The following is a 144179-nucleotide window of genomic DNA, read 5'->3' as shown; positions in this document are numbered from 1 at the left end:
ACATTTATATGTAGGTCACACATTCTCGTTTTTTTGCAACAAAAAAAATAGGGCACTATACTATAGCGTATTTGGAAAGTGAATGCTACGCTATGCACATTTGGCTCGCTATGGCGCTAATCCCGCTATTAGCGACGCTAGGCGCACTATTTTTCGTAGCGTTATAGCGACGCTATTTTTATAGCGTTGTAGAGCTGCTATTTTTTTACAGGGAAATCTAGCAGCCGACTAGCTATTTTAGATCTTTTGGCACACGAGCTTCCTAAATTCTAACCGTAGTTATTCAACCCATTGGAAACCACAGAAGCATATCGATAATTCTCACTCCTCCTTACACGACGCGTACATGTTGAAGAAGAAGAATCAACATCACAACGAGTAAGAGCTACTGATGCAATCTGCCTAAGAAGAAGAAGAACTTGCTCGTGTATCAATGACGCGTCGGACCCGCCACTTTCCACCTTGTTTTCCGCTCTGTCCGGTGTCCCCGGAGCGTCCCTATGAAGTGGGGATGGGCTCGAGATGACGGACATCGTATAGGGTAGCGTCGGACGGAAAGAGCCTTTGGGGCGTGCCACTGAAAACGATAAAATGTCCGGCGCGCCCCAAAAACTTTTGGGGGACGCGATTGGAGATGCTCTTAGGCCTCTTTGTGACCGCCTCAGTTGGTTGTTGTTCCCCAACGGAACATCACCGATGAAAAATATTTTTTTAGTGCATCGCACATAATGTTAATTTCAAAACTGTCTCAATTTTTGCCGCAACGGTGATTTGTGCCATATAACCAACAATGTCAGAGTAGAACTTTTTTGTGTCTTTTTTCTTTATGACAAAATAGGTGCTTTATGTGATTCATCGCGCATGCTTTTTGAAAAACAAAAGGGCATGTTATGTACGAGGCAATCACACACATTTTCTCTAAATAAAATGTGTATGATGTACGAGAAAGTCACACACAGTTTTAGAATAAAAATTGTGTGTGATATGCAATCTTAAGGTCAAATTAAACCTTCTTCCTTCATCATATATAAAAACAACTTCTTCCTTCTCATATTCAATTTCTAAATAGATAACAGATGCCACTGCCTTAGAACATGTACAATTGAGTGATGTCAACTTTATTTTAGAGTTGGTAGGTTTTTATTAGTTCGAGGTGAGTGGAGAAAAACAAAGTTGTTTTTTCTTAGCTAAGAGATAAATTCTTAAATAATAAGGGAGACTATTTAGTACATTGTACTACCTATTTCCACTTAGCAATATAATTTTCTACAAACATTTAATTAATTGTTAGGGATGGTAACATGAATAATGGGCTGTAAAACTTATATTTATTGTCTTCTCTAGGTAATGTGCAAGACACTTTTTCTTTACTATTATACATGCTCTTCCATATGGTGCCCAAAATTCTGCACAGAAATCTGGCACAAAATTATTATTTTTGTTTTACAAAAGCAAAATTAGATTTTTGGCCATTTCAGACAGCGAGATGTGCATATTTGTAGTGCCAATATGCCATGCCGGACGTCCTTGTCTCGCCGGCCCGCCTGGTTTCAGCACGCGGTTCACGTACCGGTGAAATGAAAATTAAGCTCCCCACAAAGTTGTGAGAGGCAGCTAAACAGGACGAGACTACCCAACCGGCGGCCGCAGTGCCTTATCCACTGTGAAGCACACACGTACGTCTGTGTTTTTGAGTACAAACAACGCTAGGTCCTGGTTGCAGCAATGGCCTACATGGCAATGGTCTCTCTGTTCCTGCTGCTTCTCTCGCCCATGGCGGAGCTCCTGTTCTTGGCTTCACGCGGAGCGACTTCCCGCCGGACTTTGTCTTCGGAGCCGCCACATCCGCCTACCGGGTAAAATACTGTATAATGATAATGGCCCCACGAGTAAAGATTAGTCTCCATTGGGCTGGTAGTATTTTGTTTCCTACTCGTATTTTAGTTAACCGTTCTGGGGTTAATTTGCTTGTAGTACGAGGGCGCTGTAGCTGAGGACGGCAGGAGCCCAAGCATCTGGGACACCTTCACTCATGCAGGTAATTTTTTTTTCGCGGGTCACTCATGCAGGTAATTGACCTGTCAGAGTTTGGTACTGAATGCGAACTTGGGACTACGATAAGAACTGAACGCTGGATTTATGTATGTCAAGTTTTAGTTCTGAATTGACCGTCCGATCACGGGGAAAATGGCGGACAAAAGCACGGGTGATGTCGCTGCCGACGGGTACCACAAGTACAAGGTACACGCTTCCAAATTTGATCTTCTTCTTTTTCCTGCATTCAGTTGTTGTGTTTTCCAAAATGAATATTCAAACATTCTGTTTTACCCATACATGATACGATATTTCAGGATGATGTGAAGCTCATGGCTGACACGAACCTAGAGGCTTACAGATTCTCCATCTCATGGTCAAGGCTTATTCCAAGTATGAAATTTCATTATAGGCTTTCATTGCAAGTACACTACAATTTTTTTTTACCGATTATCAGTTTTGAAATGACATTTGCGAGATGGGAGGGGAGCTGTCAATCCAAAAGGCCCGGAGTACTACAACAGCCTTATAGATGCGGTAGTGCAACATGGTACCTTTTTTTTTCTTTTTCTCTAGTCTCTGTATAAATTATATTGTACTGACAAAACAAAATTATTTTTTAATAACCTGTTAGTAAATGGCCAAAACAACAAAATCTGTCATCTTGTCTTTTCTTCTTTTCTCCACCATCTAAACCTATCTGTGTCTATCATGTTTCCTCAGGGATTCAAGTCCATATTATGCTTTACCACCTTGATTACCCTCAAATCCTGGAAGATGAGTATGGAGGATGGTTAAGCCATAGAATTGTGTAAGATCCCGGAATTTCTCCCTTGTAATGATGAAATTAGTCAAAATCCTAGAATGTTCGGAGGTTTCCTCGCTTTCCTAGTAATATTTTCTAACAGGTGGTGCTGCAAAATGCGGGGAGGATTTCACGAGCATTCGCGGATATCCGCTTCGGGGAGTTTGGAGACAGGGTTTCATCTCGGACTACGATAGATGAACCTAATGTCGGTGCGATCGGATCTTACGACAGCGGCATAATCGCACCGGGACATTGCTCCGATCCTTTTGGAATAACAAAATGTACCATTGGCGACTCAACTGTGGAACCATATATAGCAGCTCATAACATGCTACTGGCGCATGCATCGGCTACTCGACTTTATAGAGAAAAATATCAAGTGAGTATCATTGTTCCCACTATTAGAATTGTGCCTTTACGCAAACTCATTACTTCGTTTGTGTGGAAATAATAAGCTATTGAAATTTATGTTGCCAAGTAAGACTAATTCAGAAAAAAAACAGTATTATCCTTCTATATTTTCAACAAGAGAGGTATTAAGTATGTTGGCATCTAGGATTAATATAGAAAAATCACTATCGTCTAACTGTATTGTTTAACTATATTTTCTGAACATATACTAAAATTTTGGAGTCGATCTCTACTACTCCCTCTGATCCATAATACATGTCATGGTTTTAGTTCAAATTTGGGAGTAGATCAAATTTGTTGGTATATGTTTTGATGTTCTCTTTTCTCGACATAAGGTCTGATTATTTTCTCATGATGCATACTCATATGAAAATGTTTATCTGTTTATAAAAAGAGATTTTCATGTAGGCCATTCAAAAGGGGGTTATTGGCCTAAATATTTACTCTCTTTGGGCTTATCCTCTTAGCAACGCTACTTTGGATATAGAAGCAACTAAAAGACTTGTAGACTTCACATTTGGCTGGTATGTTGTTCTTACTCTATTTTTTGCTTCGAGAATGCTGCACTAACCAACTTATGGTTCCCTTTTTAGGGTACTAGAGCCCTTGATATCCGGAGATTATCCGAAACAATGAAGAAGATTGTTGGTTCTCGTCTTCCAAAGTTCACAAGAACTCGGTCTGAAGCTGTAATTGGTAGTGCTGATTTCATCGGAATAAATCACTACTTTTCTGTCTATGTGAATGATCGCCCTTTAGACAAAGGTGTGCGCGACTATGCAGCTGACTTGTCAGTTAGCTACAAAAGTAAGCATCAATGCTTTAATGTTCATAGTTTTATAGCAGCTAGTAGTAATGGGTAATGTGATCCATTTATCTACTGAATATGTCGATGCAAACAAAGGCTCACACTGTCAACAAATCAAATGATGAGATTATTTCGTAACGCTTCTGAACCAGATTTATAAGTCTAAGTCATAGTCATAGTCACACGCGCAATCCGCACGCGGTGTGTAACAATGGTCTTGTACTTATAATAGAGCTAGGCAGGCAGGCAGGCTTGAGGAAAGAAGATGATGGGATGAGCTAGTTTCGATTCTCTCTCTTGTTGCTACATGATGAGAGAAGTGGTGGACGGTGGAGATGAGTCCTTCACGCGGATTGCTGATGTGGAAAATTGCTCTCTTGAAACAATACGCCGCGAATGTAACTCACTGTCATGTAATTAAGGCTCCACTTTCTCGGGACTATGGAGCATCGTAATTAAGGCTCAGTCTTCTGGGTACTTGGACCTCAATTACCCGTTCCTCTCCGTTGCAATCATGGAGCTGGAAGAATAGCATACGCGTTGTGCCAAAACTAATATGGATCCCTATAATCATACAGCTAGAAGAATAGCTTACGCGTTGTGCCAGAACTAATATGGAGCCCTATGATTAAGACTCAATTTTCTGGGGACTGTGTAGCAACATAATTAAGGATCCATCTTCTGGGTTGGAAGAATAGCCAACACGTTGTGCCAAAACTAATATCCACATTTTTTATTCTTATTATGCCTGATTGGAGCTGTGAAAAATAAACTCCCACGGTTTTATAATTCTTTCTTCTCAATGGGTTTTATAATTCTCCCTCAAATCTGAACTAAAACCACAAGGATTATGAAAAGAGCATACATGGATTCTAAGGTAGGCCTTTCATCCTCTCTTCTCTTGTGCTCTTTTCTAGATGCACTATTACATTGTTACTGCAGTACAGAGTTCTCCCACTGTATTTGATTACCGAGTGCTCTCATGGAAGGTTCACTACTCTAGTAGTAACACAACAGTTGCCATTTTTTAAATTTGCCTTGGCTAATTTAACACTAGGAATAAAGTTCACCATTGACATGCATTAAGTAATATTGCACGCTAAACTTACATATATATACACAAGAAATTTTGAACCATCCACCAAATTATCACACACAAATTCTGGAACAAATCAGGATTCCTCTTTTACACTTTGCAGAAAATGGAGATAATATTCACAAGTGCAAACAGTGGATACATGCTGACACCCAAGTTGGTTTGTCTCAACCAAAACGATTCAAAATATAGCTCAAACCATTCAACAAAAAGACCGAATGGGTCTTAAGCTAGCTTGCAGTGATAAAACGAACCGCTCAGCTGTGTCTCCATCCATCAGGCAAACTAGACAACTACCCAACTTCAACCCACAACGCTGACATTCTTCTATGTATGTGCCAAATAGATCCACAGCAGGGAGCACGGATGCACCATGACGTTCCTCGCACCTTTCATCGCTCAACGGTGCCGGCGATCCATCTATCTCTCGCTTTTCACTGGCCCTTGTCATGATCAGCATGTTATCTGCCAAGAGATATAGATACTGAAATCAGGATTCAACATGCTTCGTCTAAAATATCATCATTGGGGTTGAATCAATACAAGCTTCAAATTATAGACAGGGAAATATATCTTCACTGTACCCAATTAGTCATGTTTCGATACAAATATCCATTTAGAAAACACGAGGACCAATTGTTTCCAGCCAGCCCATTCCCATTGAAGGCTGCCAATCTGCAGGAGCAAACAATTCCATGTATGTGAATAACCTATGTGAACATGTAGAGCAAGTCAATACTTGTTCATATAAAATGGTAAGAAATCAGTTGAATTGAATTATTGGACCTTGAGCTCACAACTCACAAGTATCTAACCGGCTACAACATCACTTGAAAAAACAAACTAATAAAGCACGTACGGCCAGCCGGGTCTGGCAGCAATGGCTCCCTCCCTCCATCCTGCATAGCTCTAGCTCCACAAGGGGGATCATGGCAGCCTACTATTTTGTTTAACATCCATCGCCGTTCATAGGCGCCTGGAGCAGCTGCAACAACCAAGTTATTTATTAGCGTATACATCCGCATTCATTTTCATTCATACATGACAGACAAGACGAGAGGTAGAGCTTATGGTGTACCTGTTGGATGAGGCGTTGATCAAATTATCAGCAAGGCACTCAGAAATGCATCCATGAGACCCTGTCTCTTGATGGTCCTGAAGGCACATAGCACCGGCGGTGAGCAGGTAGATGGCCTGGTTCACCCCTCTCAGGGGCAGGGGTAATCATAGCATGGAAGCTGTACATTGTTTCCCCTCTGGGAGAGGGATGCACCAGTGGGAGGAGTCGCCAGAAGCTTGGCCAGAAGCTTGGCCGGAGCTGGGGAGGCCGGCAGATGAAGGAGCAGCAGCAGATCTAGCCAGAGTTGGGGAGGTCACGTGAGAGGAGCTCCCCTCTCTCTCTTCCCTCTCTTTCCCCTATAGATGGCCCTCAATTTCCCTCCCAGCCCGCCATTTCTGTTTTCCCCTCCTACCAGCCCAAAGTTTCCCGCGCACAGAACAGAGGCGTCCAGATTCTTGCAAGGCGGCGATTTCGCGCCTAGGCGACGCCTTTGGACGCCTTGGAGACGCCTTTGGACGCCTTGGGCAGAAAACAAAGGCGACACCGACGCCTTGCCCTCTTGGAACGCTCGGACACTCAAGCGTCGCTTAGGCGACGCCTTTAAAACCATGGATATATCTCCACCAAACTAGATAAGAAATGACTGCTGCAGCTTGATATTTTCAAATTAGCCGGATATCTTTTGACCATTTTAAAAGCATCAGAATATAGTTGATTATTTCTTGGAACTTCTAATGTACTTGGAGCATCAAACTGATACAGAAAAAAGTTAAACACATTAACTCTGGTAGTCTTTAAGCTAGGAAAGTAGTACTGATTTTATGACCAGGCTGGATGACATGAACTCCACAGACGATGTCGTTTACCTGTGATATTTCGAGGAAGACACCGAAAATGCTCAGGTCCTTCATCACAAGAGCTCTGTTGATAGAGGGTAGAGTTGCGCCGGCACTGGTGCTGGCATCTTTGAAGGACATCAAGGACAAGCAGGATGGTGTCCCGTAGGGCAAGCACCACCGCACCACCGTCTTGCTGTCCAAAGCAAAGAAAAAAAATAATATACCGACCACAAAAGCATTGCTTGCTCCAGCTATTTAGTTCTTCACTATTAGTTCCCCTCTGTTCATGGTGTACAAACAAAAAAATTATTAACAAAACCATTGCAATACATACTAAAACATCAGGGCAACCCGAATTTGATCTAGAATATGTATTAATTTCTGTATGGTAAATAGATGGTAAATTTCTGTACTAATCACAAGCATCTCAATCGATTCAAATTCAGAGAAGCAATCACAAGCACGAGGTATGTATTAATTTTTGTATGGTAAATACATGCAAGTGAGCATATAGAAGTAGCCATATAAATAAACTAGGTGAGGGATTCTAAGGCTGTACATAGCTGCAGTTCAAACATGTAGATGGTCATCAATTCATAAACATCAGGAACGTCACCACCAAGTCAAAGAGGAATCAAACTTATGCAAAGAGACCTGGCTTGGTTGAAAGAATCGATAGGAAAGGATGACAAAAAGGTTACCTTGCTATCTATCGAGTGTCAGCCATGGTGATGCACGGTGGTGATGTTGGCCGGGGATCTGAGTACACATGGCGATCTCAACTACTTAGTTTTCTCCAAACGAGCAAGGATTTATTAACTAGACAAAAAAATATCACCAATCAAGTAAAACACATCACTCATTCTAAAATTCCTTGAACACAACCACAGATTTTGTAAGTAGTAATATAGATAGAGGACATTAATCACTAGTTCACTTTATTTACTTTCATCAAACACTTCCAGCATACTAGTTGGAGTTCATCAAACCACCATACTGATATGGAGTTAAATCATGGAGGAGTTACGGATTCCATTACCAACCTTTTTCAGTTTCTCATAGCATGCTGGGGGACGTGGTTGCCGGAAGACGTCGGCAGCAGCTCCGCGTGGACTAGAGCTCACCAACAGGGATTTGTAGCCAAGGCCGAAAGTGCAAAAGCTGCTATAGGTGAACATTTGCCTCTTGCAGCAGGTTCCCTTGGCTCGAGCAACCCAGACACCCTTGGAGGCAACAACGTGAAATAGAACGAGGTCAAATAAGGGGAATTTTCACAGATAAAACAAATATCTCAGCCATGCATGCCATCACCGATGAACCATGAAAGAAGAACAATGTCATAAACACATCACAAAATAATCAGGCATGGACCACCCCTTTCTTGCATAGCTTACATTGGGTTATATCCTTGCTCAAAATCTGGGTAGAGCACCTTGTTTCAAAGGATGATCCTTTGAGTTTTCCCTCCATGCATGTGCAGCCTCTCTGGATGGATCATAAGGTTCGGGCTCAACAGGTCTAGTATCTGTATGTAGCCATAGCCTGCAGAGATCAGCCATTAGGAGTGACCGTGTGAGCAATAAGAAAATCACAAATCTATGGCCAAGAAAGTGCAACAACAAAGGACAGAGCATTGATAGATGGCAGGCAGAGCATGAAAAACAACCTAAATGATGGCCATAAAGTAACAAATTCAAACTACTGACATCATCGAATTTCCAACAAGGATGATTACAGAGTAATATGCTAACCTCGAAGAGATGTAGTTGTCTCTATTTGGAAATAGTGATTAGTCGCTTGGAGTCTAGCTTCGGCACAGGAAAGCGATGCTTAATTATGTTAGCCACCCATTCGCCGTTCTGCAACAACAATTGAAGCTAGTCAAACAGAGACAACTTTCCAATAAAGCAAAAAAAGAAAGATAACAAAGAAAAGCATGTTGCTCAAATGAACTTCCACAAGAGTTTGTCTAACCAATAATGCCAGAGGCCAAAATAAATTAATTTACGACCAAGCAAAGACAATTTTCTAACCAAATTAGAAGCGTCAAACCATATACAAAAGTGGAACCGACAAAAATGGAATTTAGGCCACACCAGAAGTGGAGGCGCTCAGTTCAACCAGAAGTGAGTTTGCCTTCATATTAATAAGCGGCTCTCACGTTGACAACAAAACATTATAGAAGCCTCCAAATATAATAGCAAAGATCAATCAGAAACAAAGAAGGAACATGTCGAAAAAAAATTATGCAAGAAAATTAGAGCTGCTCAGTTAAATAATTTTTCAATGGTTTGAGTTTGTTTTAATATTAGTAAGCACTTCTCAGCTTAACGAGAAAAACACCACCGCTGCCTCCAAAATTTCGCAAAACTGAAACCAGAGACAGAAAAGGAACTAAACTAATATTTTTTTGTAAGCAAAGAAAAGTAGAGTTTGTCTTCATATCAGTAGCCCTTCTTAGTTTAGCGAGAAACATAAAAGCAACTTAACAATAATGATGTTTTCCTAAGCAAGAAGAAATGGAACTGCTCAGTTTAATAGTTTTGAATGGTCCGTGTTTGTCTTCACAATTAGTAAGCATTTTCGTGGTTAACAAGAAAAACATCACCGCAGTCTCCAAATTTTGAAACACGATTAAACCAGAAATAGAAAAGGATTATGAATAAAATGTTGTCTTTTTTTAAGAAAGAGAAGAAGTGAAGGCAAAAGGATTATGGATAAAATGTTGTCTTTTTTTAAGAAAGAGTAGAAGTGAAGGCACTCAGTTAAATACTTTCAAATGTTTTGAGTTCATTTTCCCGTTAGTAAGCACTTCTCACGTTAGCGAGAAAAACATCACAACAGGATCCAAATTTCATAAAAAACTAAAATAGCATACAGAAAAGGAACACAACAAGAATTATTTTGTTTTCTTCATAGGATTAAAAGAGAAAAGGGTCAAGTTTAATTTTTTTAATGGTTCGATTTTGTCTTCACAAGAGTAAGCACTTCTAAGGTTAACGAGAAAACACCACTGCCACCTCTGAATTGTGTAACAACCTTATACCAGAAATAGAAAAGGAACAAAAAAAATGATTTATTTTTCTAAGCAAGAGCAGAAGTGGAGGCACTAAATTAAATAGTCTTCATATTAACATTCAAACAATGCACTCTATTTGCAAGCAAATAGGCACTTAGTTATGAGTTGTGACAACTGCTCCCTTCAGGAGAATACTATGCATATTTCTTGCTCTAGTCCATGGCTAGTGAACACACATACCACCAGAGCTGAGTAGTCCATAAAATACCTTCATCTAAAAAATGTTTGCATTTACTAAAGTACTAGAAACGCGGAGCGAGCCAAATTTTTAGGAATAGCATATGCAGACACGAAATGAGAAACTACTGCTACTTCATTACCATGATGTTCCACCTTCATAACTGGGACCTTACTGCTTTGTTTCTGTTCTGAATTCCAACATCTAAGGTGACTTCAATATCAGATATGTGTGATGATACCTGCCAAATATTTTATAAATCGGTACTTCAAATACTTCAAAAAATAGTATTGCGACGTTACATCACCATGGCACTGATGTACTTTAGCACAACACAAAATGATAGGTGGGAGCAACTATGGAACTCACCTTGCTTGACCTGGTACTCACGCTCGGCAGCGTGGGCGTACTGGACGATAGAGCCCACCGACTTATTCTTCAACATGAGGCCTTGAGACAATAGCCATTGGAAGAACTGCATGAGGGCAAGCGACGACGCCGAGTACATCCACTGTGTATCAGGCACCATACCTTGTACCTACACAACATTGACATAACACATTATCACATCAATTAGCATACATCCACGAGATTACCTTAAAAAAACATACATCCACGAGAATGTTATATAATGATCTGGAGATCTTCGATGTATTTACCATATTTGCCAACGATTCCAGGGTTCTTGGTGCGCTTTGTCTGCACAGAGCAGAAACACAAAAGTTAAAAAGCTTTCTCGACAAGTATACTAGAACAACGAAGTGAGCTAGTATATTTACAAAGACAGAATATAAGACATGGAAATGATAAATGAACAGGTAAGATTTTTGAATTTGGCTCGGCCCGTTAACTAAAGGAGTTCACACAAGCAACAACTATCTATGACTGATTGCATCCAAAACATTGACAGATTACCATGAATTGTTTAACAAGCATGATTGTACGATGTGGATCATGGCAAATTAGCAATGTATTTCATAAATGCACATATAGAAGAAAAAACTAGCACTATCAAAGTCCTCCTGCTGCCAAGGTGTGGAAACAAATGTTTAACGTCAGATTTTGAATGGTAAATTTGTAGCAAATGATGGAAGCTGCATTCATTACAAAGATATACATACTTGTAAAAATCCAGCACCTCATGAAGATTTCATGCATCCTCTATACTCTAATTACTCACTAACTTATCTTCCTATGGATCAAACTACCACCAAAGAGAAAATTTTAACAACACCAGCAATCTTAAATCCCATTTGACACTTGCTATGGTTTGATTGGGGACAAATTAAGAGCATGCATCCCACTGGAATTGTATGCATGTAACAAACATGTAACACGAAAATGTATACACATTGTACACGCATTGGCCGAATCACAAACAAAACAAATATATCGAAACCGAAGTAAGTTGAAGAGGAATGAAGAACATCTCAGATGCACGAGTACATACGACTACTACTAGTATATACAATAAATGGGCAAACATATGAATGGAAATAACTAAATCGAGGTCCATCTCTTACACACCATATCCACGTGTTGTACCACATGCATCAATAGTTTGCACAATACCGAATCACTAATCGTGGTACTAGTCAAACCCAAACCCTATGTTTCCACACAGAAACATTTGACCTTTGGACGCCGATGTCGACGAATCTTCTGAGCGGTGGAGGCGAGGTAGCCACAGTGGGCCTTGGGGCGGGCTCCTGCACGAAATGGACGCCTCCTGGAATAGGCTTTCACTCAACCACAGCCCTGGTGGAGACCACCAAAGATTGAACCTCAATTTGACCTATGCAAAACAAAATTCACAGCAGAATTCGAGTTAGGTTATCACATATGCGAGCCTAGCAGCCATATGCGCAATGGAGTGGAATGCAAGGGAGGAAAGGGAAATAGAAAAAGCTGCATACTTTTTCAGGTCCGGCCATCCCCCGTATCCCCCCTTGTGCGGTGCCGTCCGCGTCCACGCTCCGGTTGACAGCGTGCAACGCCGGTGAGCGACCACGCAGCGGTGGTCGGAGGGTACCACTCTCCAGGGAGATGGAGCTTGCCTGGCGGCTGCTGGTCCGTTAAGATGGAGTAGCGGACAGAGGTGGGGTGCCGGCGGCGAGGAGGAGCAGTCGCTGCGGCATCCCTATCCCCGGCTACTGCTGCTTGGTTTTTGGGCGCTCGGACGCACTTGGTGCGGAGGAGAGAGGCGGCCGGCCGGCCGGCCATCAGATGGGAGGAGGGGCCGTCGCCGGCGGATGGGAGGAGAGTCTGTGTGAGTGCGAGGAGATGGACACGACTGAACCAAGAACGGAGGGGATTGGGGTTTCGTGTTTTCGTTGGGTGGATTTCGTTCGTTGTTGGACGGCGAGTGGACGATTGAGATGCTGCTGGTCTTCATGGCAATCCTTTTTTTTTTCTTCATGGCAATCCTTTGGACGCGCCCAAAGTTTGCTGGGATAGAATCAGCCGGCCGATTCATATGCCCGATTTCTTAATAAATCCCATAAATCATGGTGCTCCATTAATGACTCTTCTCGACTGTTTCAACCCAATAAATATATATATGCATGTACAGCTAGTAGGCACATTTCCAAAATCCAGCGCGGGCATTTCATCGGACAGCTAGCTGAGATGGGACCGTCGTCACTTAATTGACGACACTTAGTCATCAGCATTTGAGTTAGGTTATCACAATGTTGTCGGTGTCCATGTCGCACCCGCCCTTCCTTGGCATGCTTCGCTCACGTCTGAGATTGTAGAACCACACAAGCGCGACGACAATCGACCTACCTAGTATGTACCATGGCACAAGATGGACGGCAGCATGGCCATGCACCGACATATGTCCTCGGCCAGACTACCAGTCTTCACTATGTGTACATAGTTCCGAGTTGAGATTGATGCATCGCACCAACTAATCCGCTAAGTGGACTCATGGCGTGGCGATGAGGCCATTCTAATCATGTGAGGGTTGAGCTCAACAAATTGTAGATGTTCACCGAAATGGGGTGCGGCGATGGCGGTAGGAACTATGACGATGTTAGGTTTTCATGAGGTCTCGTGTCCTACTATGATTGCATGAACCATCGTTGGCACATGTGAAATTCCCAACCCTATCAAGTTTCAGATGAATAGCGTAGACACAAGGTGGAATTCTGTGGAGCCGCTAGCTATCTATTTTGTGTGGGAAATAGATCTAACTTATTCCCTTCCTTTCTCGCGTGGAGTTATCCTAGCTGCTTTTTAAGGGGGGTGATATTCGGCTCCTCGTTTTTATTCAGTTACTCATTTTTTATGGAATCTACTATTGTTAATTTTACGAAAAATAATACTATTACAATGGCATCTTACTACCTTAGTTCCAATGAATAAAACTTGTATTATTAGTGCAAAGTCAATTCATGTAATGTCTGATCAAGGTTTTACACACAAAAAATCACATGCAAATACAGAATCAATATATTATTAGTAGGTGAGATGGGCCCTCATCCCTTAATTGCCGATACTTCGGCATCCGACGAGACAGCCGACAATGTCGTCGGTGTTGGTGTCGCATCCACCCTTCCTTGGCATGGTTTGCTCACGTCTAAGATTGCCGTAGAACCAACATCAACCCAACGACGATCAACCTACCTAGTATGTACAATGGCACAAGATGCCAGACGGGCGTCATGGCAATGCACCGGCATATGTCCTCGGCTGGACTACCAGGCTTCAATGTGTGTACATATTTCAGAGTTGAGATTGATGCATCGCATCAACTAATCTGATAAGTGGACTCATGGCATCACGGCGACGAGGATACTATAATCATGTGAGGGTTTGACCTATAGAATGTCACCGGGGGGGTGCGGCGATGGTGGTAGGGAACAATGACGATGTTAGGATTTCAGTAAGTCTCATGCCGGGGAGATGGAATCGCTAACTATGATTGCGTGAACCATCGTTCGCGCAAATGTGAAACTCCCAACCATGTCAAGTTCGAGATCAATAGCGTAGACACGAGGTGGGATTCTGAAATTCCCAACCACGTCAAGTTCGAGATAAATAGCGTAGACACTAGGTGGGATTCCGTCCCCCGTTAGTTCTCTATTTTATGTGGGAAATAGACCTAGCTTATTCCCTTCCTTTCTCGCATGCAATTGTCCTAGCGGCGATATAAGGTGAATGATATTGGGCTCCTCGATTTTATTCAATTACTAAATTACTCATTTTTATGGACTCTACTATTTGTTGACTTTACAAAAAAAAACTATTACAATTGCATCTTACTACCTCGTTTCCAATGAATAAGACTTATATTATTAATGAAAATTTAATCCATGTAAAGTTTGACCATTTTTATACAAAAAATATTACATGCAAATACATAATCAATATTATTAGATAAATCATGAAATATATTTTCATATGATACCTATAGAATGTCATATTTACTGATAGATCTTTCTAAAAGTTTCATCAAATCTTACTTAGCTTGACTTTTTAAAAAGGCATTATTCATTGTAACGGAGGAAGTATATATCTATGAAATTGAAACTTCAAAATAATATCTAGGTTTGCCTCATTTACACTTTATACCACATATCCACAATGTCCCAATAGAAAAGGTGAAATTTACTCTTTCTTCGATTGTCCGCCCTCCATTACGTGGAACACGAGAGGACTTCGCTGCCATAGGTCCATAGTGCCTCCATCGGGGCTCAAAACTTAACCCTAGTAGCCCTAACTAGAGCACCCGGATGCAGTCTAGGTCCCCAACCCTCCCACAGTCCTGCTGCTGGAGTGGGTGGTGGAGGAGAAAGGGAATTTTCGGCACGGAACCATGGAGCATTTTTAGACAAAGGCAAAAATCATTAGTTTCCGAGAGGGGCGTTTGCGTTTGGGCCGCTGGTATGTTTGTATGTTGTGTTATTCATGGTGTCGGAGGTGCAAACTCAGGCTAGCTAGGTTTTTGTTGAGGTCGACAAGCTAAGCCAATTTCACTACCTCTGTTCCAATTAGCAAGACATATAAATTTAGTTAAAGTCAAATCGTGCTAACTTTGACCAAATATATAAAAAAATATTAACATCTAAAATATTAAATAAAATAACTATATAAGTATATTGTATGGTGAATCCATTGATATTGATTTCATACCGTGAATGTTCTTGTTTTTGTCTAAAACAATTGTCAAACTTAGATAATTGACTTTTGACTAAATTTATAGGTCTCATTGGAATGGATGGAGTATATTTTCTCACTAGACCTGTACTCTACATCCTGGTCGAGAAGCTTGTAGCACAGCACCACGTAGCCATTTGTACTACTACTCATTTAGCTAGGCAGGGAAAAGCACCTACGCATGCAAGGCTGCAAGGCTGGCCAGGAACGCAATGCAATGCATGGGCAGCTGATCGACGTGTAATCCTAGCTAGCCAACTCAACTCCCGAGGTGTGTGAGTAAGGTGGGTTGGTTTGCTTTTGGTGTAGTCGAGTCCTAGCTATTTCATGTCGCTCCCCTTCTTTGTTTCCTCTCGCGACATACAAGAGGGAGGCAACCGGTGTCGTACCCTTCTACACACTAGTAGAAAAAGAGGCTTCCATTCTCCCTCATTAGTCCCGGAAATATTCGAACCGCGACTAAAGGGGGCTTTAGTCGCGGTTCGGGAGGCAACCCGCGACTAATGCTCTACCAACCGGGACTAAAGGGCGGTGGAGGGACGCGGCCGGCGGAAAAACCTTTAGTCGCGGTTGGGGACACCAACCGCGACTAAAGGGTTGGTGTCCCCAACCGCGACTAAAGGTTTTTCCGAGTTTTTTTACTCCCACGCACCCTGCACCCCCCCCCCCGTGGATCGCCTTTTTTTGGTTTGTAAAATACAAAAGAAAATGATAGAAAATTCAAAAAAAAAATTGTTTTCAGATTCTTATATGTTATGCAACCTACTATTCAGAGAAATTAAGAAATTCGAATTTTCACTTTTTTTGCAAAAAAAGTTAAAAAAATGGTAAAACCGCAATAACTTTTGCATACGACGTCGTAAAAAACGTATAATATATCAAAAAAATCCTGGGAAAAAGTTACATCCGAATTCACCCGGGTTTACCCGGTTAGCCAATTTTTAGATTCTCAAAATTCCAAATGAAAATACGAAAGCAGGAAGATTTTAGTTTTTGCTATAAATTACGGATTTTATATTTTTCAAATTTTTCAAAAAAATAAAATTAATAATTGCATCCAGCATAAAGATTACTATTACTTTTACCAAATTTTTAGATTTTCAAATTTTTAGGTTTTAGGTTTTGCAAAAAAAATATTTGAAAAAATTAAAAATAGTAAAAATTAAAAAGTTAATGTTTATTTATTTATTCACGATTATTATTACATCATTATTTTTGTTTATGAAAAAAATTATTTGAAATTCAAACAATAAAAAAAATGTGACATCGACCAACATGTTAATAGGATTGATATGATACTAGTATCACATACATGCGCGCGTAGCACTTGGATGCGGGACGGAATGGAACTCGGAAGTTAAGCGTGCTAGAGGTGGAGTAGTGGGAGGATGGGTGACCGAGCTTGAAGTTTGACCACGAGTAAGTAATTTGACTAGAGATAAGTGTAGTTAGAGATAGAGACTAAGCTATGCAAATAACTGAAATAATAGAAATTCTGAAGAAAAAAAAGAAAAAAAAACGGAGTGAAAAAAAATTAGAAACCCAAATGAATTAAAGAAAATTTACGAAATAGCCTTTAGTCGCGGTTGGCCAGGAGAACCGCGACTAAAGGTCCTCCGCCCCGACGGACGCCTGGCGCCCACGTGGACGGGCCTTTAGTCGCGGTTGGGTTCGTAAGCAACCGCGACTAAAGCGGGGGGGGGCTTTAGTCGCGCTTAATTGGTCGCGGTTGCGCAACCGCGACTAATGGCAGTTGCGCACCGCGACTAAAGGCCATTTTTCTACCAGTGACACCGGTGAGTCTCCTGGGTTTGCCTCCCTTTTGCTCCGGCTGCGGGAAGGTACGAGAACCTCGATGTCTCGTTCATGGCATGTAGATAGGTTAGGTTTTGGGGGGAGGCGTTGCTTAGATGGCAGCGACGATGACACTCATGCCAAATAAAGTTTCCCACCTCCGGTCCCATCTCGACTTTTGTCGTTCCTCTAGGACAGCGTGGCTAGGGTTTTCTAGGTTGCATTGGCAAAGTAGCAATGGCACATCCATGGAATTTTATTCTTTGGATTGGGCCACACCTTGGTGACTTATACATGAGTGAAGATGAGGTTGGTTGCGTCGGGAGAGGATGGCGTCTCGGGAGCAGGCTGGCGGCCTGATGGCGGCAGATCTGCCGGTTTCACCGACTTGGTCGGTGTAGATTCCCTTTGACTTGTCAAGCCGGCGGTTGCGAATGGTGTTGGCTAAGATCTAACGATGTTTGCAAAACATGGTGTTCTTGGGCCCTCCAATGGCTTATATGTAAATTTCTTTTGTTGGGGGATTTTCCTATAAATATTTCTCGTACATGTGTCCTTCCTTGTTTCTACTTGTTGTATTTCGTAGGCTCCACGACATCATGGTTCCATTCAATGATCATATGCTTGATTCATTAATGGGAACTCTGTGATATCTACATCTAGTGAAGCTCAGTCCAAAACTTTTTTGCTCTAGTTCGACAACCTCGGTAAGAATTGGTGAGTACAATTCCCACCATATCTCATATGCCTTGTAGTCAAGATTTGTTTGCCCGACTTCTCGAGTTCTCTCGTCCTCGTCGCTTTCCTCCATCATGGTACTACCTTGATCAACTATGCATGTCTGCACGTACCGACGGTTGGACCGTTCAGCGCGCCCTCCATGACTTGCAGTTTGGTCGTTATCGCCAATGACCCGACCCAGCGGTGCTCTCAACCATGCCGATTCCTTGTCTATTTTAAGATATTTTCGAAGAAATAAAATTAGGTTGTTGAGTTGTCCAAAGCGTCCAAAGCTGTCATGCATGGCATATCCTACGCTCATGCGTGAGAGAGAGAGAAGTAGTACTATTACATGATGGAGAGAGAGATGTGGTACTATTACGTGATTTTGCTCCTTACCAAATGAATGAAATTATGTAGAGCTAATATAAGAGAGACAACAAAAAAAATTACCAAAGAGGGAGACATGCATGTATGTGTAGAGGAGACCGCGTGCCATGCTCGATCGCCTCTGTTCGTACCTTTGCAAACCTAGGCTAGCGAAAAGTTTCCCGCGTAAGATTTTGGATTTTGGGTTAGCCGTGAAAAGAACTTCGATATGGACCATGCTGATAGCTAAACTTGGGCCGTTGTCTCGCCCGACGGCCCATTTTCCAGTCCGTCTGATCCAGAGAGGGGTGAACAAAACCAATCTAACCCGGAGCTCCACCCAACCCCCATTCTTCCTCTCCCCTGCTGCGACGTGAGAGGAGCCGGAACGATGCGGCGCGACTGGCTTGCTCGCCGGCGAACGCGTGCGTTTGTGCGCGCGGCTTCATCGAGCTCGCCGGTCCGCGTCGACTTCTTCAGCGATTTGTTCGCAACGACGCCGCTCCAGCATCGCCCCGCTGCGCCGTAGCATTGCGAGTAGGTGAGCCTTGTCGCTCGCCGGTCAGACGCTACCATGGCCGACATGCGCTACCTGGCCGCGCACGCCTTCGCCGACGTCTTTGCGGAAATCGGCAAAATCACCTCAAGCGCCTTGCTGTCGATTGGAACGTCGCGTCCCACTGAAAAAATATTCCGCCTTTATGAGACACACATATGTTAAAACTATGGTTTAAACTCTGGTGGGCCGAGGGTACAACCACCCTTCTAACCATCCAACTTGAGGTTGGTTCATCCAAGTTTAGGTAAATCTATGGCATCCTTTGATGGATGAAGGGAGTACAAGGTTTCTGGCAATGAAGTCTGTCTAGAGTTTCTTTATGATTAGGGTAATTGTAATCTGCTGTGACACTACATTTTTTTTTTGAACAAGCAACTGACACTACTTGAGTCGTGTTATTATGTGTGTTGGATTGAGAGTACACGCCAATATATTATGGTTCCCCTACGTCTCGTCTATGATGGCAGTAACGTGAGTAGTGGCTGGTGAAGAAATTAGGTAGGTAGCAGCGACCGATTTTGGGGGCGTCCGCAATTTTCGAAAGAAAGATGTGTAATTTCGATTTTAGTCATTGTGGGCTGGTGTAGGAAATTATGCTGGTGCAATCAGTTTGGCGTGCACTCCCACGTGTAGGTGCACATGCACGTTGGATATACAAAATGGCGGTGCGTGCTGATGGTGGCAGTGCAGGTCAGGCGAGAGAAAAATAAGTCATGTGAAATTTCTTTGATTTTCGGTGAGAGAGAGAGATGGACAGGCGCGCGCGGGTACAAAATTAGCCGCAAACGCCGGATAGGCACGCGCGCTCTCGCACCAACGATACAGCCATCAGCCATTGAATCAACGGAAAAAAAAAAAGGTACTATACCGATTGAATCAACGCGCGCGAGGAGGCCGGACCCTCGGGTCGCCCATTCAAACGTCGCTGTCTCTGCCGGTTTTGTGCACGCGAAAATAACCAGTCACCGCATTAACTAATTGCCGTATTTCAAACTGGTCCCAAGGCGCTGACGACACGCCGGTGTGAAGACGTGCTGCGCGCTGTATGGGCCCGTGCATGAGACGTTGCCGATACTGCCGGTAGGCTTCATTTTTAGGCGGCAACGGTGCGGCCACCGTCGACGCACATGACCTGCCCGGTTATATAGGACGCTGCAGGCATGCAGAGGAACGAGACGAGGGACGCGACCTCCTCCGTCTCGCCTAGGCGACCCAAAGGGATGCGCCTACACTCCGCGTCCCACATGCTCGCCGCCGCCTCCGCGTCAAGCTGGATGCCGCTGCTGTCGAGGAGGTCCGACCGGACGCCTCCAGGCGCGACGCAGTTGACGCGGATGCCGTCGGGCGCCCACTCGACGGCGAGGTTGCGGGTGAGCTGGTTCACGGCCGCCTTGGTCGCCGAGTACACGGACAGCTGCGGGTAGCCGAGAATCCCGCCGATGGAGGAGACGTTCACCACCACGCCTCCGCCGTTCGGGACAAGGAGAAGCGGGTGCGCGAGCTGGGCGAGGTGGAAGCAGGACTCGAGGTTGGTGGCCATGAGGCGGGCGTAGTCCTCCGCCTTGGTCCCTGCCACTGCACTGAAGAAGGTCTGCCCGGCGTTGTTGACGAGGATGTCCAGCCTCCCTCCGAGCTCGGCGCGGGCCGCGGCCCAGAGCGCCTCCCTGTCGGCGCGCACGGAGACGTCGCAGGCGGAGGCTGTGACGCGCCCGCGCAGCCGCCCCGCGTCGGCGTCCCACCCTCGCAGCCGCTCCTGCACGTCGGCGTCGCTCCGGGAACAGGTGTGCACGCGGACGCCGAACCCGGCGAGCTCCTCCACGATCGCGCGCCCGATCCCCTTGGTTCCGCCGGTGACGAGCGCCGTCTTGCCCGCCAGGCTCCAACGCTCCTCCCTGCTCATGATGCTCGCTGCCATTCTGTGAGCCGATGGGCACATTCGCACTAGACTAGTCTAGCTGCATGTATTGTACGGAGTATATAAAGACATGATGCCGTAGAATTTGCCACAAAGTATTCCGAGGTAGCGAGTACTAGTACTATATTATCCTCCTGGCATCCTCGGCGGAGGTGTACAGATTCTTTCCTCGGCAAGTTTTTGTTTTCAACAATGCATAGCAAAATCCGTAGGCGTCAGTCGCCCGGTGGCCGGGAACGGCGGCGGCCGGCCGGGCCAGGTCTTTGATCAGCTAGCGTCCAGGCTAGGGTCGAGCCGAGCTGGCTCGCGTGCACAGAAAAGAGAAGCCCTGAGGAGCTCGGCTCGGGCGAGCAGACAGCTCAGGCCAGCACCAGCAGAGAGCCAGCTTTCAGTGACTTGACGCCCAAAGACGTACGTGCCTCCAAACGTGGAAAATAGCAAGATGAACTCGGGTGCACGTGCACCCGCTTTTTCAATATTGAGAAAATGCTATTTGAAAATCTTAAAAAGATTTAAATAATTTTTTTCATGTATATATTATGTTGATACTTACTTGTGTAACTTTTCACGAAAAATAACGATTATATGTAGCCTACACGCAAATGAGAAAACATCTAAATGAATGATTGGTTATTTGCTGTTCACGGAAATGAGAAATTCTATTTTCACATTTATATGTAGGTCACACATTCTCGTTTTTTTGCAACAAAAAAAATAGGGCACTATACTATAGCGTATTTGGAAAGTGAATGCTACGCTATGCACATTTGGCTCGCTATGGCGCTAATCCCGCTATTAGCGACGCTAGGCGCACTATTTTTCGTAGCGTTATAGCGACGCTATTTTTATAGCGTTGTAGAGCTGCTATTTTTTTACAGGGAAATCTAGCAGCCGACTAGCTATTTTAGATCTTTTGGCACACGAGCTTCCTAAATTCTAACCGTAGTTATTCAACCCATTGGAAACCACAGAAGCATATCGATAATTCTCACTCCTCCTTACACGACGCGTACATGTTGAAGAAGAAGAATCAACATCACAACGAGTAAGAGCTACTGATGCAATCTGCCTAAGAAGAAGAAGAACTTGCTCGTGTATCAATGACGCGTCGGACCCGCCACTTTCCACCTTGTTTTCCGCTCCGTCCGGTGTCCCCGGAGCGTCCCTATGAAGTGGGGATGGGCTCGAGATGACGGACATCGTATAGGGTAGCGTCGGACGGAAAGAGCCTTTGGGGCGTGCCACTGAAAACGATAAAATGTCCGGCGCGCCCCAAAAACTTTTGGGGGACGCGATTGGAGATGCTCTTAGGCCTCTTTGTGACCGCCTCAGTTGGTTGTTGTTCCCCAACGGAACATCACCGATGAAAAATATTTTTTTAGTGCATCGCACATAATGTTAATTTCAAAACTGTCTCAATTTTTGCCGCAACGGTGATTTGTGCCATATAACCAACAATGTCGAGTAGAACTTTTTTGTGTCTTTTTCTTTATGACAAAATAGGTGCTTTATGTGATTCATCGCGCATGCTTTTTGAAAAACAAAAGGGCATGTTATGTACTGAGGCAATCACACACATTTTCTCTAAATAAAATGTGTATGATGTACGAGAAAGTCACACACAGTTTTAGAATAAAAATTGTGTGTGATATGCAATCTTAAGGTCAAATTAAACCTTCTTCCTTCATCATATATAAAAACAACTTCTTCCTTCTCATATTCAATTTCTAAATAGATAACAGTGCCACTGCCTTAGAACATGTACAATTGAGTGATGTCAACTTTATTTTAGAGTTGGTAGGTTTTTATTAGTTCGAGGTGAGTGGAGAAAAACAAAGTTGTTTTTTCTTAGCTAAGAGATAAATTCTTAAATAATAAGGGAGACTATTTAGTACATTGTACTACCTATTTCCACTTAGCAATATAATTTTCTACAAACATTTAATTAATTGTTAGGGATGGTAACATGAATAATGGGCTGTAAAACTTATATTTATTGTCTTCTCTAGGTAATGTGCAAGACACTTTTTCTTTACTATTATACATGCTCTTCCATATGGTGCCCAAAATTCTGCACAGAAATCTGGCACAAAATTATTATTTTTGTTTTACAAAAGCAAAATTAGATTTTTGGCCATTTCAGACAGCGAGATGTGCATATTTGTAGTGCCAATATGCCATGCCGGACGTCCTTGTCTCGCCGGCCCGCCTGGTTTCAGCACGCGGTTCACGTACCGGTGAAATGAAAATTAAGCTCCCCACAAAGTTGTGAGAGGCAGCTAAACAGGACGAGACTACCCAACCGGCGGCCGCAGTGCCTTATCCACTGTGAAGCACACACGTACGTCTGTGTTTTTGAGTACAAACAACGCTAGGTCCTGGTTGCAGCAATGGCCTACATGGCAATGGTCTCTCTGTTCCTGCTGCTTCTCTGCGCCCATGGCGGAGCTCCTGTTCTTGGCTTCACGCGGAGCGACTTCCCGCCGGACTTTGTCTTCGGAGCCGCCACATCCGCCTACCAGGTAAAATACTGTATAATGATAATGGCCCCACAAGTAAAGATTAGTCTCCATTGGGCTGGTAGTATTTTGTTTCCTACTCGTATTTTAGTTAACCGTTCGGGGTTAATTTGCTTGTAGTACGAGGGCGCCGTAGCTGAGGACGGCAGGAGCCCAAGCATCCGGGACACCTTCACTCATGCAGGTAATTTTTTTTTCGCGGGTCACTCATGCAGGTAATTGACCTGTCAGAGTTTGGTACTGAATGCGAACTTGGGACTACGATAAGAACTGAACGCTGGATTTATGTATGTCAAGTTTTAGTTCTGAATTGACCGTCCTGATCACAGGGAAAATGGCGGACAAAAGCACAGGTGATGTCGCTGCCGACGGGTACCACAAGTACAAGGTACACGCTTCCAAATTTGATCTTCTTCTTTTTCCTGCATTCAGTTGTTGTGTTTTCCAAAATGAATATTCAAACATTCTGTTTTACCCATACATGATACGATATTTCAGGATGATGTGAAGCTCATGGCTGACACGAACCTAGAGGCTTACAGATTCTCCATCTCATGGTCAAGGCTTATTCCAAGTATGAAATTTCATTATAGGCTTTCATTGCAGTACACTACAATTTTTTTTTACTGATTATCAGTTTTGAAATGACATTTGCAGATGGGAGGGGAGCTGTCAATCCAAAAGGCCTGGAGTACTACAACAGCCTTATAGATGCGGTAGTGCAACATGGTACCTTTTTTTTTTCTTTTTCTCTAGTCTCTGTATAAATTATATTGTACTGACAAAACAAAATTATTTTTTAATAACCTGTTAGTAAATGGCCAAAACAACAAAATCTGTCATCTTGTCTTTTCTTCTTTTCTCCACCATCTAAACCTATCTGTGTCTATCATGTTTCCTCAGGGATTCAAGTCCATATTATGCTTTACCACCTTGATTACCCTCAAATCCTGGAAGATGAGTATGGAGGATGGTTAAGCCATAGAATTGTGTAAGATCCCGGAATTTCTCCCTTGTAATGATGAAATTAGTCAAAATCCTAGAATGTTCGGAGGTTTCCTCGCTTTCCTAGTAATATTTTCTAACAGGTGGTGCTGCAAAATGCAGGGAGGATTTCACAGCATTCGCAGATATCTGCTTCAGGGAGTTTGGAGACAGGGTTTCATACTGGACTACGATAGATGAACCTAATGTCGGTGCGATCGGATCTTACGACAGCGGCATAATCGCACCGGGACATTGCTCCGATCCTTTTGGAATAACAAAATGTACCATTGGCGACTCAACTGTGGAACCATATATAGCAGCTCATAACATGCTACTGGCGCATGCATCGGCTACTCGACTTTATAGAGAAAAATATCAAGTGAGTATCATTGTTCCCACTATTAGAATTGTGCCTTTCTGCAAACTCATTACTTCGTTTGTGTGGAAATAATAAGCTATTGAAATTTATGTTGCCAAGTAAGACTAATTCAGAAAAAAAAACAGTATTATCCTTCTATATTTTCAACAAGAGAGGTATTAAGTATGTTGGCATCTAGGATTAATATAGAAAAATCACTATCGTCTAACTGTATTGTTTAACTATATTTTCTGAACATATACTAAAATTTTGGAGTCGATCTCTACTACTCCCTCTGATCCATAATACATGTCATGGTTTTAGTTCAAATTTGGGAGTAGATCAAATTTGTTGGTATATGTTTTGATGTTCTCTTTTCTCGACATAAGGTCTGATTATTTTCTCATGATGCATACTCATATGAAAATGTTTATCTGTTTATAAAAAGAGATTTTCATGTAGGCCATTCAAAAGGGGGTTATTGGCCTAAATATTTACTCTCTTTGGGCTTATCCTCTTAGCAACGCTACTTTGGATATAGAAGCAACTAAAAGACTTGTAGACTTCACATTTGGCTGGTATGTTGTTCTTACTCTATTTTTTGCTTCGGGAATGCTGCACTAACCAACTTATGGTTCCCTTTTTAGGGTACTAGAGCCCTTGATATCCGGAGATTATCCAGAAACAATGAAGAAGATTGTTGGTTCTCGTCTTCCAAAGTTCACAAGAACTCGAGTCTGAAGCTGTAATTGGTAGTGCTGATTTCATCGGAATAAATCACTACTTTTCTGTCTATGTGAATGATCGCCCTTTAGACAAAGGTGTGCGCGACTATGCAGCTGACTTGTCAGTTAGCTACAAAAGTAAGCATCAATGCTTTAATGTTCATAGTTTTATAGCAGCTAGTAGTAATGGGTAATGTGATCCATTTATCTACTGAATATGTCGATGCAAACAAAGGCTCACACTGTCAACAAATCAAATGATGAGATTATTTCGTAACGCTTCTGAACCAGATTTATAATTTTCTTAGATTTTTTCTACTAATGGCTCATCTAACAAATTATATGTTTCTTTGACGCAGCATCTAAAAATGACCCGCCAGGCGGTAAGGTAAAGTTTTTCATGCAATTTTATGTCAGATACTAGACTGGGTTCAGCTATTTTGGGACATGAAAATCATCAAATTTGAATTTCTGATCTAACACGAGATACTCGAAATTAATGAAATAGTTAAGCCTGAAGGTCACACAGTTGAACAAAATAATGGGATTGTGTCTATCTTGCAAGATGTGACGTATAGACAACTTTTATGGAATGCAGTTTCCCCCAACGTCTTATCCCACTGACCCCAGCGGATTGCAACTTGTGCTATTGTACCTGAAAGAAGCCTGCGGTGACATTCCCATTTATATCCAAGAGAATGGCAAGTCGATCTAGCTTCCATTTACATGATCTCCAAAGTTTTGGTTCAGCTATTCTTTTGTACGCCATCATTAAATTTGCACTTCATAAATGTTAGGTGATATATATCTTTTGCCCTCTGTTCCTTCCTCTCTCTCTAGGCAGTGCATCTAGCAATGACACTCTGGACGACACCGACAGGCTCGAGTACATGAAGAGCTACATAGAGGGAACATTGGCTGCATTAAGGTAGTAATAAATAATTAAAAATCCCTGACTTTTTTTTCCTTCAGCAATGTAGTTTCATTTATTTGGGCCGCCTTTTCAAAAAGATCTTCGGAGTTCAGACCAGGATGCTCTATTGCTCGCGAGGAATGGAGCCAATGTGAAAGGCTACTTCACCTGGGCCTTCTTGGACGTCTTCGAGTTCCTGGCAGGGTACCAGACACGTTACGGCCTGTACCGTGTTGACTTTGACGAAAAGACACTACCACGCCAGGCTAGGCTCTCCGCTCGCTGGTACTCTGCCTTCTTGAAGAACAAGGGTATCCATGTTCAGAGTGACCTCAACAATCCAGGATCGGATGCTGAACAATGAGTTAGCTCACTCGGTACAAAGTTTATAACTTGGGGTCAACGTACATATATATGGTTATTACATACGGATAGATATACGATCCGTGTAGTTCTCTCTTGTTTCTTTCTTGGGAGAGCCAATAAATAAGAGAGCAGTACATGCATCATGATACATTGATCCATATATACTTCGTATGACAGATAGCAGATCTAACAAAAAAAAAGACAGCTTGTATTGTCTCGATTGGATTCAATTCACTTCTTTGGAGGTTAAATTTGAAGAATTATTATGTGTGCTTTTTTCAGATATTACATGTAAACCAGCCAACTACTCGAATTGAGTAGATACGTGTTTTGGGATAGTCATTCAGATCCATTTTGGATAGTCATTCAGATCCATTTGTCTGCCCATGTTGGGCATGCAGATCTTATCTTTGCAAGAAAATTGTGTAAATTTGAAGTGACCAAACAGCAAAATTATAATTTTGTTTTAAAACGTTGATCAGAAAAAATAAAATAAAAGGTTATGTTATTTCAACCACAGAAGAAGTTAAAAGATTGGGCCACGTAAATTGGAGAGACCAGCAACTAAGATATCATCAGACAAACTTCTGCAATGAAGATGACGAGAAAGATATAAAAGAAAAAGTAATACTCCATAAACACTGTTCAACAGCTATTACATGTGAACGAGTTGGTCACTTTGCTTTCTCCGGAGAAGGCTGCTGCTCCTCCCTTATAAATAAAGGAAAGATAAACTTTGCCTCTATGTACAAGAGTGCAGCTGTTGCACCGAGCGTGCCCGTGACTATTTTAAATAGATGTTTCTCTACAAATTCAATAGTAGAGCTGCAGATGAAAAAATGAATTTGTTAGAAAACTAATTCTGAGAGAAACTGCAAGAAAAAAAAACAACATAACATAATGAATTACACTGGTGTAGGGCCAGGAGTTCGCCCAAGCAGGTGGAGCAGCTTCCTATTCTCAAGCTCCATGGCGCACTTTGGATGATCTGCCTGGCGGAGCAAATGAAGCAACTCTTGTTTCTTTTCCTGGATTTGCCTGGTAAGGGTAAGCGTTGGTTCTGCATTATTTGTGGGAAGATGCTGTTGTGGCCACGCAAAGAGAGTTAGATAGTTACGCCGAGAATTTTGATAGTACATATTAAGATTACACTGCAAGAAAGTTCGGTTAAACACAGAACATAGTACATAACAGGAAGAATTGTAAATGTTGCATATGCAAAAACTAGTTAGTCAATTAACATATTATTAATTACTGTATTCCGCTAGCAATTTGTTTCTGCCAATAAATATGGTATTTAGAAGCCCATAAAAAAACGAGGCCTAAAGAGTAAGTTTCTAAGGGGAACCCTAGATCTGATTTTGCTAATTTCACACGATATAATAAGACTGTGCATACCTTGTTATTATTAAGAAGGTTTGGTGATTCTGAGGAACTGAACCGGCGAAGTGAGCTACGGCCATGGCTAATCCTTTGCAGCAGCCGCCTCTGTTCCTCCTTGAGGGCCGTCGTAAAATACGAATTCGGTCGCTCAAAGGCGCGACCGCAGACCTTCGTCGCAGCAGATCGAAGCGCTGCCGCTGCCATTGGAGAGGGGATTATTCAGATCTCGATCTACCTAGGACGATTGTTGTCGCCACCGAGTTCCTCGATACCAAAGTCTCCCCCATCATATATCCTACGGGCTAACCCACTGGTGGAAAAAGGGGCTTTGGTCGCGGTTGGCAACTGCCATTAGTCGCGGTGGCCCAACCGCGACCAAAGTAGCGCGACTAAAGGCCCCCCCCCTTTAGTCGCGGTTCCTCACGAACCGCGACTAAAGGCCCATCCACGTGGGCCTCAGGCGAGCGCCAGGGCGGAGGACCTTTAGTCGCGGTTCTTCTGGCCAACCGCGACTAAAGGCCTCCGCGAGGTTTAGGGTTTAGCCCCCCCTCCCCCTAAATCTGGTTTCTTTTTAATTTGTATTATTTTATTTCTTTTGGGTTTTAATTTTGAAGGAGTTTCACATATTCTACGGTACTGTATACATACATGCATATGAATGTACAATTTCAAACAAATTTGAAATTAGAACCAAAAAGAATTCAAGAGTAATATACAATATATATTCAATATCGGATGACCATATACAATATATATTCAATATCGGATGACCATATACAATTTTGAACAAGTTAGTTACTAATTCCGGTGCCTATAAAGATCTACGTCATCGTAATAGTGTTCTCCTCTAGGATCGATGACTTCCCTCGCCAACCATCCAGCTAGTTCCTCTTGAAGTGGTCGGAAGCGAGCTTCGGACTAAGGGTCTTCCGGAGGTTATTCCTCGGGATGTTGTTCTCACACGTACGGTCCCGTTCATTGCGGTATCTCCGGATCCTCTCACAAACATAGTATCCACATAGATTGGTCCCCGGTGGCTGAGTATCCCCGAGTCGTCGGCACTGCCATTTTAAAATGTAGCTCTTTTTTGAATTCACCGACCTTGGTATCTACGAACCGTCTCCAAACCCTACGAGGCAAAGAAAATTAAATAAACAAGAGAGTTATTAATTAGTTACTTGATATTAGGAAATGATGAACGAAATAGGCCGATCGATATAGAGCGCAAATGAATGAAAATAATTACTTTTGCATCATTTTTCTCATGTCGCCCCAAAGCGCCGGATCCATATTCGGAGAGTCGTGGACGAGAAGCGAGGAGGTCTGAACTTTAATTACCATAAGAATCCAGTGGAACCTGCGGACACGATACATGCACGATCATGCATAACTCATCGATTAGCCACATACCATGCATGGAGTAAACAAAAGAGAATGTGCTCAAGACAGAAACACTCACCCAAAATGGTAAGGAAATAGAATATCACTTTTCATGTTGCTGTTTTCTAATAAACCGCCACGGGTCTTCCTCCACGTCGGCGGGGTGGTGTTCTAACACATATGAATTAACGATGTGTGGGTCAATGAACCCAACATCATGGATGTTCCTTATTCGCATTTCCCGCTTCTTCATTCTGCATAATATATAGCGTACACAACAAGATAGTTAGGACAATATATATATATATATATATATATATATATATATATATATATATATATATAGTGCAGGCAATGAACGAGATGGGGTAGAAATTAATAAATCACTTACAGAACGTAGCAACTGATGATAGATTTGTCGAGGTCGCGCAGATTGAACAGTTGGAACAATTCACTCAGAGGAATTTGTACCCAGTAACGTTTGAAGTGATGCTCATATTTAACTTCCGCATAGATATAGTCTTTGGCGTTTTCATGTTTTATGTAAGCCTTGTACCAATTTAGCGAGACCTAGCATTTGTCGAGGTAGATCCTCTTCCTGCGCAGGCTCGATGAGAGGGCCATTCTTCACATATGTAAATACTACGTCCTTCATTGGCGCCTCATCAAGGCCTAACACTGCACGAAGAGTGATACCTAAGTCGGCCGCTTGTTTTACGGCACTTTCTACGAGTCAATCCATGTGCTGCCGCAGCTGCTATGATATCGGGGGCATCCGGACCGGCGGCTTGCACTATGAGCGGGGCGATCGATTGTTTACTTTGTTTCCCGAGCTGGGCAACTTCTTTCCCCCTTTGCTTCTCCGCCAACTCTTTCCTGTTCTTGAACGTGAGTGCTTGCCTACGAAGTTCACGTAAATAGTCGTCGAGCGGATTCTTCGCGGCTTGGGACGGTGTGTTCAAAAATGACTTAGCCCATTGCTTTTCCTTGTCGGAATATACCGGCTTGGGCTCGCCCTCTATTTTCTTACGGACGCTTGCCTTCCATTTCTCTAAATCAGCAGCCGCGCCCGCCTCGACTTCCTCGGCACTACTTTCCCAAGACCTCCTGGGGAGAGGCTTCGGTGATACCTCCGGTACCTTTGTTTTCTTAGGTACGTAAGGGTCCGGGTTAATAACCAAGGACCGCTTACGCTTCTTCGCCGGAGGTGGATTGGGGGCGGTACCGGTGTCCGATCACCCGCCGGACGAGGACCGGGGGCGGCGTCGGGCGACGTGAATGAGGTGTATTAGGTGAAGCACCACCGCCACCGTCACCGCCACCGCCACCGCCACCGCCACCGCCACCGCCACCGTCACCGCCACCGCCACCACCACCACCGTACGGGGGTGGACTTGTTGGCGCCTCGCCTGGAAACTTGATAAATTTCTTCTGCCATAGAATGAACTGGCGCTTGACATCTCCAAGTCTTTTCACCCCTTCGAGGTGTAGCAATGTCAATGTCCGGGTCCTCAAACCCTTGGACTATCTCCTCCACCGTGACACGAGCATAGCCATCTTGAATGGGGTTGTTGTGGTGGAGTGCTCCAGGTGGTAAAGCACTGCTCGATGGCTACCTTCATGGACATGTTCCCGATAGGATAATACGGATGACATGCTTTCATCTCCTTTATATCGTCCACGGGGTAGCGAGGAGGCTCCGGTGCAGTAACTTCGACCACCAGCTGAGGCTCCGGTGCGGTAATTTCGATCGTCGGTGCACCGGCCGGTGAGGCCTCCGTGGAAGCCACGCCTGCTTCTTCTCCGCTGCTGGCTTCCGAGATCCATTGGATGATCTTCATGCTTGCGCCCGAGCTGCATCTCTTTCGGCGACTAGTACACTCACGGTTTTCTTCATCACATCCATTTCCGTTACCAACTTCGCCACAACATCCGCATCCCGATCCATCTTTCTCTTACGGCTTCGTAACCGTACGGGTCATCTTTACGGGGGAACCCTAGTTTCCACGAAATGTCCCCGGGCATGCCTCGTACACGTCCTCCGTGTTCAGGATTCCCGAGGGCTTTTGTCGAGGCGTCGTTCTCTCCGTTGAACCTGATCCTCCCTCTTGAGCATCCCTCATTGCCTCAATAAGGTTTTGGGTGGGTGTAATTATTTTGCCCCGGTAAACACACTCCCCTGTCTCCGGGTTCGAGCGATCCCCCATGCCCGTACCACCAGCTTTTGGCCCTTGGGTCCCATCCCTCCGTACACTGGACGGATTCCTCGCGCCCTCGGCTCGTTCTCCATCTTCTCCCACTTAGGCTGCCAAAAGCGATACCCTCCTGGCCCCATTTTATGATTGTACTCCTTCTTGGCCGCATTTTCCTTATTTTTTTCGATAGTTCAAGGAACTGCTCCGATTTCTTTTGCTTCACAAATTCTGGCCAATCATGTTGCGGTTTCTCATATTGTCCTTTGAAATCCGGAGTCTTGCCCTGGTTGACAAAGTCATGGGCTAGATTTTGCTTGTATTTCCGGAATGCGTTGGCCATCCTAGAAAGAGCGAACTGTTTGACTAGCTTGCGCCTCTTCTTGTTTTCCGCAATCTTGTTACCCTCCTCATCGTATTTGCGGTATTCCGGAGGTAGAACGAAATGTTCCATAAGCTTTTTGAAGCAATCTTTTTTTCTCTCTGTTCGACAAAAGTGAAACCAACACGTGCCTTCTTTGGCTCATTCCACTCCCGGCGGGTGATCGAGACGTTGTCTCTAACAACGGCTCCGCATTGGCCGACAAACTTGGTGGCGTTCTTGCTTGGGCTCCAGCGGCTCTGCCGGTTTCTTCGTCGACAACATCGATGGTGCATGTTTCTCCTGGTTTCATCGTCTTGGTTGCGCCACGCTTTGACGACGACGTACTCGATTTTTTCGACGATCCGGCCGAGGGCTAAAATAAGAAAGAGAGTCGCGCGCGTTAGTACACACACATTTATTCAAATCAGTTAGTTGTATCACCAGACGCTCAATATGTATATATATATATACCTCGGCGCCGGAGGTGGTTGCTACTTCCAATTGAAGATCGTCGTTTATCGACGTTTCTTCGGCATCATCCGCTAGCCGACGGCGCCCTTCATCTTCACACTCAAAGTTCGGATAAGAAGCGATATCATCTTCTTCTTCTCCGGTCGGCACAAAAGGAATATCGCCTTTTATGATGCCGAACATATGGTCTTCGAGCGTCCGGATCATAGTTGTCCAGAATCGGGTCACCTCTATCGCCCGCCATATGTCGAGTCCCGAAAACATGTAGTCAAAACAAATTAATTGTGTATATGCCAGCATTATCACATCTCTTCTACATATAAAGAGAGAGGGCGACGAGGGAGGCGAGAGGGGGGTCGACGCAGTGATCGCGTGACCGAGAGAACGGTGGTGGTGGCGAAAGGGCGGTGGCGAAAGGGCGGTGGCGAAAGGGCGGTGGCGGTGACGAGGACACATAACCCTCGCGGTGGCGGTGGCGCGTTCACGGCGTTGGCGTTGGCGCGTTGAATAGAGGCGGTAGCGTTGACGGCGTTACATTTTTATGAATAGGTAGCGTTTGACGGCGTTGACGGTGTTGGCGACGGTACGGCGGCAACACCACGGCGACAACGACGAAGGAGTTATAGTTAATTATATAGTTAAAATTAAAAATAACAAACAAACATAATTACAAAATTACAAAATTTTAAGTTTTTTAAGTTCTTTTTGTTAAGTATATAGTTAAAATTTAGTTCTTTTTAAGTTCTTAAAATTTAGTTCTTTTTAAGTTTATAGTTCTTTTTGTTAAGTATATAGTCCCGAAAACTTTTATGATAAGTTCTTTTTAAGTTTATAGTTCTTTTTGTTAAGTTTACAAAATTTAGTTCTTTTTAAGTTTATAGTTCTTTTAATTTGTTAAGTTTACAAAATTTTAAGTTTTTTTTGTTAAGTATATAGTTAAAATTAAAATAACAAACATAACAAAAAAAAAAATCCGGCGGCGGCCGGCCCTCGATCTCTCTTCCTCTCCCTTAACAAAAAAAGAAAAAAAAACGCGCGGGGGTCGAACGGGGGGCGGCGCGAGCAAAACACGTCCCCCAAACGCTCAATTCGGCGCGGTTTGGGGGACGGTTTGGGGGACGCGACTGGAGATGCTCTCAGTCGCCCGGTGGCCGGGAACGGCGGCGGCCGGCCGGGCCAGGTCTTTGATCAGCTAGCGTCCAGGCTAGGGCCGAGCCGAGCTGGCTCGCGTGCACACAAAAGAGAAGCCCTGAGGAGCTCGGCTCGAGCGACCAGGCAGCTCAGATCAGCACCAGCAGAGAGCCAGCTTTCAGTGACTTGACGCCCAAAGACGTACGTGCCTCCAAACGTGGAAAATAGCAAGATGAACTCGGGTGCACGTGCACTCGCTTTTTCAATATTGAGAAAATGCTATTTGAAAATCTTAAAAAAATTCAAATACGTATTTTTCATGTATATATTATGTTGATACTTACTTGTGTAAATTTTCCAGAAAAAATACGATTATATGTAGCCTACACGCAAATGAGAAAATATCTAAATGAATGATTGGTTATTTGCTGTTCACGGAAATAAGAAATTCTATTTTTACATTTATATGTAGGTCACACATGCTCCTTTTTTTGCAACGAAAAAAATAGGACGCTATTTCGGCGTTATAGCGGCACTATAGCGTATTTGGAAAGTGAATGCTACGCTATGCACATTTGGCTCGCTATGGCGCTAATCACGCTATGCGCGCTATTTTTCGTATCGTTATAGCGGCGCTATTTTTATAGCGTTGTAGAGCTGCTAATTTTTACAGGGAAATCGAGCAGCCGACTAGCTATTTTAGATCTTTTGGCACACGAGCTTCCTAAATCCCCATTCTAACCGTAGTTATTCAACCCATTGGAAACCACAGAAGCACATCGATAATTCTCACTCCTCCTCACACGACGCGTACATGTTGAAGAAGAAGAATCAACATCACAGCGAGTAAGAGCTACTGATGCAATCTGCCTAAGAAGAAGAACTTGCTCGTGTATCAATGACGCGTCGGACCCGCCACTTTCCGCCTTGCTTTCCGCTCTGTCCGGTGTCCCCGGAGCGTCCCTATGAAGCGGGGACGGGCTCGAGATGACGGACATCGTATAGGGTAGCGTCGGACGGAAAGAGCCTTTGGGGCGTGCCACTGAAAACGATAAAATGTCCGGCGCGCCCGAAAAACTTTTGGGGGACGCGATTGGAGATGCTCTTAGGCCTCTTTGTGACCGCCTCACTTGGTTGTTGTTCCCCAACGAAACATCACCGATGAAAAATATTTTTTTAGTGCATCGCACATAATGTTAATTTCAAAACTGTCTCAATTTTTGCCGCAACGGTGATTTGTGCCATATAACCAACAATGTCAGAGTAGAACTTTTTTGTGTCTTTTTCTTTATGACAAAATAGGTGCTTTATGTGATTCATCGCGCATGCTTTTTGAAAAGCAAAAGGCATGTTATGTACGAGGCAATCACACACATTTTCTCTAAATAAAATGTGTATGATGCACGAGAAAGTCACACACAGTTTTAGAATAAAAATTGTGTGTGATATGCAATCTTAAGGTCAAATTAAACCTTCTTCCTTCATCATATATAAAAACAACTTCTTCCTTCTCATATTCAATTTCTAAATAGATAACAGTGCCACTGCCTTATTTTAGAGTTGGTAGGTTTTTATTAGTTCGAGGTGACTGGAGATAAACAAAGTTGTTTTTTCTTAGCTAAGAGATAAATTCTTAAATAATAAGGGAGACTATTTACTACATTGTACCACCTATCTCCACTTAGCAATATAATTTTCTACAAAAATTTAATTAATTGTTAGGGATAGTAACATGAATAATGGGCTGTAAAAGTTATATTTATTGTCTTCTCTAGGTAATGTGCAAGACACTTTTTCTTTACTATTATACATGCTCTTCCATATGGCGCCCAAAATTCTGCACAGAAATCGGGCACAAAATTAGTTTTTTGTTTTACAAAAGCAAAATTAGATTTTTGGCCATTTCAGACAGCGAGATGTGCATATTTGTAGTGCCAATATGCCATGCCGGACGTCCTTGTCTCGCCGGCCCACCTGGTTTCAGCACGCGGTTCACGTACCGGTGAAATGAAAATTAAGCTCCCCACAAAGTTGTGAGAGGCAGCTAAACAGGACGAGACTACCCAACCGGCGGCCGCAGTGCCTTATCCACTGTGAAGCACACACGTACGTCCGTGTTTTTGAGTACAAACAACGCTAGGTCCTGGTTGCAGCAATGGCCTACATGGCAATGGTCTCTCTGTTCCTGCTGCTTTCTGCGCCCATGGCGGAGCTCCTGTTCTTGGCTTCACGCGGAGCGACTTCCCGCCGGACTTTGTCTTCGGAGCCGCCACATCCGCCTACCAGGTAAAATACTGTATAATGATAATGGCCCCACGAGTAAAGATTAGTCTCCATTGGGCTGGTAGTATTTTGTTTCCTACTCGTATTTTAGTTAACCGTTCTGGGGTTAATTTGCTTGTAGTACGAGGGCGCTGTAGCTGAGGACGGCAGGAGCCCAAGCATCTGGGACACCTTCACTCATGCAGGTAACTGACTTATCAGAGTTTGGCAGTGAATGGGAATTTGGAACTACGATAAGAACTGAACGCTGGATTTATGTATGTCAAGTTTTAGTTCTGAATTGACCGTCCTGATCACAGGGAAAATGGCGGACAAAAGCACAGGTGATGTCGCTGCCGACGGGTACCACAAGTACAAGGTACACGCTTCTAAATTTGGTCATCTTCTTTTCCTGCATTCAGTTGTTGTGTTTTCCAGAATGAATATTCAAACATTCTGTTTAAACATTCCGGAGAATAGGGTGAGCCTTCGTGGCGTGGGGAATCCTTCGTGAGACCTCCACCCCTCCAAACGTGATGTACCTTGTTGCAAAGCAAGGGAACACGGGAATACATCTTCGTCTCCGCGTGCTATCGGTTATCTCTAACCGAACTCCTTACTTGTGATTTAACTGCCTGTGAAAGCCTTCGTGCTCGAGTTAGTTGTATCCTCATATAGGTTGCTTCACCTAGTTTGCATTAGGCTCACCTTTATATTCCGCAAAGCCTAATATTGCAAAGAAAGAATTAAAACTTGTAGAAACCTATTCACCCCCCTCTAGGTTTACCATCTCTATACTTTCAATTGGTATCGAGCTCGGACTCTTATTAAGGGCTTCACCGCCTTAAGAGTGAGATGGATAAACTCTTCGAGGGTCTAGATGACGACTCTAACCTTTCGGTTGAAGAGATGAAATCTAGACTCTTGGCATATGATGCCGAGAAGAAGAAAAAGGAGGATGAGCTACAAAACCAAATGACGGAAATGTCTTCCAGACTATTTTCTGGCGCCGTTGCCGGGGAGGCATAGCTCTACTCATAAGTTCACCTGGGGAGTACACTCTACCTCTCTCTCTGTTTTACATGATCTCCAAATTTGGATTTCTCATCTAACACGAGATTCCCATTTATATCCAAGAGAATGGCAAGTCGATCTAGCTTCCATTTACATGATCTCCAAATTTTTGCTTCAGCTATTCTTGGTTGTTAAACCATAACAATGCATCTCTCTAGGCAATGCATCTAGCAATGACACTCTGGACGACACCGACAGGCTCGAGTACATGAAGAGCTATATAGAGGGCACATTGGCTGCATTAAGGTAGTAACTCGAAAACAGTCCTTAACGTTTTTCCTCCAGCAATGTATTTTCATGCAATTGGGGCGTTTTGTTGCAAAATCTTCAGAGTTCAGAAATAGCTACCAGGACAAGCTCAATAATTGATTTTAAACTCCATAAATTGGTTCGGTACTTCATCTAAATGGGTGGGTAATCTCATTTTTAGTTTTAATGTGCACGGAATCTGAAACTTAAATATGTGCATTATTTGTGGTATATATAAAAACATAAAAATAAGTGAAGTTTGAAATATCATAGCTTCATGTTAAGTTACTCCCTACAGGATTACGTTGGAGTCTATACGGTATGCCTTCACCAAGGTTTTCTATATATACTAACTGAATATCAGCTATTGCTACCATGCGTTTTACTGCTACCGTACTATTGGATTTCATCAAACAACTCTGCCTGATACAACGAGCATTTTAAGGAACTAGCAATCTATCTTACAACATTAACTAAACCTCATCAGGAAGAACCGTCTTCTTACTACCATGATTCATATACACGGATAACTGATTGGCTAATATCGTTTTCAGCTAGAGGATTAAAAATGACTGCTCAAAAATGGTGTGTAGATTTGGAAGCCAAGATTAAAATCCAGGAAATAAACAGACATTGGGCTGACTCACCTCCGCTTCCAGCCTTCCAGATGCGATTCGATGGAGGGGTCTCTGAGTTGATGACAGCGTTGCCGGATTGCATCGCCATTGCTTTGCTCGCAACGTGACTCCTGTACACCTCGCCTCCAGTCGGCCGGTGATGACAGCGCCCATCTCGCCTCTGGAGCATTATGGCCTCTCCTCTCCTCTCCGAGCAAGAGTCAAAGTCTAAGTCATAGTCACACGCGCAATCCACACGCGGTGTGTAACAATGGTCTTGTACTTATAATAGAGCTACTGAGCAGGCAGGCAGGTTTGAGAAAAGAAGACGATGGGATGAGCTAGTTTCGATTCTCTCTCTCTCTCTCTCGTTGCTACACGATGAGAGAAGTGGTGGACGGTGGAGATGAGTCCTTCACGCGGATTGCTGATGTGGAAAGGAGCTCTCTTGAAACAAAACGCCGCGAATGTAACTCAGTGTCCTGTAATTAAGGCTCCACTTTCTAGGGACTATGGAGCATCGTAATTAAGGCTTAGTCTTCTGGGTGCCTGTGGAGCTCAATTACCCGTACCTCTCCGTTGCAATCATGGAGCTAGAAGAATAGCGTACGTGTTGTGCCAGAACTAATATGGAGCCATGTGATTAAGACTCAATTTTCCGGGGACTGTGTAGCAACGTATTTATGGCTCCATCTTCTGGGCTGGAAGAATAGCCAACACGTTGTGCCAGAACTAATATCCGCATTTTTAATTCTTATTATGCATGATCGGAGCTGTGAAAAATAAACTCCCACGATTTTATAATTCTTTCTTTTCAATGGGTTTTATAATTCTTTCTTCTCAATGGGTTTTATAATTCTCCCTCAAATCTGAACTAAAACCACAAGGATTATGAAAAGAGAGGCCATACATGGATTCTAAGCTAGGCCTTTCATCCTCTCTTCTCTTGTGCTCTCCCATTGTATTTGATTACCAAGTGCTCTCATGGAAGGTTCACTACTCTAGTAGTAACACAACAGTTGCCATTTTTAAAATTTTCCTGGGCTATTGCACGCTAAACTTAAATATATATACACAATAAATTTTGAACCATCCACCAAGTTATCACACACAAATTCTGGAACAAACCAGGATTCCTCTTTTACACTTTGCAGAAAATGGAGATAATCTTCACACGTGCAAACAGTAGATACATGCTGCCAACCAAGTCGGTTTGTCTCAACCAAAACGATTCAAAAATATAGCTCAAACCATTCAACAAAAAGACCAAATGGGTCTTAAGCTAGCTTGCAGTGATAAAACGAACCGCTCAGATGTGTCTCCATCCATCAGGAGAACTAGATAACTACCCAACTTCAACCCACAACGATAACATTCTTCTATGTATGTGCCAAATAGATACACAGCAGGGAGCACGGATGCACCATGACGTTCCTCGCACCTGTCATCGCTCAATAGTGCCGGCGATCCATCTATCTCTCGCTTTTCACTCGCCCTTGTCATGATCAGCATGTTATCTGCCGAGAGACAGAGATACTGAAATCAGGATTCAACATGCTTCGTCTAAAATATCATCATTGGGGTTGAATCACTACACGCTTCAAATTATAGACAGGGAAATATATCTTCACTGTACCCATTTAGTCATGTTTCGATACAAATATCCATTTAGAAAACACGAGGACCAATTGTTTCCAGCCAGCCCATTACCATTCAAGGCTGCCAATCTGCAGGAGCAAACAATTCCATGTATGTGAATAACCTATGTGAACATGTAGAGAAAGTCAAATTACTTGTTCATATAAAATGGTAAGAAATCAGTTGAATTAAATTATTGGACCTTGAGCTCACAACTCACAAGTATCTAACCGGCTACGACATCACTTGAAAAAATAAACTAATAAAGCACGTACGGCCAGCCGGGTCTGGCAGCAATGGCTCCCTCCCTCCATCCTGCATAGCTCTAGCTCCACAAGGGGGGTCATGGCAGCCTGCTATTTTGTTTAACATCCATCACCGTTCATAGGTGCCTGGAGCAGCTGCAACAACCAAGTTATTTATTAGCGTATACATGCGCATTCATTTTCATTCACACATGAAAGACAAGACGAGAGGTAGAGCTTATGGTGTACCTGTTGGATGAGGTGTTGATCAAATTATCAGCAAGGCACTCAGAAATGCATCCATGAGACCCTGACTCTTGATGGTCCTGAAGGCACATAGCACCGGCGGTGAGCAGGTAGATGGCCTGGTTCACCCTTCTCAGGGGCAGGGGTAATCCTAGCATGCCTCCTCTTCGGTCCTCCTATCAGTATAACCTAATATTCAGAATTCAAACTGAGTAATGAAACATATGCATCACGTACAAGTGGACCCAAATTTCAAACCGGGTAAATCGAATTCGAACCCAAGTTATTTATTAGCATACATGAGCAAAGAGGGTGACGATGAGACATGAAGTATATCAGCAAACATATCGCATATCTATATATCACTACTAAAGCGTGCCAAGGGTTGAAAACTTGACATACTGCACATCCAGTACACATATACCATTGTATGCATTACTAACCTAAGTATCTAAGAGGCCTGGAAGTTTTAACCTTACTTTTTGGAAGAATAAACTAAGCATTTTTCTAAAAGCTCGATTGCAAGATCTAGCAAACACCAAACATGCAGATCACAAAGCAATGTAAATAAAATATTACCATTTGAGATAGTTATCACCACATAAAATTTTAGAGCAGAGGAAGCTAAAGATGATTCACCCTAGAAAATAGGAACATTACACACCTTCATGAGCATTATCGGCTGTATCCAAAATTGCACCAATTTCTGCACATAACCTTTGCAACGTCGATCAACATGTTACAGCTAGAACTTTACCATCCCAGGAGATGCCCATGTGATTATTGAGGCAATCACAAGATTTTGGATCATGCAACAGGATTGCGAAAACTTTCAAGGTTTTTCAATCCTCGTCAACATGACACTTCACTGAAAAAGCAGAGATCATTAACTCTTGAAAAAAGACCAAATATAAATTATTTGAAAAAATAAAAGTACAAGATTAGCAGACATACTTCTATTTCCATCACTAAAATCTATATAAGAATGCAAATTCTCAGTATTAACGATATAATGACATATCACCTATATCCGATAAGGGGCAACAGGGTAACAGTTGACAAGCACCATGGCATCAAAAGACACTATTTTAAGCAGGTCAGGTTCATGAATAACTATTTAAAAAGGAAAAAATCCTAAGAAATTACACAGCCCCGTACCTTCAAAGCAAGAAATCACTAATGTGATCCCATCATGAGTCCCATGAGTAGCACCAGCTTGTATCCTTTCCCTTGTTTCCATGCCAAATTTTGATATGAGGTGCTGCAAATAGTTCAAAAATTAAGATCTGTTGTTACAGAATCAATTCTTGGGTTACAACTGCATCAGGAAATAGCACACTCCTCGTGTACATCTCTTGCATAAATAACTAATGCATGTTCCCTCGTGTGAGCAGTTCTTAAAACCAGATCTTACCGATGGCTTAAGTAGGAAAAGCCAAATCGCCGCCTGGTCCGGTCAGTTTTGCTTAATGGATTGTTTTGGTTCGTTCGGTTGATCAAACTGCAACCTCCAAGAAACCTCCAATACTACAATATGCATTTGGATCAGTTTCACTGGTCCAGTTCTATGAACTATGGAAATTTCCTGTCGCGATTCTATGTTGCACTAAATCCTACTAGTCCCCATAAAATCCAAATCTCAGTCCCACTACATGAACCTCAGGGACCCAGGCCAATCATAGATGGGTCACCTCACCATGCACCCGTCAGTCAGCGCGTAACAGTGAATAGTACAATTTCTTCCAAATCTAAATGAAACATGGTGCAGCAATTCTCATCAAATCTTACTAGTTTAGTGAACATTATAGAAGTGTACGGTATTGCAACAATAGATCTTAGTCACGATAGGAAAAAAGACTCCAGCTGCATAGTATATGGAATTATGGAACATGGTGAAATAATGAATTCTGAAATAAAAGTTAAAATATAGATGCAAAAGAAAAAAGGAATTTCAACACATGTTTAATGACACAGTAATGGCACATGTTTGTGGACCGTTAAATCTGTGCAAAATGCGTGATATTAAAGGCTACTACATTACAGTCCAGGTTAATGAGTAACTATTTAAAAAGGAAACAATCCTAAAAAAAGTACACAGCCCCGTACCTTCAGAGCAAAAAACCACTATTGTGCTCCCATCAGTAGTCCCATAAGTAGCAATAGCTGCTGCAAGGTTCAGTACCGACTCCTTCCCATGACTGTTTTTGTGATCCTGCTTGATCTCGAGAGAAAGCTTGCCCTGCTTCTTTTTCCCACGGTTGGAGGAGAGGTAGAGCTTATGGTGTAGCAAGGCACTCATAAATGCATCCCTGGCCCTGACTCTTGATGGTCCTGAAGGCACACTCGGTAGCATCGGTGGTGAGCACGTAGATGGCCTGGTTCATCCTTATCAGGGGTAGGGGCAACCATAGCCTGCCTCCTCTTCGGGCCCTGCAATCAGTATAACACCATATCATTCGGAATTCAAAACGGTCAAGTTGTGGTTACAATTTGCAATTGCACACAACTATCAACACATTTCACAAACACATCAGGCTACAACTGCAGCATCGGCCAAACGAAGGCATCTTTCCGCAACAAAATAATGCAGGTACAACATGCCAATCTAAATGCAGTCGCAGCCCTAGTAGTGGCAATTTAGTTGTTGAATGTTCAAAGCAACAACTATAAGAGAACATTGCAGACATAATCAGCTACATAGAACAAATACAAGAACTATCATCCAAATAAGTAGAAATGTAGTAATATACCATAACTATAAGCACATCGGACTTGAGAAATATCCTTTGCAACGGCATAAAGAGCGGTGTAGGTACCAGCTCACGAAAGTGTTTTATTACACATCATAGCTAATGATGGGTTAATATTGCTTTCGGGAGTGAGGCTGGAACACCTACAACATGAAACTACATAGAATGATTTACTGATGGTGACAAAGAAGGCTGATGATGGGACATGAAGTATATCAGCAAACATATCACATATCACTACTACAGTGTGCCAACAGTTGAGATGCTAAGCACATCCAGTACACATAAGCCATTGTATGCATTATTAACCTAAGTAGGTCAAAGGCCTGGAGGTTTAACCTTCCTTTTTGGAAGAATAAAGTAAGCATTTTTCTAAAAGCTCGATTGCAAGATCTAGCAAATAACAAAGATGCAGATCACAAGGCAATGTAAATAAAACATTACCATTTGGGATAGTCCGTAGAGCCCAAGCGAGTGCGGATATATATCGAGATGACCATACAATACAGAACACGTCACAGCCATACAATTTTAGAGCGGAGGAACCTAAAGAGGATTCACCCTAGAAAATAGGAACATTACACACCTGCATGAGCTTTCTCGGTTGTATCCAAAACTGCACCGAGTTTCGAACATAATGATTGCAACGTCGGTCCACTTGTTACAGCCAGAACTTTACCATGTGGGGAGATGCCCATGTGATTGTACTGGCAAGCAGAACATTTTGGATCATGTAGCGGCATTGCCAAAACTTTGAAGTTTTTTGGATCCTCGTCAAGATGACACCTCACTGAAAAACAGTGATCATTAACTCCTGGAAGAAGACCAAAGAAAAATTATTTGAAAAAAAAAAGTACAAGCTTAGCAGGCAGACTTCTATTTTCACCAGTAAAACCTATACAAGGCTGCAAATTCTCAGTATTAGTGATAAAATGACACGAGTACCTATATCGGATAAGGGGCTACGGGGTAACGATTGACAAGGACCATGGCCTCAAATGACACTATATTAATCAGGTTCATGAGTAACTATAACTATTTAAAAAGAAAACAATCCTAAGAAAGTACACAGGCTGCACCTTCGAGCAAGAAATAATTATTCTGCTCCCATCACCAGCCCCATGAGTAGCACGAGTTGCTACAAGGTTCAGCACCGACTTCTTCCCGTGAATCTTTTTTGTGATCCCATTTGATCTCGGGAGGAGAAAGCTTGCCCTGCTGTTTTTCGCACGGTTGGAGGAGCACTAACATCCAATGACCTTCTCTCCTGTTGTAGTCACAATATAAAATTACAAATGCATGGAGTTATTCGATGGCATGATAACACTTTCAGCACCATACAGTAATACACCCACATGCATGTTAAACGATGACAAAACAAATACAAGCATATCCCATGGATATATATATCTCCACCAAACTAGATAAGGAATGAATGTTGCAGCTTGTTATTTTCAAATTAGCAGGCTATCTTTTAACCATTCTAAAAGCATCAGAATATAATGAATTATTTCTTGGTAATGTACTTGGAGCATCATATAGATACAGAAAAAACTTAAATGCATTATTTCAGGTAATTATTAAGGTAGGCAAGTAGTACCGATTTTATGACCGGGATGGAGGACATAAGTTGCGAGAGATGATGCCATTTACCTGTGACATTTCGAGGAAGACGCCAAAAATGATATGGTCCTTAAGCACGAGAGTTACTGTCGAGAGAGGGCGGAGTTGCGTCGGCAGCTGGTCCGTAGCCCTAGCACTGTAAAATTGAGCCATCAGGTGTGACCATGTGAGCAATGAGCAAAGGATGAATCTATGGGCAAGAAAGTGCAACAGCAAAGGACAAAGCATGAAAAATGATCTAAATGATGGCCATAAAGTATCAAATTCAAACTATTGGGAGTCACATGACACCTACTAATGTAACTACTGCCATCCTCAAAATGCCAACAAGGATAATTACGAGGCTAAGATGCCAACCTGAAAGATAGTTGTCTCTATTTAGCGATAGTTATTAGTCGTTTCAAGTCTAGCTTCGACACAGGAAAGACAAGCTTAATTATGTTACCCACCCATTTACCAGTCTGCAATGATTGATGATAGTCAAACAGAGACAACTTTCCCATAAAACACAAATAGAAAATCGAACAAGTACATGTTAAAAAGCATGCTAATCCAATGAACTCCAACAAGAGTTTGTCTAACTGAATATAAAATCAAACAAGTACGAGTAACCAATAATGCCACCAATAATGCCGAGAGGCCAAAGTAAATTAGTTTAGAACCAACCGAGAGAATTTTTTCTAACCAAATTAGAAGTGTCAAACCATATACAACCGACAAAAGTGGGCTTCGAGGCCAAATAAGATCGAAGTGGAGGTGCCCGAGTTTAATAGTTTGAATGTTGTGAGTTTGCCTCATGGATTTCGAGTCGAAAGACTAGTCGACAAGTCGCATTTGCAAGGTCGACTCGGCCATTCGACTCGACTCATCAATCATTTGATGAGTTGATCGAGTCGATCGACTAGTCCAGGTTTGTGAGTCAATCGACTTAAATAATGACCCCACATGCCATAATTTTTTTCATTCTTTCCTCACCTTCCCATTTTACCCGTGTTCCCCTTGAAACTTAGATCGAGAGATAGTTTCCCCCGCTCGACCCCAAAAGCCAAAACACATCTTTGCATTCTCTCCCTTGGCCGCTGCCTCTGCAAGAACCTGCCGGCCATTGGAAAGAATTGCCCAGGTTTTCCCCCACTCCCATGTCCCCAACCTGTAGGCCGCTGGTTCATGGACAAGAGGAAGGCCTTGGCCATTGGAAGGAATTGCCCAGGTTTTCCCCCACTCCCCTGTCCCCAACCTGTAGGTTGCTGGTTCATGGACAAGAGGAAGGTCTTGTCCATTGGAAGAAATTGCCCAGGTTTTCCCCCACTCCCCTGTCCCCGGCCTTATATTATACCCTACATTAAACATGAGTTGAGACTAGTCTTGACTAGTCTCTAGGTCGATCGCTGCCCCAGAACGACCCGTCGACTCGAAATCCGTGGTTTGCCTTAATATTAATAAGCACAGCTCAGGTTGACGAGAAAACATTATAGAAGCCTCCAAATATAGTAGCAAAGATCAATCAGAAACAAAGAAGGAACATATAATTTTTTTTGTATGCAAGAAATGTAGAGTCGTTCAGATAAATAGTTTTTGAGTGGTTTGAGTTTGTCTTCATGTTAGTAAGCGCTTCTCAGTTAACAAGAAAAATACCACCGCAGTCTCCAAAACTTGACAAAACTGAAATCAGAGACAGAAAAGAAAGTAAACGAATATTTTTTATTGTAAGCAAAGAAAAGTAGAGTTTGTCTTCATATTAGTAGCACTTCATAGGTTAACGAGAAAAACATCACCGCAACGTCCAAATTTTGTAATAACTTAAAGCAGAAACATAAAAGGAACAAAACAATAATGATGTTTTTTCTAAGCAAGAAGTGGAAGCACATAGTTTAATAGTTTTGAACAGTTCGTGTTTGTCTTCCCATTAGTATGCACTTTTGTGGTTAAAAACAAAAACATCCCTGCAGTCTCCAATTTGTTTAACAAGCTTAAATGAAAAACAAAAATAATTATGAATAAAAGGTTTGCTTTTTCTAAGAACGGGTAGAAGTGGAGGCCATCAGTTAAATACTTTAGAAAGCTTTTTGAGTTCATTTTGCAACCCAAATAGGTGCACAGTTTTGAGTTGTGTGACAATTGCTCCCTTAAGAAAAATACTATGCAGATTTCTTGTTGTAGTCCATGGCTAGTGAACATACATACAATCAGAACTGATTAGTCCAGAAAATACATTCGGCTACAAAATGTTTGAATTCACTGAAGTACTAGCACAAACGCAGAGCGAGCTCAATATTTATGAATAGCATATGCAGACACAAAATGAGAAATTACTGCCAATTCATTACCATGATTATCCACCTACATAATTGGGACCCTACGGACTCAAGTGCTACTGTAAAGTATCTGAAGTGACTTCAAAATCAGACATGCGTGATGATACCTGCCAAATATTTTAGAAATCAGTACTTCGAAATACTTTACAAAAGAGTATTACGACGTTACATCAGGATGGCACACATGTACTTCAGCACAAAACAAAATGACAGGTAGGAGAAATTATGGAACTCACCTTGCTTGACCTGGTACCAGGTATGGCGAGTACCTTGCTTGACCTGGTACCTGGTAATCGTGCTCGACGGTGTGGGCATACGACGGAGGCCACCGACTTCTATGCCTTGAGGCAGTAGTGTAGTCGTTCTTCCAGTTGAAGAACTGCATGAGGGCAAGCGAAGGTGACGAATACAATCATTGTGTATCAGAAACCATACCTGGTATGTATACAACATTGACACAACACATGATCACATCAATTAGCATACATTCACCAGAATGTTAAATAATAATCTAGAGAGCTTAAATATATTTACCATATTTGCCAACAATTCCAGGATTCTTGGTGCCCGTTGTCTGCACAGAGCATCATCAGAAACACAAACGTTAAAAACCTCCCTCTGCAAGTATACTAGAACAGCAAAGTGAGCTAGTATATTTCGAAAGACAGAGAATAAGACATGGAAATGATGATTGAACAAGTAAGATCTGTGCCATAGAATAAGAGAATTTTACTTGACAACTTCATTGAAGGAGTTCACACAAGTAACAACTATCAATAGCTTATTGCATCCAAAACATCGCCAGATTATCATGAATTATTTAACAGGCATGATTGTAGGTAATGACTCATGGCAAATTAGCAATGTATTTCGTGGAAGGCACATGATAGAGAGGGAAAAACTAGTACTACAATCCAAGTCATCGTGCCACTGACCAACCAAGGTGTGCAAATGAATGTTTAACCTCCGATTTTGAATGGTAAATAATTTGGTGGAAATTTCATATATTACAAAGATATACATACTTGTAACAAATAAAAGCATCTCATGAAGATTTCACGCTTCCTTGTTACTCTAATTACTCACAAACTTATCATCATATCGATCAAACTACGACCGAAGAGCAAATTTTAACTACAACAGTAGTCTTACATCCCATTTGACCAATCAACACTAGAGCAAGGCACTGCCTTTCTTGCTATGCTTCGATTGGGGACAAACTAAAAGCATACCACACACTGAAATTCTATGCATGTAATAATTAGCAAAACATGTAACACGAAAATTTATAGAAATTGCACAAGCATTTGCTGAATCACAGGCAAAACAAATATGTCGAATCCGAAGTAACTTGAAGAGTAACAAAGCCCATCTCGGACGCACGAGTACAACTAGTACTAGTGTATCCAATAAATGGGTAAACATAGGCACGACAATAGCTAAATCACCAATTGTCGCATTAGTCGGACCAAAATCCTAGGCGACCACAAAGAAACAATTGACCTTTGGACGCCGATGTTGACGAATCTTCCCAGCGGTGGAGGCGAGGTAGCCGCGGTGGGAATTGGGGCGGGCTCCGCACGAAATTGACGCCTCCTGGAATAGGCTTTCACTCAACCACAGCCCTGGTAGAGAGTGGAGACCACCAAAGAGGGAACCTCAATTTGACCTATGCAAAGCGAAATTCACAGCATAATTCGAGTTAGGTTATCACATATGCGAGCCGAGCAGCCATATGCGCAATGGAGTGGAATGCAAGGGCGGAAGGGGAAATAGAAAAAGCTGCATACTTTTTCAGGTCCGGCCATCCACCGTATCCCGCCTTGTGTGGTGCCGTCCGCATCCACGCTCCGTTCGACAGCGTGCAACGCAGGTGAGCGACCACGCAGCGGTGGTTGGAGGGTGCCACTCACTCCCCAGCGGTAGAGCTTGACCGTGGGAGATGGAGCTGGCCTGGCGGCTGCTGGTCCGTTAAGATGGAGTAGCGGACAGAGGTGGGGTGCCGGCGGCGAGGAGGAGCAGTCGTAGCGGCATCCCTATCCCCGGCTACTGCTGCTAGGTTTTTGTGCGCTGGGACGCACTTGGTGCGGAGGAGAGAGGCGGCCGGCCATCAGATGGGAGGAGGGGCCGTCGCCGGTGGATGGGAGGAGGGGCGGCGCCTGCCGCCGGGTCTGGAGAGGTGTGGGTGAACCAAGAACTGTGGGGAATTGGGGATTGGGGTTTCGTGTTTTCGTTGGGTGGATTTCGTTTGTTGTTGGACGGCGAGTGGACGATTCAGATGCTGCTGGTCTTTATGACAATCCTTGGGACGCGCCCAAAGTTTGCTGGGATGGAAGAATCAGCCGGTTCATTGCCCGATTTCTTAATAAATCCCATAAATCATGGTACTCCATTAATGACTCTTCTCCACTATTTCAACCCAATAAATATATATGCATGTACAACCGTGACGACTTGAAGTACCATCTAGTAGCATGGCACATTTCCAAAATCCAGCGCGGGCATTTCATCGGCATGCAGCTAACTCTAATGCACGTGAGTAGGTCAGCAGATACACGCGTATGAGTCTCCTTAACACTGGACATCTAGCTGAGATGGGACCATCATCACTTAATTGACGACACTTCGGCATCCGACGAGACGACCGACAATGTTGTCGGTGTCCATGTCGCACCCGCCCTTCCTTGGCATGCTTCGCTCATTTCTGAGATTGTAGAACCACACCAGCGCGACATGGCCATGCATATGTCCTCGGCCGGACTACCAGGCTTCACTATGTGTACATAGTTCCGAGTTGAGATTGATGCATCGCATCAACTAATCCGCTAAGTGGACTCATGCCGTGGCGATAAAACCATTCTAATCATGTGAGGGTTTGATCTCAACAAATTGTAGATGGTTCACCGAAATGGGTTGCAACGATGGCGGTAGGAACTATGGCGATGTTAGGTTTTCATGAGGTCTCATGCTGGTGAAATGGAATCACTAACTATGATTGCATGGACCATCGTTGGCGAATGTGAAATTCCCAACCCTATCAAGTTCCAGATAAATAGCGTAGACACAAGGTGGGATTCTGTGGAGCCGCTAGCTATCTATTTTGTGTGGGAAATAGACCTAGCTTATTCCATTCCTTTCTCGCGTGGAGTTGTCCTAGCTGCCTTTTAAGGGGGTGGTTATATTCGGCTCCTTGATTTTATTCAATATCCCATTTTTTATGGACTCTACTATTTGTTGATTTTACGAAAAATAATACTATTACAATGGCATCTTACTACCTTTGTTCCAATGAATAAGACATGGATTATGTCGGTGTCGCATCTGCCCTTCCTTGGCATGCTTTGCTCACGTCTAAGATTGCCGTAGAACCACATCGACAATGATCAACCTACCTAGTATGTACAATGGCACAAGACGCAAGACGGGCGGCTGCATGTCCATGCACCGACATATGTCCTCAGCTGGACTACCAGGCTTCAATATGTGTACATATTTCAGAATTGAGATTGATGCATCACATCAACTAATCTGATAAGTGGACTCATTGCGTCGACGAGGCTACTATAAACATGTGAGGGTTTGAGCTCAACAAATAGTACATGGTTCACCGGGGGCGCGCGAGGGGGGGGGGGGCGATGGTGGTAGGGAACAATGACGACGTTAACAGTAAGTCCCATGCCGGGAGATGGAATCGCTAACTATGATTGCGTGAACCATCGTTGGCGCAAATGTGAAATTCCTAACCATGTCAAGTTCGAGATAAATAGCGTAGACACGAGGTGGGATTCCGTTAGTTCTCCATTTTGTGTGGGAAATAGACCTAGCTTATTCCCTTCCTTTCTCTCATGGAATTGTCCTAGCGGCGTTATAGGGGGAATGATATTCGGGCTCCTCGATTTTATTCAATTACTAAATTACTCATTTTTATGGACTCTACTATTTGTTGACTTTACAAAAAAATACTATATTACAATTGCATCTTACTACCTCTGTTCCAATGAATCAGACTTATATTATTAATGAAAAGTTAATCCATGTAAGGTTTGACCATTTTTTTACAAAAAAATTACATTCAAATACATAATCAATATTATTAGATAAATCATGAAATATATTTTCATATGATACCTATAGAATGTCATATATACTGATAGATATTTTTAGAAGTTTCATCAAATTTTACTTAGCTTGACTTTTAAAAAAAGGCCTTATTCATTGTAACAGAGGAAGTATATATCTATGAAATTGAAACTTCAAAATAATACTCTATCTAGGTTTGCCTCATTTACACTTTATACGACATATCCACAATATTAATGTCCCAATAGTAAAGGGGAAATTTACTCTTTCTTCAATTGTCTGCCCTCCATTAAGTGGAACATGAGAGGACATCGCCACCATAGGTCCATAGTGCCTCCGTCGGGGCCCAAAACCTAACCCTAGTAGCCCTAACTAGAGCACCCTGATACAGTCTAGGTCCCCAACCCTCCCGCAGTCCTGTTGCTGGAGTGGGTGGTGGAGGAGAAAGGGACCTGTCGGCAGGAACCATGGAGCGTTTTTCAGACAAAGGCAAAAAATCATTAGTTTCCGAGAGGAGCGCTTGTGTTTGGGTGGTTTGTTTGTATGTTGTGTTATTCATGGTGTCGGAGGTGCAAACTCAAGCTAGCTAGGTTTTTGCTGAGGTCGACAAGCTAAGCCAATTTTACTAGCTACCTCTGTTCCAATTAGCAAGACATATAAACTTATTTAAAAGTCAAATTGTGCTAACTTTGACCAAATATATATAGAAGTATTAACATCTAAAATATTAATTAAAATAATTATCTAAGTATATTGTATAGTGCATCCATTGATATTGATTTCATACCTTGAATGTTCTTGTTTTTGTCTAAAACATTTGTCTAACTTAGATAATTGACTTTTGACTAAATTTATAGGTCTCATTGGAATGGATGGAGTATATTTTCTTACTAGACCTGTACTCTACATCCTGGTCGAGAAGCTTCTTTTGCCTTGTTGATTTATGTAGCACAGCACCACGTAGCCCTTGGTACTACTCATTTAGCTGGGCAGGGAAGAGCACGTACATGCTGCATGCATACACATATCTGCTACTCATATTTTACTTAGCGTGTCGACGCGTTAAGTCGCCGGAAGAACGTAGGCTGCAAGGCCGGCCAGGAACCGAGGAACGCAATGCATGCATATGCATGGGCAGCTGATCGACGTGTAATCCTAGCTAGCTAACTCAACTCCCGAGGTGTGTGAGTAAGCTGGGTTTGTTAATTTGCTTTTGTTTTAGTCGAGTCCTAGCTATTTCATGTCTCTCCCCTTCTTTGTTTCCTCTCGCGACATACGAGAGGGAGGCAACCGGTGGCGTACCCTTTTACGTCGGTGAGTCCTGGGTTTGCCTCTGTTTTGCTCCGGCTGCGGGAAGGTAGGAGAACCTCGGTGTCTCGTTCATGGCGTGTAGATAGGTTAGGTTTTGGGGGGGGGGGGGGGGGGCTTTGCTTAGATGACAGCGACGACGACGCTCAGGCCAAATAAAGTTTCCCACCTCCGGTGCAATCTCGACTTTTGTCGTTCCTCTAGGATAGCGTGGCTAGGGTTTCCTAGGTTGCGTTGGCAAAGTAGGAGTGGCGCATCCATGTGATTTTTGTTCTTTGGATTCAGCCACACCATGGTGGCGTATCGATCCTTCGGCGTCGTCGCGTAGCTTGGAGACTTGTACATGAGTGAAGATGAGGTTGGTTGCCGTTAGGAGAGGATGGCGTCTCGGGAGTAGGTTGGTGTCCTGATGGCGACAGATCTGCCGGTTTCCCCGACTTGGTCGATGTGGAGCTTCCCTTTGACTTGTCAAGCCGGTGGTTGCGATGGTGCTGGCTAAGATCTAACGATGTTTGCAAAAATGGTGTTATTGGCCCCTCCAATGGCTTATATGTAAATTTCTTTTGTTGGGGGGTTTTTCCTATAAATATTTCTCATACATGTGTCCTTCCTTGTTTCTATTTGTTGTTTTACGCGTGTGTTGTGGTTGTACCGTTGTTTTGTGTTTAATAATCGAACCCGGCAACTTAAGAAAAAGTAGGAGTATGTTAGCTAGTCAATAGCTAGGTTAATTATCGTCCGTAAACATCATATTCCATATAAACCACATTAAACTTTGATCAATATGGTACATTTTTTCAACCTCAAACATTAATTCTTCCGAGGTCAATTATGACCGTTCGATTAGGTGACGCGGTCGATGAATATGTCGGTCCCGCTACTCCCTCTTCCTATACTATGTCACCAACTTCTCAACGATGATCCTATATTATCGGACGTCGACTTGTACCATTTCCACTATTCACGCCTAAGCAAAAAAGTAAGGATTTCCGACCCTCTTCCTCGCACAATTTTAGTCGCCCACATTGTGTAGCCGGCCCTGTGTCGTATGCCCCAAATTTTCCATCTAAAATACATGGGACTTTGCCCTTTGTTTGTGTCAGAAATAGGTCATACGAACATGATCAATCGAAAACAAGATCTTGTGATTACAAAAATTGTGTCGAATGCCTCGAAGTAGGGGTTTTACCCAATAAATCTAGAGTCTTCGATGAGATAGACCTCTTTGAAAAGTGCAACTTCATATTTCTGTGCGCGTCGGCGCGTCGATTTCTCCGGCGATTTGTTCGCAACGACGCCGCTCCGGCATCGCCCCTCTGCGCCGGTTACCCATCCTCGCCGCTTTACAGTTTACACGTCCTCGGTCCTTGCACAGCCGCAGCGCTGCGTGTAGGTGAGACTTGCCAAGAAAGAGCGCGGGTTTCTTGTCGCTCGCCGCCTGACGCTGCCATGGCCGTGCGCGCCTGCGCCGACGTCTTAGCGGAGGCGTACGGCCGCAGCAAGGCCATGGGTGCGGCAGTCCTCGCCCCCAAGGACCACCGCAGTCACCAAAGTAGGTGCACATGCACGTTCGATGGTGCGTGCATATTCAAATTGGCGGCGGTGCATGCCGCTGATGGAATTTCTTTGATTTCAGTGTTTCCAGCATCTGCCGGACATGACATGCGCGGGCACCAAGGAGGTCCGATCGACCGACCGTATCATGCCGCAAACGCCGGCCGGGTAGGCACGCGCGCTCTCGCACCAACGAGATACAGCCATCAGCCAACGGGAAAATAATCAACGCGCGCGAGGCCACCCATCGAGTCGAAAGAGCCCTTTCAAACGTCGCTGTCTACTCTGCGCGCCGGCCCCTCGGGTTTCTGCACGCCAAAATAACCAGTCACCGCATTAATTAATTAATTGCCTTCTTTCAAACTGGTCCCAAGGCGCTGAAAAGGGGGTCCACACGCCGGTATGAAGACGTGCATGAGACGTTGCCGATACTGCCGGTTGGCTTCATTTTTAGGTTGCAACGGTGCGGCCACCGTCGATGCACATGACCTGCCCAGTTATATAGGACGCTGCCGGCATGCAGAGGAAGGAGACGAGGGACGCGACCTCCTCCGGCTCGCCTAGGCGACCCAAAGGGATGCGCGTACACTCCGCGTCCCACATGCTCGCCGCCGCCTCCGCGTCAAGCTGGATGCCGCTGCTGTCGAGGAGGTCCGACCGGACGCCTCCAGGCGCGACGCAGTTGACGCGGATGCCGTCGGGCGCCCACTCGACGGCGAGGTTACGAGTGAGCTGGTTCACGGCCGCCTTGGTCGCCGAGTACACGGACAGCTGCGGGTAGCCGAGAATCCCGCCGATGGAGGACACGTTCACCACCACGCCTCCGCCAAGGAGGAGCGGGTGCGCGAGCTGGGCGAGGTGGAAGCAGGACTCGAGGTTGGTGGCCATGAGGCGGGCGTAGTCCTCCGCCTTGGTCCCCGCCACTTCGCTGAAGAAGGTCTGTCCGGCGTTGTTGACGAGGATGTCCAGCCTCCCTCCGAGCTCGGCGCGGGCCGCGGCCACGAGCGCCTCCCTGTCGGCGCGCACGGAGACGTCGCAGGCGGAGGCCGTGACGCGCCCGCGCAGCCGCCCCGCGTCGACGTCGGCGTCCCACCCTCGCAGCCGCTCCTGCACGTCGGCGTCGCTCCGGGAACAGGTGTGCACGCGGACGCCGAACCCGGCGAGCTCCTCCACGATCGCGCGCCCGATCCCCTTGGTTCCGCCGGTGACGAGCGCCGTCTTGCCCGCCAGGCTCCAGCGCTCCTCCCTGCTCATGCCGCTCGCTGCCATTCTGTAAGCGGATCGGATGGGCACATTCGCACTAGACAAGTCTAGCTACATGTATTGTATATAAAGACATGATGCCGTAGAATTTGCCACAAAGTATTCCAAGGTACTAGATTATCCTCCTGGCATCCTCGGCAGAAGAGAGTGCGACGTGTATAGATGCTTTCCTCTGCAAGTTTTTGTTTTCTACTCCGTACAATGCATAGGAAAATCCGTAGCGTAGGCGTCACAGTCCCCCGGTGGCCGGGAACGGCGGCGGCCGGCCGGGCCAGGTCTTTGATCTGCGTCCAGGCTCGGGTCGAGCCGAGCTGGCTCGAGTGCACAGACAGTCAGGATCATGATAGGTTTCCCGTTAGCTACCCACAACTAGTCTACTCTCTTTAGTTTGTATTAAGTTAGGATCATGATAAACTCTAACCCTAGATGCATGATAAACTCTGCCCTAGAGAATGGAACACTGATTTCTTCACATTTAAGGTCGATAGATTTCATTTATGTACAATAGTATATTTCATTTTGCTCGCAAACAATAATTGACTTTAAACTCTATAAATAGGTTCGGTACTTCATCTAAATGGGTGGGTAATCCCATTTTTAGTTTTAATGTGTACGAAATCTGAAACTTAAATATATGCATTTGTGGTTTATATAAAAACATAAAAATAAGTGAAGTTTGAAACATTATAGCTTCATGTTAAGTTACTCCCTGCAGGATTACGTTGGAGTCTATACGACCTTATCCTACCTACACTAGTAGAAAAAGAGGTTTCATTTGAAGCTGCCTGAAGCATTAGTTTTGGCGCGTTTGAAACAGGTATTAATGTGATCATTAGTCACGGTTCTAAATAGCTAGGACGTTGCATGATTTTAGTCCCGGTTCAAAATGGACCTTTAATCCCGGATGGAGACACCAACCGAAAATAAAGGGGTTGCGGTAGGCTGAGCCTATTTTGTCCCTCTTGGTGAGGTTATTCTTTAATCTCGGTTGGAGACACCAATCCAGATTGAAGGTTTGGATCACATTTTTTATTTTTTTAAAATACAAAATAAAATGATATAAATTTCAAATTTAAAATCCTATTAGATTTAGGTTGGTTACGGGATCTAGTTATTATGAAAAATAACAAACATGAATTTTGACATATTACAAAACTGTATTCTTTAAAAAATCACCAACATGGATCATTTGAACTCTAACTACACTTAATATTAGGTCAAATTACACTCATGGTTAAACTTCTCAATTTGTCCATCCATCCTTACACTACTATAGTCCATGAAAAAAATAAAATATTGTTGATAATACTACCATATCAATCCTATTAACCCTTAGACCGTGATATGAAACCTCTTTATTATTTTCAATTTTTTAAAAAATATTTAAATAAATATCAATGATTAACTAATAATAATCTTTATGCAGAATGCAATTATTATTTTTTTTAATAAAGTAAAAATAAAAATTTCTAAATTTCTAGCAAAAACTAAAATCTTCCTACTTTCATGTTTCCATGCTAGTTTTCCGTGCGCCCTATTTTTCCATGCGTTATTCAAATGCTTTGACGTGCACACAGATTTGCCGTGCGCTTGGCACCGTTTGTCGTGCTCCTGGATTTTGCCGTGGGTTCTTGGGAGGTATGCCGTGTCGTTCATATTTACCGTGCATTGGCTGTCTTGGCTCATGGCATGTATGTCGTGCATCGAAGCACGGAAAGTACTAGCGCACGGCAGCGACAGATTCTCCGGTGGTGCGTTTGCCTAGCTAGCACGACATCAAAGTATTGGACCCGAACGCAGTGGGCTGGCCGCTGCAAAAACCCGATGGCACACGCCAGTCTGAACCTACGTACGTATATAGATCGCACCACCGCGAGGATGCCCTAGCAAAAAGCGTGGTCCCCTCGGATGACGCCCTCCGCGACATCTTATCCCGCTTGCCGGAGCACGTGGACCTCCTGCACTGCGCCGCCACGTGCAGGCGGTGGCTCTACCTCCTCGGCGACTCGGCCTTCATCTCGTGGTGGGAGAACGGGCGACGCGCCTCCTTCATCCTTGGGTTTTTCTTTCAATGCGTACTTCACGCCAGGCCGTTGGGCGGCGCGCCGCCTTCTCCCCATGTATAGGATCTAAATATATTAGTATTACGAGCTAAATGTTCCGTGCGTTATCACGGAAAAAATGCAGTGTGCAATTCGAAGCTAAAGCATCTAGATGATGGATCGTTTAAGTTTGGTTATCTCTATGTCTATCTCTATGTCGATTACCTTTCAAAATCTTGTACTTAATTGTTTGTAGTTTTCAGCCGACGCAGTCCATATGGAGGTCGCCGCCCATGGCCCATCCAGGGCCTCCGCCCTGAATGCTACACGTGTTTACCCCATGGATGCCGCCCATCGCCTCTTCGGGTACCCAAACTACGAATAACGGATGCACGAAATCAATCATTCTATTACACCTCATTTTTCATTTATAACAGGGTAACATCACACACGTAAACTTGTAACACCGTTTCTGCCTAGTGAGGACCTCTGTAAGTGCTGACGTGGCATGAACTTGTGGTTGTAAAAAAAAGATATGGCACGAACTTGTAACACCGTTTGACTGTACCGTTGAACTAGCGGTATAGGGCCCACCTCACTAGTAGAAAAGATGCCTTCCATCCCAACCGATTAGGAAAATATTTTACCGGGGATTAATGGGAACCGGGACAAATGCTATGGCCTCCATCGCCAGCGGGTTCGAACGGGACCTTTAGCCCCGGTTGGAGACACCAACCGAGACTAAAGGGCTATGGCAAGCTGCGGCCGATGCACACCTCTTTAGTCCCGGTTGGTGTTACCAACCGGAACTAAAGGTCTACTTTTAATCTCGGTTGGTGTCCCCAACTGGGACTAAAGGTTTTTCGGGTTTTTTACACTCCACGCACCCTCCCTCCTGTGGATCGTTTTTTTTTTTGCTTTGTAAAATCAAAAGAAAAATGATAGAAAATTTTAAAAATAAAATGTTTTCAGTCTTGTATGTTATGCAACCTACTATTCAGTGAAATTAAGAAATTCAAATTTTGACTTTTTTTGCAAAAAAAGCTTGAAAATGGTAAAACGGCTTTTTTGGTTGCATATGATATCGGAAAAAAAAACGTATAATATATCAAAATCGTCGTGGGTTTACCTGGTTAGCCTATTTTTAGATCCTCAAAATTCTAAAGGGAAGTACGAAAGCAGGAAGATTTTAGTTTTTGCCAGAAATTCAGAATTTATATTTTTTATTTATAAAAATAAATATTAATAAAAGCAAACATTGTTATTACATCATTACTACTGAAGTATGAAAAGTTTTTAGATTTGGTTTCGCAAAAAAAAATTAAAATTTAAAAATAATAAATAATAATAAAAATAATATTTCATTTATTTATTCAAGATTATTTTTACATCATTACTTTTGTTTATTAAAAATAATTATCTGGACCATCAAAAAATAAAGAAGTGTCACATCGTGAATAATAGGTTAATAGGATTGATATGATACTAGTATCAATAACATGCGCAGAGCATTTGGAAGTAGGACGAAAAGAACTGAGAAGTTAAGTGTGCTAGAGCTGGATTATTCTAAGGTTGGGTGACCGAGCGGGAAATTTGACCACAAGTGAGAAATTTAACCCGAGATTAAGTGTAGTTAGATACTAAACTATGCAAATAACTAAAATAATAAAAATTCTGAAAAAATAAAAAAAGGAGTGGAAAAAAATTAGAAAAAAATATTTTTTTCACCTGGAGGCCTTTAGTCCTGGTTGGTGTTACAAACCGGGACTAAAGTTACTCCATCCCGACGCACGTCTGTACAGCCCACGTGAATGAACCTTTAATCCCGGGACAAAAGTCTAGGCGGTAGGAGGTAGGATCCGTCGATTATGCAACCACCCATATTGGGTAATAAAATTCTTGGTCGTTTCCTCCAACCGTGTAGACACCTCCGTAAATAGTTCGTGGTCCTCCAAGCGCTGAACCGACGATCATAAATGGAGCAAAGCTGTAGACCTGTAGATGACCAACATAAGAGAAGAATTTTTGCTGTCAAAAACCTTGTCATTTCTACATAGCCAAAGCGACCATATAATGGCAATCGCTCCCACTCTGATAAGAACTTTAAACCTAGAATCCACTCCATTTAGCCAACTGCCAAAAAATATTTGCAATGCTTTTCGGTGGGTATAGGGTAGAGCCTATATGAAAGATGGACCATATAGACCTCGCAAACTAGCATTGGAAAAATGTGTTATATTGTCTCCTTTTCGTGACGGAAAATACACTTCGTACAACCATGCCAATTCCGCTTTACAAGGTTATCCTTAGTAAGAATCACACCTCGACGAAGGTACCACACAAAAATCTTAGTTTTCAGTGGAATCTTCATCTTCCAAATGGATTTATTGTTAAAGATCAGCTGAATAGGTTCAATTAAAGCCTTATACATGGACCCAATTGAGAATAATCCGTTTTTGATTAGGATCCAACGGAACTCGTCTGAGCCTTATAGTAGTTGGACTGAAGCTAATCTTTGTATGAGCACATTCCAAGCAACCAAACAAGGACCAACAAGATCACACCTGAACGTCATATTCGGAGGTGATGTTCCCATCACCTTCTGTAAGGTATCATGCTTATGACGCACAATATTGTACAAGGCAAGATATTGTTCACGGAGGGTGGTTGCTCTCAACCATTTGTCCTCCTAGAACCTTATCTCCGACCCATCTCTAATGGAAAATGAGCCATATGGGAAGAAGTATTTGTTAGTTGCCATAATACCGGCCAAAAAATGTGAGTCCCCCCGGTTTCCATATTACATGAGAGATTGCATTTGAGCCACAATACTTCCTCCGCAACAGGTTCTGCCTTACACCATCCTCAGTTAGCAACCGAGCTAGCCATTTACCTAGCAAAGCTCTGTTCTTAACTTCAAGATGATGAACACCAAGTCCACCTTGATCTTTTGGACGGCAAATGACATTCCATTTTTTCAACTAGTATGTTTTCTTCTCACTATCTCCTTGCCAAAATAATCTTGATCGGAAGTAATCCAATCTATGCAAGACTCCTTTAGGCAACTGGAAAAATGAAATCATATACAATACCATATTCGTGAGTACTGAATTAATGAGTACCAATCTCCCCCCTAAAGATAGAAGTTTGCCTTTCCAGCTACTTAGCCGTTTATGTGGTCTCTCCTCAATGAGTTTCCATTCAGCAAGTATGAGCCTCCGGTGATGGACCGGAATGCCCAAATAGCTAAGTGGAAACTGCCCAGCTCACATCCGAATAGTTCGGCATAAAGGTTGGCCTCGTTTTGGGCTTCACCAAAACAAAACAATTCACTCTTATAGAAATTTATTTTGAGACCTGACAATTGCTCAAACACTGATAAAATTAGTTTGAGTTTTGTAGCTTTTGCTAGGTTATGATCCACAAAAAAATTGTATCGTCGGTGTACTGAAGACTTGATAAACCCCCATCAACTAAGTGAGGTGCCACTCCTTCAATTTGACCATCAACATTTGCATGCTCAATTAAAATCGCCAACATGTCCGCCACAATGTTAAATAACATTGGAGATAGGGGATCACCTTGTCTTAAAACTTTTTTTGTTTGAAAGTATCTACCAATGTCATTATTGACTTTGATAGTGACACTTCCTCCAAAAACAAAGTTATTAATTAAAGTGTGCCACTCCTCAGAAAAACCTTTCATACGGAGAGTTTGTTGAAGGAATGATCATTTGACTTTATCATAGGTTTTTTGGAAGTCGATCTTAAGGATAACCCCATTTAACTTTTTGCGGTGCAACTCATGGATTGTTTCATGCAGCGTGACGATTCCATCTAGGATATATCGTCCTTGCATGAAAGCAGTCTGAGTGGGGTGCACCACGTGATCAGCCACTAAATTTAGTCTAATAGTAGCCACTTTGGTGAAAATCTTAAAGCATACATTTAAAAGGCATATAGGTCTATATTGTTGAATCCGTTCCGCATCGTTGACTTTAGGAAGCAGTATGATCTTCCCGAAGTTGATTCGGAATAGTTCAAGCTAACCAGCATGAAGATGAGCCAATAAACCCACCAAATCAAACTTGATGAGGTCCCAGAAGTTTTGATAGAATTTCGCTGGAAAACCGTCGGGTCCTGGTGCTTTATTATGCTCCATTTGAAAGACCGCTTTTCTCACTTCCTGTTATGTGTAAGGATTAGTAAGAATGACGTTCTCTTCTGGAGAAACCTAGGGGATATCATCGATCCTTGATTCATCCAAGGTCACCTCTGATTCCTCCGATGCACCGAATAAACCTTTGTAATACGACGTAATATATGCTTTGAGTTGCTCATGGCCCTCGATTAAACCCTCTTCTTGTGTTAGAGAATGAATGAGTTTCTTCCGGTGTCGGCCATTGGCTACACTATGGAAGTATCTCGTATTCGAATCTCCTTGAAGAATGAATTGGGCTTTAGATTTCTGATACCATTTGAGTTCCTCTTCTCACAGTAGTCCAGCTAGCTTCGCATTATATTGACTTTAAAGGTCAATTTCTTGCGTAGTCAGCGTCCTCACTTCCGCGATTGCCTCTAGATCATCAATACTCGATGACAGAGAGAGTTTCTCCTGCTTAAGCAACCCAGCCATGTGTCTCACCCACCCACCAAGGTATCTTCGTAGTGAACAGAGTTTGTTATTTCACATTTGAATGGGGGTAGATCCAGCTACTGGTTGCTCCCATGCATTCTTAACCATGTCTGAAAAACCATCTCTAAGCATCCATCCAAGTTTGAATTTGAACGGTCGCCAAAACTGAGGAGATGGCGTTCTAGTAGTTAATAATATAGGAGCATGATCCGACAAAGACTATACGAGGTAGAACCCATATAGTGACTAGAGCGAATTTTTGTTTCCAATCCGAGTCCATGAGTACGCGATCTAATTTCTCATAAGTAGGCTCTGGAAGACTATTAGCCCAAGTAAACTGTCTTCCAACCATTGCAACCTCTCTTAAGTCCAAACTGTCAATAACAACATTGAACAAAATGGGCCAATGGTTGTCGAATCTGCCTTTGCTCTTCTCATAGAGGTATCGTAGCAAATTAAAGTCACCACCTATAACGATATGATATGGATTATGTTTTGCTAGATTAACCAACTCACGAAGGAAAACAGTCTTAAAAATATCCTGCGCAGCCCCATAAACAGAAACCAAACTCTAAATAAAATTATCTGGTTTATTTTCAATATGAAGTTTTATATGAAAATCACCTTCCGAATTATCAATAATTTCCATGGTCGTAGTTCGGACTCCTATTAATAGGCCGCCAGAACATCCCCGCGGCGAACGCGATACCCAATCAAAATCTTCCCCGCCTGAAAGGTGATTTAGAAAATTTGGCCGAGCACTGTTAGTGCACCTCCGCATGGTGGGCTGCCTTGATGGCGACGGTGGCCGAGCTGGACCTCAACGACCTTCGGCGTGCGACCTCCTTGCTGCACGTGACCATGTTGGCGCATGCCATTCAGCAGGCTGGTGCGGCGTGCAGTGTCCCCCAATGTAGCAGCGACCAGAGTCCGGGGATGAATCTCGTCCTTGCACCGCTGCCTTTGGGCGCAACAGACGGCCGGTAGCTCGCCGCTTACGCTTCCACAAAGGCGTCCTTATCCGGCTCCTTAGGCCTCTTCATGACCACCACACTCGTTGTTGTTGCCCGACGAAACATCACCACTGAAAAAAATATTTTTTTAGTGCATCGCACATAATGTTAGTTTCAAAACTGTCTCAATTTTCACCACAACGGTGATTTGTGCCATATAACCAACAATGTCAGAGTAGAAGAACATTTTTTGTCCTTTTTAATGCCAAAATAAGTTACTTTATGTGATTCACTGCGCACGCTTTTTGAGAAACAAAAGGGCATGTTATGTACGAGGCAATCACACACATTTTCTCTAAATAAAAGGTATGATGTAGGAGAAAGTCACACACAGTTTTAGAATAAAAAATTTGTGTGATGTGCAATTTTAAGATCTAGTGAAACCTTCTTCCTTCACCATAAAAAAACTTCTTCCTTCTCATATTCAATTTCTAAATAGTACAGTTGAGTGATGCCAACTTTATTTTAGAGTTGGTAGGCTTTTCTTAGTTCGAGGTGAGATAATGGAGAAAAAGAAAGTTGTTTTTCCTTAGCTAAGAGATAAATTTTTAAACAATAAGGGAGATTATTACATCCGTTCTAGTTTATAGGGCTTGCGCGTATCTCTAGGTTATCAATTTGACCAACATACTATCATTTGTATAATATAAAAATTATATCATTAGAAAGTAGAACATCTAAGCTTTCTAATGATATATATTTTGTAATACATATGTTGCATTATCATCGTCAAATTTACGACCTAGGGGCACTTGTAAGTCATGTGAACTGGGACGGAGGAAGTACCACCTATCTCCACTTAGCAATATAATTTTCTACAAAAATTTAATTAATTGTTAGGGATGGTAACATGAATAATGGGCTGTAAAACTTATATTTATTGTCTTCTCTAGGTAATGTGCAAGACACTTTTTCTTTACTATTATACATGCTCTTCCATATGGCGCCCAAAATTCTGCACAGAAATCGGGCACAAAATTAGTTTTTTGTTTTGCAAAAGCAAAATTAGATTTTTGGCCCTTTCAGACAGCGAGACGTGCATATTTGTAGTGCCAATATGCCTTGCCGGACGTCCTTGTCTCGCCGGCCCGCCTGGTTTCAGCACGCGGTTCACGTACCGGTGAAATGAAAATTAAGTTCCCCACAAAGTTGTGAGAGGCAGCTAAACAGGACGAGACTACCCAACCGGCGGCCGCAGTGCCTTATCCACTGTGAAGCACACACGTACGTCTGTGTTTTTGAGTACAAACAACGCTAGGTCCTGGTTGCAGCAATGGTCTCTCTGTTCCTGCTGCTTCTCTGCGCCCATGGCGGAGCTCCTGTTCTTGGCTTCACGCGGAGCGACTTCCCGCCGGACTTTGTCTTCGGAGCCGCCACATCCGCCTACCAGGTAAAATACTGTACAATGATAATGGCCCCACAGTAAAGATTAGTCTCCATTGGGCTGGTAGTATTTTGTTTCCTACTCGTATTTTAGTTAACCGTTCCAGGGTTAATTTGCTTGTAGTACGAGGGCGCTGTAGCCGAGGACGGCGGGAGCCCAAGCATCCGGGACACCTTCACTCATGCGGGTAATTGACCTGTCGAGTTTGGTACTGAATGCGAACTTGGGACTACGGTAAGAACTGGACGGTGGATTTATGTATGCCAAGTTTTAGTTCTGAATTGACCGTCCTGATCACAGGGAAAATGGCGGACAAAAGCACAGGTGATGTCGCTGCCGACGGGTACCACAAGTACAAGGTACACGCTTCCAAATTTGATCTTCTTCTTTTTCCTGCATTCAGTTGTTGTGTTTTCCAGAATGAATATTCAAACATTCTGTTTTACCCATACATGATACGATATTTCAGGATGATGTGAAGCTCATGGCTGACACGAACCTAGAGGCTTACAGATTCTCCATCTCATGGTCAAGGCTTATTCCAAGTATGAAATTTCATTATAGGCTTTCATTGCAGTACACTACAATTTTTATTTTTTACTGATTATCAGTTTTGAAATGACATTTTGCAGATGGTAGGGGAGCTGTCAATCCAAAAGGGCTGGAGTACTACAACAGCCTTATAGATGCGGTAGTGCAACATGGTACCTTTTTTTTTTTCTTTTTCTCTAGTCTCTGTATAAATTATATTGTACTGACAAAACAAAATTATTTGTTAATAACCTGTTAGTAAATGGCCAAAACAACAAAATCTGTCACGTTGTCTTTTCTTCTTTTCTCCACCATCTGAACCTATCTGTGTCTATCATGTTTCCTCAGGGATTCAAGTCCATATTATGCTTTACCACCTTGATTACCCTCAAATCCTGGAAGATGAGTATGGAGGATGGTTAAGCCATAGAATTGTGTAAGATCCCGGAATTTCTCCCTTGTAATGATGAAATTAGTCAAAATCCTAGAATGTTTGGAGGTTTCCTCGCTTTCCTAGTAATATTTTCTAACAGGTGGTGCTGCAAAATGCAGGGAGGATTTCACAGCATTCGCAGACATCTGCTTCAGGGAGTTTGGAGACAGGGTTTCATACTGGACTACGATAGATGAACCTAATGTCGGTGCGATCGGATCTTACGACAGCGGCATAATCGCACCGGGACATTGCTCCGATCCTTTTGGAATAACAAAATGTACCATTGGCGACTCAACTGTGGAACCATATATAGCAGCTCATAACATGCTACTGGCGCATGCATCGGCTACTCGACTTTATAGAGAAAAATATCAAGTGAGTATCATTGTTCCCACTATTAGAAATTGTGCCTTTCTGCAAACTCATTACTTCGTTTGTGTGGAAATAATAAGCTATTGAAATTTATGTTGCCAAGTAAGACTAATTCAGAAAAAAAACAGTATTATCCTTCTATATTTTCAACAAGAGAGGTATTAAGTATGTTGGCATCTAGGATTAATATAGAAAAATCACTATCGTCTAACCGTATTGTTTAACTATATTTTCTGAACATATACTAAAATTTTGGAGTCGATCTCTACTACTCCCTCTGATCCATAATACATGTCATGGTTTTAGTTCAAATTTGGGAGTAGATCAAATTTGTTGGTATATGTTTTGATGTTCTCTTTTCTCGACATAAGGTCTGATTATTTTCTCATGATGCATACTCATATGAAAATGTTTATCTGTTTATAAAAAGAGATTTTCATGTAGGCCATTCAAAAGGGGGTTATTGGCCTAAATATTTACTCTCTTTGGGCTTATCCTCTTAGCAACGCTACTTTGGATATAGAAGCAACTAAAAGACTTGTAGACTTCACATTTGGCTGGTATGTTGTTCTTACTCTATTTTTTGCTTCAGGAATGCTGCACTAACCAACTTATGGTTCCCTTTTTAGGGTACTAGAGCCCTTGATATCTGGAGATTATCCAGAAACAATGAAGAAGATTGTTGGTTCTCGTCTTCCAAAGTTCACAAGAACTCAGTCTGAAGCTGTAATTGGTAGTGCTGATTTCATCGGAATAAATCACTACTTTTCTGTCTATGTGAATGATCGCCCTTTAGACAAAGGTGTGCGCGACTATGCAGCTGACTTGTCGGTTAGCTACAAAAGTAAGCATCATTGCTTTAATGTCCATAGTTTTATAGCAGCTAGTAGTAATGGGTAATGTGATCCATTTATCTACTGAATATGTCGATGCAAACAAAGGCTCACACTGTCAACAAATCAAATGACGAGATTATTTTGTAACGCTTCTGAACCAGATTTATAATTTTCTTAGATTTTTTCTACTAATGGCTCATCTAACAAATTATATGTTTCTTTGACGCAGCATCTAAAAATGACCCGCCAGGCGGTAAGGTAAAGTTTTTCATGCAATTTTATGTCAGATACTAGACTGGGTTCAGCTATTTTGGGACATGAAAATCATCAAATTTGAATTTCTGATCTAACACGAGATACTCGACATTAATGAAATAGTTAAGCCTGAAGGTCACACAGTTGAACAAAATAATGGGATTGTGTCTATCTTGCAAGTTGTGACGTATAGACAACTTTTATGGAATGCAGTTTCCCCCAACGTCTTATCCCACTGACCCCAGCGGATTGCAACTTGTGCTATTGTATCTAAAAGAAGCCTGCGGTGACATTCCCATTTATATCCAAGAGAATGGCAAGTCGATCTAGCTTCCATTTACATGATCTCCAAATTTTTGGTTCAGCTATTCTTTTGTATGCAACCGTTAAATTTGCACTTCATAAATGTTGGGTGATATATATCTTTTGCCCTCTGTTCCTTCCTCTCTCTCTAGGCAGTGCATCTAGCAATGACACTCTGGACGACACCGACAGGCTCGAGTACATGAAGAGTTACATAGAGGGGACATTGGCTGCATTAAGGTAGTAATAAATAAATAAAAATCCCTGACTTTTTTTTCCTTCAGCAATGTAGTTTTTTTTTGAAATACCTTCAGCAATGTAGTTTCATGCATTTGGGCCGCCTTGTCAAAAAGATCTTCAGAGTTCAGACCAGGATGCTCTATTGCTCTGCAGGAATGGAGCCAATGTGAAAGGCTACTTCACCTGGGCCTTCTTGGACGTCTTCGAGTTCCTGGCAGGGTACCAGACACGTTACGGCCTGTACCGTGTTGACTTTGACGACGAGGCACTACCACGCCAGGCTAGGCTCTCCGCTCGCTGGTACTCTGCCTTCTTGAAGAACAAGGGTATCCACGTTCAGAGTGACCTCAACAATCCAGGATCGGATGCTGAACAATGAGTTAGCTCACTCGGTACAAAGTTTATAACTTGGGGTCAACGTACATATATACGGTTATTACATACGGATAGATATACGATCTGTGTAGGTCTCTCTTGTTTCTTTCTTGGGAGAGCCAATAAATAAGAGAGCATGTACATGCATCATGATACATTGATCCATATATACTTCGTATGACAGATAGCAGGCCTAACAAAAAAAAATAGACAGCTTGTATTGTCTCGATTGGATTCAATTCACTTCTTTGGAGGTTAAATTTGAAGAATTATTATGTGTGCTTTTTTTGTTTTTTTTGAGAACCCGCAACAGCGTGCGCGTCATTGTATTAAGCTGACAAGAAACGCCAAGAATGGCTACAACACCACACATGCCTTTTGGCTTACAACACACTCCTACAACACCGACGCAAAGCACACCTTGCCCAACCTTAACCCAAGAATGGCGAGGCGGCGGGGCACAGAGTCTCCAAACCGCATCACAGCCAACTCCAACAACACGACCAACTTCCCAAACTGCCGAGACCAACGTACCACATCATACGCCTAGAAGATGAAGCGCATGATTGGCAGGGTGTGGCCAAACTTGGGAATGGGTCGACAAGCGTGTTGGCGATTGCGTACATTGCGCTCCAGAGACTCACACCTGGAGCAGTAGCAGAAACCGGTGAGGCTACCATCACCGAGAGCCATCCCTCTCAGCCAAAACAGCGCCTTCAAGAAGGGGACGGCGTTGCTGCGCCGCCGCTGCCCGGCCCGGCAAGACAGACCTAGGGTTTCCCCTGGCGTCGAGGGTAGGAACGGTCAGGACCCAAAACCACGCCTCCAAGGAGGGAGATGGCACCCACAGGTGTCACCGTGGTCCGCAACGGAAGAACCGAGCAGGATTTTCACCCGGGCCAAAGACCGCCCAACGGCGAGATGGAGACGCGCCAAAAGCCGGCCTGGACCACCGCAGCAGGAGGCAACTAGAGGTCGATGGAGAAGGGCGAAACGCACCAAAAGCCACCGCAGCAGCCACCCAAAACCGGCCAGAAACGAGACCGAGAAGGTCTGCTCCTCCTGGTAGTTGGGTCGCTACTGCCGCCGGAGCACTCCGGCCACCACTGCCGCCGGAGGGCCACCAAGGGGACAGCCCTCTGTAGGCGCAGATACAGAGCAGAGCCAGCGCTGCCAGGAAGGGGGAGTCGCCCGCTCGAGCCCATCTGGGCCCGTGCAAGCCCATCTAGGCCCGCAAACCGCAACGCCGCCGGCGCACCAGGCCGCCATGGGCGGACGAGCACAGCACAGTGCGTCGGGTCAGCGGGGACCCCAGCACCCTCCACCAGCCGGTCGACCCAAGCCCACGCCGCCCACTGCCACGCCCACATGCGGGAAGCCGCCGCCACGAGGACGCCGCCTGGAACGCGGAGCCGCCGCGCCATCGCCGAGACGACCGCGCCGTCGCGCCCTCCGACAGCGGGACGCCCACCACGACCGCAGAGACCCGCGCCTCCACCGCCGCGCGTGGGATAAGAAAAGGCCCCGCCGCCGCCGCCCCCCCACGGGCTTTGCCCGGCGGCGCCCTCTGGCGGCGGCGAGGAGAAGGGGAGGGGCCTGGGGAGGGCCAAGGGGAGGCGCCGCCAGAGAGCTCCCGGTCGCTCGCGGGAGCGACACGGGAGCTAAGCCCTATATCTATTTCTTATTTAATGTTCGTGTGCTTTTTTCAGATATTACATGTAAACCAGCCAACTACTCGAATTGAGTAGATACGTGTTTTGGGATAGTCATTCAGATCCATTTTGGATAGTCATTCAGATCCATTTGTCTGCCCATGTTGGGCATGCAGATCTTATCTTTGCAAGAAAATTGTGTAAATTTGAAGTGACCAAACAGCGAAATTATAATTTTGTTTTAAAACGTTGATCAGAAAAAATAAAATAAAAGGTTATGTTAGATCAACCACAGGAGAAGTTAAAAGATTGGGCCACGTAAATTGGAGAGACCAGCAACTAAGATATCATCAGACAAACTTCTGCAATGAAGATGACAGAAAGATATAAAAGAAAAAGTAATACTTCATAAACGAGTGAGCATTTGGTGCACATGAGCACCAGTGCTCTCAGTTTTTTAAATATTAAAAAATTATGTATCTATGTTTCAAAAAATCATCATATTTATTCCATGAATACACATATATGTTCTGAATACTCGTGAGAAATTTCGCTAGAAGTTGCATTGTATTTTGAGCTACAGTAAAAAAACAAATTTGTGGGTACGTATAGGGACGTATATTTGTCAGAAATTTGTCTTTTTTGTATAGCTCAAAATATAATATATTTTTCTCCAATTTTTTTACTGTATCTTTGAAATGTCTATATGTATGTAGGTTGCTCCTGGTGCTCATGTGCTAAAGACACTTTTCGCTACTGTTCAACAACGGTCCATATATATACAGCTATTACATGTGAACGAGTTGGTCACTTTGCTTTCTCCGAAGAAGGCTGCTCCTCCTCCCTTATAAATAAAGGGAAGATAAACTTTGCCTCTATGTACAAGAGTGCAGCTGTTGCACCGAGCGTGCCCGTGACTATTTTAAATAGATGTTTCTCTACAAATTCAATAGTAGAGCTGCAGATGAAAAAACGATTTTGTTAGAAAACTAATTTTGAGAGAAACTGCAAGAAAAAAAACAGTATAACATAATGAATTACACTGGTGCAGGGCCAGGAGTTCGCCCAAGCAGGTGGAGCAGCTTCTTATTCTCAAGCTCCATGGCGCACTTTGGATGATCTGCCTGGCGGAGCAAATGAAGCAACTCTTGTTTCTTTTCCTGGATTTGCCTGGTAAGGGGTTCTGCATTATTTGTGGGAAGATGCTGTTGTGGCCACGCAAAGAAAGTTAGATAGTTACGCCGAGAATTTTGATACACATTAAGATTACACTGCAAGAAAGTTCGGAGTATATAACAGGAAAAAACACAATAACAGAAGAATTGTAAATGTTGCATATGCAAAAACTAGTTAGTCAATTAACATATTATTAATTATTGTATTCCGCTAGCAATTTGTTTCTGCCAGTAAATATGGTAATTAGAACCCCACAAAAAAACGAGGCCTAAAGAGTAAGTTTCTAACTCTAGTTCTGATTTTGCTAATTTCACACGATATAATAAGAGTGTGCATACCTTGTTATTATTAAGAAGGTTTGGTGATTCTGAGGAACTGAACCGGCGAAGTGAGCTACGGCCATGGCTAATCCTTTGCAGCAGCTGCCTCTGTTCCTCCTTGAGGGCCGTCGTAAAATATGAATTCGGTCGCTCAAAGGCGCGACCGCAGACCTTCGTCGCAGCAGATCGAAGCGCTGCCGCTGCCATTGGAGAGGGGATTATTCAGATCTCGATCTACCTAGGATTGTTGTCGCCACCGAGTTCCTCGATACCAAAGTCTCCCCCATCATATATCCTACGGGCTAACCTAGGGTTTGCCCGCATCTAACTGGAGCACGGCCCGCTAGTACGAAACCGTGTAGTTTTCGTGTTCGTCTCCGTCCGCCGGGGGTCCTATCCGTGCAGTATCCGATACCGGTACGGCGACAAAGTGCAGTATCCACGCTTCCTATAGCTAGAAGGTCGGATTCACTTCCTTTCTCACTAGTGGAAAGCGGGACAACAGGCCCAATTTATTTGAGCCTTCAGTCCCGGTTTGCAAACCGGGATCAACATGACGGGACTAAAGGGTCCCCTTTAGTCCTGGCTTAAAGTTGCACCGGGTCTAAAAGCGTCGCCACGTGATGCGGCTAGGGCGCTCGTGGTGGAGGGCCTTTGGTCCCGGTTCGTGGTACGAACCGGGCCTGGAGGTTCTCTGCAGCGGCAGAAAATTGCTATTTCTCTGCCGCGACACAGGTTTAGGGTGGAGCAGCGTTTCTCTGTCGCGGCAGGGTTTCAGCAATGCATATATCATTCAAAAACCACAAAATATCGTCGTGAATATATAGACATCGTCAACAGTACACGTAATGCATGCATATTTACAATATAAAGTCGGATCTCTTTACTAAATCTATTGGCCTTTACGAAGTTGCTCAATATCTACGACCTCCCGATAGTGCTCTCCAGTTGGGGCAATGACCTCGGTAAGAAAGAATCCCGTCTTGAATTGCACGTATGCGATCCTCCGTTATGAGAGTGTCCCGCAGGCATATCATCTATATTTAAAAAAGAAGATCAACATATATATGAATGGAACTCAATTCAATTGATGGTACTAAGATTAATTGTGAAAATTTGTTATCGTACACGAGTGTGGAGTATAGTTTCCTCCGCATCCCTGTGACAGGCCATGTCACGAATGAAGTTGCAGACGTAGTATCCACATAAGTTATTGATTAAACTAATAATCAAGCATCGTATTGAAAGAAAATATCATAGAGTTTCACGGACATAGCTATATATATAGTACTACTTACAGGGTAATCTTTAAATGTAAGCTCCGATTTCCATTTACCCGAAACAGTATTGATGAACCGTTTCCAAGCCCTGCTCAACAAAAAAATGAGTAAATGAGTTAAGTGTGGCTTGATTTGTGTAAACTCAAGTGGCAAATCCTCTTAAGCATTTCATCGAACACCTCTTGTGCATGTGAAGAGAGCAAAGCAATACACCCCTCTTGTGAAGAAAGTGAAAAAATGGCTAAGTGTGGCTCACACTTCGGCACGGGCAAGGTTATATAGGCAGATTGGGGACTTTGTCCCGGTTTGTAATACAAACCGGGTCCAAAGGGTGGGCCTATGGTCCCGGCCGGGACTAAAGGGTTCCGACGCCTGACACGGCCTGCCGCGCCCTGCCGCCGACCCTTTAGTCCCGATTTGTAGTACAAACCGGGACCATAGGCCGCTAACGGACATGCGCCAGCGGGTGGGGTCGCCCTGCGCGTAACGAGCCGGGACCAATGCCCCTCATTGGTCCCGGTTTGGTTGAGAACTGGGACATTTGCTCCCAGGGGCTTGGGACCAAAGGCCTCTTATCCACTAGTGTCTGAATCAAGTTTTCCCTTAGATTTTCCAAACATCTTGCACAACTATATATGCTGAGTTCCCGTGGGCTTCTTGGTCTGGATGGGAAAGTGGATGTGGAAAAAGCGAGGTGGTTGCAAGGTCGCCGGAGGATGCATAAGGTCGCCGAGGCCGGCATGAACGGCGAGGCTCGGCTCGAGCTTTTGTGCTCCGGCTCATCGCGCTAGCCCGTTCCTGGAGAATGGGCGAGATCAGACCAACATGCGCTTGCACGTACGTTCCCGGGGCAGATCAGCCCAGCGCCACCCTGGAGAGATGCACTAGCTACAAAGCTTCTCCAGTTTTGATTGAGCAAGATCACCAATCAAACAAATCAATTGCTCTATGTCTGATCTCTTCTTATCTATTCTATCTAGTGTCAGAGCATGGAGGGACGTCCATGAAGCTTTTGAACGCGGCTAGCATCGTACTGATTCCGAAGAAGACGGATGCAAGATCGGTGGTTGATTACCGACCGATTAGCCTAATCCACAGCGTGTCCATGATTTTCTCCAAGATGGTGTCACTGCGCCTCGCTCCGCTACTTCCGGATCTTGTCCCTCCGAGCCAGTCGGCCTTCATCAAAAAGAGGTGCATCCACGATAATTTTCTCCATGTGCAAGGAATGATCAAGGCAATGCACCGCGAGAAGACGGCCGGGTTCTTCCTGAAGCTGGACATCACAAAGGCTTTCGATTCAGTCAGTTGGGCATACCTCTTGTAGCTCCTCCAGGTGATGGGCTTTGGGCCGCGTTGGAGGCGATGGATTTGCATGTTGCTCTCTTCGGCCTCCTCCAGGGTCCTGCTCAACGGCAAGCCAGGGCCAAGGATCAACCACAGGAGGGGGCTGCGGCAGGGCGACCCCTATCCCCGATGCTCTTCATCCTCGCAATCGACCCTCTCCACCACCTCTTTAGGGCAGTGTCTGCAAGCGGTATCCTACAGCCGTTTCGCACAGCCCCAGTGCGCTTTGATGTTTCCCTATACGCGGATGCTTGTGATGGTACATCACTCGTCCGTTGGGAACCCCAAGAGGAAGGTGTGATGCGTACAGCGGCGAGTTTTCCTCAGTAAGAAACCAAGGTTATCGAATCCAGTAGGAGTCAAGAAGCACGTTGAAGGTTGTTGGTGGCGGAGTGTAGTGCGGCGCAACACCAGGGATTCCGGCGCCAACGTGGAACCTGCACAACACAATCCAAGTACTTTTCCCCAACTTAACAGTGAGGTTGTCAATCTCACCGGCTTGTTGTAACAAAGGATTAGATGTATAGTGTGGAAGATGATGTTTGCAAAGAACAGTAAGAACAAGTATTGCAGTAGATTGTATTCGATGTAAAGAATGGACCGGGGTCCACGGTTCACTAGTGGTGTCTCTCCGATAAGATAAAGCATGTTGGGTGAACAAATTACAGTTGGGCAATTGACAAATAAGGAGGGCATGACCATGCACATACATATCATGATGAGTATTGTGAGATTTAATTGGGCATTACGACAAAGTACATAGACCGCTATCCAGCATGCATCTATGCCTAAAAAGTCCACCTTCAGGTTAGCATCCGCACCCCTTCCAGTATTAAGTTGCAAACAAGAGACAATTGCATTAAGTATGGTGCATAATGTAATACACACAAATATCTTTAGACAAAGCATTGATGTTTTATCCCTAGTAGCAACAGCACATCCACAACCTTAGAACCTTCTGTCACTGTCCCAGATTTAATGGAGGCATGAACCCACTATCGAGCATAAATACTCCCTCTTGGAGTTACAAGTATCAACTTGGCCAGAGCCTCTACTAGCAACGGAGAGCATGCAAGATCTTAAATAACACATATATGATAGATTGATAATCAACATAACATAGTATTCCATATTCATCGGATCCCAACAAACGCAACATGTAGCATTACAAATAGATGATCTTGATCATGTTAGGCAGCTCACAAGATCCAACAATGATAGCACAATGAGGAGAAGACGACCATCTAGCTACTGCTATGGACCCATAGTCCAGGGGTGAACTACTCACTCATCAATCCGGAGGCGATCATGGCGATGAAGAGTCCTCCGGGAGATGATTCCCCTCTCCGGCAGGGTGCCGGAGGCGATCTCCTGAATCCCCCGAGATGGGATTGGCGGCGGCGGCGTCTCTGGAAGGTTTTCCGTATCGTGGCTCTCGGTACTGGGGTTTTCTCGATGAAGGCTTCTTATAGGCGGAAGGGTAGGTCAGGGGGCGTCACGAGGGACCCACTCAACAGGGCGGCGCGGCCCAAGGCCTGGCCGCGCGGCCCTGGCATGGCGTCGCATCGTCGCCCCACTTCATATCACTTTCGGTCTTCTGGAAGCTTCGTGGAAAAATAAGACCCTGGGCGTTGATTTCGTCCAATTCCGAGAATATTTCCTTTGTAGAATTTCTGAAACAAAAAACAGCAGAAAACAGCAACTGGCTCTTCGGCATCTTGTTAATAGGTTAGTGCTGGAAAATGCATAAATATGACATAAAGTGTGTATAAAACATGTGAGTATCATCAATAAAGTAGCATGGAACATAAGAAATTATAGATACGTTTGAGACGTATCAAGCATCCCCAAGCTTAGTTCCTGCTCGTCCTCGAGTAGGTAAACGATAACAAAGATAATTTCTTAAGTGACATGCTATCATAATCTTGATCAATATATTGTAAGCACATGTAATGAATGAAGTGATTCAAAACAATGGTAAAGACAATGAGTAAACAATTGAATCATATATCAAAGACTTTTCATGAATAGTACTTTCAAGACAAGCATCAATAAGTCTTGCATAAGAATTAACTCATAAAGCAACAGATTCAAAGTAAATGCATTGAAGCAACACAAAGGAAGATATAAGTTTCAGCGGTTGCTTTCAACTTGTAACACGTATATCTCATGGATAGTTGTCAACATAAAGTAATATGATGAATGCAAATATGCAAACATGTAAGAATCAATGCACAGTTAACACAAGTGTTTGCTTCTAAGGTGGAAGGAAATGGGTAAACTGACTCAACATAAAAGTAGAAGAAAGGCCCTTCGAAGAGGGAAGCATGGATTGCTATATTTGTGCTAGAGCTTTTATTTTAAAAACAAGAAACAATTTTGTCAACGGTAGTAATAAAGCATATGTGTTATGTATAAAATATCTTATAAGTTGCAAGCCTCATGCATAGTATACCAATAGTGCCCGCACCTTGTCCTAATTAGCTTGGATTTACATGGATTATCATTGCATAACATATGTTTTAACCAAGTGTCACAAAGGGGTACCTCTATGCATGTACAAAGGTCTAAGGAGAAAGCTCGCATTGGATTTCTCGCTTTTGATTATTCTCAACTTAGACATCCATACCGGAACAACATAGACAACATATAATGGACTCCTCTTTAATGCATAAGCATTCAACAACAGATAATATTCTCATAAGAGATTGAGGATTGTTGTCCAAACTGAAACTTTCACCATGGATCTTGCCTTTAGTTAGCGGCCCAATGTTCTTCTCTAACAATATGCATGCTCAAACCATTCAACTCATGATAAATCACCCTTACTTCAGACAAGACGAACATGTATAGCAACTCACATGATATTCAACAAAGGTGAAATAGTTGATGACGTCCCCAGGAATATGGTTATCGCTCAACAAGCAACTTATTAAGAAATAAGATACATAAGTACATATTCAATACCACAATAGTTTTTAAGCTATTTTTCCCATGAGCTATATCTTGCTGTAAGACAAAGAATGGCAATTTAAAGGTAGCACTCAAGCAATTTACTTTGGAATGGCAGAGAAATACCATGTAGTAGGTAGGTATGGTGGACACAAATGGCATCGTTTTTGGCTCAAGGATTTTGGATGCATGATAAGTAATCCCTCTCAATACAAGGCTTAGGCTAGCAAGGTTGTTTGAAGCAAACACAAGTATGAACCGGTACAGCAAAACTTACATAAGAACATATTGCAAGCATTATCAGACTCTACACTGTCTTCCTTGTTGTTCAAACCCTCACCAGAAAATATCTAGACTCTAGAGAGACCAATCATGCAAACCAAATGTCAACAAGCTCTACAGTATTTCTTCACTAATAGGTGCAAAGTATATGATGCAAGAGCTTAAACATGTGCACAACAATTGCCAAGTATCAAATTATTCAAGACATTATACCAATTTACCACATGTAGCATTTTCTGTTTTCAACCATATAACAATTAACGAAGCAGTTTCAACCTTCACCATGAACATTAAGAATAAAGCTAAGAACATATGTGTTCATATGCAACAGCGGAGCGTGTCTCTCTCCCACACAATTAATTATAGGATCCCATTTATTCAAACAAAACAAAAACAAGAACATAAAGACGCTCCAAGTAAAGCACATAAGATGTGATGGAATAAAAATATAGTTTCACTAGAGGTGACCTGATAATTTGTCGATGAAGAAGGGGATGCCTTGGGCATCCCCAAGCTTAGATGCTTGAGTTTCTTGAAATATGTAGGGATGAACCACGGGGACATCCCCAAGCTTAGAGCTTTCACTCTCCTTGATCATATTGTATCATCCTCCTCTCTTGATCCTTGAAAACTTCCTCCACACCAAACTCAAAACAAACTCATTAGAGGGTTAGTGCATAATCAAAAATTCACATGTTCAGAGGTTAAATAATCATTCTTAACACTTCTGGACATTGCACAAAGCTACTGAAAGTTAATGGAATAAAGAAATCCATCAAACATAGCACACTTCTGGACATTGCACAAAGCTACTGAAAGTTAATGGAATAAAGAAATCCATCAAACATAGCAAAACAGGCAATGCGAAATAAAAGGCAGAATCTATCATAAAAAGAACAGTCTGTAAAGACGAATTTTTCTGGGGCACTAAACTTGCTCAGATAAAAATTCTCAAATTGAATGAAAGTTGCATACATATCTGAGGATTACTCACGTAAATTGACAGATTTTTCTGAGTTACCTACAGAGAATACTATTCAAATTCGTGACAGCAAGAAATCTGTTTCTGCGCAGTAATCCAAATCTAGTATGAACCTTACTATCAAAGACTTTACTTGGCACAACAATGCAACAAAATTAAGATAAAGAGAGGTTGCTACAGTAGTAACAACTTCCAAGACTCAAATATAAAACAAAAGTGCAGAAGTAAAATAATGGGTTGTCTCCCATAAGCGCTTTTCTTTAACGCCTTTCAGCTAGGCGCAGAAAGTGTGTATCAAGTATTATCAAGAGACGAAGCATCAACATCATAATTTTCACAACTTGTCACAATAGGTATCTTAGATGCTCCATTATCTATAGTGGTATTAAGGGCTTTGTCAATTTTAGGCCTATAATAGTTTTTTGGTTTAGGCACCTTAGAGACATACATGAACTTTTGCTCCTTACCCACATAAGCTTTCTCCTTAAACTTAAGAGAAGAAAAAGTTGAACCCAAGGTTCCCATAGCTTATTGAAGTTCACTAATCCTTTGGGTTTGATTATCATGAGTAGCACAAGTTTCTAAAATGGCAATTCTCTCATTAATTTCACCTAGAGATTTATCAAATTTATCAGTGCTATTAAGTAATATTCCCAATTTGGTATTAATACTTGGAAGATTTTGCTCTATGGTCTCCAACTTTTTCATGACATCTTCAAGAGAGATTTCAATTTTAACTTCATTAACAGGTGGTATTCCAAATAGACTCTCAATAATGCAACTAGCTTCTAAAGCGAGGAGTGCCTAGGAAATTACCTCCGCGAGACAATCAAGAACATACCTATTCCAGCTAGAGATACCAACATAAAAATTCCTGAGTAGGATAATAGTGGAGTGTTTCTTAGTGCACCTATTATGAGCATCACTAATTCTATACCAAGCATCTTTTAAACATTCTCCCCCTTGTTGCTTAAACGAACGAACTTCAACTTCAGGATTACTCATTTTAGCAATAATAGATAAAGCAAACCAGATAAAGTAAATGCAAGTAACTAATTTTTTTGTGTTTTTAATATGGAGAACACAAACGGGATAGTAAATAAAGTAAAGCAAGTAACTAATTTTTTGTGTGTTTTGATATAAGAAAGAAAACAAAGCAGTAAATAAAGTAAAGCAAGACAAAAACAAAGTAAAGAGATTGGAAGTGGAAGACTCCCCTTGCAGCGTGTCTTGATCTCCCTGCCAACGGCGCCAGAAAAAACGTTGCTTGTGACGGTACAGCACTCATCCGTTGGGAACCCCAAGAGGAAGGTGTGATGCGTACAGCGACGAGTTTTCCCTCAGTAAGAAACCAAGGTTATCGAATCCAGTAGGAGTCAAGAAGCACGTTGAAGGTTGGTAGTGGCGGAGTGTAGTGCGGCGCAACACCAGGGATTCCGGCGCTAACGTGGAACCTGCACAACACAATCCAAGTACTTTGCCCCAACTTAACAGTGAGATTGTCAATCTCACCGGCTTGTTGTAACAAAGGATTAGATGTATAGTGTGGAAGATGATGTTTGCAAAGAACATTAAGAACGAGTATTGTAGTAGATTGTATTCGATGTAAAGAATGGACCGGGGTCCACAGTTCACTAGTGGTGTCTCTCCGATAAGATAAAGCATGTTGGGTGAACAAATTACAGTTGGGCAATTGACAAATAAGGAGGGCATGACCATGCACATACATATCATGATGAGTAGTGTGAGATTTAATTGGGCATTACGACAAAGTACATAGACCGCTATCCAGCATGCATCTATGCCTAAAAAGTCCACCTTCAGGTTAGCATCCGCACCCCTTCCAGTATTAAGTTGCAAACAACGGACAATTGCATTAAGTATGGTGCGTAATGTAATCAACACAAATATCCTTAGACAAAGCATTGATGTTTTATCCCTAGTAGCAACAGCACATCCACAACCTTAGAACCTTACATCCATTGTCCCAGATTTAATGGAGGCATGAACCCACTATCGAGCATAAATACTCCCTCTTGGAGTTACAAGTATCAACTTGGCCAGAGCCTCTACTAGCAACGGAGATCATGCAAGATCTTAAACAACACATATATGATAGATTGATAATCAACATAACATAGTATTCCATATTCATCAGATCCCAAGAAACGCAACATGTAGCATTACAAATAGATGATCTTGATCATGTTAGGCAGCTCACAAGATCCGACAATGATAGCACAATGAGGAGAAGACGACCATCTAGCTACTGCTATGGACCCATAGTCCAGGGGTGAACTACTCACTCATCAATCCGGAGGCGATCATGGCGATGAAGAGTTCTGCGGGAGATGATTCCCCTCTCCAGCAGGGTGCCGGAGGCGATCTCCTGAATCCCCCGAGATGGGATTGGCGGCGGCGGCGTCTCTGGAAGGTTTTCCGTATCGTGGCTCTCGGTACTGGGGTTTTCTCGACGATGGCTTCTTATAGGCGGAAGGGTAGGTCAGGGGGCGTCACGAGGGACGCACACAACAGGGCGGCGCGGCCCAAGGCCTGGCCGCGCGGCCCTGGCGTGGCGTCGCCTCGTCGCCCCACTTCGTATCACTTTCGGTCTTCTGGAAGCTTCGTGGAAAAATAAGACCCTGGGCGTTGATTTCGTCCAATTCCGAGAATATTTCCTTTGTAGGATTTCTGAAACCAAAAACAGCAGAAAACAGCAACTGGCTCTTCGGCATCTTGTTACTAGGTTAGTGCCGGAAAATGCATAAATATGACATAAAGTGTGTATAAAACATATGAGTATCATCAATAAAGTAGCATGGAACATAAGAAATTATAGATACGTTTGAGACGTATCAGCGGACGATGCCGGAATTTTCCTTGGACCAGAGGCGACCGATATGCGAGTGGTTCGAGCGCTCTTGTTAGCCTTCGGGGAGGCCTCAGGACTATGCACAAACCTCTCCAAGTCGGAGGCGTTCCCGATTGGTTGCACAGAGGAGCAGGTGGCGGTGGCCCTCGAGATCTTCCCAACTAAACGTGGGAGTTTCCCTTGCACCTACCTTGGCCTACTGATGGCGTGTATTTCACACGTTCGTTGGGCAACCCCAAGAGGAAGGTATGATGCGCACAGCATCAAGTTTTCCCTCAGAAAGAAACCAAGGTTTATCGAACCAGGAGGAGCCAAGAAGCACGTTGAAGGTTGATGGCGGCGAGATGTAGTGCGGCGCAACACCGGGGATTCCGGCGCCAACGTGGAACCTGCACAACACAACCAAAGTACTTTGCCCCAACGAAACGGTGAGGTTGTCAATCTCACCGGCTTGCTGTAACAAAGGATTAACCGTATTGTGTGGAAGATGATTGTTTGCGAGAAAACGGTAGAACAAGTATTGCAGTAGGTTGTATTTCGGTAAAGAGAATTGGACCGGGGTCCACAGTTCACTAGAGGTATCTCTCCCATAAGACAAACAGCATGTTGGGTGAACAAATTACGGTTGGGCAATTGACAAATAAAGAGAGCATGACCATGCACATACATATCATGATGAGTATAGTGAGATTTAATTGGGCATTACGACAAAGTACATAGACCGCCATCCAACTGCATCTATGCCTAAAAAGTCCACCTTCGGGTTATCATCCGAACCCCTCCGAGTATTAAGTTGCAAGCAACGGACAATTGCATTAAGTATGGTGCGTAATGTAATCAACAACTACATCCTTAGACATAGCATCAATGTTTTATCCCTAGTGGCAATAGCACAACACAACCTTAGAACTTTCATCCTTCGTCCCGGTGTCAATGCAGGCATGAACCCACTATCGACCATAAATACTCCCTCTTGGAGTTACAAGCATCTACTTGGCCAGAGCATCTACTAGTAACGGAGAGCATGCAAGATCATAAACAACACATAAGCATAACTTTGATAATCAACATAACAAGTATTCTCTATTCATCGGATCCCAACAAACGCAACATATAGAATTACATATAGATGATCTTGATCATGATAGGCAGCTCACAAGATCCGACAATGAAGCACAATGGGGAGAAGACAACCATCTAGCTACTGCTATGGACCCATAGTCCAGGGGTAGACTACTCACACATCACACCGGAGGCGACCATGGCGGCGTAGAGTCCTCCGGGAGATGATTCCCCTCTCCGGCGAGGGTGCCGGAGGCGATCTCTGGATCCCCGAGATGGGATCGGCGGCGGCGGCGTCTGCGGAAGGTTTTCCGTATCGTGGCTCTCGGTGCTGGGGGTTTCGTCACGGAGGCTATTTGTAGGCGGAAGGGCAGGTCAAGAGGCGGCACGGGGGCCCCACACCACGGGGCCGCGCGGCCAAGGGGGGGCCGCGCCGCCCTAGGGTGTGGCCCCCTCGTCGCCCCTCTTCGTCTCTCCTTCGGACTTCCGGAAGCTTCGTGGAAAAATAGGCCCCGGGCTTTGATTTCGTCCAATTCCGAGAATATTTCCTTACTAGGATTTCTGAAACCAAAAACAGCGAGAAAACGAGCAAGCGGCACTTCGGCATCTTGTTAATAGGTTAGTTCCGGAAAATGCACAAATATGACATAAAGTGTGCATAAAACATGTAGATAACATCAATAATGTGGCATGGAACATAAGAAATTATCGATACGTCGGAGACGTATCAGCATCCCCAAGCTTAGTTCCGCTCGTCCCGAGCAGGTAAAACGATAACACGGATAATTTCGGAGTGACATGCCATCATAATCTTGATCATACTATTTGTAAAGCATATGTAGTGAATGCAGCGATCAAAACAATGTATATGACATGAGTAAACAAGTGAATCATATAGCAAAGACTTTTCATGAATAGCACTTCAAGACAAGCATCAATAAGTCTTGCATAAGAGTTAACTCATAAAGCAATAATTCAAAGTAAAGGCATTGAAGCAACACAAAAGAAGATTAAGTTTCAGCGGTTGCTTTCAACTTGTAACATGTATATCTCATGGATATTGTCAACATAGAGTAATATAATAAGTGCAATAAGCAAGTATGTAGGAATTAATGCACAGTTCACACAAGTGTTTGCTTCTTGAGGTGGAGAGAAATAGGTGAACTGACTCAACATTGAAAGTAAAAGAATGGTCCTCACAGAGGAAAAGCATCGATTGCTATATTTGTGCTAGAGCTTTGGTTTTGAAAACATGAAACAATTTTGTCAACGGTAGTAATAAGGCATATGCATCATGTAAATTATATCTTATAAGTTGCAAGCCTCATGCATAGTGTACCAATAGTGCCCGCACCTTGTCCTAATTAGCTTGGACTACCTGGATTATCACCGCAATACATATGCTTTAACCAAGTTTCACAAAGGGGTACCTCTATGCCGCCTGTACAAAGGTCTAAGGAGAAAGCTCGCATTTGGATTTCTCGCTTTTGATTATTCTCAACTTAGACATCCATACCGGGACAACATAGACAACGAGATAATGGACTCCTCTTTTAATGCTTTAAGCATTCAACAACAATTAATTCTTTTCTCATTAGAGATTTGAGGATGTTTGTCCAAAACTGAAACTTCCACCATGGATCATGGCTTTAGTTAGCGGCCCAATGTTCTTCTCTCACAATATGCATGCTCAAACCATTCAACTCGGTGTAGATCGCCCTTACTTCGGACAAGACGAACATGCATAGCAACTCACATGAAATTCAACAATGAATAGTTGATGGCGTCCCCGAGTAAACATGGTTATCGCACAACAAGCAACTTAATAAGAGATAAAGTGCATAATTACATATTCAATACCACAATAGTTTTTAAGCTATTTGTCCCATGAGCTATATATTGCAAAGGTGAATGATGGAATTTTAAAGGTAGCACTCAAGCAATTTACTTTGGAATGGCGGAAAAATACCATGTAGTAGGTAGGTATGGTGGACACAAATGGCATAGTGGTTGGCTCAAGTATTTTGGATGCATGAGAAGTATTCCCTCTCGATACAAGGTTTAGGCTAGCAAGGCTTATTTGAAACAAACACAAGGATGAACCGGTGCAGCAAAACTCACATAAAAGACATATTGAAAACATTATAAGACTCTACACCGTCTTCCTTGTTGTTCAAACTCAATACTAGAAATTATCTAGACCTTAGAGAAACCAAATATGCAAACCAGATTTTAGCATGCTCTATGTATTTCTTCATTAATGGGTGCAAAGCATATGATGCAAGAGCTTAAACATGAGCACAACAATTGCCAAGTATCACATTACCCAAGACATTTATAGCAATTACTACATGTATCATTTTCCAATTCCAACCATATAACAATTTAACGAAGGAGAAACTTCGCCATGAATACTATGAGTAGAAACCAAGGACATACTTGTCCATATGCTACAGCGGAGCGTGTCTCTCTCCCATAAAGTGAATGCTAGGATCCATTTTATTCAAACAAAACAAAAACAAAAACAAACCGACGCTCCAAGAAAAAGCACATAAGATGTGATGGAATAAAAATATAGTTTCAGGGGAGGAACCTGATAATGTTGTCGATGAAGAAGGGGATGCCTTGGGCATCCCCAAGCTTAGACGCTTGAGTCTTCTTGATATATGCAGGGGTGAACCACCGGGGCATCCCCAAGCTTAGAGCTTTCACTCTCCTTCATCATGTTGCATCATACTCCTCTCTTGATCCTTGAAAACTTCCTCCACACCAAACTCGAAACAACTCATTAGAGGGTTAGTGCACAATATAAATTGACATATTCAGAGGTGACACAATCATTCTTAACACTTCTGGACATTGCATAATGCTACTGGACATTAGTGGATCAAAAAAATTCATCCAACATAGCAAAAGAGGCAATGCGAAATAAAAGGCAGAATCTGTCAAAACAGAACAGTTCGTATTGACGAATTTTAAAATGGCACCAGACTTGCTCAAATGAAAATGCTCAAATTGAATGAAAGTTGCGTACATATCTGAGGATCATGCACGTAAATTGGCATAATTTTCTGAGCTACCTACAGGGAGGTGGACCCAGATTCGTGACAGCAAAGAAATCTGGAACTGCGCAGTAATCCAAATCTAGTACTTACTTTTCTATCAACGGCTTAACTTGGCACAACAAAACACAAAACTAAGATAAGGAGAGGTTGCTACAGTAGTAAACAACTTCCAAGACACAAAATAAAAACAAAGTACTGTAGGTAAAAACATGGGTTGTCTCCCATAAGCGCTTTTCTTTAACGCCTTTCAGCTAGGCGCGAAAGTATGCATCAAGTATTATCAAGAGACGAAGTGTCAACATCATAATTTGTTCTCATAATAGAATCAAAAGGGTACTTCATTCTCTTTCTAGGGAAGTGTTCCATACCTTTCTTGAGAGGAAATTGATATTTTATATTACCTTCCTTCATATCAATAATAGCACCAACAGTTCGAAGAAAAGGTCTTCCCAATATAATTGGACAAGATGCATTGCATTCAATATCCAAGAAAACAAAATCAACGGGAACAAGATTATTGTTAACGGTAATGCGAACATTATCAACTTTACCCAAAGGTTTCTTTGTAGAATGATCAGCAAGATTAACATCCAAATAACAATTTTTCAGCGGTGGCAAGTCAATCATATTATAAATTTTCTTAGGCATAACAGAAATGCTTGCACCAAGATCACATAAAGCATTACAATCAAAATCTTTAACCTTCATCTTAATGATGGGCTCCCAACCATCCTCTAACTTTTTAGGAATAGAGGCTTCGCGCTCTAGTTTCTCTTCTCTAGCTTTAATGAGAGCATTTGTAATATGATGTGTAAAGGCTAAATTTATAGCACTAGCATTAGGACTTTTAGCAAGTTTTTGCAAGAACTTTATAACTTCAGAGATGTGGCAATCATCAAAATTCAAACCATTATAATCTAAAGCAATAGGATCATCATCCCCAATGTTGGAAAAAATTTCAGCAGCTTTATCACGAGCAATTTCAGCAGTTTTAGCAGTTTCAGTGCAGTTTTCGCGCTTTGCATTAGAAGTGGAAACATTGCTAACACCAATTCTTTTATTAGTATTAGTAGGAGGTGCAGCAACATGTGTAACATTAGCATTACTAGTGGTGGTAATAGTCCAAACTTTAGCTACATTCTTCTCTTTAGCTAGTTTTTCATTTTCTTCTCTATCCCACCTAGCACGCAGTTCAGCCATTAATCTTATATTCTCATTAATTCTAACTTGGATGGCATTTGCTGTAGTAACAATTTTATTATGATGATTCTCATTAGGCAAAACTTTTGATTTCAAAAGATCAACATCAGCAGCAAGACTATCGACTTTAGAAGCAAGTATATCAATTTTCCCAAGCTTTTCTTCAACAGATATGTTAAAAGCAGTTTGTGTACAAATAAATTCTTTAAGCATGGCTTCAAGTCCAGGGGGTGAACTCCTATTATTGTTGTAAGAATTCCCATAAGAATTACCATAGCCGTTGCCATTATTATAAGGATATGGCCTATAGTTGTTACTAGAATTGTTCCGGTAAGCATTGTTGTTGAAATTATTATTTTTAATGAAGTTTACATCAACATGTTCTTCTTGTGCAACCAATGAAGCTAACGGAATATTATTAGGATCAATATTAGTCCTATCATTCACAAGCATAGACATAATAGCATTAATCTTATCACTCAAGGAAGAGGTTTCTTCGACAGAATTTACCTTCTTACCTTGTGGAGCTCTTTCCGTGTGCCATTCAGAGTAGTTGATCATCATATTATCAAGAAGCTTTGTTGCTTCACCAAGAGTGATGGACATAAAGGTACCTCCAGCAGCTGAATCCAATAAATTCCGTGAAGAAAAATTTAGTCCTGCATAGAAGGTTTGGATGATCATCCAAGTAGTCAGTCCATGGGTTGGGCAATTTTTAACCAGAGATTTTATTCTTTCCCAAGCTTGAGCAACATGTTCAGTATCTAATTGTTTAAAATTCATTATGCTACTCCTCAAAGATATAATTTTAGCAGGGGGATAATATCTACCAATAAAAGCATCCTTGCATTTAGTCCATGAATCAATACTATTCTTAGGCGGAGATAGCAACCAATCTTTAGCTCTTCCTCTTAATGAGAAAGGGAACAATTTTAGTTTAATAATATCACCATCTACATCTTTATATTTTTGCATTTCACATAATTCAACAAAATTATTAAGATGGGCAGCAGCATCATCAGAACTAACACCAGAAAATTGATCTCGCATAACAAGATTCAGTAAAGCAGGTTTAATTTCAAAGAATTCTGCTGTAGTAGCAGGTGGAGCAATAGGTGTGCATAAGAAATCATTATTATTTGTGGTTGTGAAGTCACACAACTTAGTATTTTCAGCGTTGGCCATTTTAGCAACAGTAAATAAAGCAAACTAGATAAAGTAAATGCAAGTAAACTAATTTTTTTTGTGTTTTTGATATAGCAAACAAGATGGCAAATAAAGTGAAACTAGCAACTAATTTTTTTTGTATTTTGATTTAGTGCAGCAAACAAAGTAGTAAATAAAACTAAGCAAGACAAAAACAAAGTAAAGAGATTGAGAAGTGGAGACTCCCCTTGCAGCGTGTCTTGATCTCCCCGGCAACGGCGCCGGAAAAAGAGCTTGATGGCGTGTATTTCACACGTTCGTTGGGCAACCCCAAGAGGAAGGTATGATGCGCACAGCAGCAAGTTTTCCCTCAGAAAGAAACCAAGGTTTATCGAACCAGGAGGAGCCAAGAAGCACGTTGAAGGTTGATGGCGGCGAGATGTAGTGCGGCGCAACACCGGGGATTCCGGCGCCAACGTGGAACCTGCACAACACAACCAAAGTACTTTGCCCCAACGAAACGAGTGAGGTTGTCAATCTCACCGGCTTGCTGTAACAAAGGATTAACCGTATTGTGTGGAAGATGATTGTTTGCGAGAAAACAGTAGAACAAGTATTGCGAGTAGGTTGTATTTCAGTAAAGAGAATTGGACCGGGGTCCACGAGTTCACTAGAGGTATCTCTCCCATAAGACAAACAGCATGTTGGGTGAACAAATTACGGTTGGGCAATTGACAAATAAAGAGAGCATGACCATGCACATACATATCATGATGAGTATAGTGAGATTTAATTGGGCATTACGACAAAGTACATAGACCGCCATCCAAGCTGCATCTATGCCTAAAAAGTCCACCTTCGAGGTTATCATCCGAACCCCCTCCGGTATTAAGTTGCAAGCAACGAGACAATTGCATTAAGTATGGTGCGTAATGTAATCAACAACTACATCCTTAGACATAGCATCAATGTTTTATCCCTAGTGGCAACAGCACAACACAACCTTAGAACTTTTCGTCACTCGTCCCGGTGTCAATGCAGGCATGAACCCACTATCGACCATAAATACTCCCTCTTGGAGTTACAAGCATCTACTTGGCCAGAGCATCTACTAGTAACGGAGAGCATGCAAGATCATAAACAACACATAAGCATAACTTTGATAATCAACATAACAAGTATTCTCTATTCATCGGATCCCAACAAACGCAACATATAGAATTACATATAGATGATCTTGATCATGATAGGCAGCTCACAAGATCCGACAATGAAGCACAATGGGGAGAAGACAACCATCTAGCTACTGCTATGGACCCATAGTCCAGGGGTAGACTACTCACACATCACACCGGAGGCGACCATGGCGGCGTAGAGTCCTCCGGGAGATGATTCCCCTCTCCGGCGGGGTGCGGGAGGCGATCTCCTGGATCCCCGAGATGGGATCGGCGGCGGCGGCGTCTGCGGAAGGTTTTCCGTATCGTGGCTCTCGGTGCGGGGGTTTCGTCACGGAGGCTATTTGTAGGCGGAAGGGCAGGTCAAGAGGCGGCACGGGGGCCCCACACCACGGGGCCGCGCGGCCAAGGGGGGGGCCGCGCCGCCTAGGGTGTGGCCCCCTCGTCGCCCCTCTTCGTCTCTCCTTCGGACTTCCGGAAGATTCGTGGAAAAATAGGCCCCCGGGCTTTGATTTCGTTCAATTCCGAGAATATTTCCTTACTAGGATTTCTGAAACCAAAAACAGCGAGAAAACAGCAAGCGGCACTTCGGCATCTTGTTAATAGGTTAGTTCCAGAAAATGCACAAATATGACATAAAGTGTGCATAAAACATGTAGATAACATCAATAATGTGGCATGGAACATAAGAAATTATCGATACGTCGGAGACGTATCACCTACCGCTGCACCATTCGAAGCTCATGATTGTGCACTTCCAGCCTCTCATTGAAAAGATAGGGTCCAGACTCGCGGGGTGGTGGGGCAAGCACTTCACTAGAGCGGGTAGGGTCGTGCTTTGCAGATCGGTTCTCACCTCCATGGTTCTCTACCACCTTGCGGTCTTCAAGCTTCCCAAGTGGGTCATCATGCGCATTGAAAAGATCAAGCCTTTCTTCCTATGAATGAAGTCGGGTGCTGTGCCGGGGGCCAAGCCTCACCCTCTGGTTAGCTAGCGCACCATCTCGAGGCCGAAGGAGCTTGGAGGGCTCGGGGTTCTCGACTTGGAGCGCTTCGGGAGGGCTATGCGGCTCCGTTGGCCTTGGTTGGCTTGGACAGATGACTCTAGGCCTTGGATTGGGATGGCGACACCATGTGACAAAGGAGACATGGATCTTTTTAGAGACTCCACCGAGATTTCCCTTGGGGATGGAGCCAAATGCATCTTTTGGCATGATAGATGGCTGCCCGGTGGTGCTCTCCGAATCCAGTTCCCGGGCCTATTCGATATTTCCACAAGGAAGAATAGATCTATGCAAAAGGAGCTACAAGAACATAATTGGATCCGTGCCCTCGCCCGTATCTCCACAGGAGAACAGTTGGTCCAGTTCACTAGGCTTTGGTCCATACTCCAGGACGTTACCCTACTGCCTAGGCCGGACTCCATCAGGTGGCGATGGACAGAGTCGGGGATCTACTCCGCTGCCTCGGCTTACAGATGGCAGTTCGTGGGCTCCGTCGCTCCCTTCCGTTCGGCCAAATCCTGGAAGGGACATGCAGAGCAAAAGTGCAGGTTCTTCGCTTGGATGGCTCTTCACGGCAAAATCCTCACGGCTGATAACTTGGCCATCCGTGGATGGCCTCATGATCCGATATGCAAGCCTTGCAAGATCTATCCTGAGACGGTGCAGCACCTCACGCTTGATTGCCACTTCTCCCACGACGGTGCGGGAGAAGATCTTCGCCTGGAATGGGCAGCTCGGAGTGCCGCCTCCCGTCGGAGGCATGACCCTCAACGACTGGTGGGACGCGACGATCTCCACCATACCTAAGGAGAAGCGAATGGAGGCAAGTGGAGCAATCATCTACTCCATTTGGGGAGTTTGGAAGGAAAGGAACAGGCGCGTCTTCAACAATGTCGCATTGCAACCTGGCGCGGTGACGGCATTGGTGAGAGAAGAGATCTCGCAGCGGGCTTACGCCCAGACCCAGGACCCTGGAGGCCATTAGCTAGGGGCTTGCGGTGTGAGTGGGGTGTACGAGTCATGAGGGCACTGTAAACCTTGCGTTCGCAGCGTCGTTTTCTGTACATACTATCTATCTAATCGGATGGCAGAGTTGACTGCCTTTTCCTCAAATTATATCTACTTATGTTTGTACCAACTGGCGATAATAGTCACAGCACAGAGCGGAAGTGAGTGTGGGCACAGGGTTAGGGCTCATAACCTAAACTACGGCTGCATGGTTCCGGCCATGGAATCTTCCCAGACGAGAAACCACCTAGGCCGCGACTCCAGGACCTGTGCATGGGTGCTAAGTGATTTATCACTCTCTCTCTTTGATGGAATAAATTATTAACATGTGCATGGGTGCATGATGCTTGAAAATTCTACATACATAGTGATACTAATAATGATGTGAGGGTAGTGTCTAAAAGCTAATTTCCAAACACAAACTGATTATGTAGTCTGGACTGTTAGGCAGGTTTGTAATTTGTTTTCACTATGGATTTTATGTCGACGAGAGCTTTAAAACTAGATCTCACATGATAAAAAATTATAGTATATAAATTATCCTATATCAGCCTCTATAATTCATTTTCACTGTACTCCAATTGCAACTGCAACGATTAAATTATTTTTAATGTTATGGATTAACCTGGTGGCTTTTTTCCTTAACCTTGCATCTTGCTTTTAGTATATAACAGATTTGTCAACCTCTATGTTATACCAAGTGACAACTTTACTTCTAAATATGTGGTCGACTTCATGAATCAGGAGGCAACTTTAAAGCCAATTTTTTTTTATCCAAACATACCTACCAGGTCTTGTCTGGAACATTTCATGGAGACAAAGTACACAATGAAAACGATCTTCGATTGGATTAAGGTGCGAGAGGTACGAGATTTCGAAGTCCAGAATAAGAAAACGGATTTGCTAATTCTTAGCTTAGGGCACAGTCGATTTTCTAACCGTTAGATTATGCACAGATAAAATTATGGGCCAGCCCGGTAAAATTATTCGTGTAAATTATGGGCCAGCCCGGTAAAATTGGAAAGGAAAATGCGTTACACAAGATTTGAACGCAACCTCCAGCACATGTCCCGATTACTGAAGCCAACAGGCCGAATGCCTGATTTAGTAGATTTTTGATGAAAATTTATCATAATATGTGAAGTCTCGTGTTTTCTATTTTTCCATTTCTTTATTTTTGTTTTTTTCTGCATAATGTATAAACTTTTTTGCGATAGACCAATGATTTTTTTCAGTTGCAAATCAAGTTGCAACTGAGATTTTTCATTTTTGCATTTGGAAGGTTAGTTGCAACTTAGATTTTCTCTAGTTACAAGTGAAGTCGCAACTGAGATTTTTTGCAATTGCATGTAGAGTTGCAACTGAGATTTTGAAGTTGCAAGTGGAGTCGCAAGTTAGATTTGTTTTGCAGTTGGAAATGGAGTTGCAACCAAGATTTCTTTTTCCGTTAGAAGTGGAGTTGCAACTAAAATTATTCTAGTTGCAACCGAGATTTTCTCCGGTTGCAAGTGCGATTGCAACCAAGATTTTCTCCAATTACAAGTGTAATTGGAGCTACGTTTTTGTTGTTGTTGTTGCAAATATGGTTGCAACTAGAATTTTCTCTAATTGCAAATGTAGTTGCTCTTGCACGCTTTATTATGATTGCAGGCTGATATTTAAAATGGTCAATCTCACATGCGTTTGATTTGTCAGATCTAACATGTGAATATAATTGAACAAAGTCCTTGCATATGTCTAATCAACTTCACAGCAAAAACCTAGCGGTAAGCTCCCGCCATCCGACCCATGACACCTGGATCGAATCCTAGCTATGTTGATTTTAATTTCGTTTTTACCTCACGCGCTTGATAAATGGGCCGGCCCACAACCACGTGCCCTTCAGAATGAAATCAGAGCTAATTGTAGCCCAAATCAACTTTTACAGAGCTGTAAGCTAATTCTGAGTAGAGTGAGATTTAGACAGACCCATAAGAGAAATCGTTTGATGATATCATCGTTGTTGTTAGCAGTATAAACATGCAAATATAATACTTCCTTTGTCTAAAAATAACTGATTCAACTTTTTCTAGATACGGATCTACACATTAAAAACGCGTCTAGATACAACCATATCTAGAAAAACTTGAGTGACTTATAGCTGTGCATGAAACCGAACTAAAGCATGTAGACATGGAGGGCGTCTATGGAAGAGTAATCCTTCTTATTCTGACAGACAACACATAGACAACACATAAAACCCCCCGGTTTGTTTTCCACGGTGACTTGTAGAAAACTTTTCAGGCCCTCAATGTACTTGTCACTACGTCGGTTGATGTACGTCCATTGCCGGCTCATGTGCATTATACAATTAAGTACATCAAGAAACCATTACAGAAAATTATGACTAATGGAGCGATGTACATCGACATATACATTTTATCAATGACAAATAAAAGGATAAAGTTATTAACCTCAATCGAGAGGGGAAAAATGAGGAGAAATCAAGTGTGGCTCGAGCACTTCAATACCATATTTGTATTGTGTGATCTCTAGTGAAACATGCTTTGAACCATTTCATCAAACACATCTTGTGTATGAGAAGAGAAAACCAACCAATATACACCTCTTATGCTTGGAAATGAAAAAAATAAGTGTGACTTAAAACCTTGGGTAGGGCTGGAGTATATATAGAGATGTATAGGTAGTCCGGATCGGTGATACCAACCGGGCCTAAAAGTGATCGCACCCGTAGCATCTCCTTTAGGCCCCGATCGAACTAGGACTAAAGCTTCCCGCGTGTTCTAGCCGTTGGAACCGGGATTATAGCAATAATCCCTAATCAAATAGCGACCGGGACTGCTTCCTGCAATTCCGAACGAAAGATCCATTTTCTACTAATGTGATATTTAGGGAGACCCATAAGAAAAATCGTTTGATGATATCATCGTTGTTGTCACTAGTATAAACATGCAAATATAATACTGTACTTGTAAGAGATATGACGCTGAAAGGCTCTCAATGACAATTTATACCGAAAGACGTTAACTCATTGTGCCCCGTAGGCTTGCCGCGTTCTTGTTTCAGATGAAACGGCCTAGGCCGGGCTATCCCGGCCGTCGAAGAAATCCTAGCCCGGAAACATTGAAAACCAAACATGAAACGTGACATGAGCCGGCCGGCCACCGCGTGCTCTGGCGGACAGCGCCGGATGCTTCGTGCTCATCGTCCAAACTCCAAAGCAACAAAAGTTTTTGCGAGGAACGCATCTGCAAAAGCAAATACTAGCCGCAATGCAACATCATCGTTGCTGTATCTAAAGGTATGAACGGTGCCACCCCATGGAGCGATTTGGGACTATCCACGACATGCCATGCGTCGCGGAAGGGCTGGGCGTGGCTCAACTCTCCTCCACCGATTAGCCCACGTGGCGCCGCGTGATTGGTCTGGCCAAAATATCTCTCCAATCTCGGCTGTGCACGACGAGAACCAACCCTTATCCCCTCGTTCGTCTCCTCCCCCAATCCCCTCCTCTGCCGCCGCCACCTCTCCTTCCATCACGTGGCCGGCCGCCAGCCTCCTCCCCGCCCCTCCCCCTTGCGACCGCCGGTTGCGGCCGCCGTTGCGCCGCCTGCAACTCCCCTCTGTCGATCTCCGCCGGCGTAATCGTGCGCCTCCTCCAGCCCTTTGACGGTCGCGCCCTCACCATCCCCGCTCGAGCTCCGCCGTCTCCTCCACCCCAGCCGCCATACACCGCACAAAAAGCGGCGGCCCGAGCTCCATACCCTCCACTGCCACCTCTCTTTGTCACGCGCAGCGGTAGACTAGGGGCCTTCTGGCCGCCTCTCCCTCCTGCTGCAATATCAGAAGACCATCGCGGATCAGACTTACGAGGGAATCGTGACAAGGTGAGTCGTTGTACCACTCCATCGCGTGCATCAGCTGGCGGAGCTCCACTCCATCTCCTGTTGTACGGCGCCACCTCATCCCCAGCCCGTCCTCACCGTGCGCAGTGGCCGGCCGGCCGGCTTAGTTTCTGCCCTCATGCATGGACTCAGCGGGATTCAACGCTGTTTGAGGTGAGATTTAGATCGCTTGGTCCCTCTCAGTTATGGTGGTCAAATTAGTCACTTTCTCACCTTATCTCGTGTAGGGGTTTGGGGCCTCGGATGCGTCGCCGCCTGGAGTCGCTCACTGTTGTGTGGAGTTGCCTCACCACCGTGCCCATTGTAGTTCTCATGGTCTAACGGTCGTGAAATTTACGCCCTCGAAACTTGGCTGAAGGTAAGCACCACCTCTGGTTTTTCTCTTTACAGTAGTAATCTACATGGTCAATTCTCATGCCAAAAGAAAAGGCAATCTGCTGTGTTTGATGCCAGGCTATTGCAAATAAATCATGGATTGGAGTGAATTAGTGGATATGCGTATTTGTTGTGCAGGCTAGAAGATGAAGATCGATTGGTGTTGCAGATTTGTTGTGCAGACCACATGATGCAGGTCAATTCATGTCTGTATTATTCCCTGTGTGTCAGCGTGTTCAATTTTAGGTAATTTTCCTCAAAATCTCCACTATGATGCATCTGGTTTCAGGTTTTTTTTTTTATAACATCTTGTCTGTAATGCGAGTTGAAACTGCAACTACGAGTTCGGATAAAGGAAGCAGAAAATTCATTTATAGGTTTATTAAATTGTCCTTACCTATCTGATTTCGCCTTCCAATGCAATGGGTTGCAGGAAAGGGCATAATACTGTGAGAGGTACTATCATCTCAGAGAGTCAGAGGTGAGCTATTTATCCGGTTCTAAGTGCACTTTGTTTCTCCCTTTTTAATGACACGAGGGTCTGAGTTCTCTGGGCTGATCTACCTGAAGCCATGTTTCAGACTCTCCTAGGTGTGCCTTTATTCATACGAAGGTTGATTTATACGGATCGGTTGACCCTGATTTTGTTGGATTTCATGGGAAACATTGAGAAGCTCGACCCTAGAGAGGGATGCATGAAGTGACTGGTTCTCGCTATGGGAACTTTCAGTCTTGCAATGGAGCCAAGAAATTTCTTTGAAGTTCATTTTCCAGAACCTTGAGTAAAGATGATCAGGCCATCCATGAGCCAGAGACAATCCAGCTTTTGAGAAATATAGTTGTAAATTGCATATATACATATTGTAGCTTTTGAAAATATTTTCCTTTGAAAAAGATTTGTGTTCATCTAGATCTCTGGTTTATCAGATTGGTTGATGTCTGGTCTGGATTGGTTCTCGTCTTCTTTTGAGGAATAGTTGCAAATCACATATGTGCATATTGTAGCTTTTGAGAAATACTAGAGCTCTGGTTTATAGATCATGAAAGAGCTTGCAAAATCCTCCTTGCAGATGGTGTTAGGGTTGCATGCCATCGACGCTCTCCCTCTCCGCCCCGGCTGGCCCTCAAGGTCTTGAGGTAACTAACAGCGATGTAAATTCCATTGGCACTCCAAGAAATGGGTACATGTTAGATATGAAGCATCCTTTTGCTTGAATCCAATTCAACCAAACTTGAGCACTCACGTCTTGTTTTACACTTGGTTTACGGAAGTATTTTTTATGCCTAAAAGTCAGTCTTCCTCACTGAAAATTGTTTCTTCTGCCATGTTCTTCCTTTATTTTAACCACCCTGCCTTACCTTAACTAAATAACTTGGTTACTAACAAATATGTTGGGTTTATATGCCCGGTTGACATGCTATTGATATCACAAAGACTATGCACCCCAGATCTCTTTGTTGCAGCCACTAAGCATCCACTTGCTTTCTTTCATACATCCTGTATTCTTTAATTTTATTATTATTTCTGTACTGAGAGCAGATATATTGTTAGTTGGCATGTTCAGGCCATTTGTTCTTCAGAGGATATTTCTTACATTTTCTATTTATCATGGATAAGAAGCAAATATCTGAATGTAAAGAAGGAACATTAATAATTAGAAAAACGGTATTGTGCACTCATCCATCTTAGAGGTAAACTCTGGTTGCACTTCCACTTATAAATAAGTGGATTATGTAAAGAAAAATGCTTCATTTAATCACATTCAAGTGTACTTATCGGTTTGGTAAACAAATTTATCAATCCTGGGTGATACACCCGTTTATACTTTCTCTCAGTTTTGATCGAATATCTTTTTCTTTAGCTTATAATTTAGAAAGCTCTTAAATATTAGTATGTCCAGTCATTTTTCTGTGGTAACCTTCCTTGTGTTCTTTTCTAGGTGTGCAACATGGTGGCTGGCGAATATGCTCGAGTTCAACACACTGAAGTGTACTTATCGGTTTGTTAAAGAAATTTATGAATCCTGGGTGTTCTCTGTATAGGCTCTGAAAATCATTTGCTTATAGTGATATTTCACATGAATTTATATGAATAGAGATGGGGAATGGTGTTCAGGAAGTTATTGTATAATCTGTAGCATTACAATATTATTATCATTCTCTCTGCAAGAAGTTTAATTCATTACTGTTACCTTTTGGCCCGAATGATTTGTCAAGAAAAATGATTTTTCTTTGGCCATGTAGAGTGAATGCTATTCTGAACTTCAAAAGCAGTTTGGAACAAGAACATAATTTTTAGAATATACTGAGATCATGGGGACCATGTATTCTCTACACTTGGGTTTGCATCTTCTCTCTTCAGTGCTTTGATGTGTTACAGACTGTTAAAAATTATTTTAGATTTATTGTTTGTATAAATGTTCTTGTGAGTTATACCTTTTAGCTTTAGCCTTTGGTATTATACATGTGTATTTCGATTAATAGATTGCTTTCAGGATTATGTTTTGGTGCTTTGGATGTTCCAATCTGTTGTTGCTTATATACTTATTTATTCTTTTTGTCACATAGCGTTATAGTTTAAAGGGTAGGTTTTTTTTAATACTTCCATGTTTGAATAATAAACTGTTCGCTGGGGGATAATATCTTGCTTTCTTTTCATTCAGATGTGTAATCCTTCAGTTTTTTGAGATACGCCCCTTTAGTACAATATTAATAAATGGTATTGACCTCACATTAAGAGAGGTAACAGAAGTACTGGATAGCAGAGAAATAAATTGATCACATTTCAGTTTAAACGCCACTAGATTGTTACTAGTGTAGTGTGCTTAAAAATTCTTATATGTCTCTTATCGTCCATCCATTTTCCCGTGTTTCATTGAAAGAGATACCTTATTTTACGAGGGGGTATGGTCCGCACATTTGACATTTTTCTTTGTGCTTCCGGTATTTGCTGCATTTTATATGCTTTGTTCATTGGGTTGTGATTTAGGTACAAGCAGCATACTTGAACCAAGGATACTATGTAAATTGGTATTAACTATACATTATAATGGTTAATGTAAACTCTTGCAGGTGTCAGCAGAGGTTATTATGCATCCTCTCATGGGCAGCAACAAAAGGCCATAGTCGACGCAAGTTTTGAACTTCAGAGGTCTTCACTGTTGGCCTCTCTTTCATTTTGTCACTTGACCATATACTATTTTAGTTCTTAGATGATTCATTTTTTCTTTAAATTCCTAGCATAGAATAAGTGGAGGAAAATATTTAAAAGCACATTAGGTGATATTGAGGCTAATTCCTATGGCCAGGTGTACAGCTACAGGGTTTAAAGTATTTTCTTATCTTTGATGAAATTGTCCGTATTATCTTTGTGTGCTCTTTATCTTTTCTCAGATTATTATGATATGAAAAGAAGAAACTATATTTTTCTTATAATGGCGTGATGGTTCAGTTTTTGGGTAGCATAGAACACTACAAAAAGAAGGGTAACAATACAGAGATACAAGTATGCGGAAAGCTGATCAAAGGGTAGATAACTGTCAAACCTGCTCTTGCATCACTGGCAGGAGAATACATGTTATTCTCTCTCCGCTCCTGGACACAATCAGTTGTGATTTCATATGAACAGTAGAAATTGTAGTTGAAATCCATTAGAGCTTAGCTGTTTATCCGTAAACTGTCATAGATGGTAGCACTATACACATATCACAACAATAATCTACTTATTCTACAATATTTAAATGCAGTCTATAGCTTTTCTGCGAGGCATTGTTCAGCATGTGGTGTCGAGTGTTGCAATCTGATTTTTTTTGGTCTCGCTGCAGTCTATAGCTTTTCCCAAATGGACATATCAACTGCTTTTGTTACTAGAAGAATGGTAGAAATTATACGTGAAGGTCACGTATGAATTTGCAGCTGGCAATGTGATCCTAATGTGTATTATAAAAATCATTTGCATCAGCTTGGTTTAATATTTTGAATTACTTTGTAGTTACCAAAGAACAAAACTGTAAAACCAGCCAGAACCATCAGATTTCAGAGAACACTTAACACACAGGACAAATTAAAGGGGAGGGATTGGGGGATAAGATCAGACACGAGGGAAAAATTGCAATTTTTCATGGTTTACAAGCAACACTAAAATACAGAGGAGCATCACTATACCAGGAATCCAAAGGTGCAGGCCATTATAAGGAGCACCGTTGTGTTTTAAACGCGATGAGTTAATATGTGTTCCTCCTTTCTAGAATACCTCTCTTAGTTCACTCTTGATTCCCTTCTTTCTGTAGCTCGACATGGTGGGAAGTCAAACTCGCTGACAAAGCAGCGCTTGCTGTCACACTCATAGGCCGAGGGGTGAGGCGAAGCTTACGTTGTTGAGGATTGTGGTGGAACCATGAGGTAGGCGGCAATGGACATGTCAGTGCCACTATTTAGTTGTTGTAGTCTCGATGCTTGAAACTTGTGTTGAAGCTAAAACAGTAATTAATTTTGTTTATGAGCATGCTATATTATTTAAATAGTTTGGTCCTATGGTGTTATGTGTTTTCATCATTTCACCTTGTCTTATCTGGACGAGCAGTGGACCACCAAAATATACCTTGTCTTGTCTGTCCTTGAGAAATGGATATAGTAGCTTTGGGTAGGATGAGCAGTGAATCACTAAAATATTCATTCAACTTTGAAGTTTCATTTCTATCTTGAAAGTGTTTATACAAAAGTGTGACTTGAGTCTCCCAAATTTCTAGCTTCACACATACACTGTTATCTTTATCAGTTTTCAGGATAATGTCAAACTCATGTGAGAATTTGAGAGAGATGTTGGAAATTAAAGTATATGGTGAGAGTTGTGGTCGGGTGTTATAAACAATACCTGGTTAGTGTGTTGTGCAGCAGCACAACTGATCATAATCAGTACCTATCCTGTTTAGGTGATATATATCTTTGAATTTGTAAACCAAGGTGTGCTCTGTTATGTAGCTGTAAATGCTATGCTGTTGTCTAATAAATTAATGCTTGCTTGTTTCCTGGCAAATCTGAACTGTATTCCATCCACGTGCAGATAATTGCTAGATTGGTTCTTCTTAATTCGAAATTCATCAACAATCAAACCAAGGCTTGTAGTATTCAGAGTAGTAGATGTACCTCAGTACCACAACCCAATTTACACCTGACAACTAATTTTCAGAGGAGTCCTATGACATACATATTCAGTTTTGACAATTGAACTTGTTTCCATGAAACCTTCAGGCTACTAGGTTCAGAGTAGTTTTATCGTATTGATGAAGTATTTAGTGTGGCATCCGAATTAACAAGCCATGTACTCTACTCATACTTGTAGCTCCAAGTTAATTACCAAAACACATTATTCCTGAATTGTGTAGTTTGGAACAGCAAAGAAATACTTCACCTTTTTTTTTTGGTGTAAAGAAATACTTCACCTTGAGCAGTATAACATGTATGACTGGTTAAACCACATGAGTTAACTAGCAGGTTATTTCTCTACTAACAGTAGCATTTAGCTAAACCAATAGATTAATTTAGGTTTTTTATCTAATTACTTTTTCAAAAAGCTAATGCAAAACCTGAAACCCAAGTTAACCCGAATATTCTTCTGAACCCCTTGAGCTACATCAGAATGCATAATAATGATTTACTTTCTCAGACTACAGACAAGAAAGCACAAATGTTCTTTATGTACAAAGTCTGATACATTTAAACCTTACCTAATATGATCTCCTGTTCTTTTTAACCAGGTTTAAGCCATGGACGTTGTTGAAATTCCATCCAGGGTCATGATCAAGGAAGCTTCCAAAGCATGTTGTACTAATGACGATTTACATAGTGTTTCACCCATTGAATAATTTTGTTCACCTGATATTTGATTACCATCGATTTCTGCATATGCTTTATAAGACCAAAATATTCCTCTAATTCCCTGATTGTACATAAATATGTGCTACTCCCTTCTTGATTTAGTGTGTTTTATCCTGATTTCATTATATCGACTTTGTTTTGTAAAACCTAAAAATCGTATTATTATTTTCCTGCTTGATTGTCATCGTCATTATGCAAACCGTGAATCGGCCTGAATTTTACGGGATCGTGCGCCAAGGCGCACCTCTAAATCTAGTATAAGTAGCCAGCTAAAGCCAACAAACAAACCAGAGAAATAAGATGGCGGCAGCAGCAAGCAGCATGGTCGGGGAGGAGCGGTGGAGCCTGGCTGGCAAGACCGCGCTTGTCACTGGAGGAACCAAAGGGTTGGGGCGCGCGATCGTGGAGGAGCTCGCCGGGTTCGGTGTCCGCGTGCACACCTGCGCCCGGAGCGACGCCGACCTGCGGGAGCGCCTGCGCGGATGGGACGCCGACGCCGACGCGGGCCGGCTGCGCGCGCGTGTAACTGCCTCCGCCTGCGACGTCTCCGTGAGCGCCGACAGAGAGGCGCTCATGGCCACGGCTCGCATCGAGCTAGGCGGGAAACTGGACATCCTTGTCAACAACGCCGGCCAGATAATGTTCCGCCCCACCATGGAGAGCACGCCGGAGGACTACGCGCGCCTCATGGCCATCAACCTCGAATCCTGCTTCCACCTCTCCCAGCTTGCGCACCCGCTGCTCCTCCTCGCCGGCGGCGGAGCGGTGGTCAACGTGTCCTCAATCAGTGGGCTCATCGCGTACCCGCAGCTTTCGGTGTACTCGGCGACCAAGGGCGCCATGAACCAGCTCAGCCGGAGCCTTGCCGTGGAGTGGGCGCGCGACGGCATCCGCGTCAACTGCGTCGCGCCGGGGGGCATCCGGACGGACCTCGTGAGCAGCAGTGGCATCCATCTTGACGCGGAGACGGCTCGGAAGCTCGGCGAGACAGAGAGCGCGCGCGTTGCCTTGGGACGCATGGGTGAGCCCGAGGAGGTGGCGTCGCTCGTGTCGTTCCTGTGCATGCCGGCCGCGTCGTACATCACCGGGCAGGTCATCTGCATCGACGGTGGCCGCACAATAGCTGCCTAGACTTGGATTTCATGGCTGGTTGCCACGGCTCCATTAAACTGTTTCTTTACCCGTGTGCGGCTGGTAAAAATAAGCACATTCGTTCCATCTTAAGTTCTTAACACATACCGAAATGAGCGACATGCATGTGAACTCAACCAATACGCTGAGCTTTATTGTTCTGACTAGCGATGTAAACGCAATAACGCATCTGTATTAAGTGTTTTAAGTAGGGGTGTAAACGGATCGGATCGGGTTTTCTCATACCATATTCTCTACCATATTTTTATCGGATTCGGATCGGAGCGAATATTGATCGGTTTCGGATTCGAATGCGGATATATCGGTGTGTGAATTTGAATCAGAAATGCAGCAGATTTGGACGGAAAACAAAAAATAATTGGATATATGCTCTCATCGCGGTGCATAGTTATAGTTCTTCCAAATCTTGAAAGAGATTTAAATTATTAGTCTTGTGCAGCTAAGAAGAAGGAGACATAATAATGAACTAAAACTCAAGAATTGTTAGAATTTAGATATAAACATGATCGGCAAATGAATTTGGTATAACTACTAACCTTCCAAGCTTGGCCTTTGCTTCTGACTTAAAAATCAGATATTCCGGTTTCAAACCTTCGAATTATACTAATTAAATTTCGGATAATCCATATCCGCATGCTATTTGCTATACCGTATCCTATACCATATCCGGAGCACAACTTCAGAATCGGATATCCTTATCCGTGGGATCCTTTAAAATCGGATATAGATACCTTAAAATACATTCGGCTCTAATTTCAGTGCGAAAATTATCCTATCCGTTTACACCCATATTTTTAACGATCTATTAGTCACTTTTGCTTCAATGCGCCTCATTGGCAAAACACAATGTGTGTCAACCCCATGGACGGCCAGGACGAACTCGTGGGCAGCCAGGATTAACCCACGCTGGGGCACGTTGGTCCGCTTGGAATTGAGGGTTGGTTGTAGAGCCCACGTATCTTTATCTTTATTCTAAAGACATTTCCATCTCCAAATTGGGAAATCTTGTAGGTCTAGCTCTCTCGCTCGCACCACATGGATTCTTGCGCTCACGGACGAAGATGGAAAAGTTGGTCCTGCACATGGAGAAGAAGGTGCGCCCGGAGCTGGCGCAGATCTAGCATTTGCGTGTGTAGTTTCGGCAGTGAATCCTTCCGCCATCACCTCCGTTGTGGCGCCTTCAGTTATGGCGAAGCGGAAGTGGGTGAAGGAGATGACAGAGGCGCAAATCCGCCTAAAGAAGAAGAAAAACAAAGAGATGAGGGAGTGGAAGCAGGAGGGGTTCAAGATCAACCGTCCGAACGATGTGGCGACCTTGGAGAAGAAAGATAGCAGTGACGTCGCTGAGGTAAAACCAAGTCTCATTCATTCTGGGGTTTGTTCATCCTAGGATTAGGTCATTACGAATGCTCCACTGATTATTTGTTTGTGGTATGGTTCGTGATATTGTTTTCTCACCCTACGGCACCCTCTTAGTTTTTTTTTTTTTGAGGGAACGCATCCTCTTAGTTAGGGAGGGATGGGTTCGATCTAACCCTAGTAGTCAAGGTTACAAGAAATAACTATGATGTCTAGCGGCTGGGCTCATCTATGCTAACCTGTTTTGGAAATTGTATACTTGTCATGATGTTCACTAACAATAGTTTTAACATAAATGGTACACGTGCAATGAGAAGTACTTGAAAATGTTGCTTATAATTTTGAAAAAAAATGTTACTAAATGGTATCAAATTGTTGATTCTTAAATGGATTAGTAGTCTTTATTAAGATCACAGATTGAGGAGTGATAACTTAATTGGATTACTTCTGGATATTCAATTCGACTCCCGGGTGCTTATGCTTCTCGAAAAACAAATTAACAAGAAATTCTACATGGACATCTCCAACATATGTTCATACGACCAAGATTCGCAAAAAAATGATTATTTTTATGGTCCGTGTGAAAAAGAGAAAATTGGACAGCAAGGACATTGCCACACACAAATAATTAAGCCTAGATCTTGGATTTTTGTCATGAAAGGTATATAAGATTATGAACTTCTCATGTAAGGTCACCCCTAGTTGCATCCGCTGATTCAAGTCACGAATCACCAAGATAATTCATTATCGCAAGGCTGGAACCACCATGCAAGTCCAAAGATCCCGACTTCAAGTGACCTTCTTCGCCAGCTGACTTCACAATAGAACGAGAAAGCTACTCCACGATGGTAAGCACCAGCATAGCTTTGTAGGCCTCCCGCTGAAACCAAATGGCCAGATTAAAACACGGGTGCGCCCGACCGAATCCCATCTGATCCAGCAAACCCCATGCATGAATCTTCCAATGGAGTTCACTAGCGGAACCTTCTGGAATACGACACTCCAGCCAGATCAATCACAAGCGGACCTTCGTGGGGCCAAAGTGGGTCGTGCCCCCCCCCCCCCAGCAAATTGGCAAAAAAAATACTACTACCCATATAGCATATTAGTCTATGGAACCCATTAGCTATTTAGGCCTGTTTTAGAAGAATGAGACTGAAATTGCGTAGCTTCTTGAGTAGCTTCTTGATTCGTTCCTGTTCTTCGTTCTATCTCCAGTCTCGTTCGGTCGTTCCCCTGACGCTCGTGCGATGGCGCCACCGCCCGGTGGCACGGACGGGTGGCCGGCGGGTGGAAGAGGTTGGCCGGCGGGAGGGCGGCAAGGATTAGGTTGGTCGCCGGCGCCGTCCGCGGTGTGCCGCGGGTGAAGCATATGCGTCATACTTCGTGGTCTCTTCATGAGTTTACTAGAGATCACCCAAATCTCATAGATTGCGACGTTTAACAATCAGACTCGTGTAGGTGTGTTATTTCAAGAATGCTCTGTAGGACAGCATCTTTGCTAATATAGCCAACATAAACACATTAAGGCTTGTTGCCAACCTGCCTTACAGCAATTGAGAGTTGTGCATTTTCACATAAAGAGGGTTACATAATACTCTCCTCAATTTAAACCACTAGTTTGTTCTTCACAGGTCCTAATTCACGGGATCTCCGATCACAAAGGTTGGGTTACCACTATGGTGTAACATCAACGGGTCTCAAACCCATCTCCCTCGATGCACTTTCTATCACATTACGTGATAGTCCCTTTGTAAAGGGATCTACCAGGTTTTTGTCTGTTTGAATATATGTAACAATTATTACTCCGGAGTTTCGCAATTTCCTGACAGACTTCAAACGTCTCTTGACGTGTCTTGATGACTTCGCGTTATCCTTAGAATTGTTCACTTTGACAATTACAGTTTGATTGTCACAATTCAAAAGGATTGCCGGAACAGGTTTTTCAACCACAGGCAAGTCCATCAAGAGCTCACGCAACCATTCTGATTCAACAGTGGTTGTGTCTAAAGCAGTAAGTTCTGCTTCCATAGTTGACCTCGTCAATATGGTTTGCTTGCAAGATCTCCATGATACTGCGCCACCTCCAAAGGTAAATACATACCCACTTGTGGCGTACAGATCAGCTACATCTGAGATCCAATTCGAATCACTATATCCTTCAAGCACAGCTGGGTGCCCTGAATAGTGAATCCCATACCTGCACGTCGGCGCCGCTCCGGGAACAGGTGTGCACGCGGACGCCGAACCCGGTGAGCTCCTCCACGATCGCGCGCCCGATCCCCTTGGTTCCGCCGGTGACGAGCGCCGTCTTGCCGGCCAGGCTCCAGCGCTCCTCCCTGCTCTTGCCGCTCGCTGCCATTCTGTGAGCGGATGGCCACATTCGCACTACACTAGTCTAGCTACATGTATTGTATATAAAGACATGATGCCGTAGAATTTGCCACAAAGTATTCCGAGGTACTGAGTACTACTAGATTATCCTCCTGGCATCCTCGGCGGAGGTGTGTAGATGCTTTCCTCGGCAAGTTTTTGTTTTCTACAATGCATAGCAAAATCCGTAGGCGTCAGTCGCCCGGTGGCCAGGAACGGCGGCGGCCGGCCGGGCCAGGTCTTTGAGGGGGAGGCTTGTATAGGATCAGCAACTTAGGTGAGATCATATGATTAGTTCATAAAAATCATATTTACAAAAGCGAAAATTTGGGAAAAAAGTTCACAACATACCTATAGTCTGTATTTACAACCCCAAATTTTTATTATCTCAAAACTCTATCTACATTTAGAGAAACAAAAAAAGACAAATTCTGCTTTGAATAGTGTCAACCTTGGGTAAATACTACTCCCTCTATTCCATTCTATAGTGCTTATAATTTTTTGGCATGGATATTAGGGCAAGTGTATGTTTTACACAAGACCCCTAGCTGAACGATTTGAGATCAACGTAAAATTTGGGAAATCCATATCTTTCTAACTTACCATAACAAATTTGGGAGCTGAACGATTTGGAAGCTGAACGGGGAGGGGGTAATTGAAAATAAGCTAAGCTACAACCTTATATTCTGAAACAAATGCCAAAAATCTATACGCACTATAGAAAGGAACGGAGGGAGTAGTATTTCACACTATTCACTCCCAAACTTATCTTTTTTGGATCTCTAAATGTAGGTCAAATTTGAAGCAACAAATTTTTGGTGTTGCATATATAGCACAGATGTGTGTTGTCATTTTTTTTTAGAATATTTGAAATCTTTCTTGTGTTAAAAAGATCGATCCCATAGATTCTATCTAAAGCAAGATCTACCCAAGTTGTCCCCAGGTCTTTGATCAGCTAGCGTCCAGGCTTGGGCCGAGCCGAGCTGGCTCGCGTGCACAGAAAAGAGAAGCCCTGAGGAGCTCGGCTCGAGCGAGCAGACAGCTCAGGCCAGCACCAGCAGAGAGCCAGCTTTCAGTGACTTGACGCCCAAAGACGTACGTGCCTCCAAACGTGGAAAATAGCAAGATGAACTCGGGTGGACGTGCACCCGCTTTTTCAATATTGAGGAAATGCTATTTGAAAATCTTAAAAAAATCAAATACGTAATTTTTTTCATGTATATATTATATTGATACTTACTTGTGTAACTTTTCACGAAAAAATACGATTATATGTAGCCTACACGCAAATGAGAAAACATCTAAATGAATGATTGGTTATTTGTTGTTCACGGAAATAAGAAATTCTATTTTCACATTTATATGTAGGTCACACATGCTCGTTTTTTTGCAACGAAAAAAATAGGGCACTATTTCGGTGTTATAGCGGCACTATAGCGTATTTGGAAAGTGAATGCTATGCTATGCACATTTGGCTCGCTATGGCGCTAATCACGCTATTAGCGACGCTATACGCGCTATTTTTCGTAGCGTTATAGCGACACTATTTTTATAGCGTTGTAGAGCTGCTATTTTTTACAGGGAAATCTAGCAACCGACTAGCTATTTTAGATCTTTCGGCACAAGAGCTTCCTAAATCCCCATTCTAACCGTAGTTATTCAACCCATTGGAAACCACAGAAGCACATCGATAATTCTCACTCCTCCTCACACGACGCGTACATGTTGAAGAAGAAGAATCAACATCACAGCGAGTAAGAGCTACTGATGCAATTTGCCTAAGAAGAAGAAGAACTTGCTCGTGTATCAATGACGCGTTGGACCCGCCACTTTCCACCTTGCTTTTCGCTCTGTCCGGTGTCCCCGGAGCGTCCCTATGAAGCGGGACGGGCTCGAGATGACGGACATCGTATAGGGTAGCGTCGGACGGAAAGAGCCTTTGGGGCGTGAAAACGATAAAATGTCCGACGCGCCCCAAAAACTTTCGGGGGACGCGATTGGAGATGCTCTTAGGCCTCTTTGTGACCGCCTCACTTGGCTGTTGTTCCCCAACGAAACATCACCGATGAAAAATATTTTTTTAGTGCATCGCACATAATGTTAATTTCAAAACTGTCTCAATTTTTGCCGCAACGGTGATTTGTGCCATATAACCAACAATGTCAGAGTAGAACTTTTTTGTGTCTTTTTTCTTTATGACAAAATAGGTGCTTTATGTGATTCATCGCGCATGCTTTTTGAAAAACAAAAGGGCATGTTATGTACGAGGCAATCACACACATTTTCTTTAAATAAAATATGTATGATGTACGAGAAAGTCACACACAGTTTTAGAATAAAAATTGTGTGTGATATGCAATCTTAAGGTCAAATTAAACCTTCTTCCTTCATCATATATAAAAACAACTTCTTCCTTCTCATATTCAATTTCTAAATAGATAACAGTGCCACTGCCTTAGAACATGTACAATTGAGTGATGTCAACTTTATTTTAGAGTTGGTAGGTTTTTATTAGTTCGAGGTGAGTGGAGAAAAACAAAGTTGTTTTTTCTGAGCTAAGAGATAAATTCTTAAATAATAAGGGAGACTATTTACTACATTGTACTACCTATTTCCACTTAGCAATATAATTTTCTACAAACATTTAATTAATTGTTAGGGATGGTAACATGAATAATGGGCTGTAAAACTTATATTTATTGTCTTCTCTAGGTAATGTGCAAGACACTTTTTCTTTACTATTATACATGCTCTTCCATATGGTGCCCAAAATTCTGCACAGAAATCTGGCACAAAATTATTATTTTTGTTTTACAAAAGCAAAATTAGATTTTTGGCCCTTTCAGACAGCGAGACGTGCATATTTGTAGTGCCAATATGCCATGCCGGACGTCCTTGTCTCGCCGGCCCGCCTGGTTTCAGCACGCCGGTTCACGTACCGGAGAAATGAAAATTAAGTTCCCCACAAAGTTGTGAGTGGCAGCTAAACAGGACGAGACTACCCAACCGGCGGCCGCAGTGCCTTATCCACTGTGAAGCACACACGTACGTCTGTGTTTTTGAGTACAAACAACGCTAGGTCCTGGTTGCAGCAATGGCCTACATGGCAATGGTCTCTCTCGTTCCTGCTGCTTCTGCGCCCATGGCGGAGCTCCTGTTCTTGGCTTCACGCGGAGCGACTTCCCGCCGGACTTTGTCTTCGGAGCCGCCACATCCGCCTACCAGGTAAAATACTGTATAATGATAATGGCCCCACAGTAAAGATTAGTCTCCATTGGGCTGGTAGTATTTTGTTTCCTACTCGTACTTTAGTTAACCGTTCGGGGTTAATTTGCTTGTAGTACGAGGGCGCTGTAGCTGAGGACGGCAGGAGCCCAAGCATCTGGGACACCTTCACTCATGCAGGTAATTGACCTGTCAGAGTTTGGTACTGAATGCGAACTTGGGACTACGATAAGAACTGAACGCTGGATTTATGTATGTCAAGTTTTAGTTCTGAATTGACCGTCCTGATCACAGGGAAAATGGCGGACAAAAGCACAGGTGATGTCGCTGCCGACGGGTACCACAAGTACAAGGTACACGCTTCTAAATTTGATCTTCTTCTTTTTCCTGCATTCAGTTGTTGTGTTTTCCAGAATAAATATTCAAACATTCTGTTTTACCCATACATGATACGATTTTTCAGGATGATGTGAAGCTCATGGCTGACACGAACCTAGAGGCTTACAGATTCTCCATCTCATGGTCAAGGCTTATTCCAAGTATGAAATTTCATTATAGGCTTTCATTGCAGTACACTACAATTTTTTTTTACTGATTATCAGTTTTGAAATGACATTTGCAGATGGGAGGGGAGCTGTCAATCCAAAAGGGCTGGAGTACTACAACAGCCTTATAGATGCGGTAGTGCAACATGGTACCTTTTTTTTTTCTTTTTCTTTTTCTCTAGTCTCTGTATAAATTATATTGTACTGACAAAACAAAATTATTTTTTAATAACCTGCTAGTAAATGGCCAAAACAACAAAATCTGTCATGTTGCCTTTTCTTCTTTTCTCCACCATCTAAACCTATCTGTGTCTATCATGTTTCCTCAGGGATTCAAGTCCATATTATGCTTTACCACCTTGATTACCCTCAAATCCTGGAAGATGAGTATGGAGGATGGTTAAGCCATAGAATTGTGTAAGATCCCGGAATTTCTCCCTTGTAATGATGAAATTAGTCAAAATCCTAGAATGTTCGGAGGTTTCCTTGCTTTCCTAGTAATATTTTCTAACAGGTGGTGCTGCAAAATGCAGGGAGGATTTCACAGCATTCGCAGATATCTCGCTTCGGGGAGTTTGGAGACGGGGTTTCATCTTGGACTACGATAGATGAACCTAATGTCGGTGCGATCGGATCTTACGACAGCGGCATAATCGCACCGGGACATTGCTCCGATCCTTTTGGAATAACAAAATGTACCATTGGTGACTCAAGCTGTGGAACCATATATAGCAGCTCATAACATGCTACTGGCGCATGCATCGGCTACTCGACTTTATAGAGAAAAATATCAAGTGAGTATCATTGTTCCCACTATTAGAAATTGTGCCTTTCTGCAAACTCATTACTTCGTTTGTGTGGAAATAATAAGCTATTGAAATTTATATTGCCAAGTAAGACTAATTCAGAAAAAAAACAGTATTATCCTTCTATATTTTCAACAAGAGAGGTATTAAGTATGTTGGCATCTAGGATTAATATAGAAAAATCACTATCGTCTAACTGTATTGTTTAACTATATTTTCTGAACATATACTAAAATTTTGGAGTCGATCTCTACTACTCCCTCTGATCCATAATACATGTCATGGTTTTAGTTCAAATTTGGGAGTAGATCAAATTTGTTGGTATATGTTTTGATGTTCTCTTTTCTCGACATAAGGTCTGATTATTTTCTCATGATGCATACTCATATGAAAATGTTTATCTGTTTATAAAAAGAGATTTTCATGTAGGCCATTCAAAAGGGGGTTGTTGGCCTAAATATTTACTCTCTTTGGGCTTATCCTCTTAGCAACGCTACTTTGGATATAGAAGCAACTAAAAGACTTGTAGACTTCACATTTGGCTGGTATGTTGTTCTTACTCTATTTTTTGCTTCAGGAATGCTGAACTAACCAACTTATGGTTCCCTTTTTAGGGTACTAGAGCCCTTGATATCTGGAGATTATCCAGAAACAATGAAGAAGATTGTTGGTTCTCGTCTTCCAAAGTTCACAAGAACTCAGTCTGAAGCTGTAATTGGTAGTGCTGATTTCATCGGAATAAATCACTACTTTTCTGTCTATGTGAATGATCGCCCTTTAGACAAAGGTGTGCGCGACTATGCAGCTGACTTGTCAGTTAGCTACAAAAGTAAGCATCATTGCTTTAATGTTCATAGTTTTATAGCAGCTAGTAGTAATGGGTAATGTGATCCATTTATCTACTGAATATGTCGATGCAAACAAAGGCTCACACTGTCAACAAATCAAATGACGAGATTATTTTGTAACGCTTCTGAACCAGATTTATAATTTTCTTAGATTTTTTCTACTAATGGCTCATCTAACAAATTATATGTTTCTTTGACGCAGCATCTAAAAATGACCCGCCAGGCGGTAAGGTAAAGTTTTTCATGCAATTTTATGTCAGATACTAGACTGGGTTCAGCTATTTTGGGACATGAAAATCATCAAATTTGAATTTCTGATCTAACACGAGATACTTGACATTAATGAAATAGTTAAGCCTGAAGGTCACACAGTTGAACAAAATAATGGGATTGTGTCTATCTTGCAAGTTGTGACGTATAGACAACTTTTATGGAATGCAGTTTCCCCCACGTCTTATCCCACCGACCCCAGCGGATTGCAACTTGTGTTATTGTACCTGAAAGAAGCCTGCGGTGACATTCCCATTTATATCCAAGAGAATGGCAAGTCGATCTAGCTTCCATTTACATGATCTCCAAAGTTTTGGTTCAGCTATTCTTTTGTACGCCATCATTAAATTTGCACTTCATAAATGTTAGGTGATATATATCTTTTGCCCTCTCGTTCCTTCCTCTCTCTCTAGGCAGTGCATCTAGCAATGACACTCGGACGACACCGACAGGCTCGAGTACATGAAGAGCTACATAGAGGGAACATTGGCTGCATTAAGGTAGTAATAAATAATTAAAAATCCCTGACTTTTTTTTCCTTCAGCAATGTAGTTTCATGCATTTGGGCCGCCTTGTCAAAAAGATCTTCAGAGTTCAGACCAGGATGCTCTATTGCTCGCAGGAATGGAGCCAATGTGAAAGGCTACTTCATCCGGGCCTTCTTGGACGTCTTCGAGTTCCTGGCAGGGTACCGGACACGTTACGGCCTGTACCGTGTTGACTTTGACGAAAAGGCACTACCACGCCAGGCTAGGCTCTCCGCTCGCTGGTACTCTGCCTTCTTGAAGAACAAGGGTATCCATGTTCAGAGTGACCTCAACAATCCAGGATCGGATGCTGAACAATGAGTTAGCTCACTCTGTACAAAGTTTATAACTTGGGGTCAACGTCATATATACGGTTATTACATACGGATAAAAAAAAATTACATACGGATAGATATACGATCCGTGTAGTTCTCTCTTGTTTCTTTCTTGGGAGAGCCAATAAATAAGAGAGCAGTACATGCATCATGATCAAGGAAAAAAATAGCGCGCTATAACAAAATAGCGTGGGTCTAAAAATACGCTATTAGCATGCTATAGCGTGCTATTAACACGAATAGCGCGCTATAGCGCCGAAATAGCGTAGCGTCGGCTCTTCAGATATGCTATAGCGTGCTATTAGCGTTGGAATAGCGCGCTATTTTTTTCCATGATCATGATACATTGATCCATATATACTTTGTATGACAGATAGCAGATCTAACAAAAAAAAAAAAAGACAGCTTGTATTGTCTCGATTGGATTCAATTCACTTCTTTGGAGGTTAAATTTGAAGAATTATTATGTGTGCTTTTTTCAGATATTACATGTAAACCAGCCAACTACTCGAATTGAGTAGATACGTGTTTTGGGATAGTCATTCAGATCCATTTTGGATAGTCATTCAGATCCATTTGTCTGCCCATGTTGGGCATGCAGATCTTATCTTTGCAAGAAAATTGTGTAAATTTGAAGTGACCAAACAGCAAAATTATAATTTTGTTTTCAAACGTTGATCAGAAAAAATAAAATAAAAGGTTATGTTATTTCAACCACAGGAGAAGTTAAAAGATTGGGCCACGTAAATTGGAGAGACCAGCAACTAAGATATCATCAGACAAACTTCTGCAATCAAGATGACAGAAAGATATAAAAGAAAAAGTAATACTCCATAAACACTGTTCAACAGCTATTAGGCTGGTGCCAACGCGGGCGGTAGCCGGGGCGCTACCGCCCGGGGCGGGCGGGAGGCGGGCTGGAGGCGGGCGGGACGGGAGGGAGGGGCGCCGGCGGGGCGCCCGGCGGTAGCGCCCGCTCCCGCCCGGCCGGCGCCCGCGTTGGCGGCGGGAGGGAGGCGGGAGAGGGGCGGGAGGCGGGGCGGCGCGATGGCGGGGTGGGGCGGGAGGCAGGCGGGCGGGAGGCGGGCTGGAGGCGGGCGAGAGGCGGGCTGGAGGCGGGCTGGAGGCGGGCGAGAGTGGGCGGGAGCGGGGCGGGAGTGGGGCGGCAGTGCCAACGGCTAGCTGACGTGCCGCGACGCGATTGGTCCACGTCAGCTAGCCGTTGCTGGTTCAAATTTTCAGCTCCACCCCTATAAATACCCCCATATACCCCCATATTTTTCACTCACACTCCACACTCATCTCATCTCCATTCATCACCTTCCCTCTCTCAACTTCTCCACCATGTCCGGTTGGACTCCACCAGATTTTTCGTTCACGGATCTGATGCAAGACGGGTCACCAATAGACCTCGAAGGTGCCTCTCCGACGCATCGTCGCAGCAATGTAGCTTCTTCGCCGATTCCCCGAGTTTTATGGTCCCCCGGCGCACCACCTCCGGGGCCATATGGCTCATACGCTCCACCTCCGGCGCCTCCGGGGCCATATGGTTCATTTCTTCCGCCTCCGTATCCATACCCCCAAGCACCTCCAAATGCTCCGGCGCCTTCGAGTGGCATTGTACCCCCGTACCCACCACCTTCGTACGGGTCATACCCTCCACCTCCGTATCCATACGCGCCATATGGTCCGTACCCCCCACCACCTTCCGAAGCTCCAAGCTCCGAGTCCAATGCCGCGGAAACAATCGTACCACCGCGTGCAAAGAGGCTTGACTGGACTGTCCCGGAAGAGGAGAAACCGGTACTTTACAAACCCATCACATATTTATTGCATTATTGGTTCTTGCTAGGATTTGTCACTAACAATATCTATTTCGGGGTAGGTTAATGCTTGGCTTTTCAACTCCAAGGACTCTGTTGCCGGTAATTGCAAGACCGGCACTAGTTTTGGGGTGGGATAGCTGCAACCTTCAACTCTACCGCAGATCCTTCCCGTCATCGGACCTCGAAGCAGCTGAAGGATCATTGGAACGCCTACAACAAGGAGGTGTCCCTGTTCAACGCATACCACATCCAAGAAACAAATATGCGTCAGAGTGGAGCAGACGATGATATGGTCATGAAGGCGGCAATGGAGAGGTACGCCGCAGACAAAAGAGTGACGGGGCCGTTCGGAAAGCTCCACTGGTGGAATGCTGTAAAAAATGAAGCGAAGTGGAAAGGACAACATGGTCCTGGTAGTGGAACCGACTCCAGTTCCAAGAGAATCCGTCTAGGACCTGATGGTGAGTTCAGCTCTAGCGACGCGACAGGCGACACGGAGGAAGAGCGTCCAATGGGCCGCGATAGGGCCAAGACCGCGGTACGTAAGGGCAGGAGGAAGGGGAAGGAAACCTCATCAAGCAGTGAGGTAGGAAGTAAATCCTTCGCGATGAGTACCATGATGAAGAGTTTAGTGAAGGCTAAGCTATTCAAGCAATGGAACAAAATGAAAGACCGATCAACCGTCGACATGAACGAAGCAGAAAAGCGCAAACATGCGAAGGCCATGAAGATGGTGGAAAAAGAGCTTGGTCTGGAAGATGATGACGACGAGGAGGAGGAGCAGAACCAAGAGGAAGAAGAGTAGAATTTTTATTTATTATGTAATTTTTAATATTTATTATGCAATTTATTAATTATTATGTAATCGGAAATATTTTAAGTTGAATAAAATATTTTCTTGCATTATTTTGAATGTCTAAACAAAATCGAGTGAAATAACTTAATGTAGAAAAGAAATGGTGATGTGGAGGAGAGAGAAGTGAGAGTGGGGACTATAGCCCATGCATTGGCACCGTGTGGTGAGAGTGGGGTGAGAGTGGGGTGAGAGTGGGCCAAAAGCTGACGTGGCGGGGCGGGAGCGGGGCGGTGCGTTGGCACCAGCCTTACATGTGAACGAGTTGGTCACTTTGCTTTCTCCGGAGAAGGCTGCTGCTCCTCCCTTATAAATAAAGGAAAGATAAACTTTGCCTCTATGTACAAGAGTGCAGCTGTTGCACCAAGCGTGCCCGTGACTATTTTAAATAGATGTTTCTCTACAAATTCAATAGTAGAGCTGCAGATGAAAAAATTAATTTGTTAGAAAACTAATTCTGAGAGAAACTGCAAGAAAAAACAATATAACATAATGAATTACACTGGTGCAGGGCCAGGAGTTCGCCCAAGCAGGTGGAGCAGCTTCTTATTCTCAAGCTCCATATGGAGCACTTTGGATGATCTGCCTGTGGCGGAGCAAATGAAGCAACTCTTTTTTCTTTTCCTGGATTTGCCTGGTAAGGGTAAGCGTTGGTTCTGCATTATTTGTGGGAAGATGCTGTTGTGGCCACGCAAAGAGAGTTAGATAGTTATGCCGAGAATTTTGATAGTACATATTAAGATTACACTGCAAGAAAGTTCGGTTAAACACAGAACATAGTACATAACAGGAAGAATTGTAAATGTTGCATATGCAAAAACTAGTTAGTCAATTAACATATTATTAATTACTGTATTCCGCTAGCGATTTGTTTCTGCCAATAAATATGGTATTTAGAAGCCCATAAAAAAACGAGGCCTAAAGAGTAAGTTTCTAAGGGGAACCCTAGATCTGATTTTGCTAATTTCACACGATATAATAAGAGTGTGTATACCTTGTTATTATTAAGAAGGTTTGGTGATTCTGAGGAACTGAACCGGCGAAGTGAGCTACGTCCATGGCTAATCCTTTGCAGCAGCCGCCTCTGTTCCTCCTTGAGGGCCGTCGTAAAATACGAATTCGGTCGCTCAAAGGCGCGACCGCAGACCTTCGTCGCAGGCTCGCAGCAGATCGAAGCGCTGCCGCTGCCATTGGAGAGGGGATTATTCAGATCTCGATCTACCTAGGATTGTTGTCGCCACCGAGTTCCTCGATACCAAAGTCTCCCCCATCATATATCCTACGGGCTAGCCTAGGGTTTGCCCGCATCTAACTGGAGCACGGCCCGCTAGTACGAAACCGTGTAGTTTTCGTGTCCGTCTCCGTCCGCCGGGGGTCCTATCCGTGCAGTATCCGATACCGGTACGGCGACAAAGTGCAGTATCCGCGCTTCCTAGGTACGTGCTAGCTCGAAGGTCGGATTCACTTCCTTTCTGAATCAATTTTTCCCTTAGATTTTCCAAACATCTTGCACAACTATGCTGTGTTCCCGTGGGCTTCTTGGTCTGGATGGGAAAGTGGATGTGGAAAAAGCGAGGTGGTTGCAAGGTCGCTGGAGGATGCATAAGGTCGCCGAGGCCGGCATGAACGGCGAGGCTCGGCTCAGGCTTTTGTGCTCCAGCTACTGCGCTAGCCCGTTCCTGGTGAATGGGCAGATCAGACCAACATGCGCTTGCACGTACGTTCCCGGGGGCAGATCAGCCCAGCGCCACCCTGGAGAGATGCACTAGCTACAAAGCTTCTCCAGTTTTGATTGAGCAAGATCACCAATCAAACAAATCAATTGCTCTCTGTCTGATCTCTTCTTATCTATTCTATCTACTTATGTTTGTACCAACTGGCGATAATAGTCACAGCACGGAGCAGCCGTCGAAGTGAGTGTGGGCACAGGGTTAGGGCTCATAACATAAACTACGGCTGCATGGTTCCGGCCATGGAAATCTTCCCAGACGAGAAACCACCTAGGCCGCGACTCCAGGACCTGTGCATGGGTGCTAAGTGATTTATCACTCTCTCTCATTGATGGAATAAATTATTAACATGTGCATGGGTGCAATGATGCTTGAAAATTCTACATACACAGTGATACTAATAATGATGTGAGGGTAGTGTCTAAAAGCTAATTTCCAAACACAAACTGTTATGTAGTCTGGATTGTTAGGCAGGTTTGTAATTTGTTTTCACTGTGGATTTTATGTCGACGAGATCTTTAAAACTAGATCTCACATGATAAAAATTATAGTATATAAACTATCCTATATCAGCCTCTATAATTCGTTTTCACTGTACTCCAATTGCAACTGCAACTATTAAATTATTTTTAATGTTATGGATTAACCTGGTGGCTTTTTTCCTTAACCTTGCATCTTGCTTTTAGTATATAACAGATTTGTCAACCTCTATGTTATACCAAGTGACAACTTTACTTGTAAATATGTGGTCGACTTCATGAATCAGGAGGCAACTTTAAAGCCAAAAACAATTTATCCAAACATACCTACCAGGTCTAGTCTGGAACATTTCATGGAGACAAAGTCCACAATGAAAACGATCTTCGATTGGATTAAGGTGCGAGAGGTACGTGGTTTCGAAGTCCAGAATAAGAAAACGGATTTGCTAATTCTTAGCTTAGGGCACAGTCGATTTTCTAACCGTTAGATTATGCACAGATATTCGTGTAAATTATGGGCCAGCCCGGTAAAATTGGAAAGGAAAATGCGTTACACAAGATTTGAACGCAACCTCCAGCACATGTCCCGATTACTGAAGCCAACAGGACGAATGCCTTATTTAGTAGATTTGTGATGAAAATTTATCATAATATGTGAAGTCTCGTGTTTTCTGTTTTTCCATTTCATTTTTTTGTTTTTTTCTGCATAATGTATAAACTTTTTTGCGATAGACCAATGATTTTTTTTAGTTGCAAATCAAGTTGCAACTGAGATTTTTCTTTTTTGCATTTGGAAGGTTAGTTGCAACTTAGATTTTCTTTAGTTACAAGTGGAGTTGCAACTGAGATTTTTTTGTAATTGCATGTAGAGTTGCAACTGAGATTTTGAAGTTGCAAGTGGAGTCGCAAGTTAGATTTGTTTTGCAGTTAGAAATGGAGTTGCAACCAAGATTTCTTTTTCCGTTAGAAGTGGAGTTGCAACTAAAATTATTCTAGTTGCAACCGAGATTTTCTCCAGTTGCAAGTGCGATTGCAACCAAGATTTTCTCCAATTACAAGTGTAATTGGATCTACGTTTTTGTTGTTGTTGCAAATATGGTTGCAACTAGAATTTTATCTAATTGCAAATGTAGTTGCTCTTGCACGCTTTATTATGATTGCAGGCTGATATTTAAAGTGGCCAATCTCCAATGCGTTTGATTTGTCAGATCTAACATGTGAATATAATTGAACAAAGTCCTTGCATATGTCTAATCAACTTCACAGCAAAAACCTAGCGGTAAGCTCCCGCCATCCGACCCATGACACCTGGATCGAATCCTAGCTATGTTGATTTTAATTTCGTTTTTACCTCACGCGCTCGATAAATAGGCCGGCCCACAACCACGTGCCCTTCAGAATGAAATCCGAGCTAATTGTAGCCCGAATCAACTTTTACAGAGCTCTAAGCTAATTCTGAGTAGAGTGAGATTTAGAGAGACCCATAAGAGAAATCGTTTGATGATATCATCATTGTTGTTAGCAGTATAAACATGCAAATATAATACTTCCTTTGTCTAAAAATAAGTGATTCAACTTTTTCTAGATACGGATCTACACATTAAAAACCGCGTCTAGATACAACCATATCTAGATAAACTTGAGTCACTTATAGCTGGGCATGAAACCGAACTAAAGCATGTGGACGTGGAGGGCGTCTGTGGAAGAGTAATCCTTCTTATCCTGACAGACAACACAACACATAAAACCTCCCGGTTTGTTTTCCACGGCGACTTGTAGAAAACTTTTCAGACCCTCAATGTACTTGTCACTGCGTCGGTTGATGTATGTCCATTGCCGGCTCATGTGCATTATACAATTAAGTACATCAAAAACCATTACAGGAAATTATGACTAATGAAGCGATGTACATCGACATATACATTTTATCAATGACGGATAAAAGGATAAAGTTATTAACCTCAATCGAGAGGGAAAAATGAGGAGAAATCAAGTGTGGCTCGAGCACTTCAATATCAAATTTGTATTGTGTGATCTCTAGTGAAACATGCTTTGAGCCATTTCATCAAACACATCTTGTGTATGAGAAGAGAAAACCAACCAACATACACCTCTTATGCTTGGAAATGAAAAAAACAAGTGTGACTCAAAACTTGGGTTGGGCTGGAGTATATATAGAGATGGATAGGTAGTCCGGATTGGTGATACCAACCGGACCTAAAGGTGATCGCACCCGTCGCATCTCCTTTAGGCCCCGATCGAACCAGGACTAAAGCTTCCCGCGTGTTCTAGCCATTGGAACCGGGACTATTGCAATAATCGCGAATCAAATAGCGATCGGGACTAGTGCTTCTTGCAGTTCCGAACGAAAGATCAATTTTCTACTAATGTGACATTCAGGGAGACCCATAAGAAAAATCGTTTGATGATATCATCGTTGTTGTCACTAGTATAAACATGCAAATATAATACTGTACTTGTAAGAGATATGACGCTGAAAGGCTCTCAATGACAATTTATACTGAAAGACGTTAACTCATTGTGCCCCGTAGGCTTGCCGCGTTCTTGTTTCAGATGAAACGGCCTAGGCCGGGCTATCCCGGCCGTCGAAGAAATCCTAGCCCGGAAACATTTAAAACCAAACATGAAACGTGACATGAGCCGGCCGGCCACCGCCTGCTCTGGCGGACAGCGCCGGATGCTTCGTGCTCATCGTCCAAACTCCAAAGCAACAAAAGTTTTTGCGAGGAACGCATCTGCAAAAGCAAATACTAGCCGCAATGCAACATCATCGTTGCTGTATATAAGTAGCCAGCTAAAGCCAACCAACAAACCAGAGAAATAAGATGGCGGCAGCAGCAAGCAGCATGATCGGGGAGGAGCGGTGGAGCCTGGCTGGCAAGACCGCGCTTGTCACTGGAGGAACTAAAGGGTTGGGGCGCGCGATCGTGGAGGAGCTCGCCGGGTTCGGTGTCCGCGTGCACACCTGCGCCCGGAGCGACGCCGACCTGCGGGAGCGCCTGCGCGGATGGGATGCCGACGTCGACGACGGCCGGCTGCGCGCGCGTGTCACTGCCTCCGCCTGCGACGTCTCGGTGCGCGCCGACAGGGAGGCGCTGATGGCCACGGCTCGCACCGAGCTAGGCGGGAAACTGGACATCCTCGTCAACAACGCCGGCCAGATAATGTTCCACCCCGCCATGGAGAGCACGCCGGATGACTACGCGCGCCTCATGGCCATCAACCTCGAATCCTGCTTCCACCTCTCCCAGCTCGCGCACCCGCTGCTTCTCCTCGCTGGCGGCGGAGCGGTGGTGAACGTGTCATCCATCAGTGGGCTCATCGCGTACCCGCAGCTTTCGGTGTACTCGGCGACCAAGGGCGCCATGAACCAGCTCAGCCGGAGCCTTGCCGTGGAGTGGGCGCGCGACGGCATCCGCGTCAACTGCGTCGCGCCGGGGGGCATCCGGACGGACCTCGTGAGCAGCAGTGGCATCCATCTTGACGCGGAGACGGCTCGGAAGCTCGGCGAGGCAGAGAGCGCGCGCGTCGCCTTTGGACGCATGGGCGAACCCGAGGAGGTGGCGTCGCTCGTCTCGTTCCTGTGCATGCCGGCCGCGTCGTACATCACCGGACAGGTCATCTGCGTCGACGGTGGCCGCACAATAGCTGCCTAGACTAGGATTTCATGGCTGGCTGCCACGGCTCCATTAAACTGTTTCTTCACCCATGTGTGCGGCTGGTAAAAAAATAAAATAAGCACCTTCGTTCCATCTTATAATCTTAACACTTACCAAAATGAACGACATGCATGTGAACTGAACTATTGTTCATGTTGAACCAATACGCTGAGCTTTATTTTTCTGACTAGGGATGTAAACGCAATAACGCATCTGTTTTAAGGATCTATTAGTCACTTTTGCTTCAGTGCGCCTCATTGGCCAAAACTTAATTTGTGTCAAACTCAAACCCGTGGATGGCGAGGATGAACTCGTGGGCAGCCAGGATTAACCCACGTGGGTTTGTAACCGGGGGCACGTTCGTCCGCTTGGAACTGGTTATGGCTGGCGATGATCTTGTTGGAGGCATTGTTTTGAGAGCAGAGACCAGACCTTGGATTTTCACCCTGAAAGGTAGGACTCTGAATTAGTTTACTAGGCTTACCCTGTGTAGTTGGATTCCAAATTGGGCTGTAGTTTACTAGGCTTGTAACATCAATGTTTGTGGCCTCCGAAGCTTGCACTACTGGCCTTTTACTGTTTAGAGAGTACCCAGAACAAGTAAGAGTGTGAACGTAGTTCTGAAAAAAGATTGAAGATGGAACACGGAAAATTTAAAGGCAAATGTACCTACCGGTGTTATATCTACCATCCACTCCCTGCTTTAAAATTAGTGTGGATTTTGACATTTGTATAATATAAAACTAATAATTGAAACACAAGTGAAATTTTTGTGAAACTAAAGTGATACATAAAAAGTATTGTGAAACATTCTGACAAAAAGTGAAACGGATGATGTCACTGCTGACATCACTAGGATTTGTTTCACAAAATATTCGTCTTTCAGTTATGTTTTAATTATGCTGTAGATTTGTTTCATAATTTTGTCGAAGGATTGGTCAATACATAGCTGATGTCACTATTGATATCACTCATGTAGGTGTAGTGGGCTTTAAAAAGAGGTTTTCTATTGAAGATGCCTCTATTGTACTCTCACAATCATCATGACCAATATTATTTCTAAGGTCACAGGCTCTCCAGAGAAGAAGAAGAATTAGACGGTGTGAATCTTTGTTCAAGTTCGCGAGTAATATCAGTAGCCAATCACGTGCAGTAAACTTGAACTGTTATTTATCCGGCAAGCTCCAAATTTCTATCATTTTATATCTGAGCGCTCTCGCTTTTGTGCACGCTACGGTGGCGTGGTAGTTGCTTTCCTCATCAGTACCACAAATGTTGCAGGTGATGTCTGCTTCAAGGGTCTACACCATTTATTCTTTTTAGTAGCCAGGTCATCAGAAGCACATCTCCAAGCAAAAATGCGAACTTTGTTCGGTACCTTGTGATAACGCGTGAAGTACATATCCGTTGGGAACCCCAAGAGGAAGGTGTGATGCGTACAGCAGCAAGTTTTCCCTCAGTAAGAAACCAAGGTTATCGAACTAGTAGGAGATGAAGGCCACGTGAAGGTTGTTGGTGAAGGAGTGTAGTGCGGCGCAACACCAGGGATTCCGGCGCCAACGTGGAACCTGCATAACACAATCAAAATACTTTGCCCCAACTTAACAGTGAGGTTATCAATCTCACCGGCTTGTTGTAAACAAACGATTAAACGTATGGTGTGGAGAATGATGTTTGTTTGCAAAGAACAATAGAGAACAGAGATTGCAGTAGGTTTTATTTCAGATGTAAAAGAATGGACCGGGGTCCACAGTTCACTAGTGGTGTCTCTCCAATAAGATAAATAGCATGTTGGGTGAACAAATTACAGTTGGTCAATAGACAAATAGAGAGGGCATAACAATGCACATACATATCATGATGACTACTATGAGATTTACTTAGGGCATTACGACAAAGAACATAGACCGCTATCCAGCATGCATCTATGCCTAAAAAGTCCACCTTCGGGTTAGCATCCGCACACCTTCCAGTATTAAGTTGCAAACAACAGACAATTGTATTAAGTACTGTGCGTAATGTAAACAATACAAATATCCTTAGACAAAGCATTGATGTTTTATCCCTAGTGGCAACAGCACATCCACAACCTTACGGGTTGCTGTCACTCCCCCAGATTCAATGGAGACATGAACCCACTATCGAGCATAAATACTCCCTCTTGGAGTCACAAGTATCAACTTGGCCAGAGCCTCTACTAGCAACGAGAGAGCATGCAAGATCATAAACAACACATATATGATAGATCGATAATCAACTTGACATAGTATTCCATATTCATCGGATCCCAACAAACACAACATGTAGCATTAGAAATAGATGATCTTGATCATGATAGGCAGCTCACAAGATCTAAACATGATAGCACAAGAGGAGAAGACAACCATCTAGCTACTGCTATGGACCCATAGTCCAAGGATGAACTACTCACGCATCAGTCCGGAGGCGGGCATGGTGATGTAGAGCCCTCCGGTGATGATTCCCCTCTCCGGCAGGGTGCCGGAGGCGATCTTCAGAATCCCCCGAGATGGGATTGGCGGCGGCGACGTCTCAGTAACTTTTCCCGTATCGTGGCTCTCGGTACTAGGGTTTTCGCGACGGAGAGATTATATAGGCGAAGGGGCAGAGTCAGGGGACGCTCGAGGGGCCCACCCCATAAGGCGGCGTGGCCAGGGGTGGGGCCGCGCCCCCCTGTGGTGTGGCCGCCTCGTCACTCCTCTTCGTCTCCTCTTCGGACTTCTGGAAGGCTCCGTGGAAAATAAGACCGTGGGCTTTTGTTTCGTCCAATTCCGAGAATATTTCCTGTGTAGGATTTCTGAAACCAAAAACAGTAGAAAACAGGAACTGGCGCTTCGGCATCTTGTTAATAGGTTAGTGCCGGAAAATGCATCAAAATGATATAAAGTGTATGTAAAACATGTGAATATTGTCATAAAACTAGCATGGAACATAAGAAATTATAGATACGTTTGAGACGTATCAAGCATCCCCAAGCTTAGTTCCTACTCGTCCTCGAGTAGGTAAACGATAACAAGGATAATTTCTGAAGTGACATGCTACTATCATAATCTTGATCAATACTATTGTAAATCATATGAGATAAATGAAGTGATTCAAAGCAATGGTAAAGATAATGACTAAACAACTGAATCATATAGCAAAGACTTTTCATGAATAGTACTTTCAAGACAAGCATCAATAAGTCTTGCATAAGAGTTAAATCATAAAGCAATAGATTCTTAATAGAAGGTTTTGAAACAACACAAAGGAAGATTTAAGTTTCAGCAGTTGCTTTCAACTTTCAACATGTATATCTCATGGATAATTGTCAATACAAAGTAATATGATGAGTGCAAATAAGCAAGTATGTAAGAATCAATGCACACAGTTGACACAAGTGTTTGCTTCTAAGATGGAAAGAAGTAGGTAAACTGACTCAACATAAAGTAAAAGAAAGACCCTTCGCAGAGGGAAGCAGGGATTACTCATGTGCTAGAGCTTTTTATTTTGAAAACATGGAAACAATTTTGTCAACGGTAGTAATAATTCATATGTGTTATGCATAAAACCTCCTATAAGTCGCAAGCCTCATGCATCAAATACCAATAGTGCTCGCACCTTGTCCTAGTTAGCTTGGATTTCCATGGATTATCATTGCATTACATATGTTTCAACCAAGTATCACAAAGGGGTACCTCTATGCCACCTATACAAAGGTCCAAGGAGATAGATCGCATTTGATTTCTCAATTTTGATAGATCTCAACTTGAGGACATCCATACCGGGACAACATAGAAAACAGATAATGGAGTCCTCTTTAATGCTTAAGCATTCAACAACAGATAATATTATCATAAGAGATTGAGGATTAATGTCCAAGCTGAAACTTCCACCATGATACATGGCTTTGGTTGGCGGCCCAATGTTCTTCTCTAACAATATGCATACTCAAACCATTTAACTCATGGCAAATCTCCCTTACTTCAGACAAGACGAACATGCATAGCAACTCACACGATATTCAACAAAGGTGTAACAGGTTGATGGCGTCCCCAGAAACATGGTTACCGCTTGATGTCTACGCACACTCCTTTTCCTGTAGACAGTGTTGGGCCTCCAAGAGCAGAGGTTTGTAGAACAGCAGCAAGTTTTCCCTTAAGTGGATCACCCAAGGTTTATCGAACTCAGGGAGGAAGAGGTCAAAGATATCCCTCTCAAGCAACCACCGCAATCACGATACAAGAAGTCTCTTGTGTCCCCAACACACCTAATACACTTGTCGGATGTATTGGTGCACTAGTTTGGCGAAGAGATAGTGAAATACAAGTGGTATGAATGAATATGAGCAAGTAGTAACGGTGCCGAGAAAATAGCTTGTCTGGCGTGCGGTTGATGGTAGTAATATTGCAGGAAGTAAAGATGCGATAAAACAAGTAAATAAGCGATGATTGCAGTATTTGGAAACAAGGCCTAGGGATCATACTTTCACTAGTGGACACTCTCAACATTGATCACATAATAAAACCACTCTACACTCTCTTGTTGGATGATGAACACCATTAATTGTGTAGGGCTACAAGAGCACCTCAATGCCGGAGTTAACAAGCTCCACAACATTCGATGTTCATATTTAAATAACCTTAGAGTGCATGATAGACCAACGCAATTATACCGAGTACTAACATAGCATGCACACTGTCACCATCAAGCTATGAAAGGGGGAATAGATCACATCAATACTATCATAGTAATAGTTAACTCCATAATCTACAAGAGATTACAATCATAAACTACGCCAAGTACTACATGATGCACACACTGTCACCATTACATCATGGAGGAGGAATAGACTACTTTAATAACATCACTAGAGTAGCACATAGATTAATAGTGATATAAAGCACATTGCAATCATAAAGGAATATAAATAAGCACTTCACTATGCTATTCTGAATTACTCTCTGGTAAGATAACGAACACTAATTCATCATGTAGGCAAACCTTAAAGATGTATCCCCAAGTACTAATAAACACCCCACGCTGTCACTGTGAGCATTCATAGGAGGTACTAACACACCACAATTTCATAGAGACATCCAACTCAAATCATAACTCGGTGAATAAGTATTCTGTGAAATATAGCCTAAGAGACCCACACGGTGCACACACTGTCACCTTTACACACGTGGGACAAGGCGTCCCCGGAGATCACATAAGTAAAATCCACTTGAATAGCATAACGACATCTAGATTACAAGCTCATCATATGGATCGCAATCATGCAAAGCAACTCATGAGATCATTGTATTGAAGTACATAGGAGAGAGAGATGAACCACATAGCTACCGGTACAGCCCTTAGCCTCGATGGAGAACTACTTCCTCCTCATGGGAGACAGCAGCGGTGATGAAGATGGTGGTGGTGTCGATGGAGATGCCTTCCGGGGGCACTTCCCCGTCCCGGCGGCGTGCCGGAACGAGACTTCTGTCCCCCAGATCTTGGCTTCGCGATGGCGGCGGCTCTGGAAGGTTTCTCGTACCGTGGCTTTTCCGTCTCGAGGTTTTAGGTCAGGGAGGCTTAAATAGGCGAAGAGGCGGAGTCGGAAGGGCTACGGAGCCGCCAGACAATAGGGGGGCGCGCCCCCCCTTGGGCCGCGCCGCCACCTTGTGTGGGGCCCACCTAGCTCTCCTCTGGCCCATCTCCGGTGTTCTGGAAGCTTCATGGAATTAAAAGGTGCTGGGCGTTGATTTCGTCCGATTCCGAGAATATTTCCTTACTAGGATTTCTGAAACCAAAAACAGCAGAAAACAGGAACTGGCACTTCGGCATCTCGTCAATAGGTTAGTTCCGGAAAACGCATAAATATGACATATAATGTGTATAAAACATGTGAGTATCATCATAAAAGTAGCATGGAACATAAGAAATTATAGATACGTTTGAGACGTATCACAGCTCAACAAACAACTTATAAGAAATAAGATACATAAGCGACATATTCTTTACCACAATAGTTTTTTAGGCTACTTTCCCATGAGCTATGTATTGCAAAGACAAGGAATGAAATTTTTTAAAAGGTAGCACGTAAGCAATTTACTTTGGAATGGCAGAAAAATACCACATAGTAGGTAGTTATTGTGGACACAAATGGCATAGGTTTTGGCTCAAGGTTTTGGATGCACGAGAAGCATTCCCTCTCTGTACAAGGCTTTGGCTAGCAAGGTTGTTTGAAGCAAACACAAGTATGAACCGGTACAGCAAAACTTACATAAGAACATATTGCAAGCATTATAAGACTCTACACTGTCTTCCTTGTTGTTCAAACACTTTTACCAGAAAATATCTAGACTTTAGAGAGACCAATCATGCAAACCTAATTTCAACAAGCTCTACGGTAGTTCTCCATTAATAGGTTTAAACTACATGATGCAAGAGCTTAAACATGATCTACTTGAGAGCTCAAAACAATTGCCAAGTATCAAATTATTCAAGACAATATACCAATTACCACATGAAGCATTTTCTGTTTCCAACCAAATAGCAATAAACGAAACGACTTTCAACTTCGCCATGAACATTAAAAGTAAAGCTAAGAACACCAGTGTTCAATATGAAAAAGCGGAGCGTGTCTTTCTCCCACACAAGGAATGCTAGGATCCGAATTTATTAAAAAAAAAAAGCACACAGACGCTCCAAGTAAAGCACATAAGATGTGACGGAATAAAAATATAGTTTCACTAGAAGTGACCTGATAAGTTGTTGATGAAGAAGGGGATGCCTTGGGCATCCCCAAGCTTAGATGCTTGAGTCTTCTTGAAATATGCAGGGATGAACCACGGGGGCATCCCAAGCTTAGACTTTTCACTCTTCTTAATCATATTATATCATCCTCCTCTCTCGACCCTTGAAAACTTCCTTCACACCAGACTCAAAACAATCTCATTAGAGGGTTAGTGCGCATAATCAAAAATTCACATGTTCAGAGAGGACACAATAATTCGCAACACTTCTGGACATTACCCAAGGCTAATGAAAGTTAATGGAGCAAAGAAATCCACTCAACACAGTAAAAGAGGCAATGTGAAATAAAAGGCAGAATATGTCAAAACAGAACAATCCGTAAAGACGAATTTTTTCGAGGCACTTAACATACTCAGATGAAGAAGCTCAAATTGAATGAAAGTTGCGTACATATCTGAGGATCACGCATGAATTTTTGCAGAATTGTTAGGTTCTCCTACAGAGAGATCTACTCAAATTCGTGACAGCTAAAAATCTGTTTCTCCGCAGAAATCCAAATCTAGTATCAACTTTACTATCAAAGACTTTACTTGGAACAATAATGCAATAAAGTAAAGATACAAAGGTATTGCTACAGTAGTAACAAGCACCTTGACTCAAATATAAAACAGAAATTGCAGAAATAAAATAATGGGTTGTCTCCCATAAGCGCTTTTCTTTAACGCCTTTCAGCTAGGCGCTGAAAGTGTAAATCAAGTACCATCAAGAGAAGAAGCATCAACAGAGGAGTTGGGGTTTTTCTCAACAATGCATTGTATCTTATCTATGTAAGTTTCAGAAGCTCCTCTTTCATTACTTTTAGGCTTACTATCCTCCTCAAATAAATTTTCAGGAACAATCCAATCAAAATTCTTTTCTAGTGCCTCATGCATTCCTATGAGCTTATAAGGTATTGGTACTTTAGTCTCCCCCTCACAATTAGCTTCATTAGTGTACTTTAGCCTATCTTTTTCCATCTTTTCAAGGGTATTTGCAAAATTGGTATAAAAGCTAAGCATCTTATGTTGAATAAAGACTTTCTAGCCTCTCTAGCTACATCACCAAATTCTTTAAGAAGGGTTTCTAAAACAAAATCTTTCTTCTCTCCTTCTTCCATATCATAGAGTGTAAGAAACATATGTTGCATTATAGGATTAAGATTAACAAATCTAGCTTCCAACATGTGCACTAAAGAGGCAGTAGCAATTTCATAAGTAGGAGCAAGTTCTACTAAGGATCTATCTTCAAAATCTTTAACCGTACTAACATGAGTGAAAAATTCTTCTATATTATCTCTTCCAATGATAGACCCACGCCCTAGTGGTATATCTTTCAAAGCGAACTTAGGACGAAGCATGATGAAATAAACAAAGGTAAACTGATAAATAAAGTAAATGCAAGTAACTAATTTTTGTGTGTTTTTGATATAAAGAAAGCAAACACGACAGAAAATAAAATAAAGTAAAGCAAGACAATAAACAAAGTAAAGAGATTGGATGTGAGAGACTCCGCTTGCAGCGTGTCTTGATCTCCCGGCAACGGCGCCAGAAAAATAGCTTGATAACGCGTGAAGCACATGTCCGTTGGGAACCCCAAGAGGAAGGTGTGATACGTACAGCAGCAATTTTTCCCTCAGTAAGAAACCAAGGTTATCGAACCAGTAGGAGATGAAGGCCACGTGAAGGTTGTTGGTGAAGGAGTGTAGTGCAGCGCAACACCAGGGATTCCGGCGCCAACGTGGAACCTGCACAACACAATCAAAATACTTTGCCCCAACTTAACAGTGAGGTTGTCAATCTCACCGGCTTGCTGTAAACACAGGATTAAAAGTATGGTGTGGAGAATGTTGTTTGTTTGCAAAGAACAACAGAGAACAGAGATTGCAGTAGGTTGTATTTCAGATGTAAAAGAATGGACCGGGGTCCACAGTTCACTAGTGGTGTCTCTCAAATAAGATATATAGCATGTTGGGTGAACAAATTACAGTTGGGCAATTCACAAATAGAGAGGGCATAACAATGCACATACATATCATGATGACTACTATGAGATTTACTTAGGGCATTACGACAAAGAACATAGACCGCTATCCAGCATGCATCTATGCCTAAAAAGTCCACCTTCGGGTTAGCATCCGCACCCCTTCCAGTATTAAGTTGCAAACAATAGACAATTGCATTAAGTACAGTGCGTAATGTAAACAATACAAATATCCTTAGATAAAGCATTGATGTTTTATCCCTACTGGCAACAGCACATTGATACGTCCAATTTGCATCACTATTTTATATCATAATTTGCTATTATTCATTGATATATTTCATATTTGGATATAATACTTATGTTATTTCATCTATTTTGCATGTTTCATGATTATTGGAGGACCGCGCACCGGAGCCAGGATTCTGCTGGAAAAAAGCACCGTCAGAATGCAATATTTCGGAAGATCAACAATTGACGGGAATTACATGAAAATTCCTATTTTTCCAGATAACGAAGGGAGCCAGAAGGGGGAGTTGAGGAGGGCCGCCATGGGCCCCCCTCACAGGCCGGCGCGGGCCATGCCCTGGCCGCGCCGCCCTGTGAGGAGGGGGCCCATAGCCCCCTCTCGCCTCCTTTTCTTCGCGTACTCCTTCGTCCCGAAAACCTAAGCCAGTGGGGGTACGTCGCGAAGAGTCACAGCCGCCTCTGCGGGGCGGAGAACACCAGAGAGAAAAGAGCTCTCCGGCGGGCAGGAATCCGCCGGGGAAATTCCCTCCCGAATGGGGGAAATCGACGCCATCGTCACCGCCATCGAGCTGGACATCATCTCCATCACCATCACCATCATCTTCATCATCATCACCGCCGTCTCCACCGCTGCACCTCGTCACCGCTGTAGGAATTTGGGTTTGATCTTGATTGTTTGATAGGGGAAACTCTCCCGGTGTTGATTTCTACTTGTTATTGATGCTATTGAGTGAAACCGTTGAACCAAGGTTTATGTTCAGATTGTTATTCATTATCATATCACCTCTGATCATGTTCCATATGATGTCTCGTGAGTAGTTCGTTTAGTTCTTGAGGACATGGGTGAAGTCTAAATGTTAGTAGTGAAGTATGGTTGAGTAATATTCAATGTTATGATATTTAAGTTGTGGTGTTATTCTTCTAGTGGTGTCGTGTGAACGTCGACTACACGACACTTCACCTTTATGGGCCTAGGGGAATGCATCTTGTACTCGTTTGCCAATTGCGGGGTTGCCGGAGTGACGAAACCCGAGCCCCCGTTGGTATATCGATGCAGGAGGGATCGCAGGATCTCGCAGTTTAAGGCTGTGGTTAGATTTATCTTAATTACTTTCTTGTAGTTGCGGATGCTTGCAAGGGGTATAATCACAAGTATGTATTAGTCCTAGGAAGGGCGGTACATTAGCATAGGTTCACCCACACAACACTTATCAAAACAATGAAGATTAACCGTATGTAGCGAAAGCACTAGACTAAAATCCCGTGTGTCCTCGAGAACGTTTGGTCATTATAAGTAAACAAACCGACTTGTCCTTTGTGCTAAAAAGGATTGGGCCACTTGCTGCAATTGTTACTCTCGCACTTTATTTACTCGTACTTTATTCATCCGTTACATCAAAACCCCCCGAATACTTGTCCGTGAGCATTTACAAGTGAATCCTTCATCGAAACTCGCTTGTCAACACCTTCTCGCTCCTCGTTGGGATCGACATTCTTACTTATCAAAGATACTCGCGATACACCCCCTATACTTGTGGGTCATCAAGACTATTTTCCGGCGCCGTTGTCGGGAGTGAAGCGCTATTGGTAAGTGGAATTGGTAAGGGAAATTTCTACTCGTTTGTGCTGATTTTATTTCCGCTCGTTGCTATAACTCATTATGGAGAGATCTTCTCTTGAGTGTTTATTTGGGAAATCTGCTACTACTGCAAAGGTAGTGGATGAGGCGCCAGGTAAGGAAGAAATGCCATACAAAATACCTATGAAGATTATTGAACGTGTAGTGGGTAACCGTTATACAGGGGATGGAACTCGTCCACCCCGGAGATCATTTACTGTTCTTACATGAATTATGCGGTTTATTCAAGTGTGCAGGTATTGCTATGGATGAAGTGAGGAAGAAACTATTCTCTGTATCGCTGTCTGGTAAAGCGGCTCATTGGTATAAATTACTGGATAATGGGGATTCTCTTGAATGGAATGATATTGTGCCCCGGTTTTATTCTAAGTTCTATCCTCCAAGTGAGATTCACAAAGATCGGAATCGGATATATAATTTTTGGCCTCATGAAGGAGAAAGTATTGCCCAAGCTTGGGGGAGATTGAAGTCTTTAATGCTCAAATGCCCCATTCATGAGCTTCCTGGTAATATTATTATTGATAATTTCTATGCAAGACTTTCTTTTCAAGACAAGACCTTGCTGGATACTTCTTGTTCTGGATCATTTACTCGCAACAAGGAAGAGTTTAAAAGGGACCTTCTTAATCGGATCCAAGAAAATACTGAAGGATGGGAGAACGACAAGGATAGAGAATCAGGTATAATTTATGATTATAAATGCATTGAAGCTTTTATGGATACTCGATAAATTTCGTAATATGAGTGCTACTTATGGTCTTGATTCTCAAGTTGCTGCAAATCTTTATAAAGCTTTTGCTTCTCATTATGAATTGCCTAAGAAGAACTTTGACAAGTATCATGAACCGTATAAAGATAAAATTGATTCATCTATAAATAAATGTGTTGTAGTTGAAACTGTTGATCATGTTATTCCCGAAGCTTATATTGAAAAAACTCCTTTCCCTGCTAAAATGAAAGAGTACTCGTTATAAATAGTGCGGTTCATAAAAGTGAAAAGAAACCTATAGAACCCGAAGAACAAATAAAAGTTGAACTCTCGTTGTTGCAATTATTAAAGATCTTGTGACTGAAGATGTAGAAGATGGTCATATTATTTTCTGTGAAGATGCTTCTAATATTGTTTCTCATCCTAATAAGTCTAGAAAAGCTAGTGTTCCTATGCTATCTGTTAGAATTGGTGATCCTTGTTATTATGGATTATGTGATATTGGTGCAAGTATTAGTGCTATTCCTTATGAGCTTTACACGGAAATTATGCACGAAATTGGTTCTTGTGAACTTGAAGATATTGATGTGGTTATTCGGCTGGCTCATAGAGAAACTATCTCTCCAATCGGTATTATTCGAGATGTGGAAGTTCTATGTGGTAAGATTAAATATCCTGCTGACTTTTTGGTACTTGGTTCTGCTGCTAGTAAATATTGTCCTATCATTTTTGGTAGACCTTTTCTAAATACTTGTGGAGCTATTATAGATTGCAAGAAAGAGAAAATTTTGACTAAATTTGCTGGTGAATCTTATGAGTTTAACTTCTCTAAATTTACCAAAACCCCTTATAAAATTGATTCGCCTAATAGTGATTTTAAAGTTGAACAGTGTGCATCTATTGTTCTTGCTCCTAATAATCCTTTGCAGCAACATTTGGAGAATAGCGAGAGTGAAGTTTTTAGGGAAGAAAGAAATGAGCTTGATGAAATTTTCCTTTGTCAACCTATTCTGAAGCATGATTTACCAGTGGAAGATTTGGGTACAACACCACCACCAAAGGAAGATCCTGTCTTTGATTTAAAACCATTGCCTGATAATCTTAAATATGCTCATATTGATGATAAGAAAATATATCCTGTTATTATTAGTTCTAAGCTTTCGAGTTTGAAGAAGAAAGGTTATTGGAAATACTCGAAGAAACACCGAGGTGCTATTGGCTACACTCTTGATGACTTGAAGGGGATTTCTCCCTCTATTTGCCAACACGCCATTAATATGGAAGATGATGCGAAGCTCGTTGTTGAGCCTCGGCGTCGTCTAATTCCTAAGATGAAGGATGTGGTAAGAAATGAGGTATTAAGACTCCTTGAAGCTGGTATTATATATCCTATTGCTGATAGTAGATGGGTTAGTCCTGTGCATTGTGTTCCTAAGAAAGGAGGAATGATCATTGTGCCTAATGATAATGATGAGCTCATACCTCAAAGAGTAGTTGTAGGTTATAGAATGTGCATTGATTTTCGAAAAGTTAATAAGGTTACCAAGAAAGATCATTACCCTTTGCCTTTTATTGATCAAATGTTAGAAAGGTTATCTAAAAATACTCATTTTTGTTTTCTTGATGGTTATTCTGGGTTTTCACGAATTGCTGTTAAAACTAAAGATCAAGAGAAAACCACTTTCACTTGTCCTTATGGAACTTATGCTTATAGGCGTATGCCTTTTGGTTTATGTAATGCTCCTGCTACTTTTCAAAGATGCATGTCTGCTATTTTTCATGGCTTTTGTGAGAGTATTGTGGAGGTATTCATGGATGATTTTTCTGTCTATGGGAATTCTTTTGATAGTTGTTTGCGAAACCTTGATAAAGTTTTGCAGAGATGTGAAGAAACTAACCTTGTTCTTAATTGGGAGAAATGCCACTTTATGGTTAATGAAGGAATTGTATTGGGACATAAAATTTCCGAGAGAGGTATTGAAGTTGATAGAGGTAAAGTTGAAGCTATTGAGAAGATGCCCTATCCTAGGGATGTTAAAGGTATTCGTAGTGTTCTTGGTCATGCTGGGTTTTATAGGAGGTTTATTAAAGATTTCTCCAAGATTTCAAAGCCTCTTACTAATCTTCTTCAAAAAGATGTACCTTTTGTTTTTGATGATGATTGTAAGGAAGCTTTTGAAACCCTAAAGAAAGCCTTAACAACTGCTCCTATAGTTGAACCTCCTGATTGGAATTTACCATTTGAAATTATGTGTGATGCTAGTGATTTCGCTATAGGCGCTGTTCTTGGACAGCGAGTAGATAAAAAACTGAATGTTATTCATTATGCTAGTAAAACTCTTGATGCTGCTCAAAGAAATTATGCTACTACTAAAAAAGAATTGTTAGCTGTAGTCTTTACTTGTGATAAATTTAGATCTTATATTGTTGATTCAAAAGTTACGATTCATACCGATCATGCTGCAATTAGATACCTTATGACAAAGAAAGATGCTAAGCCAAGGCTTATTAGATGGGTACTTCTTTTGCAAGAATTTGATTTACATATTGTAGATAGGAAAGGTCCTGATAATCCTGTTGCTGATAATTTGTCTAGATTGGAAAATATTGCTTATGATCCTGTTCCTGTTAATGATAGTTTTCCAAATGAACAATTGGCTGTAATAAAGGTGAGCTCGCGAGACAGTCCTTGGTATGTGATACGTCTCCGACGTATCGATAATTTCTTATGTTCTATGCCATATTATTGATGATACCTACATGTTTTATGCACACTTTATGTCATATTCGTGCATTTTCTGGAACTAACCTATTAACAAGATGCCGAAGTGCCGCTTGCTCGTTTTCTGCTGTTTTTGGTTTCAGAAATCCTAGTAACGAAATATTCTCGGAATCGGACGAAATCAAGACCCGAGTTCCTATTTTCACCGGAAGCATCCGAACACCCGGAAGGACCGGAGGGGGGCACTCGGGCCCCCGGACCATAGGGCGGCGCGGCCCGTGCCCCGGCCGCGCCGCCATATGGTGTGGCCACCCCTTCGACCCTCCTGCGCCGCCTCTTCGCCTATATAAAGCCTCCGTCGCGAAAACCCCGATGCGAAAAACCACGATACGGAAAACCTTACGGAGCCGCCGCCATCGCGAAGCCAAGATCCGGGGGACAGGAGTCTCCGTTCCGGCACCCTGCCGGAGCGGGGAAGTGCCCCCGGAAGGCTTCTCCATCGACACCGCTGCCATCTCCACCGCCATCTTCATCACCGCTGCTGCTCCCATGAGGAGGGAGTAGTTCTCCATCGAGGCTCGGGGCCGTACCGGTAGCTATGTGGTTCATCTCTCTCCTATGTGCTTCAATACAATAATCTCATGAGCTGCCTTACATGATTGAGATTCATATGATGATGCTTGTAATCTAGATGTCATTATGCTAGTCAAGTGAGTTTTACTTATGTGATCTCCGGAGACTCCTTGTCCCACGTGTGTAAAGGTGACGAGTGTGTGCACCGTGTGGGTCTCTTAGGCTATATTTCACAGAATACTTATTCACCGTTGAATGGCATAGTGAGGTGCTTATTTATATCTCTTTATGATTGCAATGTGTTTGTATCACAATTTATCTATGTGCTACTCTAGCAATGTTATTAAAGTAGTTTTATTCCTCCCGCACGTGTGCAAAGGTGACGATGTGTGCACCGTGTTAGTACTTGGTTTATGCTATGATCATGATCTCTTGTAGATTGCGAAGTTAACTATTGCTATGATAATATTGATGTGATCTATTCCTCCTACATATGCATGAAGGTGACAAGTGTGCATGCTATGTTAGTACTTGGTTTAGTCTTTTGATCTATCTTACACTAAAGGTTACTAAAATATGAGCATTATTGTGGAGCTTGTTAACTCCGGCATTGAGGGTTCGTGTAATCCTACGCAATGTGTTCATCATCCAACAAGAGTGTAGAGTATGCATTTATCCGTTCGTTATGTGATCAATGTTGAGAGTGTCCACTAGTGAAAGTCTAATCCCTAGGCCTTGTTCCTAAATATCGCTATCGCTGCTTGTTTACTTGTTTCTATCGCGTTACTACTGCTGCGTTACTACTGCTTGTTTACTCGTCTCGGGCAAAGCACTCGTTCGGTGCCGTTGCTACTACTTATTCATACCACCTCGTATTTCACTATCTCTTCGCCGAACTAGTGCACCTATTAGGTGTGTTGGGGACACAAGAGACTTCTTGCTTTGTGGTTGCAGGGTTGCATGAGAGGGATATCTTTGACCTCTTCCTCCCTAAGATCGATAAACCTTGGGTAATCCACTTAAGGGAAACTTGCTCGCTGTTCTACAAACCTCTCGCTCTTGGAGGCCCAACACTGTCTACAAGAATAGAAGCTCCCGTAGACATCAAGCACTTTTCTGGCGCCGTTGCCGGGGAGGAAAGGTAAAAAGGCACTCATACTACGGTCCCAGGTAAAGTACTTTTCTGGCGCCGTCGTGTGTGTGCTCGAGGCTATTTCCTTTAGATCCTGCAATTGCATCTTTTTTGTTTCTTGTTTACACTAGTTTGGCATAATGTACAAGAGTGAGCTTCTTATTCTATTTCCTGATTTAAGACATGGATTGTTTGATGCGAAAGTTAAAAAACCTATGGAATCTTATTTGCATGCTGGTAGTAATATTAGTATGAACGCTTTGAATACCATTGTTGATAATGATATAGAAAGTTCTAAGCTTGGGGAAGCTGGTTTTCATGATATTTTTAGTCCCCCAAGCATTGAGGAGAAAATTTTCTTTGATGATACTTTGCCTCCTATTTGTGATGATTATAATAGTGGTATTTTGGTACAACCTACTATGGAGAGTGAATTTTGTTGTGATTATACTATGCCTCCTACACTTGATGAGAATAATAATGATAGCTACTTTGTTGAATTTGCTCCCACTACAACTAATAAAATTGATTATGCTTATGTGGAGAGTAATAATTTTATGCATGAGACTCATGATAAGAATGCTTTATGTGATAGTTATATTGTTGAGTTTGCTCATGATGCTACTGAAAGTTATTATGAGAGAGGAAAATATGGTTGTAGAAATTTTCATGTTACTAAAACACCTCTCTATGTGCTGAAATTTTTGAAGCTACACTTGTTTTATCTTCCTATGCTTGTTACTTTGCTCTTCATGAACTTGTTTATTTACAAGATTCCTATGCATAGGAAGCATGTTAGACTTAAATGTGTTTTGAATTTTCCTCTTGATGCTCTCTTTTGCTTCAAATACTATTTCTTGCGAGTGCATCATTAAAACTCGCTGAGCCCATCTTAATGGCTATAAAGAAAGAACTTCTTGGGAGATAACCCATGTGTTATTTTGCTACAGTACTTTGTTTTATATTTGTGTCTTGGAAGTTGTTTACTACTGTAGCAACCTCTCCTTATCTTAGTTTTATGTTTTGTTGTGCCAAGTAAAGTCTTTGATAGTAAAGTAAATACTAGATTTGGATTACTGCGCAGAAACAGATTTCTTTGCTGTCACGAATCTGGGTCTAATTCTCTGTAGGTAACTCAGAAAATTATGCCAATTTACGTGAGTGATCCTCAGATATGTACGCAACTTTAATTCAATTTGGGCATTTTCATTTGAGCAAGTCTGGTGCCCTTTTAAAATTCGTCTTTACGGACTGTTCTGTTTTGACAGATTCTGCCTTTTATTTCGCATTGCTTCTTTCGCTGTGTTGGGTGGATTTCTTTGTTCCATTACCTTCCAGTAGCTTTGAGCAATGTCCAGAAGTGTTAAGAATGATTGTGTCACCTCTAAACATGTGAGTTTTTGATTATGCACTAACCCTCTAATGAGTTTGTTTCGAGTTTGGTGTGGAGGAAGTTTTCAAGGGTCAAGAGAGGAGGATGATATACTATGATCAAGGAGAGTGAAAGCTCTAAGCTTGGGGATGCCCCGGTGGTTCACCCCTGCATATTCTAAGAAGACTCAAGCGTCTAAGCTTGGGGATGCCCAAGGCATCCCCTTCTTCATCGACAAATTATCGAGTTCCTTCTCTTGAAACTATATTTTTATTCGGCCACATCTTATGTACTTTACTTGGAGCGTCTGTGTGCTTTTGTTTTTGTTTTTGTTTGAATAAATGCTTGTGTGGGAGAGAGACACGCTCCGCTGGTTCATATGAACACATGTGTTCTTCGCTTTATCTTTTAGTGTTCATGGCGAAGGTTAAAACTGCTTCGTTCATTTTTATATGGTTGGAAACGGAAAATGCTACATGTAGTAATTGGTAGAATGTCTTGAATAATTTGATACTTGGCAATTGTTGTGCTCATGTTTAAGCTCCTGCATCATATACTTTGCACCTATTAATGAAGAAATACATAGAGCTTGCTAAAATTTGGTTTGCATAATTGGTCTCTCTAAAGTCTAGATAATTTCTAGTATTGAGTTTGAACAACAAGGAAGACGGTGTAGAGTCTTATAATGTTTACAATATGTCTTTTATGTGAGTTTTGCTGCACCAGTTCATCCTTGTGTTTGTTTCAAATAACCTTGCTAGCCTAAACCTTGTATCGAGAGGGAATACTTCTCATGCATCCAAAATCCTTGAGCCAACCACTATGCCATTTGTGTCCACCATACCTACCTACTACATGGTATTTCTCCGCCATTCCAAAGTAAATTGCTTGAGTGCTACCTTTAAATAATTCAAAATTTATCACCTCTGATTTGTGTCAATGTTTTATAGCTCATGAGGAAGTATGTGGTGTTTTATCTTTCGATCTTGTCATTTACTTCGACGAGACTTTCACAATGGACTAGTGGCTTCATCCGCTTATCCAATAATTTTGCAAAAGAGCTGGCAATGGGGTTCCCAGCCCGATTAATTAACTTGCATTAATAATTCTCTTCACATGTTTTGCTCGATTCATCGGTAAGCAACTTAATTTTGCAAATAGACACTCCTTCATGGTATGTGATTGTTGGAAGGCACCCGAGGATTCGGTTAGCCATGGCTTGTGTAAGCAAAAGGTTGGGAGGAGTGTCATCCATAAATAAAGAAAAACTAAACTAAAGTACATGTGTAAACAAAGAGAAGAGGGATGATCTACCTTGCTTGGTAGAGATAACGTCCTTCATGGGAGCCGCTCTTGAAAGTCTGGTTGATGAGGTAGTTAGAGTGCCCACTACCATTCGTTGACAACAACAAACACCTCTCAAAACTTTACTTTTATGCTCTCTTTATGTTTTCAAAAACCAAAGCTCTAGCACAAATATAGCAATCGATGCTTTTCCTCTTTGAAGGACCTTTCTTTTACCTTTTATGTTGAGTCAGTTCACCTATCTCTCTCCACCTCAAGAAGCAAACACTTGTGTGAACTGTGCATTGATTCCTACATATTTGCATATTGTACTTGTTATATTACTCTATGTTGACAATTATCCATGAGATATACATGTTACAAGTTGAAAGCAACCGCTGAAACTTAATCTTCCTTTGTGTTGCTTCAATATCTTTACTTTAAATTATTGCTTTATGAGTTAACTCTTATGCAAGACTTATTGATGCTTGTCTTGAAAGTGCTATTCATGAAAAGTCATTGCTTTATGATTCGATTGTTTACTCATGTCATTACCATTGTTTTGATCGCTGCATTCATTACATATGTTTACAATATGATCAAGTTTATGATGGCATGTCACTTCAGAAATTATCTTTGTTATCGTTTTACCTGCTCGGGACGAGCGGAACTAAGCTTGGGGATGCTTGATACGTCTCCGACGTATCGATAATTTCTTATGTTCTATGCCATATTATTGATGATACCTACATGTTTTATGCACACTTTATGTCATATTCGTGCATTTTCCGGAACTAACCTATTAACAAGATGCCGAAGTGCCGGTTGCTGTTTTACGCTGTTTTTGGTTTCGAAATCCTAGTAACGAAATATTCTCGGAATCGGACGAAATCAAGACCCGGGTTCCTATTTTCACCGGAAGCATCCGGAACACCGGGAAGGACCGGAGGGGGGCACCGGGCCCCCGGACCATAGGGCGGCGCGGCCCGGGCCCCGGCCGCGCCGCCATATGGTGTGGCCACCCTTCGACCCTCCTGCGCCGCCTCTTCGCCTATATAAAGCCTCCGTCGCGAAAACCCCGATGCGAAAAACCACGATACGGAAAACCTTACGGAGCCGCCGCCATCGCGAAGCCAAGATCCGGGGGACGGGAGTCTCCGTTCCGGCACCTGCCGGAGCGGGGAAGTGCCCCGGAAGGCTTCTCCATCGACACCGCTGCCATCTCCACCGCCATCTTCATCACCGCTGCTTGCTCCCATGAGGAGGGAGTAGTTCTCCATCGAGGCTCGGGGCTGTACCGGTAGCTATGTGGTTCATCTCTCTCCTATGTGCTTCAATACAATAATCTCATGAGCTGCCTTACATGATTGAGATTCATATGATGATGCTTGTAATCTAGATGTCATTATGCTAGTCAAGTGAGTTTTACTTATGTGATCTCCGGAGACTCCTTGTCCCACGTGTGTAAAGGTGACGGTGTGTGCACCGTGTGGGTCTCTTAGGCTATATTTCACAGAATACTTATTCACTATTGAATGGCATAGTGAGGTGCTTATTTATATCTCTTTATGATTGCAATGTGTTTGTATCACAATTTATCTATGTGCTACTCTAGCAATGTTATTAAAGTAGTTTTATTCCTCCTGCACGTGTGCAAAGGTGACGATGTGTGCACCGTGTTAGTACTTGGTTTATGCTATGATCATGATCTCTTGTAGATTGCGAAGTTAACTATTGCTATGATAATATTGATGTGATCTATTCCTCCTACATATGCATGAAGGTGACGGTGTGCATGCTATGTTAGTACTTGGTTTAGTCTTTTGATCTATCTTACACTAAAGGTTACTAAAATATGAGCATTATTGTGGAGCTTGTTAACTCCGGCATTGAGGGTTCGTGTAATCCTACGCAATGTGTTCATCATCCAACAAGAGTGTAGAGTATGCATTTATCCGTTCGTTATGTGATCAATGTTGAGAGTGTCCACTAGTGAAAGTCTAATCCCTAGGCCTTGTTCCTAAATATCGCTATCGTTGCTTGTTTCTTGTTTCTATTGCGTTACTACTTCGCTGCGTTACTCTCGCTTGTTTCTTGTCTCGGGCAAAGCACCGTTCCGGTGCCGTTGCTACTACTTATTCATACCACTGTATTTCACTATCTCTTCGCCGAACTAGTGCACCTATTAGGTGTGTTGGGGACACAAGAGACTTCTTGCTTTGTGGTTGCGGGGTTGCATGAGAGGGATATCTTTGACCTCTTCCTCCCTGAGATCGATAAACCTTGGGTAATCCACTTAAGGGAAACTTGCTGCTGTTCTACAAACCTCTGCTCTTGGAGGCCCAACACTGTCTACAAGAATAGAAGCTCCCGTAGACATCAGTATGCTGATTATGCTAACTTTATTGTTTCCAAGTACTTGCCTCCAACCTTTTCAGCTCAGCAGAGGAGGAAATTCTTTTATGACTTGAGGCATTATTTTTGGGATGACCCACACTTATATAAAGAAGGAGTGGATGGTATTCTGCGAAGATGTGTTCCCGAATATGAACAACAAGAGATATTGAGTAAATGTCATGGTAGTGCTTATGGAGGACATCACGCGGAGATAGAACCGCGCAAAAGGTTCTACAATCAGGTTTTTATTGGCCAACTCTCTTCAAAGATGCAAGGAAGTTTATTTTATCTTGTGATGAATGTCAAAGGGTTGGTAATATCTCCGGACGCAATGAAATGCCTATGAATTATACTCTTGTTATTGAACCGTTTGATTGTTGGGGATTTGACTTCATGGGACCTTTTCCCTCTTCGAAGGTAACACTCATATACTTGTTGCTTGTTGATTATGTTACTAAATGGGTGGAAGCCATACCTACAAAAAGTGCTTGATGGTGAGACCTCTTTAAGAATGCTTTTAGACATTATTTTTCCTAGATTTGGAGTGCCTAGATATATTATGACGGATGGAGGTTCTCATTTTATTCATGGTGGTTTTAGAAAAACTCTTGCTAAATATGGTATTAATCATAGAATTGCTTCTGCTTATCATCCTCAAACTAGTGGGCAAGTAGAACTATCAAATAGAGAAATTAAATCTATCTTGCAAAAGACTCGTTAATAAAACTAGAAAGAATTGGGCTAGTAAATTGAAGGAAGCACTATGGACTTATAGAAGCTGCTTATAAAAACCCCATGGGAATGTCACCTTATAAAATGGTTTATGGGAAAGCTTGTCATTTACCTTTAGAACTAGAGCACAAAGCTTATTGAGGCTGTTAGAGAATTAAATAAAGATCCTAAACTAGCCAGGTAATAAGAGGTTGCTGCAATTAAGTTCTCTAGATGAATGGAGAAGTGAAGCTTATGAAAATGCTAAACTCTTTAAAGAGAAAGTTAAGAAATGGCATGATAGAAGGATTATCAAAAGAGAGTTTAATATTGGGGATAAAGTCCTATTGTATCGGTCTCGTCTCAGATTCTTTGCAGGGAAATTGCTCTCGAAATGGTAAGGACCATATGTTGTTGAGGAGGTGTATCGTTCAGGAGCAATTAAAATTAGTTCTCTCCAAGGCAACGCCACGCAGGTGGTGAATGGACAAAGACTCAAGCATTATATCTCAGGTGATTCTTATAATGTTGATGTTGATATTATTCGAGTGGAAACACCGGAAGCTTTCATCAAAGGTCAAATTGAAAGTACGCCAGAACTCGACTTTGAATAGGTAACAGTACAGGTAATAAAAAGTTCGCGATTTACTTTCCGAACAATGTTTTTGCTGTTTTTGGAAAATATGAAAAATTACGAGATCGAAACGGAGTGGAGGAGACGCACGAGGGCGTGCCCCCATAGGCCGGCGCGGGCCCCAGCTTGGCCGCGCCGCCCTATGAGGACACCGCCTCGTCGCCCCACTCCGACTCTAGTTCGACTTGGTACTTTCCGTTTGTTGGAAAATTTTTACTATATAATCCCCGGACCCCGGAGGTCCGTATATCGTTTTCTCGACGTGTTTTGTTTCGAGTTGTTTCGCCGGGATCTATTTTCAATCTAGGAGCACCATGGTCTCCAACAACAAGGACAAGGAACCTTCGGAGGAAGGTATCGAAGACCCCGAGTTGAAGGAAGAAGTCAAGGAGGATGAAGAGGAAGTCGAAGAAGTTCCGCGAGTACGCCCGCGCACCACCATTGCGAGCATCGGAGTGGTGTCAAACCCGTTCAACGCCAAGAAGAGTTCATGGATTAGCACCGGAGGAGGAGTTCCACGTCATTACCTAGCTCCAAAGACATCTTCTTCAGGCACTTACCATCCCTTCCGCAATCTAATCTTCAATAATCAAATTGAAAGGACTCCCAAGGCAGCATTGCCTAGCAATTGGGATATAGATCGTTCTAACACTGCGGGAAGGACGAAGCCTGAAGCTGAAGGATGGGGAAATAACTCCAAGAATTGGGACTCGCCGTTTGATATACTTCTTAATCGCGTCGAGCACAATTCAGAGATGATCCGCAACCTCATGTACAAGATTGATGAGCTTCAGGAGCTTGTGGAGAAGCTTGTCGGGAAGTCATCACCACCATCGCCAAAGGATTAATTCATCATCGGTATTGGCATCCCCTTGGTTTGTTCCAAGCTTGGGGAGTGCCGCGGTATCACATCATCACCACCTTTTTACTTTTTACTATCAAGTAGTGTCATATCATGAGTAGGGAAGTTATAGTATAAGATGGGTTGCAGTGTGGAAGTATCTCTCCTTTAGTTTGTCTATGTATCCCTTGGTGTGAGTTATCGATATGAAATATTAATGAGAAGTCTTATAATTTACATATTGCACACCTTATTTTAGTTTGCAATCTCTACTATATGATTGATCTTGATTTTAGTATTGGTACCACTTTAGGAGCATTGAGTAAATCTGTTTGGTTTTGGCAAACTTAGCATTGGTCAATAGCAACAACACCTTGAGGTTTAAGTAGAAAAGAGATATACATATAGTTGTTTCATTGTTTTCCTTCCTTGTTAGCTCATAGCTTATTATTCTAAAGTTGAAATTGTTTGTGCTTGCAAGAAAGATGCATGATTATGTCTATCACATGTATATTTGCTTGTTTCCCTCAACTCTTATGCTTGCTAATTAACCTTGCTAGCCAAAGACCTGTATTGAGAGGGAATGCTTCTCGTGCATCCAAACCTGAACCCAAACCTATGCCATTTGTGTCCACCATATCTACCTATTGCATGGTATTTCCTGCCATTCCAAGTAAATACTTCATGTGCTACCTTTAAACAATTCAAAATTTATCACTTCTTATTTGTGTCAATCTTTTATAGCTCATGAGGAAGTATGTCGTGTTTTATCTTTCAGTCTTGTTGGGCAGCCTCCACTAATGGACAAGTGGCTTCATCCACTTATCCTATAATTTTGCAATAAGAGCTGGCAACGGGGTTCCCAGCCCCAATTAATCAACTCTCATTAATAATTCTCTTCACATGTTTTGCCCTGATTCATCAGTAAGCAACTTAATTTTGCAATAGACACTCCTCTATGGTATGAGATTGTTGGAAGGCACCCGAGGATTCGGTTAGCCATGGCTTGTGTAAGCAAAGGTTGGGGGGAGTGTCACCCTTAAATAAACTAAAGTACATGTGTAAACAAAAGAGAAGAAGGATGATCTACCTTGCTGGTGGAGATAACGTCCTTCATGGGAGCCGCTCTTTGGAGGTCTGTTTGGCAAGGGGGTTAGAGTACCCGCTACCATTCGTTGACAACAACAAACACCTCTCAAA

The 144179-nt window shown here is 42.8% G+C and overlaps 4 protein-coding genes, 1 long non-coding RNA gene and 2 pseudogenes across 10 annotated transcripts; 5 read left to right on the top strand and 2 right to left on the bottom strand.

The window, feature by feature from the left end:
- The first annotated feature begins 1514 nt into the window (after positions 1–1514).
- On the top strand, positions 1515–4169 carry LOC124662495 (annotated as a pseudogene).
- Positions 4170–20011: 15842 nt separating this feature from the next.
- On the bottom strand, positions 20012–20833 carry LOC124660343 (noroxomaritidine/norcraugsodine reductase-like). Its single transcript, XM_047198150.1, has one exon. The coding sequence runs from the start codon at positions 20831–20833 to the stop codon at positions 20012–20014; it is 822 nt and encodes a 273-aa protein (XP_047054106.1).
- Positions 20834–23120: 2287 nt separating this feature from the next.
- Positions 23121–67342, top strand: LOC124660338 (annotated as a pseudogene).
- Positions 54034–54852, bottom strand: LOC124660344 (noroxomaritidine/norcraugsodine reductase-like). Its single transcript, XM_047198151.1, has one exon. It carries the CDS (start codon positions 54850–54852, stop codon positions 54034–54036), a length of 819 nt encoding a protein of 272 aa, XP_047054107.1.
- Positions 67343–93413: 26071 nt separating the features above from the next.
- LOC124660345 lies at positions 93414–100073 on the top strand. Of its 6 annotated transcripts, none has more exons than XR_006989867.1 (9): positions 93414–93849; positions 93924–94054; positions 94210–94317; positions 94505–94552; positions 94653–95208; positions 96012–96412; positions 97144–97222; positions 98063–98472; positions 99828–100073. It is a non-coding gene; the product is annotated as an uncharacterized LOC124660345 (long non-coding RNA). The 6 variants fall into 6 exon arrangements; XR_006989864.1 differs by having other exon boundaries at positions 93418–93849; positions 98361–98472; XR_006989866.1 differs by having other exon boundaries at positions 93416–93849; positions 96012–97222.
- A 175-nt stretch (positions 100074–100248) lies between these two features.
- Positions 100249–101079, top strand: LOC124660340 (noroxomaritidine/norcraugsodine reductase-like). Its single transcript, XM_047198148.1, has one exon. The coding sequence runs from the start codon at positions 100249–100251 to the stop codon at positions 101077–101079; it is 831 nt and encodes a 276-aa protein (XP_047054104.1).
- Positions 101080–119122: 18043 nt separating this feature from the next.
- On the top strand, positions 119123–119953 carry LOC124660339 (noroxomaritidine/norcraugsodine reductase-like). The gene has a single exon (XM_047198147.1). The coding sequence runs from the start codon at positions 119123–119125 to the stop codon at positions 119951–119953; it is 831 nt and encodes a 276-aa protein (XP_047054103.1).
- Positions 119954–144179: the final 24226 nt, after the last annotated feature.

The sequence above is a fragment of the Lolium rigidum genome, chromosome 6 (assembly GCF_022539505.1).
Source record: "Lolium rigidum isolate FL_2022 chromosome 6, APGP_CSIRO_Lrig_0.1, whole genome shotgun sequence".
Classification (NCBI taxonomy): domain Eukaryota; kingdom Viridiplantae; phylum Streptophyta; class Magnoliopsida; order Poales; family Poaceae; genus Lolium; species Lolium rigidum.
The sequence above is the reverse complement of the archived record's forward strand: the minus strand, read 5'-3'. Positions and strand labels throughout refer to the sequence as shown.

Coding starts and splice junctions, on each gene's coding strand:
- LOC124660343 (XM_047198150.1), bottom strand. CDS start 20,833: ATGGCAGCGAGCATCATGAGCAGGGAGGAGCGTTGGAGCCTGGCGGGC.
- LOC124660344 (XM_047198151.1), bottom strand. CDS start 54,852: ATGGCAGCGAGCGGCATGAGCAGGGAGGAGCGCTGGAGCCTGGCGGGC.
- LOC124660340 (XM_047198148.1), top strand. CDS start 100,249: ATGGCGGCAGCAGCAAGCAGCATGGTCGGGGAGGAGCGGTGGAGCCTG.
- LOC124660339 (XM_047198147.1), top strand. CDS start 119,123: ATGGCGGCAGCAGCAAGCAGCATGATCGGGGAGGAGCGGTGGAGCCTG.